General features: G+C 47.8%; 1 protein-coding gene and 1 long non-coding RNA gene across 2 annotated transcripts in view; one reads left to right on the top strand and one right to left on the bottom strand.

Annotated features, from left to right (window-relative positions):
* The window catches only part of LOC149435497 (uncharacterized), a 9,953-nt gene extending 151 nt beyond the window's left edge, over positions 1-9,802 (top strand). The window contains exons 2-4 of the long non-coding RNA XR_016308473.1: positions 586-617; positions 6,468-6,581; positions 9,629-9,802. This is a non-coding gene — a long non-coding RNA (uncharacterized LOC149435497). The remainder of the gene's footprint in view (positions 1-585; positions 618-6,467; positions 6,582-9,628) is intronic.
* Positions 9,803-64,751: 54,949 nt separating this feature from the next.
* Positions 64,752-130,115, bottom strand: LOC149435496 (B-cell differentiation antigen CD72-like). Its single transcript, XM_089662604.1, has 7 exons — positions 130,044-130,115; positions 119,730-119,852; positions 108,061-108,150; positions 95,140-95,442; positions 86,033-86,178; positions 73,232-73,323; positions 64,752-65,456 (listed from the first exon to the last, which is right to left on the bottom strand). The coding sequence occupies exons 1-7, from the start codon at positions 130,111-130,113 to the stop codon at positions 65,258-65,260; spliced, it is 1,023 nt and encodes a 340-aa protein (XP_089518730.1). The 5' UTR covers positions 130,114-130,115; the 3' UTR covers positions 64,752-65,257.
* Positions 130,116-144,179: the final 14,064 nt, after the last annotated feature.

Raw genomic sequence — 144,179 nt, 5'->3', positions numbered from 1 at the left:
GGTCATTTTCTGCCAAAGTGTCCTTTTCCTTCAGAGAGTGAGAGGTCCCCTTCTCTGCACCCTGGCTAAGGCAACGACCGTTTTGTTGCAGCTAAGAGATGATTTCTGATTGGTTAATGGTGATTGGTTGGTAGTTCATGTACCCATAAGGAAATGCCTGCTGCTGAATGCTGAAAATTTCCTTCAAATCCGTCTGTGTTTTTTTTTATTTTACAATGTGTTTGTGATCAGTTTTCCTTCTAAGTGTAGATGTCTGCAGCCATATTTGTTCATTACATAGGCATGTTGGGCTTCCTGCTCACTAGTCTAGAACTTTATTAATAAACATCCACTGATAACAGTGAACTCCCTATGCAGCCGGTTTAAGCACAAGCTGTTTGACGAGGATGCTGACTGCACTGCCTGTCATATCCAATTAGGGCAAGCAATTGGGTTGTTATAAAGATGGAACCCTCCGTGAGGAAAATAATGCCCATTAGTTTGGGTTCCAACACTGCGCGCATGACTCTGATCGGTAATTTATTGTTGTTGACTTTGTTTTACCTTCACTCGCTGTAACAGACGCATTTTCTTTTTTTTTTACAGGAAACCTTGAGATAGGGGGCGCTGGTGATTGGGTAAGCGTCGTATTGGGTTTAATGGGTGCAGGAATGATATGATTGGTTTGTCTTACCTTTTGGACCTTCAAAATGTCTCCAATGCTATGTTGGTTCATTCATACATCCTAGCTTGTAATATATCATGTAGATCTGGACTGCGGTATACAATCTGCTGAATCTGTGGCCCCCTCTTCAGAGACCTTCCTCATTCTGCAATGCCCCCGCCGCCACGAACAGCGAGTCCCCAGAACACCTATGGTTAAGTTAGCCTCATATTCATCTCTCCCACCCTTGGAGTCCAAACTCTCTACATTTTACTTCCATGGAGCTTTTCTGTCACCACCCTCCCTACAGCTCCATATACTGGGTACTGCTGTCCAGGGGTGGACTGACAACTCATGGGGCCCCCGGACAATAGGGGAACATGAGGCCCCTGTGTCCTCACCCACATTCAAACCACTCCCAAAACAAAGCCTCTGAAAGGTACCAGGGGCATCTCATGGGGCCCCCTACTGACCTTGGGCCCTCGGGCAGTGCCTGAGTGTCCGAATGGTCAGTCTGCCCCTGCTGCTGTCCCAGGGCACGAGATTAAAGGCCTCCTGTACACATGAACTCACCTAGTCTTTAAACTCTCCTGGCAGCAGAAAAACGCTAAACGCGGCACAAACGCATGTAAACGCAGGTACCACATTTAGCCACGTTTAGCACTTGGATGTTTATTCATTTGATTGGCCAGAGTAGCATTGACACAGAGAGACGCCGAAATGCTACACGTGTAATTGCAGCATTTGGTGTTTTTTGGCCGAAACGTTCCTCTCCTGAACTGCGATTATTCTGCATTGAGAAGAGGAACGCTTAACTGCCCATAAATTCTGGTAAAAGCCAATGTGTACATGGACAGATAGGCTTTTATCGAGTTCAGGGGCTTTGGCAAAAAAAATGCCCAAAGCCCCTAAACGCACATGTACATGAGGCCTGATACTGCTTGTTTTATCACCAGTGGTCACATCTTTGCCAGCTCTCTCACCCCTGACATCTGTCCATCTCCCTCACTTCCCAAGACCTGACTCCAAATGTCTTTCCTCGACTCCATTTTCTGCAGTCTTTCCCCAAGTTACTCTCCATCCATGGTTAGTCTAACCTAGTTCCTGCAGTAGCTACATCAACCTTCCACAGTCTCTCCTCAGAGATCTTTCCTGCCCTATTTCTGCAGTCTTTCTCCTCAGTTCCTGTAGTCTATCCTCCCAGCTCCTGCAGATTCTTCTCCCATTTCCTGTAGTATCTCCTCCCAGTTCCTGCAGTTTCTTCTTCCATTTCCCGTAGTCTCTCCTCCCAGTTCCTGCAGTTTCTTCTCCCATTTCCTGTAGTCTTTCCTACCATTTCCTGTAGTCTCTCCTCCCAGTTCCTGCAGATTATTCTCCCATTTCCTGTAGTCTATCCTCCCAGTTCCTGCAGATTATTCTCCCATTTCCTGTAGTCTATCCTCCCAGCTCCTGCAGATTCTTCTCCCATTTCCTGTAGTATCTCCTCCCAGTTCCTGTAGTCTCTCCTCCCAGTTCCTGCAGTTTCTTCTCCCATTTCCTACAGTCTCTCCTCCCGCTTCCTGCAGATTCTTCTCCCATTTCCTGTAGTCTCTCCTCCCGGTTCCTGCAGTTTATTCCCCCATTTCCTGTAGTCTCTCCTCCCAGTTCCTACAGATTCTTCACCCATTACCTGTAGTCTCTCCTCCCAATTCCTGCAGATTCTTCTCCCATTTCCTGCAGTCTCTCCTCCCGCTTCCTGCAGATTCTTCTCCCATTTCCTGTAGTCTCTCCTCCCAGTTCCTGCAGTTTCTTCTCCCATTTCCTGTAGTCTCTACTCCCAGTTCCTGCAGTTTCTTCTCCCATTTCCCGTAGTCTCTCCTCCCAGTTCCTGCAGATTCTTCTCCCATTTCCTGTAGTCTCTCCTTCCAGTTCCTGCAGTTTCTTCTCCCATTTCTGTAGTCTTTCCTACCATTTCCTGTAGTCTCTCCTCCCAGATCCTTCAGATTCTTCTCCCATTTCCTGTAGTCTATCCTCCCAGTTCCTGCAGATTCTTCTCCCATTTCCTGTAGTATCTCTTCCCATTACCTGTAGTCTCTCCTCCCAGTTTCTGCAGTTTCTTCTCCCATTTCCTGTAGTCTCTCCTCCGAGTTCCTGCAGTTTCTTCTCCCATTTCCTGTAGTCTCTCCCCAGGGTTCACAAAGTCTTTTCTCTAGTTGCCGCTTTCTCTTCCAGTTCCTGCATAGTCCCCTCCAAGCTTTCTCAGTCCTTCCTACCAGTTCTTGCAGGTATTCCTCAGCATTCCCATAGTTTTCCCTCTTGTTCCTGCAGTCTATTCCCTGAGCTTCCTCAGTCTTGCCTCTCCTGCAGTCACTCTTCCTGTTTCCCGCAGTGTATTATTAATTCTAGCAGTCTCCCCAGTCACCACAGTCTCTCCTCCCGGTTCTTACATTCTCTTCTCCCATTCTACCAATCACTGCAGTCTGTCCCGGTCAGGGGTCAGGCTCGGAGACCAGTGGCTATAGCAGTAGAGAGGCTCCCAGCTGGATAAGTAAACAAGCTTGGAGGCAAGTTGCTTACTGCAAGTTAGTCAGTTTTGGCTGCTCTAGCCAGGGGGAAGGGGTTAATCTTTTTATTGTCTCCCCTGGGCTAAGTTTGTGGATTTTCTGGTGTTCTGGCCTCCCATCTTGTGTGTTATAAAAGGGAGAGGGGTCCGGATCCCTGGGGGGATACAGTAACAGACAAAGAGAGAGAAGAAGCGGTCTGCTAGGACTTGTTGTCCACTTCAGGGAATGACAAATCTTCGAGACACCAGCATATGGGATATCTCTCAAGAACCATGAACCAGGCAGAGACAGAAAATGCAGTTAAAATCACACCTTTAATGAAATAGCAAATATAACATAGATCAGGAAAATAGTGAAAACAGAAGCCGGGGTTTGGATGCCAGAGCGGGTAATCAGATGAGCCAGAGTCAGGAAACCAGAAGTCAGCGTAGTCAGGAGCTAAAAATCAGGAACAGGAATCAGAAAAGAAGTCAGCCAGACTGAGTTGTACACATGAACACACTGGAGATCATAGACCATAAAAGGGCAAGGAGGAAATGAGCTAAGCTGCTAAAAAAAGAAAAAAGGTCTGGCTGTGGTCTGGCCTAATGAGGCAGGTAATGGCATCCAGGTGAATCACTGTGGAGACAATGAGTGGCTGGTAATTAACCGACAGCTGAGCAGCTTCTGAACACTGAAGGAAAAGAGCTGCTTGTTAACCTCTTCACGCCGGCCGCACACAAATGTGTGGCCTCCTGGCGTCTGGGCCTAGACATCAAGTAGCTGCACATTTGCGTTCAATTAACAAAGAGCGCGCACCCTGCACACTCCCAGCACAGATGTCTGCTGCTCCCGGAAAGGTCCCGGTCTGCTCTTTTGATTGGGACCTTTCCCAGTCATGTGACCGTCATGACGATGCATCACGGCGGTCACATGATCCCTAACCCCCCCCCCCCAGTCCACCCCGCCTTCCGGCTTCTGGAACTCTAAAAGGGCTGGGAGGCACCGGGGGGAAGGGGTTAAGTAGCAGGAGCCCAGCCCTGACAATATTGCCACTATGGACTTTGCCGATAAGGGTTCCACCTGTGCAGGTATGCGGGGGCAGCCATAGTTAGTGTTAGTTAGGAGATGAACTTTCTCCTGACATGCTGTTTTGTTGAGTTCCTTCAGTAAAGTTGTTTCACCCGCTTTATGCCTGGTCTGAAGTTATTCAAAGGGGTGCATGTTGGGTTTTGGTGTATTCCAAAGAACCCGGGTATATAAAGCACTATGCGGTATGAGTAACATCACTACAAGAGGTTAACTTGGCAAGACAAGGAAGAGGAGGTAGTTGTCATGAGTAACCCAAGGGAAGAACAAGCTACAAGCAACCAGTCATTAGACGTGGTACCTGGTAAGGTGACATGTCCTCCTGGTAGGCAGGGAGTCGATGCTCTGGCTCCCTCCCTAGCCGTCTGTCTCCCATAGTAGCCTGGAGAAGACTAGTATTTCAGAGATAAGGTCTGATCACGAGGTACAGGAAGGACGGAATTAATGAGCACGCATGTGGTCTGCACAATATGCTTGGCGGGACCCCATTCTATTATTGGGAGTGAGGTAACAGAGAATGCAGGACTGGGGGAACAGGCGTAGGCCCAGCACATCCCTTCTAATGCAAAACATACTGGCACAGTGTGCGGTAACATGGGACAAACTGCCTCTCAGAGGAACTCTAATCTCTAAGTCAGGGAACGGCCTTATTGTTTTATTCTCCACATGACTGCAGTCCCTGCCTGGTCCCAGGCATTTATAAGTGTGCTCCGCGTGAACCATACCTCCACGTGCATGGGTTCAGTAGGCCCCATCCACAACTTGGTCAACCTGGCGGATGGCGCAGGGTCTAAGCACTAACCAGTATTCACCAGAGTTCCTGGTGGGGATGGGTTTTGCTGTGTGTTAGTACCAGGTCATGGTCCTCAGGATCTCCCTACCAGGAAGTGAGCAAGCCAGGTGTAACGGAACTGACCCAGATTGCACTAGGGTATTTCCGTTAGACTCCCGCTTCCCTGTCCGAACACCATCCACGGACACCACCGCTGACCATACAGGACGAGACAGCACCAGGCTTCTTAAGACAGGAAGTTGACTGCTTTATTTTAACACAAACACAAGATATATACACAGGGCGGGGAAATACAACCAGGAACAGGAAACACATCAGCAGGCCGTCCCATCAGGGGGAAGGGCTGCCGGAAACACCCCCCACTAATCCAAGACACACAATAGAACAATGGGATACACCACATGGCAGTAGACAATACAGGAACACATACATTCCATAATATTTGGCTGGCAAGCAAGACACAATAGAACAATGGGATGAAGCACATGGCAGTGAACAATGAATAACCCCCACACCCCACCTATACATGTCTACACAATATCAGGACAGATCACCCTATACCCCTAACAGGCACAGGGTGTCTTACACATAAGAGGAACATGGGTAGATGATACAGGGGTCCCCCCACCCCCAAAAGTCACTCCCGTCACACCAGGGTCCAGTAGCAGATATAGCAGGCAGGGATCAAGCAGAACTGTAGTCAGTAAACAAGCCAAAGGTCAGTAGCTAGTGGTTGCAGGTTGGGATCAAGCGGAAGTGTAGTCGGGGAGTAAGCCAAAGATCGGTAATGAGGGGTGGTAGAGGTGCAGCCGACAACAGGAATGACAAGAGTAAGATATTGACTGGAGAGAGCACAATAATCTGGCAAACAGGAAGTGCAAAGGCGTGGTTTAAATAAGACATTCGTGGGAGGAGCAAGGAGTTCATGGTTAAGGAAGAACAGGGTTCAAGGCAGGATCTTCCAATGAATTGCCCAGGGAGCTGTCCAGCACCTCAAGTGGTTTAGCAAGAAGAGACATGGCCAGACACAGCAGAGGTCGCAGGTTCAGACCATGATCTCTTCTTCCAGTTTCTGCCTTTTCTCATCTTGAGTACCTACATCCTTTCCCTCCATTTTTCAGTCTCTGCTTCCAGTTGCTGCATTCTTTCATCCAAGTCCCTACAGTTCTCAGAGTTTTTGCGTCAAGTTTTTACATTCTCTATCCCCATTCCCTCAATATCCACAATCTCTCCCTCCAGTTCCTCCAGTCTCCATCCCTTAGTGGCACAGTCTCTCCCACATGAACTGTCTCTTACCAGTGTCTGCAGTCGCTCTTCCTAGTTCCTACCTATTGTCTAAGATCATGCCCAATCTGGGATCTCTGATCTGGTGGATCCGTTTGCATAACTGTGCTTTTTCTTGCTGTCAAACAAATCACAGCAGGTGCAGCCAGAGGAGAAGATGAAATCCATCAGTGACAACGATCTGAGGAACAAAGAACTTGTATACAACGCATCTTCCCACATCTACCAGGAGATACCGGCTACTCAAGAGGTGAGACCCAACTCCCGACCAGTCATGGTACGAAGAGAGGTCCACAACAATGACTGAGAATATACCGAAAATAAAACGACAAAGCAGTCTACTCTTCACTATTTGTAAAAACGAAGCACGTGCCGGTCTATGCAAGAATATAAGTACATCTGATATCTTACTGCTTTAGGGGGGGTGGCTGGGCAAGACTCGGTCCCTACAGGCAATACCTTCATTCAACAATTGCATGCTATCTTTAAGCAGAGCTGCCAAGTGTCCCAGTCCTGAGATTTTGTCCTGTAGTGCAATGGGGCCATTAGGGTTGGTGTCACCTGGTGTGGTAAACTATGGTGTCACCCCCCCTCAATAAGGGTGAAAGAGAGGGGGGTGAGAGGGAGCTGGAGGGGGTGAGAGAGAGGGAGTAAGAGATGGGGGGTGGAGAGAGGGAGTTGAGAAAGAGAGTGTGAGAGAGAGAGGGGGGTTAAGAGGAGAGGTGTGAGAGAGGGGGTTAGGGAGAGAGAGGGTAAAATAAAGAGGGGTTGATAAAGACAGGGTGGGGGATGAGAGAGGTGAAGGGGGGGTGAGAGAGGGGGATAAGAGGGAGAGCTAAGAGAGAGAGAGGGAAGAGAGAGGGAGTTGGATAGGGGGTGAGACAGAGGGAGTAAGAGATAAGAGGGGTGAGAGATAGGGGTTGAGAGAGAGGGGGTGAGAGGGAGATGGGGTAAGAGAGAGAGGGGGTGAGAAAGAGGTGGTGGGGAGGTGAAAGAGAGAGGGGGTTAGAGGGAGAGGTAAAAATAGAGAGGGGGTGATAAAGAGAGGGGGGGGGGGTGAGAGAGAAAGGGGGTAAGAGAGAGAGCTAAGAGAGAGAGGCGGGATGAGAGAGAGGGGGGTGAGAGGGAGTTGGCTTGGGGTGAGAGAAAGAGGGAGTAGGAGATAAGAGGGGTGAGAAATAGGGGTTGAGAGAGAGAGGGGGAGAGAGGTCGGTAAGGGGGGGGAAGAGAGAGAGAGAGAGAGAGCCTAGGGGACGCTTCCCTGGCTCTATTTGACAGTACCTGGATGCCGGGCACTAGTGATGCTACTGGCACCCCACCCCCTCCACATTATGTTGTGTCTCGGCCTTGGGAGGAGGAGTATGATGGCTGAGCATGGTGGCCAGGGTGGAGGCGAAAGGGAGGACTGATGGCTTCTGGAGGGGCATAACTGAGATCTTCAGCACCCCCCTGATCTGGCAATGAGTCTCCCATGGAACCCCCTAATAGCTGCATCACTCTAGGGGTGCAGGGGTTGTGGATCACCCCCAGTGTCACCCCTCTGGTAGGTGTCACCTGGGTGCAGTCTGCACCCTCATAGCGGCACAGCCATTAGGAGGCCCCATGGGAGACTTTGCAGAGCGGTAGAGGGGTGCTGAGTGATGGAACGCTCTGTGTTCCAGGAACCAGGATTAAAGATGAAACGGGGACTTTCGTCATGCATCTGACACCGACAACAACAGGGCTGAGTTTATTCCAGTGACACCAATGAAGGGTCTTATTTTATTCCACTGACACTAACAGTTTCAGGGTTCCGGCATTCAGCCCTGCAGTTGTGACTGTCCAACAAAATGATCTGCTGCCCATACATGGATCCTTAGCAGAGACCAGCGGAATTTTGAGCCATGTATGGGCGGGGCAGTTTGTAGAGAAATCAGTCTACTGACCAACTTCTGTACTACCGATCTGTTGGTTTGTGGCCGCTCGATCGACGCTGCCGGCAATAGCTGGGGGATCTGATCAGTGTATTCTGAGTACAGAAGCTCAGCAGGAGGAGTTCCACATCTGCACCCTCAGGGTCAACCCTCTGGTCGAACAAACAACCAGAAAAATCACTAACAGGTTGCTCAACAGTATATTTCTTGTCAACAGCAGCGGCAGAACACTCATTTTATCTCACTGACACCAACGATGGGATTTATTTTATCTCACTGATACCAATGATGGGACATATTTTATCTCACTGACACCAACGATGGGACTTATTTTGTCTCACTGACACCAACGATGGGAATTATTGTATACCACTGACACCAAAGGTGGGACTTATGTTATCTCATTGACACCAATGATGGGACTTATTTTATCTCACTGACACCAACGAAGGGGTTTATTTTATTCCACTTGATGGGGATTATTTCCTTCCTCTGACACCAACAACAGGTCCTTTTTTATTTCAATGACAGCAATGATGGGGCAGATTTTATTCCACTGACACCAACAATTGGACTTATTTGATTTAACTGGTATCAAACATGGGGCAAATTGTATACTTCTGACACCAATGATAGGGCACATTTGATCACAGTGGGGTCTATTTTATCACAATGACAGCAATGATGGGGCAGATTTTTTTCCACTGACACCAACCATGGGGCTTACTTTATCCCTGTGATGCCAATAATCAGGCTTATTTCATTTCAGTGACACCAATTATGGGACTTCTTTTATCTCATTGTCACCAACCATAGGGCTTATTTTATCCCACTGACACCAACGATGGGGTTTATTTGTCCCACTGACATCAACACTGGGGCTTATTTTATCTCTTTGACACCAACCATGGGGCTTATTATATCCCTTTGACACCAATGATGGGGGCTTATGTTATCCTACTGACACCAACCATGGGACCCATTTTACCTCACTGACACCAATAATGGGGGTTATTTTACCACACTGGCATCAACAACCAAACTTATTTTTTTCCACTGACACCAACAATGAGGCTTTTTTTATTTAACTGACCAACAACAGGACTTTTTTTTATTTCTATTGAAACCAACAATGTCAGGGATCCTGCATTCAGCAGTGCAGTTGAGGTGAAATAGTCTGCTGCCCTACAGGAACAGCATAGTTCTGGCCCACAGCAGACACAGAGCAGCAATGCTGCTTTAGGCACATAACAACTGAAAAACAATAGTTATTCTCCCCCCACTGATTCCAATGATGGGACTTGTCTTGTGCCAATGACACCAACCATGGGGCTTAGTGTATTGAAGAATATACCAGGTGACACTTGTCAATCTTTCCTTTTAGGATCCGGCTGAGGTCCTCCAGAATCCTCTGTACATCCCTTCTGGACACCCTTCTCAGAAGCAGCAGTCAGGGGCCAAGGGTGAGCCTCCAGAAGAGGGACAATACAGCCTCCTCCAACCTCCAGGCCAGCAGTGACGTCACCGCGTGGAGCGGATCAGAAGATATCATCATTATTTGGGATACATTTCAATGTTCTAGAATTATCAGAACATGCCAGAATATTATCTCCCAGTTCTGCCATCTTTGTGCTTTTCTTTACTCGCACGTTTCTTGGGGGTTTTTTGTATCGTATGTTTAATAAAGAGTTCTGTGTACACAATAGCTGGCAATGGATTCCATTGTAATGGTACATTCAGGGACTGTGGTCCTCATACCACCTGCGAGACCATCTCCAATCAATGTAGATGGGATCCCGAGACTGACCAATATCTAAAGAGCTCCAGAGATGACACCACATGGGGCATGTTCTGGTAGGGTCTGACTTTGGATGTCTCTTCCTATCAGCACAAAATATCCTCCAAGAATGACTGGATGAAATGATGGCTTTGGGCTGGGATCTCTGAGAGATGGCCAGCAACAGATTCCATTTTAGTGGTACATTCAGGGACTGTGGTCCTCATACCACCTGCTGGACCATCTCCAATCAGTGTAAATAGGATCCCGAGACTGAACCTCATCTAAAGAGTTCCAGAGACGACACTGCATGGGACACCTTCTGGTAGGTTCTTATCGGCACAAAATCTCCTCCGACAATGACTGGATGAAATTATGGTTTTGGGCTGGGATCTCTGAGAGATGGCCAGCAAAAGATTCCATTTTAGTGGTACATTCAGGGACTGTGGTCCTCAAACCACCTGCCGGACCCTGTCCAATCAGTGTAGATGGGATCCCGAGACTGACCCACATCTACAGAGCTCCAGAGATGACACCATATGGGGCACATTCTGGTAAGTTCTGACTTTGGATGTCTCTTTTTATCAGCACAAAATATCCTCCGAGAATGACTGGGTGAAATGATGGTTGTTTGGCTGGGATCTCTGAGAGATGGCCGGCAACGGATTTCATTTTAGTGGTACATTCAGGGACTGTGGTCCTCATACCACCTGCCGGACCCTGTACAATAAGTGTAGATCCCGAGACTGACCCACATCTAATGAGCTCCAGAGATGACACCACATGGGGCACGTTCTGGTAGGTTCTGACTTTGGATGTCTCTTCCTACTAGCACAAAATATCCTCCAGCAATGACTGGGTGAAATGATGGTTTTGGGCTGGGATCTCTGAGAGATGGCCGGCAACGGATTTCATTTTAGTGGTACATTCAGGGACTGTGGTCCTCATACTACCTGTTGGACCATCTTCAGTCAGTGTAGATGGGATCCCGAGACTGAACCACATCTAAAAAGCTCCAGAGATGACACCACATGGGGCATGTTCTGGTAGGGTCTGACTTTGGATGTCTCTTCTTATCAGCACAAAATATCCTCCAACAATGACTAGATGAAATGATGGTTTTGGGCTGGGATCTCTGAGAGATGGCCAGCAACAGATTCCATTTTAGTGGTACATTCAGGGACTGTGGTCCTCATACCACCTGCTGGACTATCTCCAATCAGTGTAAATGGAATCCAGAGACTGAACCTCATCTAAAGAGTTCCAGAGACGACACTACATGGGGCACCTTCTGGTAGGTTCTTATCAGCACAAAATCTCCTCCGACAATGACTGGATGAAATGATGGTTGTTGGGCTAGGATCTCCGAGAAATGGCCGGCAACAGATTCCATTTTAGTGGTACAATCAGGAACTGTGGTCCTCATACCTCCTGCCAGACCGTCTCCAATCAGTGTAGATGGGATCCCGAGACTGAACCTCATCAAAAGAGCTCCAGAGATGACATCATATGGGGCTTGTTCTGGTAGGTTCTGACTTTGGATGTCTCTTTTTATCAGCACAAAATATGTACCACTAAAATGAACTCTTGACCTTAGGTGGGCAAATACATGAACATAACTCTTCTTCAGCTTCAGCTTCCTTCCCCAAGCTGAGGACCTGGGAGACAAATACTAGATCTCTCTTGAGCTACACACTGTCCAAAAAGCAATCTAGAGAGAAGGACCACTGGACTCCTATCATCTCCAACCAAAGCCTGTGAGGCACCTTACTCATTCTTATACTCTTCAGGGAGACCCTCAAAAGGCAAGGACCTTCCAAGAAGGTCTTCCCAAATATTCACCCTCTTCCCAAGACTACATCATTACCACAAACCTCTGAGTGATTGGCCAAGGCAGAATAAATATTCATAACCCAATACATTGGGGTTGATTTACTAAAACTGGAGAGTGCAAAATTTGGTGCAGCTCCGCATTGAAGCCACGCTAGCTACAGCCTACCTGCAAATACCAAATTTGGTTGTGGATACTCCAATTCAGCATAACATTCAGGGCCTCAATGCAAGGAACCATGAAGGGTGTCCCTGAACCCCCATGGTTTTTGAGCAACAGTGGCACTTGTGGGAACTTGAGTAAGGAAGCAGTTTAACCCACTTCCTGACTCCTGTCTCGGGACCCTTTCCATCAGACCTGGGGCCCTTTCCATTGGCACTAGGGTCATTGCCACTGGTCCTAGGGCTCTTGCCACTGGTCCCTTCCCACTTGTCCTGGGGCTCTTTCTAGTAGTCCCAGTACCCTTCCCACTGGTCCCGGGGCCCTTCCCTCTAAGCCCTGGGCTCTTTCCTGTGGACCCACTGATCTTGGAACCCTTTACTCCCGTTGGGGGGTCCTTTATTGTGGTAAACATCTCTGTTTCTAATTTCATCTTTCTTCAAGGAAAGTTTTCCTTTTCCATCAGTCCTGGGGCCCTTTTCACTGGTCCTGGGGCCCTTCCCTCTAAGCCCTGGGCTCTTTCCTGTGGACCCACTGATCTTGGAACCCTTTACTCCTGTTGGGGGGTCCTTTATTGTGGTAAACATCTGTTTCTAATTTCATCTTTCTTCAAGGAAAGTTTTCCTTTTCCATCAATCCTGGGGCCCTTTCCATCTGCACTAGGGTCATTACCACTGGTCCTGGGGCCCTTGCCACTGGTCCCTTCCCACTGGTCCTTGAGCCCTTTCCAGTAGTCCCAGGAGTGTTCCCACTGGTCCCGGGGCCCTTCCCTCTAAGCCCTGGGCTCTTTCCTGTGGACCCACTGATCTTGGAACCCTTTACTCCCATTGGGGGGTCCTTTATTGTGGTAAACATCTCTGTTTCTAATTTCAGCTTTCTTCAAGGAAAGTTTTCCTTTTCCATCAGTCTTGGGGCCCTTTCCATCATCACTGGGGCCCTTGCCTCTGGTCCCTTCCCACTTGTCCCTTGATACTGGTTCTGACAAAGTCTTTGATGTTTGGCGGACGAAACGCGTCAACGTAATGACATCATCACGCTCGACTTCTTCATAGGGTGTGATATCCACGAGGGGAAAAGAAGCAAATGATGCAGCTCCATCTTGGATGAGCATGAGGTAATACAGAATATGATGAGGCAACCGTTTTAAAGAGTCTTTTTGGTGATATAAGAGACACGGCTCACTTCCACCGGTGACAAGTACAAGTCTGTTTGGCTGAGTCACTTTAAACCGCAATTAATTAATTTTTAATGGGAACTACATCCTGAATGCTGTTTGTGTGCCCTATAACCCTAGTCTGAGGGACATTTTTGGACTCTAGCTGGTATACTATATAGACTATGTTTTATACGGTTAGTGATCTGGGACTTCAGTCTCATCTACACCTTTAGGAATCGCACTAATTCTCTAATCAAGAGCAATTTTTGGAAACCCTTGCTGGGTATTTACATTATGGCACAGTAATGTCTGCATATATATACTACCCTGGATCTTCACCTCCCTATACACAATATACAGTTGTGTTGAAAATACTAGCAGTCAGACATCACTAACCGGATCAATCGCTGTTTTTGGTGGAAATGATATTTCTACATGGCAAATAATTTCCTAGCAGGTGTAGTAGAGTCATAGAAATCCAACAGACCCAACAGTCATGACATGCATGCTGCTGATTCTGTGTCATTGAATCACTCATTGAAAGGGGCGTGTTCACAATAATAGCAGCGTGGAGTTCTATTAGTGAGGTCATTCATTCTTTGAAAAACAGGTGGCAATTATTGCCCTTATTTAAGGAAGGAAGGCAGCAAATGTTGGACATGCTGGTTACAGTGCATTTCTCTCTGAAATTCTGAGGAAAATGGGTCGTTCCAGACATTGTTCAGGAGAACAGCGTACCTTGATTAAAAAGTTGATTGGAGAGGGGAAAACATATAAAGAAGTGCAGAAAATGATCGGCTGCTCAGCTAAAATGATCGCAAATGCTTTAAAATGGCAACCAAAACCTGAAAGACGTGGAAGAAAGCGAAAAACTACCATTGGAATGGATAGAAGAATAGCCAACATGGCGCGGACTCAGCCAACAATCAGCTCCAGGAAGATGAAAGAAGGTGTGACGTTCCCTGTGAGGACTCAGCCAACAATCAGCTCCAGGAAGATGAAAGAAGGTGTGACGTTCCCTGTGAGGACTGTTACAATTAGAAGACGCCGATGTGAAGCCAAGCTATCTGCAAGAAGTCCCCGCAAAGTCCCACTGTTGGAAAAAAGACGTGTGCTGAAGAGGTTACAATCTGCCAAAGAGCACATTGACCGGCCTAAAGAGAAATGGCGCAACATTTTGTGGACTGATGGAAGTAAGATTGTTCTTTTTGGGTCTAGTGGGCGGAGACAGTTTGTCAGACGACCCCCAAACACTGAATTCAAGCCACAGTACACTGTGAAGACTGTGAAGCATGGTGGTGCAAGCATCATGATATGGGGATGTTTCTCATACTACGGTGTTGGGCCTATTTATCGCATACCAGGGATCATGGATCAGTTTGAATCCATCAGAATACTTGAAGAGGTCATGCTGCCTTATGCTGAAGAGGAAATGCCCTTGAAATGGGTGTTCCAACAAGACAACGACCCCAAACACACCAGTAAAAGTGCAACATCTTGGTTCCAGACCAACAAGATGGACGTTATGGAGTGGCCAGCCCAATCCCCGGATCTTCATCCAATAGAAAACTTGTGGGGTGACATCAAAAATGCAGTTTCTGAGGCCAAACCAAGAAATAGAGAAGAACTGTGGAATGTGGTCCAATCATCCTGGGCTGGAATACCTGATCACAGGGGCCAGAAGTTGGGGGACTCCATGCAACACAGATGTACAGCAGTTCTCAGAAACAGTGCGACTACAACCAAATATTCATGAAGTCATTCAAAGGAAAGCAAAATCTTCAAACATTTCTCAGTTTATATAGTGAATGTTGGAGTTTGTAAAGAAGAATACAAACACTGAGATTTTTTTGAACCGTCTAATATTCACTTTTCTTCCATTTTTTTTAGAGGAACAACACAAATTTGATGTATTTTTCTTCATGTTGTGATTTGGAATAGAATGTGTCGTGTTCCCAATGCATTTGTGTGGATGGAAATAAAAGCTATTAGAAGGATTTTCAGCTTTATTCACTTTTTTCAACACACTGCGATTATTTTGAACACAACTGTAGGACATGTTTTACAGTCTCAGTGAGAGGGATTTTTTTTCTGATCTCCTTTATGGTAATTCACATTACTCTGTTTTATTATATATTCATTCCAGTATCACTGATATTCTATTTTCACCATTTACGTTTATTCACTTTTAGAATTTGCTATTGTGGATTCATTTCCAACTGGGGTGGTTATCCAGGAAGGTTTCACATCTATTGCATATTCATGATGGCACAGCCAATGAGAAGGTAAAGGAGAACTATACATGGCTATCTGAGCATGTGCAGCCTGTTAGGTTTCTGTACAGTGACTATCCTCTGCTTCCCCTGCATTCTTCATGTTTCCATGATTTAATCCCTAGGAGTTCATCCAGTTTCACTGTGTGTTTCATGAAGGAACAGTCCAAGAAGAATTTTTCTTCACTAGGATGTACTATATGGAACTTTATTGTTGATGAATACAGAAAGTAAACTCCATTGCCTCATATGGATCCATTCTTGCCCATACAGCCATATTTGAAGAGGCCGAACGGTTCTTTCTTTTTTACAGTCAGGTCCATAAATATTGGGACATCGACACAATTCTATCATTTTTGGCTCTATACACCACAATGGATTTGAAATGAAATGAAGATTTGCTTTAACTGCAGACTGTCAGCTTTAATTTGAGGGTATTTACATCCAAATCAGGTGAACGGTGTAGGAATTACAACAGTTTGCATATGTGCCTCCCACTCATTAAGGGACCAAAAGTAATGGGATATTTGGCTTCTCAGCTGTTCCGTGGCCAGGTGTGTGTTATTCCCTCATTATCCCAATTACAATGAGCAGATAAAAGGTCCAGAGTTCATTTCAAGTGTGCTATTTGCATTTGGAATCTGTTGCTGTCAACTCTCAAGATGAGATCCAGAGAGCTGTCACTATCTGTGAAGCCATCATTAGGCGAAAAAACAAAACAAACCCATCAGAGAGATGGCAAAAACATTAGGCGTGGCCAAAACAACTGTTTGGAACATTCTTAAAAAGAAGGAACGCACCGGTGAGCTCAGCAACACCAAAAGACCCGGAAGACCACGGAAAACAACTGTGGTGGATGAGCGAAGAATTCTTTCCCTGGTGAAGAAAACACCCTTCACAACAGTTGGCCAGATCAAGAACACTCTCCAGGAGGTAGGTGTATGTGTGTCAAAGTCACCAATCAAGAGAAGACTTCACCAGAGTGAATACAGAGGGTTCACCACAAGATGTAAACCATTGGTGAGCCTCAAACACAGGAAGGCCAGATTAGAGTTTGCCAAACGACATGTAAAAAAGCCTTCACAGTTCTGGAACAACATCCTATGGACAGATGAGACCGACATCAACTTGTACCAGAGTGATGGGAAGAGAAGAGTATGGAGAAGGAACTGCTCATGGTCCTCAGCATACCACCTCATCAGTGAAGCATGGTGGTGGTAGTGTCATGGCGTGGGCATGTATGGCTGCCAGTGGAACTGGTTCTCTTGTATTTATTGATGATGTGACTGCTGACAGAAGCAGCCGGATGAATTGTGAAGTGTTTCGGGAATATTATCGGCTCATATTCAGCCAAATGCTTCACAACTCATTGGACGCTTCACAGTGCAGATGGACAATGACCCAAAGCAGACTGCAAAAGCCACCAAAGAAGTGGAATGTTCTGCAATGGCCAATCACCTGACCTGAATCCGATTGAGCATTTCACTTGCTGAAGACAAAACTGAAGGGAAAATGCCCCAAGAACAAGCAGGAACTGAAGACAGTTGCAGTAGAGGCCTGGCAGAGCATCACCAGGGATGACACCCAGCGTCTGCTGATGTCTATGCGTTCCACACTTCAGGCTGTCATTGACTGCAAAGGATTTGCAACCAAGTATTAAAAAGTGAAAGTTTGATTTATGATTATTATTCTGTCCCATTACTTTTGGTCCCTTAACAAGTGGGAGGCACATATGCAAACTGTTGTCATTCCTACACCGTTCACCTGATTTGGATGTAAATACCCTCAAATTAAAGCTGACAGTCTGCAGTTAAAGCACATCTTGTTCATTTCATTTCAGATCCATTGTGGTGGTGTATAGAGCCAAAAATGTTAGAATTGTGTCGATGTCCCAATATTTATGGACATGACTGTAATTCTTTGATTTTACTATGATTGCAACATGTCCACCATGTTAATGTCAACCTTTTTATGATCCATGTGATCTAATAAATACAACACTGCATTGAATTTTTGTAGTGAATATTACTCCGCATGGGATTTAACTAACCAGTTTTTGGGCGGTTATGCACTAGTCAACTGCCATTTTTTTCTGTGTTCTAGTGATTACGGTTTATAATCCACGCTTTATTCAAGTGAGTTGGAGATATAGTTAAGATACATTTATCGTATCAAACAGGATGGCATTCTGTCTCCCTTGATACTGGTCCCTTCCCACTGGACCTGGGGCCCTTTCCAGTAGTCCCAGGACCCTTCCCACTGATCCTGGGGCCCTACCCTCTAAGCCCTGGGCTCTTTCCTGTGGGCCCGGGGGTCCTTCCCACAGATCCTGGAGCCCTTTACTCCCGTTGGGGGTCCTTTATTATACATCTCTGTTTCTAATTTCAGCTTTCTTTAAGGAAGGTTTTTTTTCCTTTCCATTGGCACTGGGGCCCTTGCCTCTGGTCTCTTCTCACTGGTTCTGGGTCACTTCCCCCCCCCCCCCCCCAAGCCCTGGGCCCTTTCCTGTGCAACGGGAGTCCTTCCCACTGATCCTGGGGCCCTTCACTCCCATTGTGGGGTCCTTTATCATGGCAAACATCTCTGTTTCTAACTTCAACTTTCCTGAAGGATAATGCTGGAATTAGAATGGCGGCACACGTGGGGACCATAGTAAGAAAGTAGTTTAACCTCTCACCTGCTCCTGTCTTGGGAACTTGTCCGTCAGTCCTGGAGCCCTTTCCATCGGCACTGGGGCCCTTGCCTCTGGTCCCTTTTCACTGGTCCTGGGACCCTTTCTAATGGTCTTGAGGCACTTCCCCTCCCACCCCCCGAGCCCTGGGGCCTTCCCTGCATACCCATTGTCCTTCCCACTGGTCCTGGGCCTCTTTATTCCCATCATGCAGCATTACCCTTTCACATGTTCTGCAGTGGCCCCTCCCATGGTGGCAGAACACCAGGGCCCAGTTGCATGTGTGACCTTAGCTATTCTGGTAGTTCCGCCACTGGAACAACGTAAGCCGTGTTTGCGGCCATTCCTCATGCACCATTGTGTCATTTCATGACGTGAAAGTCACTGGGTGGGCAGACCGCTACGCATTTCAGGGGTCCCCCCCCTTTGTCAAGTTTGACTTTCCCAACTATTTCTGCATATGGCGCGTTCCAATCTTTGAAATAATCACCCATTTTTGTGTCTTCGGGTTCCAGAAGCATCCTCTGCACCTTGCTCTGGTCGCTCTGCCACCGCCTCTGGTCCTGTGAGTGATGGTGATTGGCCTGGCCGTGAAATGTGAGTGATGTCAGAAATGTTTATGTGGTGGACGAATAAAATTCCTTCTAGTTCAACCCAATCAGAAGAGTTTCCTAACACGCTCTACACAACATAGACATCGAACGTTCCTTCCAGGCTGTACCGTGTGGTGAGAGGCCAGAAGAGGACCATGCTGGGTGCTGCCCTGCAGTCCTGGATTTAGTTCACCAACTTATGGCATTGACACGCGTACTTCAAACTTTTTACTAATGACCTCATGTCTATGTTGGGGGAGGGGGGGGGGGGCAGATGCACATTGGCCAACAGCACTCGGGGAACTCCATGATGAGTATAGTTATCACAGTGCCTGCTCATACCACTCCTCCCCTTTCCCACCCATGAGGAAACAGAACATCCGGTCCACGTGTAGAGTAACGATGAGTCCATACATGACCAGACTGTCATCGCTGGCCTCTATAGGACTCCCTCAGACCAGAAGGCTTCATCTCTTTGCACCATCCACTACACCAGTGATGGCCAACTTTCTGGATATAAAGGTGGGGGGGGGGCTTCAAGCGCAGCCCCCAACATCATCAAAGCTCCACACATAAAATTCAACACACAGACTCTGAGAACGTTGTCCCATTGTTAATTGAGTCACCAATTGTTTCTGTCTGTTGGCTGGTCCTCCTGAAGGTTCCTACATGATGGGATTAGTCTGGTGTCAACTTTACCTTGTTACCTAATCAGCGTGGGATGTTTATCCCAAAGTGTAGTATTTGTTTTTATTGATCCTGTGGGGGCTTCCCCTATATCTGAAGTGATAGACTCAATTGGGACAGGGTCTTTTGGATGAGGACTGCAGGCTAGCCTCTTGCCTACTGACTATGAGCCTTGCCATTTGAGGTGGCTCTATTCTTTGGAAGGTGTGTGCCTGGGTGGGACCTTTTGGAGTAGTTTTACTTTGGATTCGAGTCCATGTCTCCCCAAAACACAGACTCTGAGAACTTTGTCCCATTGTTAATTGAGTAAATTGAGTCACCAATTGTTTCTGTCTGTTGGCTGGTCCTCCTGAAGGTTCCTACATGATGGGATTAGTCTGGTGTCAACTTTACCTTGTTACCTAATCAGCGTGGGATGTTTATCCCAATGTGTAGTATTTGTTTTTATTGATCCTGTGGGGGCTTCCCCTATATCTGAAGTGATAGACTCAATTGGGACAGGGTCTTTTGGATGGGGACTGCAGGCTAGCCTCTTGCCTACTGACTATGAGCCTTGCCATCTGAGGGGGCTCTATTCTTTGGAAGGTGTGTGCCTGGGGGGGGGGCTTTTGGAGTAGTTTTCAAGTCCATGTCTCCCTGAAACACACAAACTCTGAGAACTGGAGGACCTGGATACAGTCTTGGGGGACCTTTTGGAGTAGTTTTACTTTGGATTGGAGTCCATGTCTCCCCAAAACACACAGACTCTGAGAACTTTGTCCCATTGTTAATTGAGTCACCTATTATTTCTGTCTGTTGGCTGGTCCTTCTGAAGGTTCCTACATTATGGGATAACTCTGGTGTCAACTTTACCTTGTCATTGTCTTTGGAAGGTGTGTGCCTGGGTGGGACCTTTTGGAGTAGTTTTACTTTGGATTCGAGTCCATGTCTCCCCAAAACACAGACTCTGAGAACTTTGTCCCATTGTTAATTGAGTAAATTCAGTCACCAATTGTTTCTGTCTGTTGGCTGGTCCTCCTGAAGGTTCCTACATGATGGGATTAGTCTGGTGTCAACTTTACCTTGTTACCTAATCAGCGTGGGATGTTTATCCCAATGTGTAGTATTTGTTTTTATTAATCATGTGGGGACTTCCTCTATATCTGAAGTGATAGACTCAATTGGGACAGGGTCTTTTGGAGGGGGCTACAGGATAGCCTCTTGCCTACTGACTATGGGCCCTGGCAATTGAGGTGGCTCTATTCTTTGGAAGGTGTGTGTCTGGGGGGGGGGGGGGCTTTTGGAGTAGTTTTCAAGTCCATGTCTCCCTGAAACACACAAACTCTGAAAACTGGAGGACCTGGATACAGTCTTGGGGGACCTTTTGGAGTAGTTTTACTTTGGATTGGAGTCCATGTCTCCCCAAAACACACAGACTCTGAGAACTTTGTCCCATTGTTAATTGAGTCACCAATTGTTTCTGTCTGTTGGCTGGTCCTTCTGAAGGTCCCTACATGATGGGATTAGTCTGGTGTCAACTTTACCTTGTTACCTAATCAGTGTGGGATGTTTATCTCAATGTGTAGTATTTGCTTTTATTGATCCTGTGGGGACTTCCCCTAATATCTGAAGTGACAGACTCACCTGGGACAGGGTCTTTTGGAGGGGGACTGCAGGCTAGCCTCTTGCTTACTGACTATGGGCCTTGCCATTTGAGGGGGCTTTTTTTTTGGGAGGTGTGTGCCTGGGGGGGGGGGACCTTTTGGAGTAGTTTTACTTTGGATTCAAGTCCATGTCTCCCCAAAACACAGACTCTGAGAACTTTGTCTCATTGTTAATTGAGTAAATTGAGTCACCAATTGTTTCTGTCTGTTGGCTGGTCCTCCTAAAGGTTCCTACATGATGGGATTAGTCTTGTGTCAACTTTACCTTGTTACCTAATCAGTGTGGGATGTTTATCCCAATGTGTAGTATTTGTTTTTATTGATCCTGTGGGGACTTCCCCTATATCTGAAGTGATAGACTCAATTGGGACAGGGTCTTTTGGATGGGGACTGCAGGCTAGCCTCTTGCCCACTGACTATGGCCCTTGGCATTTGAAGGGGCTCTATTCTTTGGGAGGTGCATGCCTGGGGGGGACCTTTTGAAATAGTTTTACTTTGGATTCGAGTCCATGTCTCCTCAAAACACACAGACTCTGAGAACGTTGTCCCATTGTTAATGGAGTTAATTGAGTCACCTATTGTCTCAGTCTGTTGGCTGGTCCTCCTGGAGGTTCCTACAGATGAGATTAGTCTGGTGTCAACTTCACTTTGTGATATAATCAGCGTGCAATGTTTCTCCCAATATGTAATATTTGTTTTTATTGCTCATGTGGGGACTGCCCCCTATTTCTGAAGTGTATAAAAACCTGTATTTCTTTTCAGTAAAGTGTTCCTTGTTGCCCCAAAGCTCGTGTCGTCTAATTCTTGGGTGCAACGCCCAGCTATAATATCATAGTCCTGTGTCCCAGCGGCGAGGAAGCATTTCTCTAATGGAAGTGCCCAGGGGGGTGCCAGGCGGTCCATCACAAAACCCGTTTCTCTCATTGGGGGGTTGCCGCAATTAATGACCCCACCTGCTCCTAGCTTTAGAGGGGAACTTTTTTTAAGGCTAATTTTGCCATCAGTGGAATTAGAAGCCAAGACCGCCCACTCGTACTGATGACATCACCAGCCTGAACAGTACTGTGAATCTAACAAACGGGAGCTTGCTGATTGGAGGAGAGAGCACGGAGGTGACCTGATCAGCAAGCCACCGCCTCTTCTCTACTCAAAGCCGTGACCGAAATGTATTGAATTACTGCAGTGAGAAGAGCGATTGGTCAGAGCCCGGCTATGGTGACCAGATGGGGTGTCTTATGGGATTTACAAGATGGCTACAAGGGGATTACAGAGAGTCCTCACACAGTATATAAAGTACAGTCTCTGCAGGTTACTGGTGTGACTTCCGAAGATGGCAATTACAGTAACATCACATAGACGCACTGTCTGGGGTGTCACTGCACAGCACTTTGTCAGTCACGTATAGTGGACGATCTGCAGCAGTCACATGTGAAAGCAGCTTGCAACGCTTCACCTTTAGGCCATCTTCCCTTTTACAGTCTCTCTTTCCTATTTTTGACTTTTTGCTATAAAACACGTCCAGTACAAAAAAAATGTAAAATAAAATTTTGTCATAAATTTTGGACGAAACGTATTTGGTAAAAAAAAAATCCCAATCCGTGTAAATTCATTGGTTTACGTGAAAGTTATAGCGTCTACAAATGGCGGGAAAAATACTGGGATTTTTATTTATAATTTTTTCTATACTAGTAATGGCGGCGATCAGCGACTCATAGCGGGACTGCGGCGGGCATTCTGACACTGGGGGGGGGGGGAACTGGCTTGGTGTCACTGACGTCATCAGTGACACCAATACAGCGATCAATGCTAGAAAAAAGCCCCAACACTGTACTAATGGCACTGGGCAGGAAGGGGTTAACATGAGGGGTGATCAAAGGGTTAACTGTGTGCTGTTTTACTAAGTGCTGTGTCTTTCACTGTAAGCATGCTGCTTTGTGTTGTTCTATACCCCCCAAATGTCAGGATGGTACAAATCCCCCCCAATGTCAGGATGGTACAAATCCCCCCAAATGTCAGGACAGAACAAATCCCCCCCAAATGTCAGGACGGTACAAATCCCCCAAATGTCAGGACGGTACAAATCCCCCCCAAATGTCAGGAAAGAACAAATCCCCCAAATGTCAGGACGGTACAAATCCCCCCAAATGTCAGGACGGTACAAATCCCCCCAAATGTCAGAAAGGTACAAATCCCCCCGAATGTCAGGACGGTACAAATCCCCCAAATGTCAGGACGGTACAAATCCCCCCCAAATGTCAGGACAGAACAAATTCCCCCCAAATGTCAGGACAGAACAAATCCCCCCAAATGTCAGGACAGGACAAATCCCCCCAAATGTCAGGACGGTACAAATCCCCCAAATGTCAGGACGGTACAAATCCCCCCAAATGTCAGGACGGTACAAATCCCCCCCAATGTCAGGATGGTACAAATCCCCCCCAAATGTCAGAACGGTACAAATCCCCCCCAATGTCAGGACAGTACAAATCCCTCCAAATGTGAGGACGGTACAAATCCCCCCCAATGTCAGGACGGTACAAATCCCCCCCAAATGTCAGGACAGTACAAATCCCCCCAGATGTCAGGATGGTACAAATCCCCCCAAATGTCAGGACGGTGCAAATCCCCCCCAATGTCAGGACAGTACAAATCCCTCCAAATGTCAGGACGGTACAAATCCCCCCAAATGTCAGGACGGTACAAATCCCCCCCAATGTCAGGACAGTACAAATCCCCCCAAATGTCAGGACGGTACAAATCCCCCCCAATGTCAGGACAGTACAAATCCCCCCAGATTTCAGGACGGTACAAATCCCCCCAAATGTCAGGACAGTACAGATACCCCCCAAATGTCAGGACGGTACAAATCCCCCCCAATGTCAGGACAGTACAAATCCCCCCAGATTTCAGGACGGTACAAATCCCCCCAAATGTCAGGACAGTACAAATCCTCCCCAAATGTCAGGACGGTACAGATATCCTCCAAATAATCCCATTTTGCAGACAGTCTGATGTATGGCGAGTTTTTTTAAGTTTTTTTGTCATAATTTTGGGGAAAATGAAGGCATTAAAAAAAATAATTTTCACAATTTTTTTTCCTTTTTGTACATCCTGTCACCAGCTCCGTACAGCGTCAGCATATAATTGGTGCGGCGGTGATCAGGGACACTGACTGCTGACAGGACGAAAAAAACAAACAAAAGAAAATTGGTAATTTTTTTCCAATTTATTTATTTTATTATTAATATTTTCTTTTTTATTACATTTTATTCTCTTTTTTTATGATTTTCTTTTCATATTACACAATAACCAAAGTAGTACAATGTTACAATGGGACACTGACTGTGACAGTATGAGAAAAAACATTTTGTTTATCAATTTTTTATTACTTTTTTCTTTTTATAATTTTTTTTTAATATAACACACTGTGACCAGAGTAGTATAATGTTACCATAGTAACCATAGTAACCATAGTAACATTGTACTACTCTGGGGAAGTGATCAGTATTTTTTTTTCACACAATATGATTGCAGAATTTCTTTGCTATCAGCGAGCATTTAACTGAATAAAATCGAGTCATTCAGGTTTATTTGTTGTGACTTGCTGTGATTGGCCACAGTGAATCACATGACACGGATGGGCTTTGATTGGCCCAGTCTGTGCGTGTGATCACTGTGACCAATCACAGCTAGACACACTTATATACAATGGATGGCATGATAGGAAGCCATCCATTGTTTATAATTGTTATGTGACCTCCTGTGATTGGTCAGAGCAGTCACATGGTATGGGCAACGGGGCCGGTACACAGATCTGTCATCGGCCGTGTCCGAGGTACACACCCGGTGACAGATCACGCCATAGAGGGCACATGTGAGGCGCGATCTGGGAAGGACGTCATATGACCCCCATCCGGATTAATGAGAATCCCTCCCGGCCAATAGGAAAGTGACGGGTGGGCGGGACTCTCGTGGATCCAGGTGGGTCTCACAACGCTGGTAGCGCTAGCTGTGAAAAGTCACGTTGAAAAGGCACGTTTTTCAGCATTTTTGCATTTGCGTTTAGCTTCATTTTTCCGCGTTTGCGGGTTTTAGCGGTTTTTACCATTTTTTCACAGAAAAAAAATTTTTTTTGCACAAAAAAAGTCCAAAAACCCCGGTTTGCCGCATTTTTCAGCATATATAGTTTTTAGTATTTTTTAACATTTTTTTCACACACCCACATTTTTTTTTGCTCTACAAAAAAGTCCAAAAACCCCGGTTTGCTGCGTTTTACCTCGTTTTTTTTTTAGCACGTGTGGTTTTAAGCATTTTTTACCATTGTTTTCACACACCAAACTTTTTTTTGCTCAAAAAAAGTCCAAAAACGCCGGTTTGCCACGTTTTACCGTGTTTTTCAGCATTTGTGGTTTTTAGCTTTTTTTGTAATTTTTTTCACACGCAATTTTTTTTTGCACAAAAAAAGTCCGAAAACCTTGGTTTGCCGCATTTTTCAGCATATGTAGTTTTTAGTATTTTTTATCATTTTTTTCACACACCCACATTTTATTTTGCTCTAAAAAACATCCAAAACCCCCAGTTTGCCATGTTTTTGAGCGTTTGTGGTTTTTACCATTTTTACCATTTTTTTCACACACCAAAAAAATTTTTGCTCAAAAAAGTCCAAAAACATCAGTTTGCCACATTTTACCATGTATTTCTGCGTTTTTTAGCGTTTGAGGTTTTTGACTTTTTTTTACCATTATTTTACACACAAAATTTTTTTTTCAATCAAAAAAACATCCAAAAAACTCGTATTGCCATGATTTTCAGCGTTTGCAGTTTTTAGCGTTTTTTACCATTTTTTCACACGCAAAATTTTTTTTCATAATAAAAAGGTCCAAAAAGCCTGGTTTGCTGTGTTTTCGCTTTTTAGCGTTTTTTGCCAATTTTTCATACACAAATTTGTTTTGCACAAAAAAAAAAAAACGTTCAAAAACCCAGGTTTGCCGTGTTTTTTAGCATTTGTGGTTTTTAGCATTTTTACCATTTTTTTCACACACCAAAAAGATCTTTGCTCAAAAAAGGCCAAAAACGTCAGTTTGCCACGTTTTTCTGTGTATTTCTGCGTTTTTCAGCGTTTGCGGTTTTTGACCTTTTTTTTTACCATTTTTTCACACTCAAAATTTTTTTTCAATTTAAAAAAAGTCCAAAAACCACGGTTTGCTGCGTTTTCAGCATTTGCGGTTTTTAGCATTTTTTACCATTTTTTTCACACACCAAAAATTTTTTTGCTCCAAAAAACAGCCAAAAACTTTGGTTTGCCACGTTTTACTGTGTTTTTCTGCATTTTTCAGAGTTTGCGTTTTTTATAATTTTTTTCACAATTTTTTGTTTATTTAAAAAACATCCAAAAGCTCCAGTTTCCTGCGTTTTTGAGTGTTCACAGTTTTTTTGTGATTTTTACCATTTTTTTCACATACCAAAATTTTTTTTTGCTCCAAAAAACTTCCAAAAACCCCGGTTTGCCGTATTTTACTGCGTTTTTCAGCATTAGAGGATCCCCCCCCCCCCCCCCAGGATTCCATTTCCAGGACTGTCAGGATTTCAGGACGATTTCCGGCAGCTGGAGGTCTGCGCTGTCGTTAGTTCGATGTTCTTCTCACAGATCCATCTGTCGCCGTATGTGTAATAATTGTTGAGTTTCCCAGAGACGATTCTCCAGGGATTGCTGGTTCTGTGAAGTGGATGCAGAGACACATGTGACCATCTGGCCATAATATAGATGTAACACATCCGCGCTTGTAGTTCCGGTGCGTTCCGGTTGCAGGAAAAAAAAGTAGAGCCGGCTGCATTTTTTCTGCACAGAACTGCACTGGAACGCGGTAAAACGCATCAAAAACGCACCGAAACATGTGCTGTCCCTAAAGTGAAGAGAAAGAGAAGAGGGGAAAAGTGAACTGGAAAGCATCAAAAACGCACCGGTACTCACCAAAAAAAAAGGCATGCAAAAACGCATGTGGTGCGTCTTTGATGTATTTTGCGTTTTAAATCTGCCTAGCAACAAGAAAAAAAATTTTAAAAATGAAAAAAAAAGACTTTTTTTTTATACATTCCAGTTCATTTTTCCTGTCTCTTTTTCTTCAATTTAAATAGGGACATGTGCGTTCCGGTGCATTTTCGGTGCGTTCCGGTGCGTTTTTGATGTGTTTTACCGCGTTCCAATAGGGTTCTGTGCAGGAAAAATGATTTTTGCACAAAAAAAATCCAAACCCCCCCCCCCCAGTGTGCCTCATTTTTCATCGTTTGCAGTTTTTAGCATTTTTTGCCATTTTTTCACACAGCAAAAAAATAAAAACGTCTGAAAACGCCGGTGTGACATAAATGTACAGATTTGAGTAGCTGAGATGTGATCAGTAGCAATATGTAATCGTAAATGTTGCTCATTCCCTGTTATTAAAGAAAGTCAGTCAGCCATAGGTACTCAGAGACAGATGGTCACTCATTAGCATCTGAAAAGAGGCAGAGCTTCCTCAGGCTGGAAGTGGCACCTGGGTGCTAATAAGATTTTGTCACCTATATGTAATCAGACCTGGCCATCTTCTTGAAGCTGAAAAGAGGAACTCAGGCATTTGGGCTTCATGACACCAGGGGGGCTCTGATCTGTCTGGGGACCTCTAAAGTATACACAGATCAAAGAAGTAGATTTCATCTCTCATAAAAGCTAAGATATTAGTTGCAGAGAAATGAAAATACTTCCTTCTGATTGGACACACTGTGGGCTACATCGGCATATAAAACTGTATTTGTGGTCTATGTAGAATGCCAGAAAAATGCAGGAAATGGTTATATGGCGCTGGAGTGCGACAGCTGAACAGTGATTGGTACTGTCGCGATCGGACTGATGCGCTGGTGTTGGAAATTCACTCCCTGACTTGGTGATTCAAGCCGTTCCTGGTCCAATTAACTTTGGGCATATCATCACCCAGAACAGCCTGTGGGCGGGTACAGGAACACCCCCCAGAGTCAATTGGCCGAGGACTCATGTCCCCGCCTATGTCCATATCCCATAAATGGAGGACCCGGAGATTGGGACATTTGTGATTCGTATGCAGCTGGTCGATCGACTAACGGATTGCTGACTCTCTGACTTACTCCAGTCACAGGATAAATCCTGGTAAAGTTTTATTTCTGTTTTATTCCCTTTTAATTTATAGTGAATAGTCATTTGTGTGTCTTCTTGAATTTTTAGTATTTTCTGTAACTTTTTATACTTTGTACATATTTTATGCTTCGCCCACTTTCGGGATATTAAATCTTAAAATTAATAAGAGACTTCTGTGTATATAAACTCGGGCTCATATCTCCGGAGAGATTCGATTGTATTGTATTTTAGTGTCTTTATACGCTCGGTCAAGCTCATTGCCAATCTGTATGCAATTGCACTGCGTGTGGGCAGGTTCCATGCAGATTGTAATGGTAACAGATCGGCCAGATGGAGATCTGTGTGTGTGGGGTGTCTCAGCAGACCGTTCTGCGGATAAACTGTTGGGTGGTGGCCAGCTACCGTTTGTGGTGTGTCTGGTGTGGGGGTGTGTGGACAGTGGAAGGGTGATAACACCGGGGTTCAAGCTGTAGGATATCTGGAGGGATCCTAGAAGGGTGTGATTACTAAGCTGCTCCTCAAACTCTAATTAGTGCACCAGATTGTATATAAGATTTGGATCTGCCAGTGTGTGGTCGATCAGCTGGCTTGGAGTGGAGTTTTCCTCTAGTGGTGGCCAAGAGGTAGTGCGGGCTGTGAAAGTATATCACGGCCGGTCTTATATACGTATATATATTCAGATTAAGTCCCCCCTATTCCCTCTTATCCCAAGTCATGGCCGCACGTGCGTGCCTCGGTTAGCTAGTTGCTGTGGGCGTGGCGTGTGAGGGACCCGTAACAGTTGGTGGCAGCGGTGGGATCTGCTTAGTACATTAGTGCATGGTTTATTCATGTAACCCGTGTACTGAAGGTTGGAAGCTTGGTAGAAGTGATATCTTTACACTGTAATATCTGGGTTTGTCAAGGTGTGTGGTGCCAATGGAGCGGATATATTCAAATGAGCATTTTTGTGGGAGGAGCTTGGCTCTAGGAAGTATTGTGCTGTACTTACCTGGGTTGGTAGTCCTCGGGCCAGTCCCATACTTCCCACTTCTTCCACTCCTTACCAATCCAGAAGCTTCCTTGCTTCTCCCCAATGAAGGTCTACAAAATAATCGTTACAGCATTGATGGAAACACAACCCACATTGGCAGTCGCCAGAGGCTCACATCACAAAGCTTTACACAAGGAGAACGGTCATTATCTTCAGTGAAGAGAACTGATAACTGACATTTATAATTCTGATTGAACTCAGCTGAAGATAACTGTCATTTTTTAAATATGATTGAAGATAACTAATTTTTTTTATTTGATTCGACCCATTTCTAAGTCTGATTGGACTCAGCAAAGATAACTGCCATTTCCAAGTCTGATTGGACTCAGCAAAGATAACTGCCATTTCCAAGTCTGATTGGACTCAGCAAAGATAACTGCCATTTCCAAGTCTGATTGGACTCAGCAAAGATAACTGCCATTTCCAAGTCTGATTGGACTCAGCAAAGATAACTGCCATTTCCAAGTCTGATTGGACTCAGCAAAGATAACTGCCATTTCCAAGTCTGATTGGACTCAGCAAAGATAACTGCCATTTCCAAATTTTTTTTAGTTTCCTCATCATCACTTAATGAAATAGTGTCAACTTTTGAGAGGCCAATATTTATGTAAAATCACATACTGTATATGAGACAATATATATATACACTATATTGCCCACAGTATTGGCCCTGCCCCCTCCAAATCATGTGATTCAGGTGTTCCAATCCCCTCCCAATCATGTGATTCAGGTGTTCCAATCCCCTCCCAATCATGTGATTCAGGTTTCCCCTCCCCCTCCCAATCATGTGATTCAGGTGTTCCAATCCGCTCCATATCATATGATTCAGGTGTTCCAATCCCCTCCCAATCATGTGATTCAGGTGTCCCCTCCCCCTCCCAATCATATGATTCAGGTGTTCCAATCCGCTCCATATCATGTGATTCAGGTGTTCCAATCCCCTCCATATCATGTGATTCAGGTGTTCCAATCCCCTCCATGGACACAGGTGTATACAATCCATCCCCTAGGCATGCAGACGGCTTCTACAAACATTGGTGAAAGAATGGGTCGCTCTCAGGAGCTCAGTGACTCCAAGCGTGGTCCCGTGATAGGTGGCCACCTGGGCAATAAGTCCATCCGTGACATTTCCTGGCTACTAAATATTCCACGCTCAACTGTTAGTGGGATTATAACAAAGTGGAAGCCACTGGGAACAACAGCCACTCAGCCACCAAGTGTTAGGCCACGTCACATGACAGGGCGGGGTCAGCGCATGCTGAAGCGCACAGTGCGCAGAAGTCACCAACTGTCTGCAGAGTCAATAGCTAAAGACCTCCAAACTTGGTGTGGCCTTCAGATGAGCCCAACAACAGTGCGTAGAGAGCTTCATGGAATGGGTTTCCATGGCCGAGCAGCTGCATCCAAGCCTTCCATCACCAAGTGCAATGCAAAGCATCGGATGCCATGGTGTAAAGCACGCCGCCACTGGACTCTAGAGCAGTGGAGGCGTGTTCTCTGGAGTGACCAATCACGCTTCTCTGTCTGGCAATCCGATGGATGTGTCTGGGTTTGGCGGTTGCCAGGAGAACGGTACTTACCTGACTGCATTGTGCCAAGTGTAAAGTTTGGTGCAGGGGGGATTATGGTGTGGGGTTGTTTTTCAGGGGTGGGGCTTGGCCCCCTAGTTCCAGTGAAGGGAACTCTTAAGGTGACATTTTGGACAATTTCATGCTCCCAACTTTGTGGGAAGAGTTTGGGGATGGCCCCTTCCCGTTCCAACATGACTGCCCACCAGTGCACAAAGCAAGGTCCATAAAGACATGGAGGAGCCAGTTTGGGGTGGAGGAACTTGACTGTCCTGCACAGAGTCCTGACCTCAACCCCATAGAACACCTTTGGGATGAATTAGAGCGGAGACTGCGAGCCAGGCCTCCTCCCCCGACATCAGTGCCTGACCTGACAAATGTGCTTCTGGAAGAATGGTCCAACCTTCCCATAGACACCCTCCTAAACCTTGTGGACGGCCTTCCCAGAAGAGTTGAAGCTGTTATAGCTGCAAAGAGCGGGGCCAACTCAATATTGAACCCTACGGATAGATATATATATATAGATATATATATGTGTGTGTTTTTTATTTTGTATTTTTTTTAAAGATTTAGTTTGTAATCTGTGGGCACCTCAAAAGCCCATGCTATCTCATAAGGTGTTTATTTTTGTTTGTTTTTTTGGCATGAAATCCCCCTTAAAATCCACATCAGACCCCAAGGATCTGATATGAATTTCCTGGGGGACCTCACCATTTTTTTTCACATGGGGTACCCCCTTAAAATCCATTCCAGACTCAAAGGGTCTAATATGCATTTTGAGGGCTTTACGCAATTTTTTTTTATCCATTCTTACTGTAGGATGTGTTCCAGCAAAAGTGACAATTACTAAGGAGAACTCACACCTCCAAAGACCCTTAGGGGTCTACTATGTATTTTGGGGGAACCTTTGTTCTCTCTTCCAAGAAAAAAAGGAGCCAGGTTGTGACAACCCCCTGCCAATTATCCCAGAAAGTGGACCTCCAAACTTGGTGTGGACTTCAGCTGAGCACAGCAACAGTGCGTAGAGAGCTTCATGGAATGAGTTTCCATGGCCAAGCAGAAAGTGGACCTCCAAAGACCCTTAGGGGTCTACTATGTATTTTGGGGGAACCTTTGAGCTGTTTTCTCTTCCGAAAAAAAAAAAAAAGCCAGGCTGTGACAACCCCTTGCCAATTATCCCAGAAAGTGGACCTCCAAACTTGGTGTGGCCTTCAGATGAGCACAACAACAATGCGTAGAGAGCTTCATGGAATAGGTTTCCATGGCAGAGCAGAAAGTGGACCTCCAAAGACCCTTAGGGGTCTACTACGTATTTTGGGAGAACCTTTAAGCTGTTTTCTCATACAAAAACAAAATAAGAGAAGTCAGGCTGTGACAACCCCTTGCCAATTGCTTTGAGTCCCATTGATTCGGATCCCATTGATTACAATGGCGCTTGAGTTGTTCAACCTCCAAACTTGAAGTTCTTCAAAACTTGGACCGAACCCAGGGCAGCTTGGTCCATCGCTTAGAGTCATTGATAAATTCTTTCATTTTTTTGTCCCGGAGAATGTCTGGAGACAACGGTTGCATTCGGCTACGTAGGAAAAGTATCTTTTACATTGTGTTACATTTCTAAAACCATCGACAGACGTGTAGAGTTACCCTCATGAGGGCCACTTGGATGATGTCCTGGTTTCCCCTTTCTTCTCCCCGCAGCCAGGCACAGTGTATTTCTTCAGCCAAATGCACACTTCCGCACATTGTCTTCAAGGACCGGTCATGGGGATGTTTGTTTTTGGCGTTTTATTGTAGAACTGGCGATGGGGATGGGGAATTGTAGTAGGACACTCCAAAATCAGAACTCTTCACACTGAGGACATCAAACTGATCTCTTAGTTGTGCGTTGCTGAAGTCTTAGCAGAAGCAGATAGCAGGCGTCCCTTTGCTTTGTAGCAGAAAGTAGTTTTAGGAGTCAGCCAAGTCCCTTTTTCAGTAGTAGTAGTTACAGGGCTGAGCTCCTCAGGTGCAAGCCTGTTACGGCAGAAGTCCTTTGCAGTAGCAACGCTCGGACAAGTTCCTCAGAACACCAGACGGTGTCCCCTTGTTCCAGACTCACGCTGACTATCAAACATCAGGGGAGGTAGCAAGAACACAGAGTCCCCAAATTCCCCAATGTCGGTACTCACAAGACCCAAGGACAGAATGGTTGCCTCCAAGAGAAACCCTCCAGAGATACCAGACAGAGCTTTGGTGGACAGCTCCCCTCAGTCAGCGTACTGTAGGACCAGGGTCTCTCTTTCTAACTTCAGGCCCTCAGGATGCCCACCTGGGGCCACATGGCAGCAAGCGCCAGGTGAGGCAGCCTGCCTCCAACCTGGCTGGTGCAATCCTCTCCTGGGAATGATGCTGGACCCATGTTCTCTCCGAATATAAATACCACTCCCAGAATTCATTGGGGCCACCCTCCCCTGCAATTGGCCAGAGCTCTGTGATGGTCCTTTGTCTATCCCCCACCCATGTTCTGGAAGGCTCTCCTAGCTTCCTGAAGGCAAGCAGAACCCAGACAAACTCCAACACCACCAGAGAAGACCTGACTAATCTACAGCACTCAAGCAGAATCCCACCCTGCATCTACCTGACTAGGAGGGTGCTTCAGAGGGCACGGCAGGTTCCCGACGTTTCGGATGGTCCTTACCTGAAGGCGGGTGTCAGAATACGGCACAATGATGAGGTTGGAATCTCGCCTTTCACAATCTGATCTGCTTAGTTCCCAGGTTCTTTCTGCTTCAGAAAACCAGAGACATTTCTTTCTGTAGAGGACCCAGCCTTCAGGACAGACCTCTGAAAGACAAGAAGAAAGCAGGGACTGAGGACCGGGGTGGGCTATGGGATGGACCGTGCTTCATAGCAGGGACTAATCCAGCAGATGCCATCAATCCTTTTCTCTTCAGGTTTTATTACCCTACACCAGTAAAAGCAAAAACGTCGGGATTGTGAAATGAACGCCATTCCAAATGAAAACCTCATTTCTCCATTTTGGTCACTCTTCAGAGGGCATTTGGCAGATGGTGAGGAGGCATTATTTCATGTTCTCACCACCTATTTTAACCCCGCAAGCCTTTGACTTATGGTAACAGCGAGGATAATATTTGCTGATGCAAAGCATCATGGCCATGGTACATATACACCCCCTTTTACTGCTAAAGGGGTTGCTGTTGAAGGGCAGTAGAAACATGGCTCAGCTATGCATTTTTACCCCCCTCCCCCAACCACCAATGTAAATGAGGCCTAAGAAATAAATCCAAAGGCTCCTGAGTTCCCATTACACCAGATCTCCTTTGTAGACAAATGCCACTCTAAGAGTTAGTTTATGTTGTCCTTTGAACAGCAATGTACATTTGGATCACTCTTCAGAGGACATTTGACCTGCTTTAACTCCTTAACCACTTCCAGCCCCTATGGAAGAAAAATGTATTTGAAATATATTTTAAAAATATTCTTCCCAAATATATTGACATATATTTGAAATGCTACAATTTTGGCTGTATTCTATATATTTCAATAAATAAATATATACAGGGGGGCAAAAAAGTATTTAGTCCCCACCAATTGTACAAGTTCTCCCACTTACAGAGATGAGAGAGGCCTGTAATTGGCATCATAGGGAGACCTCAACTATGAGAGACAAAATGAGAAAACAAATCCAGACAATCCCATTGGCTGATCTGGAAAGAATTTATTTGCAAATTATGGTGGAAAATAAGTATTTGGTCACCTACAAACAAGCAAGATTTCTGGCTCTCACAGACCTGGACCTTCTTCTTTAAGAGGCTCCTCTGTCCTGCACTCATTACCTGGATCAATGGCACCTGTTTGAACTTGTTATCAGTATAAAAGACACCTGTCCACAACCTCAAACAGTCACACTCCAAACTCCACTATGGTGAAGACCAAAGAGCTGTCGAAGGACACCAGAAACAAAATTGTAGACCTGCACCAGGCTGGGAAGACTGAATCTGCAATAGGCAAGCAGCTTGGTGTGAACAAATCAACTGTGGGAGCAATAATTAGAAAATGGAAGACATACAAGCCCACTGATAATCTCCCTCCATCTGGGGCTCCACGCAAGATCTCACCCCGTGGGGTCAAAATGATCACAAGAACGGTGAGCAAAAATCCCAGGACCACGCGGGGGGACCTAGTGAATGACCTGCAGAGAGCTGGGACCAACGTAACAAAGGCTACCATCAGTAACACACTACGCCGCCAGGGACTCAGATCCTGCAGTGCCAGACGTGTCCCCCTGCTTAAGCCAGTACATGTCCGGGGCCCGTCTGAAGTTTGCTAGAGAGCATTTGGATGATCCAGAAGAGGATTGGGAGAATGTCATATGGTCAGATGAAACCAAAATAGAACTGTTTGGTAGAAACACAACTCGTCGTGTTTGGAGGAGAGAGAATACTGAGTTGCATCCAAAGAACACCATACCTACTGTGAAGCATGGGGGTGACAACATCATGCTTTGGGGCTGTTTCTCCGCAAAGGGACCAGGACGACTGATCCATGTACAGGACAGAATGAATGGGGCCATGTATCATGAGATTGTGAGTGCAAACCTCCTTCCATCAGCAAGGGCATTGAAGATGAAACGTGGCTGGGTCTTCCAACATGACAATGATCCCAAACATACCGCCCGGGCAACGAAGGAGTGGCTTTGTAAGAAGCATTTCAAGGTCCTGGAGTGGCCTAGCCAGTCTCCAGATCTCAACCCCATAGAAAACCTTTGGAGGGAGTTGAAAGTCCGTGTTGCCCAGCGACAGCCCCAAAACATCACTGCTCTAGAGGAGATCTGCATGGAGGAGGAGATCTGCATGGAGGATGGGCCAACATACCGGCAACAGTGTGTGCCAACCTTGTGAAGACTTCCAGGAAACGTCTGACCTCTGTCATTGACAACAAAGGATATATAACAAAGTATTGACATGAACTTTTCATATTCACCAAATACTTATTTTCCACCATAATTTGCAAATAAATTCTTTCCAGATCAGCCAATGAGATTGTCTGGATTTGTTTTCTCATTTTGTCTCTCATAGTTGAGGTCTCCCTATGATGCCAATTACAGGCCTCTCTCATCTCTGTAAGTGGGAGAACTTGTACCATTGGTGGGGACTAAATACTTTTTTGCCCCACTGTATATATAAACTCTATGTTGAAATGAGTTATTAAAAAATATATGAAAAATATACTGTATGTCTTTAAAAATACAAATCTACATTTTTGGAATGCATTTACAAATATATGTAAAAATATATGTTAAAATTTCATTAGGTTTCGTTAGGTTCAAACGTTCGACCGTGAACCGAACGGGGGGGGAGTGTCGGGCCCATCACTAATCTTCAATAGGGGGCGTCGGGCCCATCACTAATCTTCAATAGGGGGCATCGGGCCCATCACTAATCTTCAATAGGGGGCATCGGGCCCATCACTAATCTTCAATAGGGGGCGTCGGGCCCATCACTAATCTTCAATAGGGGGCGTCGAGCCCATCACTAATCTTCAATAGGGGGCGTCGGGCCCATCACTAATCTTCAATAGGGGGCGTCGGGCCCATCACTAATCTTCAATAGGGGGCGTCGGGCCCATCACTAATCTTCAATAGGGGGCGTCGGGCCCATCACTAATCTTCAATAGGGGGCGTCGGGCCCATCACTAATCTTCAATAGGGGGCGTCGGGCCCATCACTAATCTTCAATAGGGGGCGTCGGGCCCATCACTAATCTTCAATAGGGGGCGTCGGGCCCATCACTAATCTTCAATAGGGGGCGTCGGGCCCATCACTAATCTTCAATAGGGGGCGTCGGGCCCATCACTAATCTTCAATAGGGGGCGTCGGGCCCATCACTAATCTTCAATAGGGGGCGTCGGGCCCATCACTAATCTTCAATAGGGGGCGTCGGGCCCATCACTAATCTTCAATAGGGGGCGTCGGGCCCATCACTAATCTTCAATCGTGGAAACCAAGAAGAGAGGACAAACCTGCTAAAGAAAGATGACCAGCGAGGGAGGTGGAGAAGACTCTCCTCCACCCAATCACAGAACAAACTGACTCATGATCAGGATAGGCAAGGCACAGAGCCAATGACTGAGCCTATGAAGGTCAATTCCAGCTCATATCATAAAAGTTTTTATAGACTATACAGCTGTAGGGCCCCCCCCCCAGGCTCCCCTGAAGACCTCCAAAGGGCAGGGAGCGAGCTGTCATTTACCCCAGGGCTGAGTCCATGGCTATAAAGGGGAGATTGGAACAGGAACTGGGCGCCAGTCGCTTTAGGTCTTTTCAAATGTTTAATGTTGAACTTGGAAAGGAGGTGGAAGGAGAGGGTTAGGGGTTTCCGATGCCAAGGCAGATCGCTTACAGACTCTTTGGATTCAGAACAAAGTCAGAACCATTAAGCCAACCACTGCAAATAGATTTTCAGAGTCTAGTGCATCCTCCAAGCAAGTCACCAGGCCCTTCTGAGAGACCAGCTTTTCACCCTGGCTCTCTCCAGCAAGGGGTCCCTCATGGATCTTCACACCTTGGCTCGGCTTCCTCCACCCCAGGCAGGACAGCTTCAGGACCACTTTAGAACAAGCTTCTGGGCCTAACACAGAACTCTCATCAGCAGCACCTCCTCAAGCCTCGGCCTGAAGCAAGAAAAGCTTAAGGGCCTGCCCCATGTATTTATATCCTCTCCCAGCATGCACCATCAACATAGAACCCTCCTACTGGGCTGGCTGAAAGAAATATGAATATTCATAACTCAGTCTATGTGTGCAATCTCATAGGATGTCCTGCAGAACCAGTGACACCTACTGGCAACAGTGAGAAATGCACAACCCAACTCAGCTAACTATTACCCAGCCAAAAGCTAAATTTGCATAGTAGCCCAAATTTAGGACCAGGGGGCTACACGGCATTAAATCCACCCGGTATAATGGTAGATAAATGAGCTCACAAGGATAAAGAAGATTGATTACACTCCAGGGACCATTTGTTTTTGGTGTCACCAGCTTTAGATGCTAAGTGGCTCTGCCTCACCTGACTGCCTTATGTATGGATTACATAGTTACACAGTTACATAGTTAGTCTGGCTGAAAAAAGACAAAAGTCGATCCAGTTCAACCATGGATGCAGAGCATAAAGCCAAAAAAGTCATTCTCTAATGATGTGGTACACAATGGATGTACGATTACAAGTCTAAGAAAAAACAGTGAAAGAAGGTCTTTGTGGATACCACCCCAGTCCCAAGCTTCCCGGTCACCCCTATGCAGGAGAAATACAAACCAGGGGTCTTAAGGGTGCCTGACAGCCACAATGTCTGATATCCTCTCTAAAATCTTATCCTCATCTTTTGTATCTTTTGAGGGGTGAAGATACTTTGGAAGAAACAAAATTGGATGAATACCTCTAATATTTTGATAGCACCTGTCCAGTTTTGATCTTGTGTCTCTTAGTGCTTCCTCTGCTGTTTGTTTGCCATGTGTAGACTTCTGTTTCTCCTGCTGACATTGCCTCAGAGCATTGTTTACATGTGTATTACCCCTTTCTGCCTCCTCTAGGTCCAAATAGGTCTTCTCCAGCTGAGCTTTGGTGGCCAACAGATCTTTGTTCACCAACTTCAGAAGGTCCTCCTTGCTTTTCAGATTATTGTTGAGAACCTTATTGTCCTGTGCCACGTTCAACAGCTCCAGCTGGGTCTTCCCCAGATCAGTCTTGGTGGCCTCTAACTGTCTCTTCATTGATTCCAGAAGATCCTCTCCACTCCTGAGGTTTTGGGTCATACTGCTGCTCATTGTACGGTGATCGGTCACCGACTTCTGGAAGTCACTAGACACCTGGACATCTGCAAGATGTAAAACAGACATAATAAAGCAGAGCAAAGAGTTTGGTAGTCCCGGCACCCAATAAGAATTTAGATCATTATTGTGAGAACAGTTAACAGGAAACTATAGTCTTTCCATTGAGTACAGAATCTGAGAAATTGAATGGTCTGCTGTGTGTCCTTTGCACAGAAGGTTAAATACTGGGTAAGATGCCTCTTCTGATTGGGTTAAACTTAGAAAACATTTTGCCCTCACCAAAGCAGAAGTTAGTACCCCTTTTAGGGAAACCACCCCCACTAGGTGGACATAGTGGGTGGGGATAATCTGTGCTATAAAATCTAGACCTGGAAGAGCTTGGGTGGTAGGAAAGTATACCCCTAGTATGCTGACATATGAGCTTCTAGCCTTAGGTGAACCCTTCGGGGTGGGCCCACAACTCAGGCTCAGTTGGGAAACCCTCTTATGGGGGAACCTACAGAGAGGACAACAGAAGAGTTGGGCGGCTATCTGTTGGACATATACTGTGCAGAATAATGGATGTCAGGACTGAAAGAGTGGGGGTGAAGGTGGTGATGTTAAAGAATTCTTCATATGCTTCTGCTTCAGTAAACTAATTGAAATGCTGAATGTTTACTCATTTTTTTTTATTTCTGGAGGTGGGCATGAAGCCTGGAGAACGTGAGTGACCAAAGATGGTGACCATGTTACAGGTGTGTGCATACCCTTTTCTTGTTCCTGTTACAGGAGGACTGTGTGGTGTGTAAGCAGGGCTCTGATTCATGGCTGCTGGTGACAAGGCAGGGCCTGCGTACGCACATACAAGTGTAGCACTACCCTCTTGAGGGTCTCTGGATTTGTTTTGGGTCCCCCTAAGCTCTGCATGGCCAGACAACATGCATTTCCCACACTTGCACATTCAGAGTCAATAAACAATCCTTGAGCTGTTTTTTAGTTGGTTTTATTAAGGGGTTGACAACTTGGACGGGGCCTAGGGATATTTGAGATGCCCAAGGAACTTCAGAACTTGAGGATGAACTTTTTAGCAACAAAAATAGAACACAATGGGGATCAAGAAAAACAACACTGTAAGGAGCACTAAGTCTCCTTGTTGTACCTCCTCAGACCTGGATGAATCCTTCTCTTCACCCGGCTGCACTGAGGGTATCTGTCAGCACCGGTGGTAGTGAGCTCTTATGGATCCTTGACTTGGGGTTCCCCAGGGTCCGGAGTCTAAGCCCCAGCCTGCTTTTTCACCAGAGCCCCTGATGGTGGGGATGGACTTGCAGCAAGCTGGGACCAGGTCGCGGCCCCCAGGTACACCCAGCTGAGGTGGAGGAGACCGCTCGGGGGAGCAGGGTATCATGGGAGAAGACAAATGGAATCCTATAGGCAAGCTGAGGTCAGGACAGGCTGAAAAAAAGCAAGATCAGAGAATGAAGCCAGGGTCGGTACACAGGTAGTCAATATAGGATTCAAGACAACAGAAACACACGGGAGCTCCAGCAACTAGGAAGTTGCTCAGGCAAAGTGGCCTAGTCTGAGCACGTCTTATATAGACAGGCAAACAAGGAGGCGGGACAGGAAGAGACGGAAGGGAAGGAAATAAAACCCAGAGGACAGCAGATGATGCCCATAGGTGAGCACAGACAAACACACATGTGAAAGGGATCAGGAACAGCACTGCAGCAAGGAGGTAAGAACACAAATGAAACTGCAGTCTAACATGTGACAGTATCCCTGGGCAAGGGGTCCAAAAAGCTAACAATGAAGTAGTCCCATATGAGAACTAGTTGGGTCTTGTACCTGACTGCCCTCTCCCCTTATCTGGCCCAGGGGGTGTAGGAAGTTTGAGGGTTGTCCTGGCCATCATGCCCAGCCTCCTACCAGGGGATTGGCCAAGGTCCCTCAAACATGCAGATCTGGGACTCCTCCATTCTACCTGAAAGTTCTGCCAGTTTCTAAAAGGGCGGGAGAGCTCCAAAAGCCCTGACCTGTAGAATTTCCGGCCTGTCCTCAGGTGAAATCACTACCTCACTCCCAGGCTGACTCACCCCAGGCTGCTACTCAGCCTCCATCTAAAAAAACAAAAACCTATCTAGCTAAACCGAGAGGGTGTTACACAAGATTTGCCAAATGACTCACATTTCACTGTCAGTCCAATCAAAGCCGCAGACAAAATTAGGCACAGGAGAAGGAAGACCAGAGAGCACCCTCGGAGACCTAAGACACAGAAATGAAAAAAGTATTTTGTAGACCATGACATGGACTATACCAGATAAAAAAAAGACAGGATCACAGTTGGTAATTATTATTTCTCCAAGGGAGATAGGAGTAATGAGAAGAAATCTACCAGAGAATTCCAAACTATGGAACCAGCTAAACAATGCTACTTGGAGAACAGAGTCTAGTCCTACCAACGCTCCCTCTCCTGTATTCTGCTGCCATATTTATGTTGACTTCTCATGAATGCACCCCACCTGCCATCAGCTGACGGCCCCTTCCCTTAGGAGGCGTTGGAGGCGGTCTCTGCTCTCTGGCCGGCTGCAGACCGGATACATTCTCATACATAATATCGCCGTCCTCGAGATCCTCCTGGGCGGAGCCTGAAATAAAGACAAAGTCATTGGATGAAGGAAATAAAGGTGTATGAGGGGATGTCACATGCTGTATATTGTCTCACATCACTGGAATATTTTACTGTATATATATTCTGGGTCAAATCTCGAACATTTGTGACTCCACCAATAATTGAATCTTACACAAGGCCGCTTGTAAAACCTCCACAGAGTCACAGCTGAGATAAATTATTAAAAAAACTGCACTCTGCACTCCCAAGTATTGTGCCCTCTGACTTACCAGCCCCTGGAGTCCACGCTGTCTTCTATGCTGCTGACTCTACCCAGGGTTTCTGATCCTTCATGCCGCCACCTTAGTTTTGGGGGTCATCTGTGACTTTCTAATATCCTATAGCTGGCCCCCCTACTGAATGAGTTGCAGCTTACAGTGAGACTGGTCCTGAAGTTTCCTTAGAAGCCTGACTTGATCTCAGGAGACTGAGTGTGGGAAGATGGGCCTGGATGAGTTACAAGTATGGGTGGGTACCCACTCCCCCCAAAAAATAAACAACTGCCCCCGATCGCAAAACTTAATTGCCAAGGTGTTAGCACCTGTGGTAGTGAGCTCTTGTAGATACTCAACTTGGGGTTCCCCAGGGCGCGGAGTCTAAGCCCCAGTGTCAGGGATCCTGTTGCCGTACAGCCGTGCGACGGATCCCCTCGGGCCGCGGTGGTGCGAGTGCGCAGGCGTGGGAGTGTGCGGGCTCGCATGTGCAGTAGCGCGGAAGCTTGCGCATGCGCAGTAAGCGTACACGTCACGCCAAGCGGGCTATTTAAACCTGCAGAACAGTCAAATCAATGCCTTCTGGTCTACATTGTTCCTGCACTATTACCTGATCCTGTTGCTTATATCCTGACCTGGCCCTGACTAAGAAAGAACTCCGCCTGCACCGACCTCGGCTGTCCCTGACCATCCGCTTGCCTGCTCCCTTGTACTTGATCTGCCCGCTTAATACTGACCTGGCTTGTCTGACTCTTCTACATCCACTTACCTGCACCTGCACCTGGCTTGCATCCTGATGACTGCCATACTTACCTGCCACTGCACCCACGGTCCTGCATCTGGCTTGCATCCTGACGTGTGCCATACCTTCCTGCCACCATATCCACGCTCCGGTGTCCAGTCCAGTCTGCATCCTGATTGCCGCCATACCTACCAGCTGCTGCACCTACATTCCTGCATCCACACTTGGCCTGCATCTGGATCCCCTGGGTCTTCCACTACCTGCTGTCAGCTCAAGATCCACCCGGTGGCTCTGCACCCTCTGTTCCCACTATCAGGAGTCATAAGAGGACGCCTCTTCTCCACGTCAGGCTCCCCAACCAGGTATGTGACACCCAGACTGCTTCTTCACCGGAGTCCCTGATGGTGGGGATGGACTTGCAGCAAGCTGGGACCAGGTTGCGGCCCCCAGGTACACCCAGCTGAGGTTGAGGAGACCGTTCTTGGGAGAAGAGTGCAATTGGAGGAGACAAACAGAGTACGATAGGCTAGCCGAGGTCAGGACAGGTGGAAAACATGCAAGGTCAGAGAACGAAGCCGGGGTCGGTACACAATTAGTCAATGTAGGATTCAGGAAGTAGCAACACACAGGAGCTCCGACATCTAGGAAGTTGCTCAGGCAAAGTAGCCTAGTCTGAGCATGTCTTATATAGACAGGCAAACAAGGAGGCGGGCCAGGAAGTGATGGAAGGGAAGGAAATAAAACCCAGAGGACAGCAGATGACGCCCATAGGTGAGCACAGACAAACACGTGAAAGGGATCAGGAACAGCACTGCAGCAAGGAGGTAAGAACACACAAACAAGAAACTGGAGGCCAAGTTGTGACACAAGGAAACTAACTACAAGGTCCTTCTGATGTGGTATCTGTTTCCTACCAGGATTGCAAAGTTCCTCCCCGGTTATCCCCCCGCTTGTTTTCCCAAATGTCCGGTGGCGCACACTTTCTAGGAGGAGATTTTACATATTCTTTCCATGTTTTTTGATACCCAGTTGGCTGCAGACCCTACCATAAGCCATACTGAATAAGAAGCCTTTAGACCTCACTTTCCGCCAGTTCAAGCTACTCCTGCAGGCTACAACTGCAGCCAAGCAGACCATTGCTAAGTCCTGGAAGTCCCCTCACCTCAGTCAGGAAACGAAGAATATGGTTACCCAAGCCATGATCCACACGAAAATAGAGGCAGTCTATCTTAACAGGGTTAGTACATATGAGCGGCTTTGGAGTCCTTGGCTGGCACATTACCTCCCTCCCAATTCTGATGAGTCCTTGTTCCTCCCGTGATGTTCTTCCTGTGCAAAATCACTTGGAAAGTCATCATCTCTTTCCCTCCCTATCTGTCTCCTTTCCCTTTCCTCTCTTCTTCCCTCCTTGTTTCTTTTCTCCCTTCTCGCCAGTCATATAGTTACATAGTTAGTCTGGCTGAAAAAAGACAAAAGTCCATCCAGTTCAACCGTAAGAAAAAAAAAAAGTTATAATATTACACCCACAGTTGATCCAGAGGAAGGCAAAGAAACCCAGCAAAGCACAATCCAATCTGCTCCTGCTGGGGAAAAAATTCCTTCCTGATCCCCCGAGAGGCAATCGGATATTCCCTGGATCAACTTTCCCTGTAAATGTTATATCCAGTTATATTCTGTGTATCCAAGAAAGAATCCAGGACTTTCCTACAGCAATCCACTGAGCTGGCCACAACCAACTCTGGAGGGAGTCTATTCCACATTCTCACAGCTCTCACTGTGAAGAAACCTTTCCGTGTTTGGAGATGACATTTCTTTTCCCCCAGACGTAAAGGGCGCCCCCTTGTCCTCTGTGATGACCTCAGGGTGAATAACTACACCGAGTTCACTATATGGACCATTGATGTAAAAGTCACTCTTTTGTATCTGCTCCTCCACCCATACACCACTGATGACACTGGTTGATGATGGGTAGCCCTCCTTCCCCTTAATTTGTGGTCTAGGGACCCGTTACCAAAGTACCACATTGCTCCACCTTCTCAGTCTCCTTCTTTTGCCTCCCCGCCGAGGCTTTGGTTTTCCACCATGTGCTACAATGCTCACCCTGGTCGGCGAGGCCCACTAGGGTTACATTTTTGGCCAGGCTTTCCTCTGACGTTGGTTCTTTATTGTCTCTACACGTCCTACTCTGCCAAGGTGTACATTTCATATCACTTCATCAGGTCTGCATCTTTGCTATGTCTAGGCCTCAGTAATATGTTACATGTGACCCTGCGCAGGCCATTGGTTATACTTTTTATATATTAAGATCCCTAAGGCCTTTCTTCATTTGTCTGTTTTTTATCGGTTTTTGTGTTTTTTTTGTTTTAATGAAAAAGTTGAACGAAAAAAAATAAATAAAGGAACAACTTCCATATCTGACCAGGTTGGGGAGGAGGAGGTGCAGGAAGGTAGGAATGAGTTTTGGGCCATGGTCCTAGTAAAGACAAGCTTCGTGTAGATTGGCGGCTTATTGAAGCTAGGAGTAACCTTCGCGGATCTACAGAGTCCCCGGCTTAGATAGGTGGAAGAATCATTTTGCTAAATTCTGTAGGATCAAAATTGATACATAAAAAAGTCACCCTGTTGCTCTTTATGACTCCCGAGGCTGCCATGTCTTTGGGAAGATAACCATGGACACAACGTCTGCTTATACAGAGGACCAGTATGGTGCACACAGAGGTTCCCGAGAAAAGAGGAACTTCTACATGAGGAAGTGGTTCACTGTATAGTAAATAGGGAACTAAAAACTCCCCAACTGCATAAAAAGAAGAAACACAAAGTGATGTTTGTCAAGCAGCTGCATAAATGAAGACGCCTCGGTGGGAAAAACAGTTCCTCCAAATTGAATCCATCAAAAAAGATACAAAGCTGAGTGTCCCGTTCCTTACCGTGCTCATATGCAGATACAGGCTCCTTTAACACCATTCCCTACATTTCCTTGGATTTCCACAACACCCTAGGCTCCTGGACACAACCAGGGAATATATGTTTCTTGCCCTCAGCACCTTAGAGAGGTTGCACCTACTGACACAGAGGTGGTCTGCAGCTAGGTCTGAGCTCCTCCACCTTTAGTACTGGTGTGCTGGCAGCAAAATTGCAGCCCAATAACTTGCAGCTTCTACAGAAGATCCGGCCACTGCAGACAGCATTTCTCCAATTATCAGAGAAATGCACTTCAAAGGGAGTGGCCCTGCATGTCTAGCCACTCCTCCAATCATTCACCTTTGTTACCACTGGTTGTTCACTTATGGTAACCTCCCTGAGATACCTTCACTTGTTCACTCATGGTACCAGCCCTGAGATCACTTCACCTGTTCACCTGTGGTAATAGGTCTGAGACTCCTGTAGATGTTCACCTATGTTACCAGCCCTGAGAATCCTCTAGCTGTTCACCTGTGGTACCAGCCCTGAGATCCCTTCATCTGTTTATCTGTGATCCCAGCCCTCAGACTCCTACAGACGTTCAACTGTGTTACCAGCCCTCCGACTCCTTCAGCCACATGCCTATAATACCATTCCTGAGATTTCTTCATCTTTTCAACTGTGGTACCAGCCCTGAGACTCATCCAGTCGTTCACCTGTGTTAAAAGCCCTGAGATACCTCTGGCTGTTCACTTATGGTAACCTCCCTGAGATTCCTTCATCTGTTCACTCGTGGTACCAGTCCTGAGATCCTTTCACCTGTTCACCTGTGGTAATAGGTCTGAGACTCCTGTAGATGTTCACCTATGTTACCAGCCATGAGAATCCTCTAGCTGTTCACCTGTAGTACCAGCCCTGAGATCCCTTCATCTGTTTATCTGTGGTACCAGCCCTAAGACTCCTACAGACGTTCAACTGTGTTACCAGCCCTCAGACTCCTTCATCCACTTGCCTGTGTTACCAGTCCTCAGACTCCTGCAACCACTTGCCTATAATACCATTCCTGAGATTTCTTCATCTTTTCAACTGTGGTACCAGCCCTGAGACTCATCCAGTCGTTCACCTGTGTTAAAAGCCCTGAGATACCTCTGGCTGTTCACTTATGGTAACCTCCCTGAGATTCCTTCATCTGTTCACTCGTGGTACCAGTCCTGAGATCCTTTCACCTGTTCACCTGTGGTAATAGGTCTGAGACTCCTGTAGATGTTCACCTATGTTACCAGCCATGAGAATCCTCTAGCTGTTCACCTGTGGTACCAGCCCTGAGATCCCTTCATCTGCTTATTTGTGGTACCAGCCCTGAGATCCCTTCATCTGCTTATTTGTGGTACCAGCCCTGAGATACCTTCATCTGTTTATTTGTGGTACCAGCCCTGAGATACCTTCATCGGTTTATCTATGGTACCAGCCCTAAGACTCCTACAGATGTTCAACTGTGTTACCAGCCTTCAGACTCCTCCAGCCATTTGTCTGTGTTACAAGCCCTTGGACTCCTCCAACTACTTGCCTTTGATACCAGTCCTGAGATTCCTTTATCTGTTCAACTGTGGTACCAGCCCCAAGACTCCTCCAATCATTCACCTGTGTTACCAGCCCTGAGATCCTTCTGGCTGTTCACCTAGGGCAGGGGTAGGCAGCCTGTGGCTCTCTAGCTTTGTGGAACTACATTTCCCATGAGGCATTGCAAAGATTACAAAACTGACAGTTACAGATATGACTTGTAGAGGCATGATGGAACTTGTAGTCCTGCGGCTCTCAGGTTGCCTACCCCTGACCTAGGATAACCTCCCTGAGATCCCTTCACCTGTTCCTTCATGGTACCAGCCCTGAGATCCCTTCACAAAGTTCACCTGTGGTAATAGCCTTGAGACTCCTGTAGATGTTCACCTATGATACCAGCGTTAAGAATCCTCCAGCTGTTCCCCTGTGGTACCAGCCCTGAGATCCCTTCATCTCTTATCTGTGGTACCAACCCTGAGACTCCTTCAAACATTCACCTGTGTTACCAGCCTTCAGACTCCTCCAACCACTTGCCTGTGTTACCAGCCCTCAGACTCCTCCAGTCACTTGCCTATAATATCAGTCCTGAGATTACTTCATCTGTTCAACTGTGGTACCAGCCGTGAGACTCCTCCAGACATTCACCTGTGTTACCAGCTCTGAGATCCCTCTGGCTGTTCACTTATGGTAACCTCCCTGAGATACCTTCATCTGTTCACCTGTGGTATCAGCCCTGAGATTTCTTCATCTGTTCATGTGTGTTACCAGCCCTCAGACTCATCCAGCCACTTGCCTATAATACCAGTCATGTGATTCCTTAATTTGTTCAACTGTGGTACCAGCCCTGAGACTCCTACAGACATTCACCTGTGGTACCAGCCCTGAGACTCCTACAGACATTCACCTGTGGTACCAGCCCTGAGACTCCTACAGACATTCACCTGTGGTACCAGCCCTGAGACTCCTACAGACATTCACCTGTGGTACCAGCCCTGAGACTCCTACAGACATTCACCTGTGGTACCAGCCCTGATATATCTTCACCTGTTCACCTGTGGTACCAGCCCTAAGATCCCTTCACCTGTTCACCCGTGGTACCAGCCCTGAGATCTCTCTGTCTGTTCACCTGTGGTACCAGCCCTGATATCCCTTCACCTGTTCACCTGTGGTACCAGCCCTAAGATCCCTTCACCTGTTCACCCGTGGTACCAGCCCTGAGATCTCTCTGTCTGTTCACCTGTGGTACCAGCCCTGATATCCCTTCACCTGTTCACCTGTGGTACCAGCCCTAAGATCCCTTCACCTGTTCACCCGTGGTACCAGCCCTGAGATCTCTCTGTCTGTTCACCTATGTTACCCAGCCTGGACTTCACTATGAGGGACACCATCTGTGAGGATAAGTAGCTGTTCATGTATTGTACTGCTTTCTGAAGTAGTGATTTTTTATTGTCTCTGTTACTATAGACCTGGGGTCTTCAAACTTTCTAAACAAAGGGCCAGATTACTGTCCTTCATTTTAGGGTGGCTGGACATTGGAAGAATGCTGCCTCAATGCTGCCCCACCATTGGTGTCAGTGGGAGAAATAGTGCCCCATCATTGGTATCAGTGGAAGAGTGTCCCATCATTGGTGTCAGTGGAAGAGTGTCCCATCATTGGTATCAGTGGGAGGAATAGTGCCCCATCATTGGTATCAGTGGGAGGAATAGTGCTCCATCATTGGTGTCAGTGGGAGGAATAGTGCCCCATCATTGGTGTCAGTGGGAGGAATAGTGCTCCATCATTGGTGTCAGTGGGAGGAATAGTGCCCCATCATTGGTATCAGTGGGAGGAATAGTGCCCCATCATTGGTATCAGTGGAAGAGTGTCCCATCATTGGTGTCAGTGGGAGGAATAGTGTCCCATCATTGGTATCAGTGGGAGGAATAGTGCCCCATCATTGGTGTCAGTGGGAGGAATAGTGCTCCATCATTGGTGTCAGTGGGAGGAATAGTGCCCCATCATTGGTATCAGTGGGAGGAATAGTGCCCCATCATTGGTGTCAGTGGGAGGAATAGTGCCCCATCATTGGTGTCAGTGGGAGGAATAGTGCCCCAACGTTGGTGTCAGTGTGAGGAATAGTGCCCCATCGTTGGTGTCAGTGGGAGGAATAGTGTCCCATCGTCGGTATCAGTGGGGGAATAGTGCCCCATCATTGGTGTCAGTGGGAGGAATAGTGCCCCATCATTGGTGTCAGTGGGAGGAATAGTGCCCCATCATTGGTGTCAGTGGGAAGAATAGTGCCCCATCATTGGTATCAGTGGGAGGAATAGTGCCCCATCATTGGTGTCAGTGGGAGGAATAGTGCCCCATCGTTGGTGTCAGTGTGAGGAATAGTGCCCCATCGTTGGTGTCAGTGGGAGGAATAGTGCCCCATCATTGGTATCAGTGGGAGGAATAGTGCCCCATCATTGGTATCAGTGGAAGAGTGTCCCATCATTGGTGTCAGTGGGAGGAATAGTGTCCCATCATTGGTATCAGTGGGAGGAATAGTGCCCCATCATTGGTGTCAGTGGGAGGAATAGTGCTCCATCATTGGTGTCAGTGGGAGGAATAGTGCCCCATCATTGGTATCAGTGGGAGGAATAGTGCCCCATCATTGGTGTCAGTGGGAGGAATAGTGCCCCATCGTTGGTGTCAGTGGGAGGAATAGTGCCCCAACGTTGGTGTCAGTGTGAGGAATAGTGCCCCATCGTTGGTGTCAGTGGGAGGAATAGTGTCCCATCGTCGGTATCAGTGGGGGAATAGTGCCCCATCATTGGTGTCAGTGGGAGGAATAGTGCCCCATCATTGGTGTCAGTGGGAGGAATAGTGCCCCATCATTGGTGTCAGTGGGAAGAATAGTGCCCCATCATTGGTATCAGTGGGAGGAATAGTGCCCCATCGTTGGTGTCAGTGGGAGGAATAGTGCCCCATCGTTGGTGTCAGTGTGAGGAATAGTGCCCCATCGTTGGTGTCAGTGGGAGGAATAGTGTCCCATCGTCGGTATCAGTGGGGGAATAGTGCCCCATCATTGGTGTCAGTGGGAGGAATAGTGCCCCATCATTGGTGTCAGTGGGAGGAATAGTGCCCCATCATTGGTGTCAGTGGGAAGAATAGTGCCCCATCATTGGTATCAGTGGGAGGAATAGTGTCCATCATTGGTGTCAGTGGGGGAATAGTGCCCTGTCATTGGTGTCAGTGGGAGGAATAGTGCCCCATCATTGGTGTCAGTGGCAGGAATAGTGCCCCATCATTGGTGTCAGTGGGAGGAATAGTGCTCCATCATTGGTATCAGTGGGAGGAATAGTGTCCATCATTGGTGTCAGTGGGAGGAATAGTGCCCCATCATTGGTGTCAGTGGGAAGAATAGTGCCCCATCATTGGTGTCAGTGGGAGGAATAGTGTCCATCATTGGTGTCAGTGGGAGGAATAGTGCTCCATCATTGGTATCAGTGGAGGAGGAAGAGTGCCCCATCATTGGTGTCAGTGGGAAGAATAGTGTCCCATCATTGGTGTCAGTGGGAGGAATAGTGCCCCATCATTGGTGTCAGTGGGAGGAATAGTGCCCCATCATTGGTGTCAGTGGGAGGAATAGTGCCCCATCATTGGTATCAGTGGGAGGAATAGTGCCCCATCATTGGTGTCAGTGGGAGGAATAGTGCCCCATCCTTGGTGTCAGTGGGAGGAATAGTGCCCCATCGTTGGTGTCAGTGGGAGGAATAGTGCCCCATCATTGGTGTCAGTGGGAGGAATAGTGTCCCATCATTGGTGTCAGTGGGAGGAATAGTGCCCCATCATTGGTGTCAGTGGGAGGAATAGTCCCCCATCATTGGTGTCAGTGGGAGGAATAGTGTCCCATCATTGGTGTCAGTGGGAGGAATAGTGTCCATCATTGGTGTCAGTGGGAGGAATAGTGCCCCATCGTTGGTGTCAGTGGGAGGAATAGTGCCCCATCATTGGTATCAGTGGGAGGAATAGTGCCCCATCATTGGTGTCAGTGGGAGGAATAGTGCCCCATCATTGGTGTCAGTGGGAGGAATAGTGCCCCATCATTGGTGTCAGTGGGAAGAATAGTGCCCCATCATTGGTATCAGTGGGAGGAATAGTGTCCATCATTGGTGTCAGTGGGGGAATAGTGCCCTGTCATTGGTGTCAGTGGCAGGAATAGTGCCTCATCATTGGTGTCAGTGGGAGGAATAGTGTCCCATCATTGGTATCAGTGGGAGGAATAGTGTCCATCATTGGTGTCAGTGGGGGAATAGTGCCCTGTCATTGGTGTCAGTGGGGGAATAGTGCCCTGTCATTGGTGTCAGTGGCAGGAATAGTGCCTCATCATTGGTGTCAGTGGGAGGAATAGTGTCCCATCATTGGTATCAGTGGGAGGAATAGTGCCCCATCATTGGTGTCAGTGGGAGGAATAGTGCCCCATCATTGGTGTCAGTGGGAGGAATAGTGCCCCATCATTGGTGTCAGTGGGAGGAATAGTGCCCCATCATTGGTGTCAGTGGAGGAATAGTGCCCCATCATTGGTGTCAGTGGGAGGAATAGTGCCCCATCATTGGTATCGGTGGGAGGAATAGTGCCCCATCATTGGTATCAGTGGGAGGAATAGTGTCCCATCATTGGTGTCAGTGGGAGGAATAGTGCCCCATCATTGGTGTCAGTGGGAGGAATAATGCCCCATCATTGGTGTCAGTGGGAGGAATAGTGCCCCATCATTGGTATCAGTGGGAGGAATAGTGCCCCATCATTGGTGTCAGTGGGAGGAATAGTGCCCCATCATTGGTGTCAGTGGAGGAATAGTGCCCCATCATTGGTGTCAGTGGGAGGAATAGTGCCCCATCATTGGTGTCAGTGGAGGAATAGTGCCCCATCATTGGTGTCAGTGGAGGAATAGTGCCCCATCATTGGTATCAGTGGGAGGAATAGTGCCCCATCATTGGTGTCAGTGGGAGGAATAGTGCCCCATCATTGGTGTCAGTGGGAGGAATAGTGTCCATCATTGGTATCAGTGGGAGGAATAGTGCCCCATCATTGGTGTCAGTGGAGGAATAGTGCCCCATCATTGGTGTCAGTGGGGGAATAGTGCCCCATCATTGGTGTCAGTGGGGGGAATAGTGTGTCATGTCAGTAAGAGGAATATTACCAACTTCACCCTCTAGCAGCCAGCAACTGTAGATCCATCCCAGCAACAGTAGATTCACCCTAACAACAATAAATCCAGCCTAACAATAATAACCCCTGGCAACAACAACAGATTTCCCAGCAACAAAACTTCAATAAACCCCCCAGCAGCCAGCAACAATAGATCCTTCTCTCAACGGTATATTACCCCCCCAGCAACAATAGATCTTCTCAACGGTAGATTCCTCACAGCAACAATAGATCCACCCTAACAATAACAACCCGCGGCAGCAACAACAGATTTCCCAGCAGCCAACTTCAATAAACCCTCCAGCAGCCAGCAACAATAGACCTGTCCCTCAACAGTAGATCCCTCCCAGAAACAAAAGTTTCACCCTAACAACAATAAATCCACCCCAACAATAACCCCCAGCAGCAACAACAGATTTCCCAGCAGCCAACTTCAATAAACCCTAAAGCAGCCAGCAACAATAGACCCTTCCCTCAACAGTAGATCCCTTCCAGCAACAAATAACTCCCTAGAAACACAGGATCCCTCTAGCAAAAATAAACCCCCCCAGGAACAATAAAATCCCATGCATAAATATAACTCCGCCAGCAACAATAGATCCACCCCAACAATAATAACCCACGGCAGCAACAACAGATTTCCCAGCAGCCAACATCAAAAAACTCTCCAGCAGCCAGCAACAACAGACCCTTCTCTCAACAGTAGAATCCTCCCAGCAACAATAGATCCACTCTAAGAGCAATAGATCCACCCCAACAATAATAATCCTTGCCAGCAACAACAGATTTTCCAGCAACCAATGCCAATAAACCCTCCAGCAGCCACCAACACTAGACCCTTCCCTCAACAAAAGATCCTTCCCAGCAACAAAAGACTCCCTAGAAACATAAGACCCCTCTAGCAACAATAGACCCCCCCCAGGAACAATAGAATCCCATGCATAAATAGATCCCCTTCAGCAACAATGGATCCACCCTAACAACAATAGATCCACTCTAACAATATTAACCCCCAGCAGCACCAACGGTTTTCCCAGCAGCCAACTTCATTAAACCCTCCAGCAGCCAGCAACAATAGACCCGTCCCTGAACAAAAGATCCTTCCCAGCAGCAAAAGACTCCCTAGAAACAATAGACCCCCCCCAGGAACAATAGAATCCCATGCATAAATAGATCCTCTTCAGCAACAATAGATCCACCATAACAACAATAGATCCACCCCAACAATAATTAGCCCGGCAGCAACAACAGATTTCCCAGCAGCCATCTTCAATAAACCCTCCAGCAGCCAGCAACAATAGATCTGTCCCTCAACAGTAGATTCCTCCCAGCAACAACAGATCCACTCTAACAACAATAGATCCACCCCAACAATAATAACCATTGCCAGCAACAACAGATTTTCCAGCAGCTCAACATCAATAAACCCTCCAGCAGCCAGCAACAATAGACCCATCCCTCAACAAAATATCATTCCCAGCAACAAATGACTCCCTAGAAACGTAAGACCCCTCTAGCATCAATAGAACCCCCCCAGGAACAATAGAATTCCATGCATAAAAAGACCCCCTCCAGCAACAATAGATCCACCCTAACAACAATAGACACACCCCAACAATAAAAACCCCCAGCAGCACCAACAGTTTTCCCAGCAGCCAACTTCAATAAACCCTCCAGCAGCCAGCAACACTAGACCCATCCCTCAACAAAATATCATTCCCAGCAACAAACGACTCTAGAAACATAAGACCCCTCTAGCATCAATAGAGCCCCCCCAGGAACAATAGAAACCCATGCATAAATAGATCCCCTCCACCACCAATAGATCCACCCTAACAACAATAGACACACCCCAACAATAAAAACTCCCAGCAGCACCAACAGTTTTCCCAGCAGCCAACTTCAATAAACCCTCCAGCAACATTAGACCCTTCCCCCAACAGCAGATTCCTCCCAGCAACAACAGATCCACCCTAACAGCAATAGATCCACCCCAACAATAATAACCCTTGCCAGCAACAACAGATTTCCCAGCAGCCAACGCCAATAAACCCTCCAGCAGCCAGCAACAATAGACCTGTCCCTCAACAGTAGATTCCACCCTAACAACAATAGATCCACCCCAACAATAATAACCCACAGCAGCAATTGATTTCCCAGCAGCCAACTTCAATAAACCCTCCAGCAGCCAGCAACACTAGACCCTTTCCTCAACAATAGATCCTTCCCAGCAACAAAAGACTCCCTAGAAACATAAGACCCCTCTAGCAGCAATGGAACCCCCCTAGGAACAATAGAATCCCATGCATAAATAGATCCCCTCCAGAAATAATAGATCCCTCAGCAGCCAGCATCAATAGACCCCCCCCCCCCCAGCACCCCTTGCCATTACATACATTCATCGCTGGGGGTGCCTGAACTGCGTTCCCTTACATTCCTGCTGAAGAAAAGTCCTTTCCTCACCTTTACCTATTCTAGAACAGGCATTGAACGTTCTTGTACAACCCCTGCCAGTGTGACTTGGTTTGACCCAACCTCTGTGACTTTGCCAGTTTTGTTGGACAGCTTGGCCTGATTGTGCCGAGGAATAAATATCGGAAGAGTTACCGCTGCGTTCGGGGTCCATCGGGGCCACGCCGGAGAATTTCAGGTCAGCGTAGATAACGGCATTCGTCATCTCTGGAGAGATTGTAGAGATAGCAAAGAGAAGAGAGAAGACGATCGCTGGTATAAAAGAGGAAGAAAGAACGAGCTCGCATCTATTCTAGACGATGGCGGGTGAGGAGGAATCGCACTCCAGTGAGTAATTCGTTAGAAATGTCGCCCACCGACCTGCGTGTCGGAAATTGACGTTTTCCAACAGAAGTCATTTTTTTTTTTTGTCATTGAAGTGAACCGTGACCAGAGAAATATACGATGGAGCGTGCAGGCCTCCTGGCAGGGTCCTCTCCACGGCAGACGTTCTGTAAGATCTGGCATTTCTGCCAGTACTCTGCATGGCCGCAGAAGGACACATCAGCCTCAGTTTGGTGCCAGATGGCCTTTATAAGGAAGCTCATCACTTCCTCAAGTTGCTGGATGATCTCTAGCTCCCCGTGCCCTGTTCCTGTGACTTTGACCCGTGATTTCCTGTTACCGACTTGGCTTGCTCCTGGACCTGTCTACTCTGCTTTACCCCTGATCTGACCTCGGCTTGGTTTACGGATACTCTCTCTCTCGCTCCTCTGTGTATGACCTCGGCTATCCCATCTGACTACGTCCGCTCTGATTCCCACCTGGTACCTGACCTTGGCTTGAACCGACTACGCAGTAAATATCTAAATCCCGGAAGAGCTTGCATACCACGCACAGGCGCCTCCAGTCTGCAGACCTATCTCCATGCACCAGCTGTGCTTCTGCGTGGACCACCAACCAGCACTCCTACAGGCGACTTAGGCAACTTTGGGCCTGACACCCGCTGTCCCACTCTCAGGGGAGCCCTCTCTCCACTGGCCTCCATCACCAGGTACGTGATACCTCCTGACACCCTTTCTCCTCCAGCCTCACATCTTCCTCTCTCCTTCTTCCACCCGACTCCTCTCCCACACTCCTGCCACTGAGCAGGCTCCGGCACTTTTTAAGAGTGTCCAGCCCCATGCCAACCTCTTGTTGGAGATTGGCTAGGGCCCCTCAAGAGTGCAGCCAGTCACTGCTCAGATCCACCCACTGCCTCCAAAAGCCCCAGAACAGGGGGAAATTCCAGAGGGGCCGGCCTGCAGAGTCTCTCAGCCCTGACCACAATTTGACCCCTCTGGCTATTGCACCTGAGCTCAGCTCCTGCCTAACCATTAGGATCTAGCTCCCCCTAACTAAACTAGGAGGGTGCAACATGATGGAACACTCTTTTGCTTCCGCTGTGTGATGAGACACCTAGCTAACAGGTGGGAAGCCTCATTTTCCTCATTCACTGCATGCGCTCCTAGTAATACGGAGTCATGTCAGAGCTTACTGAGCTTCAAAGAGGGTGAATTGTTGGTGCCTCTGTGGCTGAAGTCGCCAATTTATTTGCCGTGTGGCGAAGTACGGTATCCAAGGTTGTACAGTTTCTGGGGAAATGTCGGCTGATCAGAATAAGCACGGTCCGCACGGGCAACCGACCAAAAGAGACAAAAAGACGTTGCGCAGGATTGTGAGACCCCGAATAAGAAAACAACAAAAGTGACCGCAGAGCTCAGTCTCAGTCCTCCAAAGCCCGAGTCCACAGGGAACTCCACAAGCAGAACATTCACGGACGAGCTGGGATTGCCGAACCACGAGAGACCAATATTAATGCTCAGAGGAGGAGAGCGTGGTGCAACACCCATAAATGGTGGACTATCGATCAATGGAAGGATGTAATATGGTCCTATGAATCGAGCTTCACACTGTTCCCAACCACTCTACGTGTTTACACGTGATCAACATCGTCCCAATCTTACCACCAGGACTGTCTTGTACCAACAGTAAAGCATGGTGGTGGTGCAATCATGGTTTGGGCAGCCATATCTTGGCTCCATCATCACCTTGATGGATAGAACCACTGCCACCAACTATGTACAAATGTTGGCCGACCATGTGCACCCCATGGTGGTGACATTGTTTCCCAAAGATGACAACGCTCCGATTCACAAAGCTGGTGTTTTTCAAATTGTGGTTTGAGGAGCATGCAGATGAAGTCTTGCACCTTCCCTGGGCGCCACAGTCACCAGAGCTCAATATCATAGAGCCATTGTGGTCAGTTTTGGAGGACAAGGTTCCGGTTCGCTTTCTCTGCGAGATCTGGAACGATTTTTGCATGAAGAGCGTTGTCAGATTCCATTATCCACCATCCCAGAAGAACTCATGCCGTCTTGGATGCCAAAGGCGGTCCAACGCCATATTAGGTAACGTTTTCATGTTTTACCTGGTGTTTCCATAATTTGGGTCAACCCCTGAAGTTTTCCCACATGAGATACCGGGACTGTTGAGGAGGGCCAAACCAAAGTTTAGGCAATAGTAAAAAATCTTTTGAACCCAGCAGCCTCAGGTGACCCACACTGGACTGAGAAGGTATAGAAAACAAACATCTAAGCATGTATGGTTACCCAGATAGCGGCTGGCCCAGCCTGGTGTAAGGGTTAACTGTTGCGAGTTCACTCCCCGGGATTCTGGTCCTAGCCAGCCCACCCATGCTATAAAAAGGGGGAGGGCTGAGCTCCAGGGCTCTTGGACAGAGCTTGGGTCTTCTACCTGGTTTGTTCTGTTCGTGGAATTGAGGCTGATGCTGAAGACACCGGGACTTGTGGGGACATCCAAGTCATGGACAATGCCATGATGGACTCTCACTTTATGGAGGTATGCCTGGGCATCCACACCACTATAGTTAGAGGCAGAGGAAAGGACTTTGTTTATATTGAACTAATTTGCCACACTTCTTCAGTTACCTTCACCGTTCTGAGCCTGGTCTGAAGTTATTCAAGAGGCTGATGCTGAAGACAGCGGGACTTGCGGAGACATCCAAGTAATGGGCAATGCCATACTTTCACTTCACGGAGGTATGCCTGGGTAGCCACACCACTATAGTTAGAGTTGGGGAGAAGGACTTTGTTTATATTGAACTATGATGCCACACTTCTTTAGTTACCTGAGCCATTCTGAGCCTGGTCTGAAGTTATTCACGGGGCTGATGTTGAAGATAGCGGGACTTGCGGGGACATCCAAGTCATGGACAATGCCATTATGGACTCTCACCTCACAGAGGTATGCCTGGACAGCCACACCACTATAGTTAGAGTTGGGAAGAAGGACATTCATATTGAACTAATTTGCCACACTTCTTCAGTCACATTAACCGTTCTGAGCCTGGTCTGAAGTTATTCAAGGGGCTGATGCTGAAGACAGTGGGATTTGCGGGGACATCCAAGTCATGGACAATGCCACGATGGGCTCTCACCTCACAGAGGTATGCCTGGGCAGCCACACCACTATAATTAGAGTTGGGGAGAAGGACGTTCATATTGAACTAATTTGCCACACTTCTTCATTTATTTTAACTGTTCTGGGCCTGGTCTGAAGTTATTCAAGGATGCTGAAGACATCGGGACTTGCGGGGACATCAAAGTCATGGACAATGCCATGATGGGCTCTCACCTTACGCCTCACCCTTGTGGCAGTCCAGGCTCAGAACGGTTAATGTAACGGAAGAAGTGCGGCATAACAGCTCATTATGAACAAAATCCTTCTTCCTAACTCGGATTATAGTATTGTGGCTGACCAGGCATACCTCCGTGAGGCACCACTACGAAAGGGTTAACTCGGCACGACAAGAAGAGAAGTGTAGTTGCTAGGGGTAACCAAGTACAAGTTCAGGACACCAAGCAACCAATCGTTAGGCCTGGTGCCTGGAAAGTTGACAGGTCCTCTGGTAGTACAAAATGTGCAAAATGAAAAAAATTGTTTAGTTTCGATTCACTATGTGACACATTTTGTTTCTTTCGATTAGTTACATTCGTTTAATTTGATTTTCAGGAATTTTTGTTTATTTAAAATTTGACCAAATTCTAAATTTCAAACGGATTCGAAAAAAATTCTGATGGATTTGAAAACGTTACAATCCACAATCCATGTGTGTTTTTGATGGTCTATGGGCTGTATGAAGAGCAACATTTTCACAGTGCCCTTGTTGATCACTACTCACGTCACCATAGCAGCTCACAGTGTTTTGTAACTTTTTTTGGTCTTTTCTAATCTATTCTATTCTTTTCTATGACTTTACATTCTATTCTAATGCATTTGTTGAAATTCATTCTATTTGAAATTCAAATTTTGGAAGGCAGTTATTTTCTATTCTATTCAATTTTATTGTTTTTCTATACTGTTCTATTTTTTGATTCTCTTTTCTAATCTTTTCTATTCTTTTCTAATCTATGCTTTGATTTTCTATTCTAATCTATTCTAATTGATTCTATTCCTTTATTTTCTGTTCTATTGTAATTGATTCACTTTGATTACTTTATTTTCTGTTCTATTCTATTCTAATTGATTCTGTTCTAATGCTTTATTTTCTGTTCGATTCAATTGTAATTTATTATATTCTAGTACTTTATTTTCTGTTCTATTCTATTGTAATTGATTATATTCTGTTCCTTTATTTCATGTTCTATTCTATTCTATTCTATTCTAATGTATTCTATTCTACTCCTTTATTTTCTGTTCTATTGTAATTGGTTCAGTTATATTCCTTTATCTTCTGTTCTGTTCTGTTCTATTCTATTCTAATTGATTCTATGCTATCCCTTTATTTTCTGTTCTATTGTAATTTATTCTATTCTACTCCTTTATTTTCTGTTCTATTCTAATTTATTCTATTCTACTCCTTTATTTTCTGTTCTACTCTAATTGATTCTATTCTATTCTAATTGATTTGATTCTAATCTACTCCTTCATTTTCTGTTCTATTCTATTCCTTTATTTTCTGTTCTATTTTTCCTGTTTTACTCTGTTATTTTCTATTCAATTCTTTGATTTTCTATTCTAATCTTTTCTATTCTATTATAATCGATTCTATTCTTTTCTATTCTATTTTCCAATTTTCTATTCAAATCTTTTCTATTCTATATTTTCTGTTCTTTTTTTATTCTATTCTGGTTTTCAAATTCCAATTGGCTTTTTTATTTGAATTTGTTTTCGAATGTGTTTTCGAAATCGAATTGATTCGTATTTCAGCCAAATTTTGTTTCGGAATTTCGGATTCGTTACTGTTGTATTTCGGAATTCGGATACATCCGAATAACGGAAAATTCTTCTGGATTTAGATTCGGAATGAAACACACTGCACACGTCTATCCGGTGGTGAGGGGCCGATGTCTGGCTCCTTCCCTAGAGGTAGGTATCCATTTGTAGCAAGATCGGAACCCACGTTATGGAGACCTATGGCCTGGTCATGAGGTACGGGCAGTGAAGGAGTTAATAAGTACACGCATGAAGTTGGCCCTAGGAGCACGACGGGGCCCCATTCTGTTACTGGGAGGGAGGTACTGGAGGAGAGGGGGCGGGACTACTAAAGTCTCGTTGTGCAGTGACACCAGACAAGTGCTCTGAACTCTGCACTTCATTACTGCACACGGTAGGAAAGGTCATCTGCTTTAATGTTGGATTCTGCACATGACCCCAGGTTCCGGGCTCTGATGAACGGGTACCCCCAGGTTCCAGGCTCTGATAAACGGGTACCCCCCAGGTTCCGGGCTCTGATAAGCGGGTACCCCCCAGGTTCTGGGCATTGATAAGCGGGTACCCCCCAGGTTCCGGGCTCTGATAAGCGGGTACCCCCAGGTTCCGGGCTCTGATAAACGGGTACCCCCAGGTTCCGGCCATTGATAAGTGGGTACCCCCAGGTTCCAGGCATTGATAAATGGGTACCCCCAGGTTCTGGGCTCAGAATGCGGGTACCCCCAGGTTCCGGGCTCTGATAAGCGGGTAACCCCAGGTTTCGGGCATTGATAAGCGGGTACCCCCAGGTTCTAAGCATTGATAAGCAGGTACCCCAAGGTTCCGGGTATTGATAAGCGGGTACTCCCAGGTTTCGGGCATTGATAAGCAGGTACCCCCAGGTTCCGGGCATTGATAAACGGGTACCCCCAGGTTCCGGGCTCTGATAAGCGGGTACCCCAGGTTCCGGGCATTGATAAGCAGGTACCCCCAAGGTTCCGGGCTCTGATAAACAGGAACCCCCAGGTTACGGGGTTATGATAAATGGGTACCCCCCAGGTCCTTTGCTCTGATAAACGGGGTACCATCCAGGTTCCGGGCTCTGATAAGCGGGTACCCCCAGGTTCCGGGCATTGATAAGTGGGTACCCCCAGGTTTCAGGCATTGATAAGCGGGTACCCCCAAGGTTCAAGGCATTAATAAATGGGTACCCCCAGGTTCCGGGCTCTGATAAGCGGGTACCCCCAAGGTTCCGGGCATTGATAAATGGGTACCCCCAGGTTCCAGGCTCTGATAAACAGGTACCCCCAAGGTTCTGGGCAGTGATAAGCGGGTACCCCCAAGGTTCTGGGCACTGATAAATGGGTACCCCCAGGTTCCGGGCTCTGATAAGCGGGTACCCCTAGGTTCCGGGCTCTGATAAGTGGGTACCCCTAGGTTCCGGGCTCTGATAAGCGGGTACCCCAGGTTCCGGGCATTGATAAGCGGGTACCCCCAAGTTCCGGGCTCTGATAAGCGGGTACCCCTAGGTTCCGGGCTCTGATAAGCGGGTACCCCACGTTCCGGGCATTGATAAGCGGGTACCCCCAGGTTCCGGGTTCTGATAAGCGGGTACCCCAGGTTCCGGGCATTGATAAGCGGGTACCCCCAGGTTCCGGGCTCTGATAAGCGGGTACCCCAGGTTCCGGGCATTGATAAGCGGGTACCCCCAGGTTCTGGGCACTGATAAGCGGGTACCCCTAGGTTCCAGGCTCTGATAAGCGGGTACCCCACTTTCCGGGCATTGATAAGCGGGTACCCCCAAGTTCCGGGCTCTGATAAGTGGGTACCCCTAGGTTCCGGGCTCTGATAAGCGGGTACCCCAGGTTCCGGGCATTGATAAGCAGGTACCCTCAAGGTTCTGGGCATTGATAAATGGGTACCCCCAGGTTCCGGGCTCTGATAAGCGGGTACCTCTAGGTTCCGGGCTCTGATAAGTGGGTACCCCAGGTTCCGGGCATTGATAAGCAGGTACCCTCAAGGTTCTGGGCATTGATAAATGGGTACCCCCAGGTTCCGGGCTCTGATAAGTGGGTACCTCCAGGTTCTGGGCACTGATAAGTGGGTACCCCCATATGCAGGGTGAGTAGGCCCCGCCCACAAGCACCCGGCAATAGGAATAATGAGTACAACTGCTCACCTCTCACCGGGAGAGACGAAATGTCCTCTGCTGGTCACAATGGTGACGGCACCCGGGGGTTCCTGCACTGATCTGTGTGACTGAGGCTTGGGGAGGTCAGTGCGGTTGGAAGGGGAGAGCCTGAGATGGGTCCAGCCGGGATCTCTGCAGATCCTGAACAATCAGTACTACTGGAGGCAAACTCTGTAGGATCAGTGACACCACTGATGCAAGGACATTTTTTCCTTCCAGTGACACCACTGATGCAGGGACATGTTTTTTTTTCAGCAAAACCGCTGACTTAGGAATATTTTTTCCTTCCAGTGACACCACTGATACAAGGACACTTTTCCTTCCAGTGACACCACTGATTCGAGGACTTTTTTTCTTTCAGCTACACCACTGACGTAGGGATATTTTTCCGTACAGTGACACCACCAGTACTTCCCTCCAGTGACACCACTGATGCAGGAACATTTTTTCCTTCCAGTGATACCACCAATAAAGGGATATTTTTCCTTTTCACCTACACGACTGACACAGGGACTTTTTCCTTCCAATGACACCACTGATGCAGGGAAATCATTTATTTCCAGTGACACCACTGATGCAGGCATGCTTTTTACTTCCAGTGACACCACCAATACAAATGAAATGAAATGCGTTTTTTATATATTACAAAATATATGAAAAATATTTTTTAAAATATATATATTTTTAAGTATATTATTCAGATTTTTTTTTAACATATAAAAAAGTTATTTATACATATATTTGTAAATGCATTCCAAAAATGTAGATTTGTATTTACAGTGAAGGAAATGTGTATTTTCTCCCCGGCTGATGTTGAATGTTCGCCCCTCACACAGAAATGATCGGTCTAACAATGGAATGTTCGCCCCTCACACAGAAATGATCGGTCTAACAATGGAATGTTCGCCCCTCACACAGAAATGATCGGTCTAACAATGGAATGTTCGCCCCTCACACAGAAATGATCGGTCTAACAATGGAATGTTCGCCTCTCACACAGAAATGATCGGTCTAACAATGGAATGTTTGCCCCTCACACAGAAATGATCGGTCTAACAATGGAATGTTCGCCCCTCACACAGAAATGATCGGTCTAACAATGGAATGTTCGCCCCTCACACAGAAATGATCGGTCTAACAATGGAATGTTCGCCCCTCACACAGAAATGATCGGTCTAACAATGGAATGTTTGCCCCTCACACAAAAATGATCGGTCTAACAATGGAATGTTCAGTGTAACACTGAGAGACAGAATACAACAACAAATTCAGCAGAAATGCGTCTAACAAATGATGACGGATCTGCATGTTCATGAGGGAAAGAAGGATTTGATCCCCTTCACAAAACATGACTTAGTACTTGGTGGCAAATCCCTTGTTGGCAATCACAGAGGTCAGACGTTTCCTGGAGTTGGCCCCCAGGTTCGCACACATCTCAGGAGGGATTTTGGCCCACTCCTCTTGGCAGATCCTCTCCAAGTCATTAAGGTTTGGTGGCTGACGTTTGGCAACTTGAACTTTCAGCTCCTCCACAGATTTCAATCGGATGAAGGTCTGGAGACGGACCTTAATGTGCTTCTTCTTGAGCCGCTCCTTTGTTGCCTTGGCCGTGTGTTTTGGGTCATTGTCATGCTGGAACACCCATCCACCACCCATTTTCAATGCCCTGGCTGAGGGAAGAAGGTTCTCACCCAAGATTTGAGGGTACATTGCCCCGTCCATCGTCCCTTTGATGCGGTGCAGTTGTCCTGTCCCCTTAGCAGAAAAACACCCCCAAAGCAGAATGTTTCCACCACCATGTTTCACAGTTGGGATGGTGTTCTTGGGCTCATAGGCAGCATTCCTCCTCCTCCAAACACGGTGAGTTGAGTTGATGCCAAAGAGCTGGATTTTGGTCTCCTCTGACCACAACACTTCCCACCAGTCCTCCTCGGCATCATTCAGATGTTCAGTGGCAGACTTCAGACGGGCCTGGACATGGGCTTTCTTGAGCAGAGGGACCGTGCGGGCACTGCAGGATTTCAGTCCTTGTCGGCGTAGTGTGTTACCAATTGTTTTCTTGGTGACTGTGGTCCCAGCTGCCTGGAGATCATTGACAAGATCCTCACGTGTAGTTCTGGGATGATTCCTCACTGTTCTCATGGTCATTGACACTCCACGAGGTGAGATCTTGCATGGTGCACCAGACCTAGGGAGACTGACACTTGTTTTGTGTTTCTTCCATTTGTGAATGATTGCACCAACTGTTGTCACCTTCTCACCAAGCTGCTTGGCCATAGTTTGGTAGCCCAGTCCAGCCTTGTGTAGGTCTACCATCTTGTCCCTGACATCCTTGGACAGCTCTTTGGTCTTTGCCATGGTGGAGAGTTTGGAATCTGATGGTTTGATGGCTCCTGTGGACAGGTGTCTTTTATACAGGTAACACAATGAGATTAGCAGCACTCCCTTTAAGAGACTGCTTCTAATCTCAGCTTGTTACCTGTATGAGAGACACCTGGGAGCCAGAAATCCTGCTGAATGATAGGGGATCAAATCCTTCTTTCCCTCATGAACATGCAGATCAGTCATCATTTGTTAGACGCATTTCTGCTGAATTTGTTGTTGTATTCTGTCTCTCAGTGTTACACCGAACATTCCATTGTTAGACCGATCATTTCTGTGTGAGGGGCGAACATTCCATTGTTAGACCGATCATTTCTGTGTGAGGGGCGAACATTCCATTGTTAGACCGATCATTTCTGTGTGAGGGGCGAACATTCACCATCAGGGGGGGGGGGGGGGGGGCAAATACGCATTTCCTTCACTGTATATATATGAAAATATATTGAATATGGCCAAAATTGTAGCATTTCAAATATATCTTTCTTCCATATGGGCAGATATCCTAATCCACCTTGGAACAGGAAGTACTAGGATTGATCAACAGCAGGCACAGAGGGGTGGAAATGTTGGATCTATGGAAACAATCCCAATGTGCTGAGCTCTGTATTCCTATGTATCAGGCACAAGAAAAACGGAGTACTATGCAATTGTTTACATACTACAGTATATCTGTACATGATTGAAACAAGAAAAATGATTTTAGGTTCAAAAATGCCCCAAGATTGGCCTATCTGCAATGAATGATCCCCATAGTTTGTCTAATATGTGTATTTCCTATTGTCATCAGCTCCATCTAGTGGCCATCATGTGATATTTTCCTAATTGAGGACTTTCAGGGATATACTGCATTACGGCCACTAGATGGAGCTCAAGATCATAGGCAAACATCATATACAGAATCCAGGGATATCTTGCTGGTCATGCACATGCCTGTAACAATTGTCCAATGAATGTTTAATTAGCAGGCCCCTGACTGTAATATGACGGTGATGGCTGTGTATTGATTGGGGTCCTATTCCCGATAGGCTGTCATACTCCAGGTATGGTGGGTCTCCTGATGATCATCCAAGCTGCCATAATTGTAGGGATTTCAGGAGGACAATACATTGTCCCGTCTCGTCTCTCTGAGGTTTGTCCTACATGTTGGACTTTTTGGTACAATAGTATTGTTTATCTCCCAAATCAAATTCCAGTGTCAAATAATTGCTATGAGAATTCCACTTCTTCAGTTCAGTCAAGACGAGGTTCCTCTCGCAGATCCATCTACTGGAGTCCTCACACCGCACACCTTGCAGGTTCCCTCCAACGATCTTCCAACAAGCATCCTTCATCCATCTAAAGATCAACAAAAAGGAAACCACGTTACACACTTTTATGTGAGTGATTATATTTAAGGCAGGGGTCTCCGAACATTCTAAGCAAGGGGCCGATTTACTGTCCTACAGACTTTAGGAGGGGGGTGGCCAGACCAGAAAATGACCCGGTATCAATGGGAGTAAACAATGCCCCATCTATGATGTTAGTGAGAGGAATTGTGCCCCATCATTGGTGTCATTGGGCCCCATTCTTGGTATCATTGGGATGAACTGTGTCCCATCATTGGTGTCATTGGGCCCCATTCTTGGTATCATTAGGATGAACTGTGCCCCATCATTGGTGTTATTGGGCCCCATTCTTGGTATCATTGGGATGAACTGTGCCCCATCATTGGTGTTATTGGGCCCCATTCTTGGTATCATTGGGATGAACTGTGCCCCATCATTGGTGTCATTGTGCCACATTCTTGGTATCATTGGGATGAACTGTGCCCCATCATTGGTGTCATTGGGCCCCATTCTTGGTATCATTGGGATGAACTGTGCCCCATCATTGGTGTCATTGGGCCCCATTCTTGGTATCATTGGGATGAACTGTGCCCCATCATTGGTGTCATTGGGCCCCATTCTTGGTATCATTGGGATGAACTGTGCCCCATCATTGGTGTCATTGGGCCCCATTCTTAGTATCATTGGGATGAACTGTGCCCCATCATTGGTGTCATTGGGCCCCATTCTTGGTATCATTGGGATGAACTGTGCCCCATCATTGGTGTCATTGGGCCCCATTCTTGGTATCATTAGGATGAACTGTGCCCCATCATTGGTGTCATTGGGCCCCATTCTTAGTATCATTGGGATGAACTGTGCCCCATCATTGGTGTCATTGGGCTCCATTCTTAGTATCATTGGGATGAACTGTGCCCCATCATTGGTGTCATTGGGCCCCATTCTTAGTATCATTGGGATGAACTGTGCCCCATCATTGGTGTCATTGGGCCCCATTCTTAGTATCATTGGGATGAACTGTGCCCCATCATTGGTGTCATTGGGCCCCATTCTTAGTATCATTGGGGTGAACTGTGCCCCATCATTGGTGTCATTGGGCCACATTCTTGGTATCACCACCAAGTTGGGCAATCATGACATTGGGACCCAGGACAGCCAATGGGAAGTCAACTTCGGGGGCGCCTACTGTATTTCCGAAAATGCATCCACTAGTCCATGGGCCAGTCTCATGCAGACAGATGAAATAAGGAGGGACGCAGATGGGTACAATTCATATAAGGGAAGCACTCCAATGGGGACACTTGATGTAAGGGGGCACTCTGATGGGATCTCTGATTGGATACCTGATGTAAGGGGGCACTCTGATAGGGACACCTGATGTAAGCGGGCAGTCTGATGGGGACACCTGATGTAAGGGGGCACTCTTATGGGGACAAATGATGTAAGGGGGCACTCTGATAGGGACCCTGATGTAAGGGGGCACTCTAATGTGGACCCCTGATGCAAGGGGGCACTCTAATGGGGACCCATGATGCAAGGGGGCACTCTAATGGGGACCCCTGATGCAAGGGGGCACTCTAATAGGGATCCCTGATGTAAGGGGGCACTCTGATGGGGGCACTCTGATGGGGACCCCTGATGCAAGCGGGCACTCTGATAGACACCCTGAGGAAGGGGGCAATCTGATAGGGACCCTGATGTAAGGGGGCACTCTGATAGGGACCCTGATGTAAGGGGGCACTCTGTTGGAGACAGTTGATATATGGGGAACTCTGAAGGAGGCACTCATGAGAACACTTGATGTAAGGGGTACTCTGATAGGGACCCCTGATGTAAGGGGGCATTCTGATGGGGGCACTCTGATGGGGACCCCTGATGCAAGCGGGCACTCTGATAGGGACCCTGAGGATGGGGGCACTCTGATAGGGACCCTGATATAAGGGGGCACTCTAATAGGGACCCTGATGTAAGGGGGCACTCTTTTGGAGACAGTTGATATATGGGGAACTCTGAAGGAGGCACTCGTAGGAACACCTGATGTAAGGGGTACTCTGATAGGGACCCCTGATGTAAGGGGGCATTCTGATGGGGGCACTCTGATGGGAACACCTGATGTAAGGGGTACTCTGATAAGGACCCTGGTGTAAGGGGGCACTCTGTTGCAGACAGTTGATATATGGGGAACTCTGAAGGAGGCACTCGTAGGAACACCTGATGTAAGGGGTACTCTGATAGGGACTCCTGATGTAAGGGGGCATTCTGATGGGGGCACTCTGATGGGAACACCTGATGTAAGGGGTACTCTGATAGGGACCCTGATGTAAGGGGGCACTCTGTTGCAGACAGTTGATATATGGGGAACTCTGAAGGAGGCACTCGTAGGAACACCTGATGTAAGGGGTACTCTGATAGGGACCCCTGATGTAAGGGGGCATTCTGATGGGGGCACTCTGATGGGAACACCTGATGTAAGGGGTACTCTGATAGGGACCCTGGTGTAAGGGGGCACTCTGTTGGAGACAGTTGATGCAAGGGTGAACTCTGATGGAGGCACTCTCATGGGAAAACCTGATGTAAGGGGGCAAGCTGATGGGAACTCAATGTAAAGGAGGCCTCTGATGAGGACTCCTGATTTAAAGAGGGACTCTGATAGGGACATCTGATATAAGGACGACAGGTTCTGTGTCAGTCTGATACATACTTGTGTTTCCCAGGTCGTGACACCGTGTGACAGGCTCTCAGTGACTCACAGTGTTGTCATTACACCCCCTGACTTTTTTTTTTACTCCCCCCCCCCCAGCAGGACGAACCGCCATCTATATATAGGGTCCGGAGGGACACTCCCACTGATCAGGATGCGTTCCATGGGGGAGGAAGGCGTACCAAAAACAGGACGGGAGGTCGGAACGGACCGCGTGTCTAAATTGCTGGGAAATGACAGTTTCTGGCCTCATTGCCCTTTTTGTAAACGGAGGGATAGGGACTCTCAGGATCCATACCAGACTCTTATCCCGGATGAGTGTCTGATATACATACAGTGGGGATGGAAAGTTTGGGCACCCCAGCTAAAAATGTGTATTAATGTGCATAAAGAAGCCAAGGAAAGATGGAAAAATCTCCAAAAGGCATCAAATTACAGATTAGACATTCTTATGTCAACAAAAGTTAGATTTTATTTCCATCATTTACACTTTCAAAATAACAGAAAACAAAAAAATGGCGACTGCAAAAGTTTGGGCACCACTGTATGAAGTCTCCGCCCCCCCGGATCAGAAGTCTCCGCCCCCCCCGGATCAGAAGTCTCTGCCCCCGGATCAGAAGTCTCCACCCATTGGAAGGTTCAACCTTGGTACAGACACACAAGGCGACACACATGGGGTACAATGGCAATTAAAAGGTTAATCTCCCACATCTTTGGCTTTTTAAATTGCAATTAGTGTCTGTGTATAAATAGTCAGTGAGTGTGTTACTGAGCAGGCTAGATACTGAGCCATGGGAGGATCAGAAAAGAACTGTCAAAAGACCTGCGTAACAAGGGAATGGAACCTTATAAAGATGAAAAAGGATATAAAAAGATATCCAAAGCCTTGAGTATGCCATGGTGGTGGCTCACTGATGTTTTTGGGGTGCGTGAGCTCTAAAAGCACAGGGAATCTTATGAAAATTGATGGCAAGATGAATGCAGCAAGTTATCAGAAAATACTGGCAGACAATTTGCATTTTTCTGTACAAAATCTGCATATGGGGCGCTCTTGGATTTTCCAAGAGTTAGGACAATAATCCTAAGCACATGGCCAATTGACCCTCCAGTGGTTACAGCAGAGTCTCCTGACCTTCATATCATCGAGCCACTCTGGGGAGATCTGAGACATGCGGTTCATGCAAGACCTCCTATCATGTACCTGGTGATGGAGGCCAATGGAGAGAGGGCTTCCCTTGCGGCTAAGTTCCAGACTCCCCTGGATATGGGACAGAAGGAGTCAGGCCCAAAGTAGCACAGGTCGCCTGTAGGAGTGCTGGTCAGGAGTACACCCAGGAGCACAGCTGATGCACCGGGATGGTGTCTGCAGACAGGTGGCGCCTGTGAGCGGTATATGCACCGGGATGGTGTCTGCAGACAGGTGGCGCCTGTGGGCGGTATATGCACCGGGATGGTGTTTGCAGACAGGTGGCGCCTGTGAGCGGTATATGCACCGGGATGGTGTCTGCAGACAGGTGGCGCCTGTGAGCGGTATATGCACCGGGATGGTGTCTGCAGACAGGTGGCGCCTGTGGGCGGTATATGCACCGGGATGGTGTCTGCAGACAGGTGGCGCCTGTGAGCGGTATATGCACCGGGATGGTGTCTGCAGACAGGTGGCGCCTGTGGGCGGTATATGCACCGGGATGGTGTCTGCAGACAGGTGGCGCCTGTGAGCGGTATATGCACCGGGATGGTGTCTGCAGACAGGTGGCGCCTGTGAGCGGTATATGCACCGGGATGGTGTCTGCAGACAGGTGGCGCCTGTGAGAGGTATATGCACCGGGATGGTGTCTGCAGACAGGTGGCGCCTGTGAGAGGTATATGCACCGGGATGGTGTCTGCAGACAGGTGGCGCCTGTGGGCGGTATATGCACCGGGAAGGTGTCTGCAGACAGGTGGCGCCTGTGAGCGGTATATGCACCGGGAAGGTGTCTGCAGACAGGTGGCGCCTGTGGGCGGTATATGCACCGGGATGGTGTCTGCAGACAGGTGGCGCCTGTGAGCGGTATATGCACCGGGATGGTGTCTGCAGACAGGTGGCGCCTGTGAGCGGTATATGCACCGGGATGGTGTCTGCAGACAGGTGGCGCCTGTGAGCGGTATATGCACCGGGATGGTGTTTGCAGACAGGTGGCGCCTGTGAGCGGTATATGCACCGGGATGGTGTCTGCAGACAGGTGGCACCTGTGGGCGGTATATGCACCGGGATGGTGTTTGCAGACAGGTGGCGCCTGTGGGCGGTATGCAGGCCTTCAGGGAAACAGAGGACCACAGAGTAGCCGGTTCAAAGCCAAGGTCAAGTGCCAGGTGGAGATTGGAGCCGATGTAGTCAGTAGACTAGCCGGGGTCATGCACAGTGGAGCGGGAGAGAATATCTGTTAGCCAAGCCAAGGTCAGGTCAGGAGTCAGGCAGAGAAGACAGGTCCAACAGCAAGCCGGGTCGATAACGGGCACTAAAGCAAGGGACACAGACAATGGTACTGAGGAGCCAGAGATCACCCAGCAACTTGAGGGAGTGGTGAGCCTCCTTATAAAGGCCGTCTGGCACCAAACTGAGCCAATGCATGTGCAACTATGCACCACTGCGCATGCGTGTTCTGACTCACGTCCGTGCGCCAATGCGCATTGGGTCTTCGCCAACCTGCACTTCTGCGGCCACGCAGGTTACTGGCAGGATTGCCAGGTCTCCCAGAACTTGTACTGTGGACAGAACCCTGACACCACTAAAGACTTTGCATGACCTGGACCCCCCATACAAATGGGCAGCTCTACCACCTGCAACAATTTGGGGGCCTCATAGACTACTATTACAGAAGACGGCGCTAAAGGGGGCGCTACACAATATTAAGAACTAAGGGGGTGCAGACTATTGAACGGGGGGGGGGGGGGAAGGGCATTTCATTGGTTTACTTTTTGTCATGTTTTGTTTTCTGATTGGGCCAATCTGTTATCACCTCCAGTTACAGAATGTGAGTCCCAGAAGAAATAAAAGAAATGGGCTTTGCCGGCTCACTCGTGTTTTCTTTAAAAATGCCCCATCTTGTATATTACAGATTCTCCGGGGGGGGGGGGGGGGCAACTTTTCAGCACAACTGTATTGGACTTTTATTTGGCGATAAATAGTAATGGATATTGCCTGGATGTTCTTATCATCAAAAGTAAGCTGGTTCAAAAAGTAAAAAAAAACTATTAAAATGTGGTGGTATATTTATTGCCATTACTGTGACCCACCATGAAAAAAACATACATTTTCCTACTTGTGTTGTTTGCGGTGATACCAGATAGACTATATTGCCAAAAGTATTGTCCCCGCCCTCCAAATCATGTGATTCAGGTGTTCCAATCCCCTCCCAATCATGTGATTCAGGTGTTCCAATCCCCTCCATATCATGTGATTCAGGTGTTCCAATCCCCTCCATATCATTGGATTCAGGTGTTCCAATCCCCTCCCAATCATGTGACTCAGGTGTTCCAATCCCCTCCCAATCATGTGATTCAGGTGTTCCAATCCCCTCCCAATCATGTGACTCAGGTGTTCCAATCCCCTCCCAATCATGTGATTCAGGTGTTCCAATCCCCTCCCAATCATGTGATTCAGGTGTTCCAATCCCCTCCATATCATGTGATTCAGGTGTTCCAATCCCCTCCAAATCATTGGATTCAGGTGTTCCAATCCCCTCCCAATCATGTGATTCAGGTGTTCCAATCCCCTCCCAATCATGTGATTCAGGTGTTCCAATCCCCTCCATATCATGTGATTCAGGTGTTCCAATCCCCTCCAAATCATTGGATTCAGGTGTTCCAATCCCCTCCCAATCATGTGATTCAGGTGTTCCAATCCCCTCCAAATCATGTGATTCAGGTGTTCCAATCCCCTCCATATCATGTGATTCAGGTGTTCCAATCCCCTCCCAATCATGTGATTCAGGTGTTCCAATCCCCTCCATATCATGTGATTCAGGTGTTCCAATCCCCTCCCAATCATGTGATTCAGGTGTTCCAATCCCCTCCATATCATGTGATTCAGGTGTTCCAATCCCCTCCATGGACACAGGTGTATACAATCAAGCCCCTAGGCATGCAGACGGCTTCTACAAACATTGGTGAAAGAATGGGTCGCTCTCAGGAGCTCAGTGACTCCAAGCGTGGTCCCGTGATAGGTGGCCACCTGGGCAATAAGTCCATCCGTGACATTTCCTGGCTACTAAATATTCCACGCTCAACTGTTAGTGGGATTATAACAAAGTGGAAGCCACTGGGAACAACAGCCACTCAGCCACCAAGTGGTAGGCCACGTCACATGACAGGGCGGGGTCAGCGCATGCTGAAGCGCACAGTGCGCAGAAGTCGCCAACTGTCTGCAGAGTCAATAGCTAAAGACCTCCAAACTTGGTGTGGCCTTCAGATGAGCCCAACAACAGTGCGTAGAGAGCTTCATGGAATGGGTTTCCATGGCCGAGCAGCTGCATCCAAGCCTTCCATCACCAAGTGCAATGCAAAGCGTCGGATGCCATGGTGTAAAGCACGCTGCCACTGGACTCTAGAGCAGGGGAGACATGTTCTCTGGAGTGACCAATCACGCTTCTCTGTCTGGCAATCTGATGGACATGTCTGCGTTTGGCAGTTGCCAGGAGAACGGTACTTGCCTGACTGCATTGTGCCAAGTGTAAAGTTTGGTGGAGGGGGATTATGGTGTGGGGTTGTTTCTCAGGGGTTGGGCTTGGCCCCCTAGTTCCAGTCAAAGGAACTCTCAAGACGACATTTTGGACAATTTCATGCCCCCAACTTTGTGGAAAGAATTTTGTGGGAAGACTCAGGCCACAGGCATATTGGATTCATGTCATGGCCGCAAAAATGGCCGTGTGACTATATTTTGTCAGTGATGTCATACTATCGCCCTTTGTCTACACGGGGGATTCCTGGCCAGTAAATGACTGAGACCTGATGGCATCGCTGGTTGCCAAGGATGCAGCTATATGAAGAACGATCTTTATGCTGGAAAATGCTGGACATCTGCCATGTTGCCGCGATGTCATACTTACGATTCATATCGGCTGGGCCACTTCCACTCTTGTGGATAATTCCATATTAGTGCCTTTCCAACCCAGAATTCTCCTTTCCCCGACAAGAAATCCTAGAAATAATAAACAATCTCTGAATGAAGTCGGGTGGAGTAAGTGCAGCCAACAAACACCTCGTCCTGAACCGTCACAGGAGCCACAACAAATACCCCATCAGTATAATCCAGCCCTGCATAGAGGCAACATGTCACGTGTGATAGAACAGAAAATATCATTTATAACATACAATCGGGGCTTCTTCTAGAGTCACATCTTGTCTCCACCCCCCCCCACCAATCACCCCCCACCAGACCCCCCCCCCACCAGCAACAACAGATTCCTCCAGCAACAATGCACCCCAAAACTAAATACCATCCCAGTGATACCCCCAGCAGCTACAATAGATCTCCCAACAGCCAGCAACAATAGAACCTCCCCAACAGTACATCTCTTTTAGCAACAATAGACAACCACACAAATTCTCTCCCCCAGCAGCCAGCAACAATAGATCCTACAGCATCCCTTCCCATTACATATGTACATTCAGTGCTGGAGGTGCGTTCCCCCACACCCCCGCTGAAGAAAAGCCCTGTATACAGTATATGTATATATATATACACACGCACAGTGCTTTGAAAAAGTCCCCCTCCCCCCTGAAATGTCCCCCATGTTGTCATGTTACAATGTATTCCCCTCCCCCCTGAAATGTCCCCCATGTTGTCATGTTACAATGTATCCCCCCCCCCTGAAATGTCCCCCATGTTGTCATGTTACAATGTATCCCCCCCCGAAATGTCCCCCATGTTGTCATGTTACAATGTATTCCCCTCCCCCCTGAAATGTCCCCCATGTTGTCATGTTACAATGTATCCCCCCCCCCGAAATGTCCCCCATGTTGTCATGTTACAATATATTCCCCTCCCCCCTGAAATGTCCCCCATGTTGTCATGTTACAATGTATTCCTCCTCCCCTGAAATGTCCCCCATGTTGTCATGTTACAATGTATTCCCCTCCCCCTGAAATATCCCCCATGTTGCCATGTTACAATGTATCCCCCTCCCCCATGTTGTTATGTTACAATGTATTCCCCCCTCCCCCGTGAAATGTCCCCCATGTTGTCATGTTACAATGTATTCCCCTCCCCCCCATGTCCCCCATGTTGTCATGTTACAATGTATTCCCCCCCCCATGTTGTCATGTTACAATGTATCCCCCCCCATGTTGTCATGTTACAATGTATCCCCCCCCCCATGTTGTCATGTTACAATGTATTCCCCTCCCCCCCATGTCCCCCATGTTGTCATGTTATAATGTATTCCCCCCCCCCCCCATGTTGTCATGTTACAATGTATCCCCCCCCATGTTGTCATGTTACAATGTATTTCCCCTCCCCCATGTTGTCATGTTACAATGTATCCCCCCCCCATGTTGTCATGTTACAATGTATTCCCCCTCCCTCCCATGTTGTCATGTTACAATGTATCCCCCCCCCATGTTGTCATGTTACAATGTATTCCCCCTCCCCCCATGTTGTCATGTTACAATGTATCCCCCCCCCATGTTGTAATGTTACAATGTATCCCCCCCATGTTGTCATGTTACAATGTATTTATCGGGATTGGATGTGATGGACCGACACAAAGTGGCACATAATTGTGAAGTGGAAGGAAAATGAGAAATGGTTTCCAACATTTGTGACCCATAAATCTGTGAGAAGTGTGGCGGCATTTGTATTCGGCCCCCCGGAGTCAATACTTTGTAGGACCCCCTTTGGCTGCCATTCCAGCTGCAAGTCTTTTTGGGGATGTCTCTTTGCACATCTAGAGAGGGACATTTCTGCCCGTTCTTCTTTGCAGAATCCCTCAAGCTCTGTCAGATTGGATGGAGAGCGTCTGGGAACAGCAATTTTCAGGTCTGGCCACAGATTCTCCATTGGATTTGGGTCTGGACTGTGACTGGGCCATTCTAACACATGAAGATGCTTTGATCGGAACCATTCCATTGTAGGTCTGGCTGGATGTTTCGGGTCGTTGTCCTGCTGGAAGGGAAACCTCCGCCCCGGTCTCAAGTCTTCTGCAGACTCTAACAGGTTTTCTTCTAAGATTGCCCTGTATTTGGCTCCATCCATCTTCCCATCAACTCTGACCAGCTTCCCTGTCCCTGCTGAAGAAAAGCATCCCCACCACATGAAGCTGCCACCACCATGTTTCACAGTGGGGATGGTGTGTTCAGGGTGATGGGCAGTGTTAGTTTTCCACCACACATAGCGTTTTGCTTTTAGGCCAAAAAGTCCCATGTTGGTCTCCTCTGACCAGAGCCCCTTCTTCCACATGTTTGCTGTGTCCCCCACATGGCTTCTCACAAACTGCAAACGGGACTTCTTATGGCTTTCCTCCAACAATGGCTTTCTTCTTGTCACTCTTCCATAAAGGCCAGATTTGTGGAGTGACGACTAATAGTTGTCCTGTGGACAGATTCCCCCACCTGAGCTGTGGATCTCTGTAGCTCCTCCAGAGTTCCCATGGGTCTCTTGGTTGCTTCTCTGATGAATGCTCTCCTTGCCCGGCCTGTCAGTTTAGGTGGACGGCCATGTCTTGGTAGGTTGGCAGTTGTGCCGTACTCTTTCCATTTTCAGATGATGGATTGAACAGTGCTCCGTGAGACGGTCAAAGCTTGGGAAATTGTTGTATAACCTAACCCTGCTTTATTTGTCTCCACAACTTTTTCCCTGACCTGTCTTGTGTGTTCCTTGGCCTTCATGATGCTGTTTGTTCACTAATGTTCTCTAACAAACCTCTGAGGTCTTCACAGAACAGCTGGATTTATACTGAGATCACATGACACACAGGGGGACTCTATTTACTAATTCGGTGACTTCTGAAGGCAATTGGTTCCACTAGATTTTAGTTAGGGGGATCAGAGTAAAGGGGGCTGAATACAAATGTCACCACACTTTTCACAGATTTATTGGTCACAAATGTTGGAAACCATTTCTCATTTTCCTTCCACTTCACAATTATGTGCCACTTTGTGTCGGTCTATCACATCCAATCCCAATAAATACATTGTAACATGACAACATGGGGGACATTTCCAGAGGAAGGAAGACTTTCTCCAGGCACTATATACAGTTGTGACCAAAATTATTCAACCCCCACTGAAATTGAGTGTTTTGGCCAGTTTGACATTGCTTTTGATCATTCAGTCATCTTGCTTACATTTACATTAAAGAGGCACTTGTAGGTCAGACAAATATAACATAACAGTTATAATGAAATAACCACAAATGTCTTTTCTGTGCTCACAGCATTATCAGTTTTATTCAACCCCCAAGTGACATTCAATCTTAGTACTTAGTACAGCATCCTTTTACAGTTATAACAGCTTTTAAACGTGAAGCATAGCTTGACACAAGTGTCTTGCAGCGATCTACGGGTATCTTCGCCCATTCTTCATGGGCAAAGGCCTCCAGTTCAGTCACATTCTTAGGCTTGCGCACTGCAACTGCTTTCTTTAAGTCCCACCAGAGGTTCTCAATCGGATTTAAGTCTGGTGACTGCGATGGCCACTCCAAAATGTTCCAGCCTTTCCTCTGCAACCATGCTCTAGTGGACTTGGAGGTATGCTTGGGATCATTGTCCTGTTGAAAGGTCCAACGTCTCCCAAGCCTCAGGTGTGTGACGGACTGCATCACGTTTCCATCCAATATCTCCTGGTACTGAAGAGAATTCATGGTACCTTGCACACGCTGAAGCTTCCCTGTACCTGCAGAAGCAAAACAGCCCCAAAGCATGATTGACCCTCCACCATGCTTCACAGTAGGCAAGGTGTTCTTTTCATCATAGGCCTTGTTCTTCCTCCTCCAAACATAGCGTTGATCCATGGGCCCAAACAGTTCTAATTTTGTTTCATCAGTCCACAGAACACTATCCCACAACTTTTGTGGTTTGTCCACATGGCTTTTGGCATACTGCAGTCGACTCTTCTTATTCTTTGGAGACAGCAAGGGGGTACGCCTGGGAGTTCTGGCACGGAGGCCTTCATTACGCAGTGTGCGTCTTATTGTCTGGGCTGAAACTTCTGTACCCACATCTGACAAATCTTTTCTCAGTTCCTCAGCAGTCACACGGGGACTTCTCTCCACTCTACGCTTCAGGTAGCGCACAGCAGTCGAAGTCAGCATCTTCTTTCTGCCACGACCAGGTAGCGTTTCAACAGTGCCCTTTGCCTTGAATTTGCGAATGATGCTTCCTAAGGTGTCTCTTGGTATGTTTAACATCTTTGCAATCTTCTTATAGCCATTGCCCTTCCTGTGAAGAGAAATCACCTCTTCTCTTGTCTTCCTGGACCATTCTCTTGCCTTCACCATGTTTGTAACCACACCAGTAAATGTCTAGAAGGAGCTGAGTATCACAGTCATTTTAAAGCTGCCTAATTGGTGCTTATTATGCTTGATTGCTGCTCGGTGACATCCACAGGTGTTTTCAATACCTGATGGAAAGCACCTGTATGAACCTCTGTTCTTCAGAGTGGTAGTCTTTAAGGGGTTGAATAATTGTGGCAATGAAGAAACCACATAAGAACCATTTACTACTGTATTACATAAACAATTGATGTCATTTTAGTTGCATTTGGGTAGTTACAACGTCCTTGTAGGATTTGATTCTGAATACAATTCCAAATGTACACTATAGTCCCTAAACCCCTTTACAGCATTGGGGGTTGAATAATTTTGGTCACAACTGTATATACACAGTTGTGTTCAAAATAATAGCAGTGTGTTGAAAAAAAGTGAATAAAGCTGCAAATCCTTCTAATCCTTTTATTTCCATCCACACAAATGCATTGGGAACACGACACATTCTTTTTTTTTTATATTTAAATATTTATTAATTTTTCATAAAGATAACATTACACTTTCATCTTTTTCATAATAAATACACAATTCCTTCTTATCCTTTATTTTTCCCTTCTTAAAAACATTACCCCCTTCCTCCTCCCCCCCAAACAACCCCCCCACTCTGCGTTCTTCCCTACTTTCTGTCTAAAGCAAGCGTATCCTACCCCTCTTCTCTTCTCATTTCTACTGCTTCATATATATTCGTTTGAAGTACAAAATCTTCCCATTTCTCCCATCTCCTTTTATATATCTCCATCTTACCCTCTTGGATATAGTATAGTTTCTCCATCTTACTAATCTGCTTTACTCTCTCAAACCAGTCCCTTTCTCTCGGAACCTCTAAACTATGCCAGAATCTAGGTATCAACCCCTTTGCTGCATTTACATAGTACCATATACCGGAATCCTTGTATTTATTCACTGGTATATCTGTCTTATGTAACAGACACACTTCTGGATCTAATTCTATCTTTATCCCTGAGATTTTCTCTATTAAGTTGACCATTTTCTCCCAAAAACTTTGAATCCTTGGGCATTCCCACCAAATATGAAACCACGTACCAATCCCTCCACACCCACGCCAGCACTCTTGTGTTCTCTCTATACCCATTTTATGTTCTACCTTTGGTGTGATGTGCCATCTTACCAAACTTTTATAGTTTACCTCCACTTCTCTCATGCTGATATTTTCATGTGTGAGTCTATATATTTTCCTCTGTTTATCCTCATCTATCTCTGTCCCCAAGTCCTTTTCCCATTTTTCTATATACATTGGTTTTACCTCTGTGACTAATTCAGTGAGAATTTTATATATTTTTGCCGTGCCCCGTTTCCCCTCTCCCCGTGATTCCAACAACTTCTCAAATAAATTCCAATCCTTTCTCCCTCTCATAGGTTTCGGAAGGCTCTCAACAAAGTGTTTTAATTGGTGGTATTTCCACTCATCGATCTTAATAAAAAGTTCCCCTCCACCTTTCTTTAAATCTTTTATTGTTTTTAATTTTTGTCCATCCATAATATCCCTTAATTGAATGTCTTCCTTTTTAATCCATTTTCCCATAATCCCCTCTATACCTGGTGGAAAATATTCCATATTTCTTAGTGACATTAATTGTGAATTAAAATCCCACTTCATACGTTTATGTAAATTATCCCAAACCTTTAGAACATTCAGTGTATATACACTCGTGGTATTTTTTAAACCTCTATATTGTATTGGTGCCCATATGCTTCTACTCAGGTCAACTCCACTCAGTTCGTTCTCTATCTTAACCCACCTTTTTCCCTTTTTATTGTGTGTCCAGTCATAAATTCTTGTTAAAACTACAGCGTTATAGTATCTCTTAAAATCTGGCACTCCCAAACCCCCTCTCTCTTTACCTCTACTCATCAGGTCATAAGATATTCTAGGTTTTTTATTTTTCCATATAAATTTTGTTATCATCTTTTTAATTTCTTTAAAAAAGGCCTCTGGGAGACTTATTGGGATCATCTGAAATTTATACAAGACTTTGGGTACAATTATCATTTTTATCAGATTTATTCGTCCTAACCAAGAGGGAGTTCCTCTTCCCATTATCCTCAGTTCCTCTTTGATCTCATTTAGAAGAGCAATATAATTTAATTTATACAATTTTGTATATGAAGCAGTAAGTTTAACCCCTAAATATTTTATCTCTGTATCTCTCCATATAAAAGGAAATTCTCTTTGTATCTTTTCTTTCTCACCATTTGGAAGATTTACGTTTAAGATCTCAGTTTTTGTCGGGTTGATTTTTAAGTTTGATATTTCCCCATACTCTTTTAAACTTCTTATTAAGTTCGGGAGTGTTATCCTAGGATTTCCCACATAAAACAGCAGGTCATCTGCAAAAGCTGCCACTTTATGTTCAGTTTCCCCTATTTGTATTCCCTTTATATCTACATTCTTCCTAATTGTTTCCAACAAGGGTTCCAATGATAATACATACAACAATGGGGACAGTGGGCATCCCTGTCTTGTCCCGTTTGACATCCCAATGGGCTCAGACTTTTCACCATTTACCAAAATAACCGCGGATGGCATTTTATACAACTTTCCTATCCACTCCCTCATTCTACCACCTACTCCCATGATCTCTAGGGTATCCATCATAAAGCTCCAGTTTACTCTATCAAAAGCTTTTTCGGCATCAATCGAGAGCACCACTGCTGGGGTTTTCCCTTTTTTAGCTTTCTGGATCAGCAACAGAGTTCTGATTCCGTTGTCCCTACCCTCTCTCCCTGATACAAAACCAACCTGATCTCCCTGAATCCATTCCGGCATCAAGTCTTTCATCCTATTTGCTAAGACCTTTGCATATAGTTTTGTATCTATATTTATGAGTGCAATTGGCCTATAACTAGAGCATTGAGTAGCATCCTTCCCTTCCTTATGTATAAGTGTTATATGGGCTTGTAGGGATTCCTGTCTAATCTCCATTTCCCCACCCAGGGCATTCATATACTCCTTCAATTTAGGTATTAACAGTTCACTATATTTTTTATAATACCTTACGGTATATCCATCTGGGCCAGGGCTTTTCCCCACCTTAGTATCTTTCAACGCTATCTTTATTTCCTCCTGTGTAATTTCCGACTCCAGGGATTTCAATAGATCTTCATCTATCTTTGGTAGTCCTGTATTTTTTAAATATGTCCTTCTTTTTTCTCTGTTTTTATTTTCACTATTATTTGCTAAATTCTGGGAATTAATATTATACAGCTTGCTATAATATTCCTTGAATACCTTCCCAATCTCTTTAGTAGAGTGAGCCATTTCTCCCTTGGGGCTTCTTATTTTTTCTATATAATTTCTATTTTTCTTTTTTCTCAGGGTTCTCATTAAGTGTTTTCCTGGTCGATCTCCCCATCTATACCTCTCTACTGCTACTTTATTAAGTACTCTCCTCCTTTCTTCTTCCATTAATATCTCCAACTCCTTCTTCTTTCCTAATACCTTCTGCCTTATCTCACTTGTTATTCTATTTTTATGGATCTGTTCCAGGTCGTATATTTCTTTTAAGAGCCTGTCAGTTTCTTACTCCTTTCCTTTTTTTTTTTGTCCCTAGCGCGATCAATATACCCCTAATATATACCTTATGGGATTCCCAGACAGTGGCCACTGATACATCCCCTGTTTCATTCTCTTGAAAGTATCTTTCCATCTCTTTTCTGATCTGCTGATCGATCTCTTGATCTAATAAAAGGGCCTCATTTAACCTCCATCCTACCCCCCTTGTCAACTGCCTCCCCCATCTTACCTTCATTATAACTGGGGCATGGTCTGAGATAGTCATTGTCTCTATTTCTACTTTATCCACCCTCTCAATAAGTTGATGATCTACCATTATATAATCCAATCTCGAGTAAGTCTCGTGTGCATTAGAGAAGAAGGTATAGTCTCTTTCCTTTCCATGCATTATTCTCCATATGTCCACTAGTTGGCCCTCATGTATCTCCTTCTTTAAGATTTTCATAGACTTTTCATAGATTTTCATAGACCTACCTCCCTCTCGTTGCACCCTTTTTAAAATCCATCAGCTTTCTTAGTATCCCTTTCAGGTATATTTCAGGTCTCTTATTTGGGCAGTATATATTCGCTATTGTACACTCTATTTCCTGCAACCTACCTTTCAAAAACAAAAATCTCCCCTCAGGATCCGTCACTCTGTCCTCTACCTCCCACCTTACATTTTTAGCAAACCCAATTGCCACCCCCTTAGCTCTCTTAATTGGGGAATCTGCATAAAACCATGTTGGATAGTTTCTAGTGATTAATTTAATATTTGACTTAATCTCAAAATGCGTCTCCTGTAAAAAAACTACCGAAGCTTCTCTATGTTGCAACTCCTTAAATAGCTTAAATCTCTTCCCAGGACTGTTCAACCCCTTTACATTGTAGGTTATAAACTTTATATCTTCCATATGTCTTGTATACATCTCCTCACTATGCAGAGTATTTTTAAAAATTTCCCCCTATACCATCCTTCTCCCCCTCCCTCGCCATATCCCTCCCCTTTCCCCTCCCCCTTCCCCTCCCCCCTCCCCAACCTCCTCCCCCTCCTTTGCCTATGGATCATGTTCCACCTTTGATCCCACTACAGGGGTTCGACTCCGACTATAACCGCTCACCTTCCCCCCTCCTCCCCAATGTCTCCTTATCTATTGTCTCTCTATTTCCTCTTTTAACCAACTGCCATCTACCCGTGTCCAACTCTCCCTCTTCCACTTCCCAGCCCGGTATCACTTGTCTCTGCAGTCCCAGTTTATCACAGAAGTCTTCCAAATCTTCCGGAACTTTTAAGATAGCTAAAATTCCATCCCTCCACCCGATTAAACTTGTATCGCGGCCCCATCTGTATTTCACATTATGATTTTTCATCACTTCTAATAGGGGTTTCAATGATCTCTTCCTTCTCAGAGTCTCTGGTGTTAAGTCTGCAAAAATTTGAATAATTTTCTCTCCGTATATAATATTTGTTTTTCCTTTAATCTTTTTCCATATCTCTTCTCTATCTCCGTAGTTATGGAATTTAACAATTATATCTCTTGGTTTTTCTATCCCTTTGTCTTGTTGATACTTTCCAATCCTGTATACTCCGTCCAATTTAAACATCTCCTCATCCACTTTGTCCATTATGGAGTTCAAAATCTTGCCAACTAACTCTTTTAAGTCTTTTATATCTTCCCTCTGTGATAGTTCTGGGACTCCTCTTACTCTGAGATTATTTCTCCTTTCTCTATTTTCTTGTTCTTCCATCTTATAGAGCAATCTCCTTTGTTCTTTTCTATCTTCTAATAGCCTTTTTTCTAATTTTGGGATGGTTTGGGTATAATTTTGCACTTTTTCCTCCATTTCTTCCACTCTAGTTAACAATTGTCCCATTTCTTCCCGAATCATCCCCATTTCATGCTTCAGTGATTTTTCCAAGCCTTTAAACATCTCCGCCATTTCTTTTTTATTAGGTATTTGCATATCTCTTTCACAATCTCTCAGATCCTGGCTTTCCATTAATTGTTGGCTACTATATACCGGGCCCAGGGAGAGTCTCGGGCTATTATCCAGACTTATTTCCAATTCACTTTTTTCATTTATTGCCTGAGATCTTTCTGGGGTAACATTTCCTTGTGACACATACTTCTTGATCGTACCAGTTTGTGAGTTCTTAGGCCCACTCCCTTTGATGTTTTTACCTTTCATTTTATTTTTAAAGCCTTTACTCTTGTTGCTTGCTCTCCTGGACACCTACTCCTCCCGATCTTCAGACCCACCCTAGGAATCCCCTCTTTTATTTTCAGATTTTATAATCAATGCAAAGTCTTACCATAGTCATCTGAAAGTCTAATACGAGGAATCAATGTATATAAGGCTCCACTGTGTAGGTCCAATATATAATATAGAATAAGACCTGCAGGAAGGCCCACGGTCCTCACTCACCCTTCACGTTGGGATATCACTCCAGAAGCAGTCCTCTTTTCTCATTATAAGTTCTTAGGGGGATTCCTGTGGGTCCAATATGGCTCAAGTCACTTATCTTTCTCATCCGATACGTCCTTATTTTGGAGGCGATGTACTGATATATATTAGATTATAGATTGGGAAAGATATGGAAGTTTAGGAGGTTAGCCTTATTATAACAGTGGTGTCAGGCAATAGGAATAGTATGATGCAGGAGTGATATGGCAGCAGGGAGATTTTGAGGTCTTAGGAAGACAGGGTGGAGATGATGTAATGTGACAGGAGTGTGTTGATTTACCTCCTCCACTTCTCCTACTCGTTTGTATGTCAGACAAGCTCTCCCACACCCGGATCTCCCAAGGCTTCTCTGCGGCTGCCCACGTGTCGGTGCCGCTCCACTGCCTCATCCGTCTCAGTATTATCTCCCTGACAATCTCACTCCCCCTCCGAAGCCGGCTTTCTCCTGGCTCCTAGCTCCTAGGCTTATCTGACTGACAGCCCGACCGTCTCTCCGGAGACTCCACTCCTCCTCCACCGAACGTCAGAGGAGAGCCCCGAGGCGTTCCTCTCCCAACTCTCTGCCAGATCTCTCTCTCTCAGGTCCAGGAAGCCAACCGTCTCCAGGGACACGGGCACCACGCACCGTCTCCAGTCGGGTGAGTCACCGCTCACCCTTGATGCAGCTGGTCTCTCTATCGGAGACTCCTGGGGAGGATAAACCAGGGAAGGCTAACGGAGAGTGCTTACTGCGCGCTCTCCCGTGCCGTCATAGTCAGGCTCCACCCCCTCAACACGACACATTCTATTCCAAATCACAACATGAAGAAAAATACATCAAATTTGTGTTGTTCCTCTAAAAAATGGAAGAAAAGTGAATATTAGATGGTTCAAAAAAATGGCCGTGTTTGTATTCTTCTTTACAAACTCCAACATTCACTATATAAACTGAGAAATGTTTGAAGATTTTGCTTTCCTTTGAATGACTTCATGAATATTTGGTTGTAGTCGCACTGTTTCTGAGAACTGCTGTACATCTGTGTTGCATGGAGTCCCCCAACTTCTGGCCCCTGTGATCAGGTATTCCAGCCCAGGATGATTGGACCACATTCCACAGTTCTTCTCTATTTCTTGGTTTTGCCTCAGAAACAGCATTTTTGATGTCACCCCACAAGTTTTCTATTGGTTTAAGATCCGGGGATTGGGCTGGCCACTCCATAACGTCCATCTTGTTGGTCTGGAACCAAGATGTTGCACGTTTACTGGTGTGTTTGGGGTCGTTGTCTTGTTGGAACACCCATTTCAAGGGCATTTCCTCTTCAGCATAAGGCAGCATGACCTCTTCAAGTATTCTGATGGATTCAAACTGATCCATGATCCCTGGTATGCGATAAATAGGCCCAACACCGTAGTATGAGAAACATCCCCATATCATGATGCTTGCACCACCATGCTTCACGGTCTTCACAGTGTACTGTGGCTTGAATTCAGTGTTTGGGGGTCGTCTGACAAACTGTCTCTGGCCACTAGACCCAAAAAGAACAATCTTCCTTTCATCAGTCCACAAAATGTTGCCCCATTTCTCTTTAGGCCGGTCAATGTGCTCTTTGGCAGATTGTAACCTCTTCAGCACGTCTTTTTCCCAACAGTGGGGGCTTCTTGCAGATAGCTTGGCTTCACATCGGCGTCTTCTAATTGTAACAGTCCTCACAGGGAACGTCACACCTTCTTTCATCTTCCTGGAGCTGATTGTTGGCTGAGTCCTCACAGGGAACGTCACACCTTCTTTCATCTTCCTGGAGCTGATTGTTGGCTGAGTCCATGCCATTTTGGCTATTCTTCTATCCATTCCAATGGTAGTTTTTCGCTTTCTTCCACGTCTTTCAGGTTTTGGTTGCCATTTTAAAGCATTTGCAATCATTTTAGCTGAGCAGCCGATCATTTTCTGCACTTCTTTATATGTTTTCCCCTCCAATCAACTTTTTAACCAAGGTACGCTGTTCTTCTGAACAATGTCTGGAACGACCCATTTTCCTCAGAATTTCAGAGAGAAATGCACTGTAACCAGCATGTCCAACATTTGCTGCCTTCCTTCCTTAAATAAGGGCAATAATTGCCACCTGTTTTTCAAAGAATGAATGACCTCACTAATAGAACTCCACACGGCTATTATTATGAACACGCCCCTTTCAATGAGTGATTCAATGACACAGAATCAGCAGCATGCATGTCAGGACTGTTGGGTCTGTTGGATTTCTATGACTCTACTACACCTGGTAGGAAATTATTTGCCATGTAGAAATATCATTTCCACCAAAAACAGTGATTGATCCGGTTAGTGATGTCTGACTGCTAGTATTTTCAACACAGCTGTATATATATATATATATTTTTAGTTGGAATTACCTTTAGCTCTTGGTCATTCTGCTGCACAACAATCAGTTGGGAATTTTGGCTTCGACAATCTTCTTCACCAACTTCCCATGTTTTCTTTTCATTGGAAAACCAGAAACATTTCATTCCAAAATGGATCCATCCTTCAGGACACAAGTCTGGAACAGAAACCCCGGAAGAGGCAGTTAGTGAGGTTGCTGGGTGGGGATGGGGGGGGGGGGATATCAATAGTAAATCATTCTCTGAGGGGGTTTCAATGTATTGTAACTGTTCTAGGTATTTGTAGTCCCCACAAAGTGTACATAAAAGTGGAACTTTACTCATAACAACTGATAAAAAAAAAAATATTCTTTAGCAAGAAACATACATTCCATGTGAAGAATTCTGCTTCCAACATGAGCGTGTGCCGTAAATTGTCTCCAGCGTTGCTCCGGATTCATCTTGCTGGAGGTGGCCATTGCGGTGAAGCCCAGAACCCTGAGCAGCAGTTAAAGCGGAATTAACCCCTCGCCCTCCAGAGGATTCCCCCCCCCCTTCCTGACCAGGCCATTTTTTGCATTCTGGCGCTGTGTTATTTTAACTGACAATTGCGCGGTCATGCGACGCTGCACCCAAATTAAATTTATGTCCTTTTTTTTCCCACGAATTGAGCTTTTTTTCAGTGGTATTTGATCACCTGTGCATTATTTTTTTTGCAATATAAATAAAAAAAGTCCGACAATTTTGAAGAAAAAACTTTTTGCTATTAAACATGTCCAGTAAAAATATTTAAAAAGAGAGCTCAGGATGAGCGGGGGAGGGGGGAGGGAGAGAGCTCAGAGTGGGAGGGGAGGGGTGGCAGAGAGCTCAGGATGGAAGAGGGTTGACAGAGAGCTCAAGATGGGAGGGGGGGGGACAGAGAGCTCAGGATGGATGTGAGGGGGGGATGAAGAGCTCAGGATGGGAGGGGGGGGGGAGGATGGAGAGCTCAGGAAGGGAGGGGGGAAGATGGAGAGCTCAGGATGGGGGGGGGGATGGAGAGCTCAGGATGGGGGGAGGATGGAGAGCTCAGGATGGAGAGCTCAGGATGGGGGGATCAGAGAGCTCACAATGGGAGGGGGGACAGAGATCTCAGGATGTGAGGGGGGGGACAGGGAGCTCACAATGGGGGACGGACGGACAGGAAGCACAGGAAGGGAAGGGGGGGACAGGGAGCTCAAAATGGGAGGGGGGATGGAAAGATCAGGGTAGGAAGGGGGGGGCAGAGAGCTCAGGATGAGAGGGGATGGGGCAGAAAGCTCAGGATGAGATGGGGGGACAGAGAGCTCAGGATGGAAGGGAAGGGGGGGGGGGATGGACAGCTCAGGATGGGAGGGGGGATAGAGAGCTCAGGATGGGAGGGGTGGATAGAGAGCTTAGAATGAAAAGGAAGGGAGGGATGGAGAGCTCAGGATGGGAGGGGGGATAGAGAACTCAGGATGGGAGGGGGGGTAGAGAACTCAGAACGGAAGGGGGGACAGAGAGCCCAGGATGGAAGGGGGGGAGAGACAGAGAGCTAAGGATGGGAGGGGGGAGAGAGCTCAGGATGGGAAGGAAGGGGGGGGGCAGAGAACTCAGGATGGGAGGGAGGGGGAGACAGAGAGCTCAGGATGGAAGGAGGGGATAGAGAGCTCAGGATGGGGGGGAGGGGTCAGAGAGCTCAGGATGGGAGGGAGGAGAGAGAGCTCAGGATGGGAGGGAGGAGAGAGAGCTCAGGATGGGAGGGAGGGGGAGGGACAAAAAGCTCAGGATGGGAGGGGGGGGACAGAGAGCTCAGGATGGGAGGGATGGAGGAGGGACAAAAAGCTCAGGATGGGAGGGGGGGGACAGAGAGCTCAGGATGGGAGGGATGGGGGGCCAGAGAGCTCAGGATGGGAGGGAGAGGGGGGGACAGAGAGCTCAGGATGGGAGGGAGAGGGGGGGACAGAGAGCTCAGGATGGGAGGGAGAGGGGGGGGCAGAAAGCTTAGGATGGGAGGGAGAGGGGGGGACAGAAAGCTTAGGATGGAAGGAGTGGACATATAGCTCAGGATGGAGGGGCAGGGGGGGTTGGAGAGCTCAGGATTGGAGGGAGGGAAGGGGGGGGGGCAGGGAACCTTAGCACAGTATGGTGGCCACCTCATCCCTTTGATGCTGAACCCACATTAATGACACGGGTTCTGTGACTAAGGCGGTCATTAGTCTCCCCTAGTGCCTGTCTGCAGTAAGTGAGGCCACACAACCCGTGTCATTAATATGTGTTCGGTTTATAGGGATGAGGTGGCCACGCTTGCACAGACCCGGCCTTCACCTGAAAACATTCTGCCATCTCCCAGGACACTGCAACATCTTTGGATACTCCAGAAACATTTGCATCAGACTCACTCGCCGGCTCTACTCCACTAGAAAGTACCTCCTGGGCGTCAGCCTAGACCAGGATCTGACCCCGCCCCCACAGGACAAAGAGTTATAGGAGGATTGCTTTGAGCTTCAGCCAATCACCATGATGTAAAACAACCAGCCGGTCCAATTAGAGAAGGATTTCCCACCAGGCTGCGGGATTCTGCCTGTATCTGAGGGACTGAGGGACAGCGTTCAGTTTCCGGGAGGGTCCCGGTGGTTCAGGGACAGTTGGGAGGTATGCTTGGGGGTGCTTGGCTACCCCTCTGGTGCTCAATAGTCAGCGTGGGTCTCAGAAAGGGAACATTGGGCCAGTTTCCTGAAGAGCTTGTCCAATGGACATACTGCAAAGGACTTTGCTCGGTTCTATTGTGTTTGGACTGCCACAGTCTGCCGTAACGGGCTTGTACCTGAGCAGCTCAGCCCTGTAACTACTACTACTGAAGAAGGGACTTGGCCGACTCCTAAACTACTTGTTGTTACAAAGTAGAGGGACGCCTGCGATCTGCTTTCAGCCAGGACTTCAGCAAAGCACAACTAAGAGCTGATCCCTTAGTTGTGCGTTGCTGAAGTCCTGGCTGAAAGCAGAGAGATCAGCTAGAGGTCCACAGTGTGAAGAGTTCTAGTCTTGGAGTATCCTATTACATCCCCCATCCCTATCCCCAGATCTAAAACCCCAAAAACCAACATCCCCTAGACTGGTCATTGGAGACAACCAGCAAAAAAATACTTTGTGCCTGGCTGCGGGGTGAAGCAAGGGGAAACCTGAGCAAAAATACAAACGGCTCCTCCGGGGTGAAGGGGGGGGGGGGTTAGCATTACACACAATTTCATTTTAAATTTTTTTAATTGTACTTTGTATTTGCATATAAAAAAAAAATGTTTTTTTAACGTAAAAAAACCCCTATTTTCTTCAGTTAAAAGAAAAAAGAATGGATAAAAAACAGATGTAAATGGAGAAAAAGAGATGTAAATGGATGAAAAACAGATGTAAATGGACAAAAATGGATGTAAACAGACACAAACGGATGTAAACAGATATAAATGGACAAAAAACAGATGTAAATGCATGAAAACGGATGTAAACAGATGTAAACGGATGAAAATGGATGTAAATGGACAAAACAGATGTAAACGGACACAAACGGATAAAAATGGACAAAAAATGGATGAAAACGGATGTAAATGGACAAAAACGTCTGTAAACATATAAAAATTGGACAAAAAAATATGTAAACGGACACAAATGGATGTAAGTGGATGAAAAACGGATGTAAATGGACAAAAATGGATGTGAACGGAAACAAACGGATGAAAAATGGATGTAAACAGAAAAAGGATGAAAAACTGATGTACATGGACAAAAATGGATGTAAATGGACACAAACGGATGAAAAATGGATGAAAATGGATGTAAATGGATAAAATGGACAAAAACTGATGTAAACAGATGAAAAGGGATGTAAATAGACAAAACGGATGAAAAACAAACAAAAAAAAACAGATGTAGATGGATGAAAAATGGATGTAAACTGATGAAAAACTGATGTGAACCGATCCGTTTTTTCGTGGAAAAAATGTAACTGGACTGCTCAAAAAAAATGGAATGCCCGTGTGAAGGGGCATTAGGGCTCTTTCACACAAATGTTCCGATTCGGTCTGCCTGCCCATTTTTCAAGCGAACCCGATCGGAAACCTCCATTCTCCTCTATGGAGCAGCAGGTGTAAACGGACATGTATCTATTTACACTCGCTGACATCCAATCTACCAAAAACAGATGGATGGGGTCCAATTCCCCTCCTGTCTGTCGGATCAGATTAGATGAAAACAGACAGGCGGTCCATTTTCATCCGACCGCCCATTGAGGAGAGTGAGCAGGTCTGTGTCTGCTCTGCACAGCAGACCGGACACAGCTGTCATCCGCTTGCTCAGCGGGGATCAACGGAGAGATCTCAGCCGGGATCAATGGAGAGATATCAGCGGGGATCAGCGGAGAGATCTCAGTGGGGATCAGCGGAGAGATCTCAGTGGGCATCAGCAGAGAGATATCAGCGGGGATCAGTGGAGAGATCATAGCGGGGATCAGCGGAGAGATCTCAGTGGGGATCAGCAGAGATATATCAGCGGGGATCAGTGGAGAGATCATAGCGGGGATCAGCGGAGAGATCTCAGCGGGGATCAGCAGAGAGATCTCAGTGGGGATCAGCGGAGAGATCTCAGTGGGGATCAACGGAGAGATATCAGTGGAGAGATCATAGCAGGGATCAGCGGAGAGATCTCAGCGGGGATCAGCAGAGAGGTTTCAGTGGGGATCAGTGGAGAGATCTCAGCGGGGATCAGTGGAGAGATCATAGCGGGGATCAGCGGAGAGATCATAGCGGAGATCAGCGGAGAGATCACAGCGGGGATCAGCGGAGAGATCATAGCAGGGATCAGCGGAGAGATCATAGCGGGGATCAGTGGAGAGATCATAGCGGGGATCAGCGGAGAGATCTCAGCCGGGGTCAGCGGAGAGATATCAGCGGAGAGATCACAGCGGGGATCAGCGGAGAGATCATAGCAGGGATCAGCGGAGAGATCATAGTGGGGATCAACGGAGAGATCATAGCAGGGATCAGCGGAGAGATCTCAGCCGGGGTCAGCGGAGAGATCATAGCGGGGATCAGAGGAGAGATCATAGCGGGGATCAGTGGAGAGATCATAGCGGGGATCAGCGGAGAGATCATAGCGGGGATCAGTGGAGAGATCATAGCGGGGATCAGCAGAGAGATCTCAGCTGGGGTCAGCGGAGAGATCTCAGCGGGGATCAGCGGAGAGATCACAGCGGGGATCAGTGGAGAGATCATAGCAGGGATCAGCGGAGAGATCTCAGCCGGGGTCAGCGGAGAGATCATAGCGGGGATCAGCGGAGAGATCATAGCGGGGATCAGCGGAGAGATCATAGCAGGGATCAGTGGAGAGATCATAGCGGGGATCAGCGGAGAGATCATAGCGGGGATCAGTGGAGAGATCATAGCGGGGATCAGTGGAGAGATCATAGCGGGGATCAGTGGAGAGATCATAGCGGGGATCAGTGGAGAGATCTCAGCCAGGGTCAGCGGAGAGATCTCAGCAGGGATCAGCAGAGAGATCATAGCGGGGATCAGTGGAGAGATCCCACCGCTGAGCAAGTGGCTCCGCTAAACAGGTCCTCCCCGTGTGAAAGAGCCCTAACAAAAAAAAAAACGATGGTCTTTCACCTCTGGGCTGGTTGTAGTAGCATTTCTAAAATATTTTATAATAAATTAAATTAATTATAAAATGAATGAAAAAATAAAATAAATTTTATTCAGTGGAGCATTTTTGTTTCCGTTGTGGCCCACCTCACTATAACCCTTTAGTTGGTTTCTGATTCCCAGGCCACAGAAGTCTTGGTTTCCAGGCACTGCACCAATGATGTCCAACAAGCCTGGAATACCTGTCTGCATTTTAGAACTCCTTCCTGCTCCATCATAAACTCTCCAACCCACATCTTCAACCTCTCCCTCCCCACCTTCCCCTCTCCCTCCCCACCTTCGCCTTTCCCTTCCCACCTTCGCCTTTCCCTTCCCACCTTCCCCTCTCCCTCCCCACCTTCGCCTTTCCCTTCCCACCTTCGCCTTTCCCTTCCCACCTTCCCCTCTCCCTCCCCACCGTCGCCTTTCCCTTCCCACCTTCCCCTCTCCCTCCTCACCTTCCCCTCTCCCTCCCCACCATCGCCTTTCCCTTCCCTGCTCACACATGCACTGGTTACCCCATACCTAAAAATCCCTCGCTGGACCCCACCTGTTGAATAACTTAAGGTCCATCTACTTACTCCTGTTTGCCTTCAAGCTTCTTGAGAGCCTTGTCCATAAACGTGTGAGTTGCCACCTCAGTGACAACAACCTTCTTGATCCTCTACAGCACGGGTGTCAAACTGGCTCTTCAGCTGTTGCCAAACTACAAGTTCCATGAGGCATTGCAAGACTGACAGTTACAAGTATGACTCCCAAAGGCAGGGGCATGATGGGACTTATAGTTTTGCAACAGCTGGAGGGCCACCAGTTTGACACCCCTGCTCTACAGTCTGGCTTCCACCCACAACATTCATCCCAACCAATGGCCACTACTCCGTACTCATCCCAACCAATGGCCACTACTCCGTACTCACCCCAACCAATGGCCACTACTCCGTACTCATCCCAACCAATGGCCACTACTCCGTACTCCTCCCAACCAATGGCCACTACTCCATACTCATCCCAACCAATGGCCAGTAAACTGTACTCATCCCAACCAATGGCCACTACTCCTTACTCATCCCAGCCAATGGCCACTACTCCGTACTCATCCCAACCAATGGCCAGTAAACTGTACTCATCCCAACCAATGGCCACTACTCCTTACTCATCCCAGCCAATGGCCACTACTCCGTACTCATCCCAACCAATGGCCACTACTCCGTACTCATCCCAACCAATGGCCACTACTCCGTACTCATCCCAGCCAATGGCCACTACTCCGTACTCATCCCAACCAATGGCCACTACTCCGTACTCATCCCAACCAATGGCCACTACTCCATACTCATCCCAACCAATGGCCACTGCTCCGTACTCATCCCAACCAATGGCCACTGCTCCGTACTCATCCCAACCAATGGCCACTACTCCGTACTCATCCCAACCAATGGCCACTACTCCGTACTCATCCCAGTCAATGGCCACTACTCCGTACTCATCCCAACCAATGGCCACTGCTCCGTAGTCATCCCAACCAATGGTCACTACTCCGCACTCATACTTTTAGACCTTTCCCCTCACTTTGACACAGTTGACCACCCTCTCCTCCTCAGTAAACTCCACTCCCTTGGCCTCCATGACTCTGCTCTTTCCTGGTTCCCCTCTTACCTTTCTCAGTGCATTGTCAGCATCACATACAACACCAACTCCTACACTCCTCTTTCAGGTGGGATTTCCGTTGGTCATTCCCCTCATGCCAGGGTGCTAGTTGTAATCCTAGACTTTGACCTTTCCTTCGTGCCCCACATCCAATCAATGTCCAAAGTGTGCCATTTCAACCTCCACAACATCTCCAAAATACGCCCCTTCCTAACCAATGACACCACAAAGATCCCAATTCACTCCCTGGTCATCTCTAGTCTTGACTACTGCAACTCGATCCTCGTTGGATGACGTTTACATAGATTATCCCCCCTCCAGTCCATCATGAATGCTGCCGCCAGACTCATCCCCCTTACCAACCGTTCAGTGTCCTCCACCCCTTTCTGCCAATCCCTCCACTGGTCTTCATTCAGTGTTCTCCACCCCTTTCTGCCAATCCCTCCACTGGTTTTCATTCAGTGTCCTTCACCCCTCTCTGACAATCTCTCCACAGGCTTCCATTCAGTGTCCTCCACCCCTCTCTGCCAATCCCTCCAATGGCCTCCACTCAGTGTCCTCCACCCCTCTCTACCATTCCTTCCACTGGACTCCATTCAGTGTCCTCCACCTTTCTCTGCCAATTCTTCTACTGGCCTTCATTCAGTGTCCTCAACCCCCCTCTGCCAATCCCTCCACTGGCCTCCACTCAGTGTCCTCCACCCCTCTCTACCAATCCTTCCACTGGACTCCATTCAGTGTCCTCCACCCCTCTGCCAATCCCTCCACTGGCCTTCATTCAGTGTCCTCCACCCCCCTCTGCCAATCCCTCCACTGGCCTCCATTCAGTGTCCTCCACCCCTCTCTGCCAATCCCTTCACTGGCTTCCATTCAGTGTCCTCCACCCCTCTCTGCCAATCCCTCCACTGGTCTTCATTCAGTGTCCTCCACCCCTCTCTGCCAATCCCTCCACTGGCCTCCATTCAGTGTCCTCCACCCCTCTGTGCCAATCCCTCCACCGGCCTCCATTCAGTGTCTTACACCCCTCTCTGCCAATCCCTCCACTAGCCTCCATTCAGTGTCCTCTACCCTTCTCTGCCAATCCCTCCACTGGCCTCCATTCAGAGTCCTCCACCCGTCTCTGGCAATCCCTCCACTGGCCTTCATTCAGTGTCCTCCACCCCTCTCTGCCAATCCCTCCACTGGCCTCCATTCAGTGTCCTCCACCCCTCTCTGCCAATCCCTCCACCGGCCTCCATTCAGTGTCTTCCACCCCTCTGTGCCAATCCCTCCACTGGCCTCTATTCAGTGTCCTCCACCCCTCTCTGCTAATCCCTCCACTGGCTTCCTTTCAGTGTCCTCCACCCCTCTCTGCCAATCCCTCCACTGGCCTCCATTCAGTGTCCTTCACCCCTCTCTGCCAATCCCTCCACTTTTTTTACCTTTAAGAGTCCCGATTTGATTCAAATGCCCCTTGTATTTTGGATTTGTGATGGAATGATTTCTTGATAAGAAAGAAAATTCCTGCCACTTCCCCAACCTAAAGTACCTCCCTACATAATCCCCAACATGCATACTTACCTTGATGCTGTGGCCTCGGTCTACGTTCTTCACTCCATTGTTCCTGTGCAGTAGTCCTCTTGGACTTCTATAGGGCAACCTCTCGAGGCCAGAGGAGCTTGAGAGATGGTCCCATACAAGTCTTTGTGGATACACTGCACAGCTGAGGCCAGTGCAATGATGATGTTGGGTGAAGGATGTAAAGAACGTAGCACTGAGGTAAGTGTGTATGTTGAAGGGGAGGATTTCCAAAAAGAAACCAGATTTGAATACCTGTAGTACCTTTTTCGTACTTGTCCAGTTTGGACTTTGCGTCTTTTAGCGTTTCCTCCACTGCTTGTTTTTCAGCTTTAGAATTCTGTTCCTCCCACTGGCACTGCAGCAGAGAGCTGTTCAGATCCATAATACCCTGGACTGCCTTCTCCAGCTCCAGACGGGTCTTCTCCAGGTCACCCTCGGTGGTCACCAGCTTTTTCTTCACCAATTCCAGGAGGTCCTCTCCACTTCTGAGGCTCTGAGTCATGCTGCTCCTCATTGTCTCTTGATCGCTCACCAACTGCTGGAAATCATTGGACTGCTGGACATCTGCAGCATGTGACACAGAGAGAATGACGTAATAAGGACAAGACTCTGGAGAAGTTCAAATACTCGATCTGCCTTTTGGCTCTGTGGAAGTTGGAGGGAGTCTGTAGCATACACGTAGACATCATGATGAAAAAAATCAGCCATAACATTGCAACGGACCTTGTAGATCAGGGGTGTCCAAACTGTGGCCAGAGGGCTGGATGTGGCCCCTTGCTAGCCTTTATCCGGCCCTTGGGGCACTATTGCTCCTAGTGATATGAGGCACTATTCCTCCCGCTGACACCAACAATGGGGCACGATTCCTTCCACTGACACCAATGATGGGACACTATTCATCCCACTGATACCAATGATGGGACACTATTCCTCCCACTGACACCAATGATAGGGACACTATTCCTCCCACTGACACCAACGATGGGGCACTATTCCTCCCACTGACAACAATGATGGGACACTATTCCTCCCACTGACAACAATGATGGGACACTATTCCTCCCACTGACACCAATGATGGGACACTATTCCTCCCACTGACAACAATGATGGGACACTATTCCTCCCACTGACACCAATGATGGGGCACTATTCCTCCCACTGACACCAATGATGGGGCACTATTCCTCCCACTGATACCAATGATGGGGCACTATTCCTCCCACTGATACCAATGATGGGACACTATTCCTCCCACTGACACCAATGATGGGGCACTATTCCTCCCACTGACACCAATGACGAGACACTATTCCTCCCACGGATACCAATGATGGGGCACTATTCCTCCCACGGATACCAATGATGGGGCACTATTCCTCCCACTGACACCAATGACGAGACACTATTCCTCCCACGGATACCAATGATGGGGCACTATTCCTCCCACGGATACCAATGATGGGGCACTATTCCTCCCACTGACACCAATGATGGGACACTATTCCTCCTACTGATACCAATGATGGGGCACTATTCCTCCCACTGACACCAATGACGGGGCACTATTCCTCCCACTGACACCAATGACGAGACACTATTCCTCCCACGGATACCAATGATGGGGCACTATTCCTCCCACGGATACCAATGATGGGGCACTATTCCTCCCACTGACACCAATGATGGGGCACTATTCCCCCACTGACACCAATGATGGGGCACTATTCCTCCCACTGACACCAATGATGGGACACTATTCCTCCCACTGACACCAATGATGGGGCACTATTCCTCCCACTGATACCAATGATGGGGCACTATTCCTCCCACTGATACCAATGATGGGGCACTATTCCTCCCACTGACACCAATGATGGGGTACTATTCCTCCTACTGACATCAATGATGGGGGACTATTCCTCTTCCTGATACCAATGATGGGGCAATATTCCTCCCACTGACACCAATCATGGGACACTATTCCTCCCACTGACAGCAATGATGGGGCACTATTCCTCCCACTGACACCAACGATGGGGCACTATTCCTCCCACTGACACCAATGATGGGACACTATTCCTCCCACTGATACCAATGATGGGACACTATTCCTCCCACTGACACCAATGATGGGACACTATTCCTCCCACTGACACCAATGATGGGGCACTATTCCTCCCACTGACACCAATGATGGGGCACTATTCCTCTTCCTGATACCAATGATGGGACACTATTCCTCCCACTGACACCAATGATGGGGCACTATTCCTCCCACTGACACCAATCATGGGACACTATTCCTCCCACTGACAGCAATGATGGGGCACTATTCCTCCCACTGACACCAATGATGGGGCACTATTCCTCCCACTGACACCAATGATGGGACACTATTCCTCCCACTGACAGCAATGATGGGGCACTATTCCTCCCACTGACACCAACGATGGGGCACTATTCCTCCCACTGACACCAATGATGGGACACTATTCCTCCCACTGATACCAATGATGGGACACTATTCCTCCCACTGACACCAATGATGGGACACTATTCCTCCCACTGACACCAATGATGGGGCACTATTCCTCCCACTGACACCAATGATGGGGCACTATTCCTCTTCCTGATACCAATGATGGGGCAATATTCCTCCCACTGACACCAATCATGGGACACTATTCCTCCCACTGACAGCAATGATGGGGCACTATTCCTCCCACTGACACCAATGATGGGGCACTATTCCTCCCACTGACACCAATGATGGGACACTATTCCTCCCACTGATACCAATGATGGGACACTATTCCTCCCACTGACACCAATGATGGGGCACTATTCCTCCCACTGACACCAATGATGGGGCACTATTCCTCCCACTGATACCATTGATGGGCACTATTCCTCCCACTGACACCAATGATGGGGCACTATTCCTCCCACTGACACCAATGATGGGGCACTATTCCTCCCACTGACACCAATGATGGGGCACTATTCCTCCCACTGACACCAATGATGGGGCACTATTCCTCCCACTGACAGCAATGATGGGGCACTATTCCTCCCACTGACACCAATGATGGGGCACTATTCCTCCCACTGACACCAATGATGGGGCACTATTCCTCCCACTGACACCAATGATGGGGCACTATTCCTCCCACTGACAGCAATGATGGGGCACTATTCCTCCCACTGACAGCAATGATGGGGCACTATTCCTCCCACTGACACCAATGATGGGGCACTATTCCTCCCACTGACACCAATGATGGGGCACTATTCCTCCCACTGACACCAATGATGGGGCACTATTCCTCCCACTGACACCAATGATGGGGCACTATTCCTCCCACTGACAGCAATGATGGGGCACTATTCCTCCCACTGACAGCAATGATGGGGCACTATTCCTCCCACTGACACCTATGATGTGGCACTATTCCTCCCACTGACACCAATGATGGGGCACTATTCCTCCCACTGACACCATTGATGGGCACTATTCTTCCCACTGACACCAATGATGGGGCACTATTCCTCCCACTGACCCCAACAATGAGGTACTATTACTCCCACTGACACCAATGATGGGACATTACTCTTTCTCCTACTGATCACCAACCCTGAGGCCATCTGTATCCTCACTGATGCTGGACCCGGGACATTTTGACTGAATATTTTAGTATATACTGTATATTAATTTATTAAAATAAGATATATAAGATGTTTTAGAAAGGCACCAAGTGGGTTTAAAATAATATACAGATATACGTAACTCTTCACAGAATAGTTTTATTTATACATGGTGTTTATTTTATTTTATTTTATTTTATTGAGAAGTTTTAATTATTCAAATAAAGATGATAGTTTTAAATATAAGAATAAAAAGTGCAATATAAAGTTCACCATTAGAGGGCGTAAATGATGATAGAGGGGATGTAGTATAATAATTATTATTATTATTATACAGTATTTATATAATAAATAAGGATTTGAATACTGTTAATACTAAATAGGTGGTTAAGGGTTCATAAACATGTATTATAGATATAGTTATGTGATAGTATTTATAATTATGCTCCCCATAGTTTTATTTTATTATAGATTTTATACACACAGTGGGGCAAAAAAGTATTTAGTCCCCACCAATGGTGCAAGTTCTCCCACTTACAAAGATGAGAGAGGCCTGTAATTGGCATCATAGGGAGACCTCAACTATGAGAGACAAAATGAGAAAACAAATCCAGACAATCTCATTGGCTGATCTGGAAAGAATTGATTTGCAAATTATGGTGGAAAATAAGTATTTGGTGAATATGAAAAGTTCATGTCAATACTTTGTTATATATCCTTTGTTGGCAATGACAGAGGTCAGACGTTTCCTGGAAGTCTTCACAAGGTTGGCACACACTGTTGCTGGTATGTTGGCCCATCCTCCATGCAGATCTCCTCCTCCATGCAGATCTCCTCTAGAGCAGTGATGTTTTGGGGCTGTCGCTGGACAATACGGACTTTCAACTCCCTCCAAAGGTTTTCTATGGGGTTGAGATCTGGAGACTGGCTAGGCCAGTCCAGGACCTTGAAATGCTTCTTATGAAGCCACTCCTTCGTTGCCCGGGCGGTATGTTTGGGATCATTGTCATGTTGGAAGACCCAGCCACGTTTCATCTTCAATGCCCTTGCTGATGGAAGGAGGTCAAAACCTCACGATACATGGCCCCATTCATTCTGTCCTGTACATGGATCAGTCGTCCTGGTCCCTTTGCAGAGAAACAGCCCCAAAGCATGATGTTGCCACCCCCATGCTTCACAGTAGGTATGGTGTTCTTTGGATGCAACGCAGCATTCTCTCTCCTCCAAACATGACGAGTTGTGTTTCTACCAAACAGTTCTATTTTGGTTTCATCTGACCATATGACATTCTCCCAATCCTCTTCTGGATCATCCAAATGCTCTCTAGCAAACTTCAGACGGGCCCCGGACATATACTGGCTTAAGCAGGGGGACACGTCTGGCACTGCAGGATCTGAGTCCCTGGCGGCGTAGTGTGTTACTGATGGTAGCCTTTGTTACGTTGGTCCCAGCTCTCTGCAGGTCATTCACTAGGTCCCCCCGTGTGGTCCTGGGATTTTTGCTCACCGTTCTTGTGATCATTTTGACCCCACGGGGTGAGATCTTGCGTGGAGCCCCAGATGGAGGGAGATTATCAGTGGTCTTGTATGTCTTCCATTTTCTAATTATTGCTCCCACAGTTGATTTGTTCACACCAAGCTGCTTGCCTATTGCAGATTCAGTCTTCCCAGCCTGGTGCAGGTCTACAATTTTGTTTCTGGTGTCCTTCGACAGCTCTTTGGTCTTCACCATAGTGGAGTTTGGAGTGTGACTGTTTGAGGTTGTGGACAGGTGTCTTTTATACTGATAACAAGTTCAAACAGGTGCCATTGATACAGGTAATGAGTGCAGGACAGAGGAGCCTCTTAAAGAAGAAGGTCCAGGTCTGTGAGAGCCAGAAATCTTGCTTGTTTGTAGGTGACCAAATATTTATTTTCCACCATAATTTGCAAATAAATTCTTTCCAGATCAGCCAATGAGATTGTCTGGATTTGTTTTCTCATTTTGTCTCTCATAGTTGAGGTCTCCCTATGATGCCAATTACAGGCCTCTCTCATCTTTGTAAGTGGGAGAACTTGTACAATTGGTGGGGACTAAATACTTTTTTGCCCCACTGTATATATATATTTAATACAAGGTTATTATTTATTTATGTCCCCAGAGTATGAATATATATTGTTTCATTAGAGTTTTAATCTCATAGTATTTGCTTAGATTGGATGTTAGTTCTATTGGTAATGTGATGCATCGGTACGAGTTGAGTAGATTAGAGGATATGATTACGCTGTGCCCATACAACAACAAGCTCTGCCAAGTACTAATATGGCGGTTTCGGACTCCCTGCCAATTAGGGAGTTTGCTATAAGAGGAACCGCCGTTCAGATGTCAGTATCCCTTCAGAAGAAGTCCGGAAGTGACGAAACGCGTCAGGGACGTGACGTCTGACATAAACACATAAACCAAAAGTGGCGGTGCGGCCATCTTTACTATTGGAAAAAGCAGTATAATGTTCCAGGAAGCTGTTCAGGCGATGTCAAGGGAATTTGCAGCTGACAGATGAGATCCATATATGTATGCACTACTAAATAAATGTTTTATACTCTTTATACTACACTACATTGGCTTCCTTTCTATTTATGAGGATGATGGAGGTATGAGATGTGTACCTAAGGATTGGAACCCCATCTGTAACATTCTGGAGTGAGAGCCCAGGGAGCGACTGCAACACTGGAGTGAGAGCCCAGGGAGCGGCTACATCGCTGGAGTGAGAGCCCAGGGAACAACTACAACGCTGGAGTGAGAGCCCAGGGAGCGACTACAACGCTGGAGTGAGAGCCCAGGGAGCGACTGCAACGCTGGAGTGAGAGCCCATGGAGCGACTACAACGCTGGAGTGAGAGCCCGGGGAGCGGCTACAACGCTGGAGTGAGAGCCCAGGGAGCGACTGCAACGCTGGAGTGAGAGCCCAGGGAGCGACTGCAACGCTGGAGTGAGAGCCCAGGGAGCGACTACAACGCTGGAGTGAGAGCCCAGGGAGCGACTACAACGCTGGAGTGAGAGCCCAGGGAGTGTCTACAACGCTGGAGTTAGAGCCCAGGGAGCGGCTACATCGCTGGAGTGAGAGCCCAGGGAGCGTCTACAACGCTGGAGTGAGAGCCCAGGGAACAACTACAACGCTGGAGTGAGAGCCCAGGGAGCGACTACAACGCTGGAGTGAGAGCCCAGGGAGCGACTGCAACGCTGGAGTGAGAGCCCGTGGAGCGACTACAACGCTGGAGTGAGAGCCCAGGGAGCGGCTACAACGCTGGAGTGAGAGCCCGGGGAGCGGCTACAACGCTGGAGTGAGAGCCCGGGGAGCGACTGCAACGCTGGAGTGAGAGCCCAGGGAGCGACTGCAACGCTGGAGTGAGAGCCCAGGGAGCGACTACAACGCTGGAGTGAGAGCCCAGGGAGCGACTACAACGCTGGAGTGAGAGCCCAGGGAGCGACTACAACGCTGGAGTGAGAGCCCAGGGAGCGACTGCAACACTGGAGTGAGAGCCCAGGGCGCGACTGCAACACTGGAGTGAGAGCCCAGGGAGCGGCTACAACGCTGGAGTGAGAGCCCAGGGAGCGACTACATCGCTGGAGTGAGAGCCCAGGGAGCGGCTACAACGCTGGAGTGAGAGCCCAGGGAGCGACTACATCGCTGGAGTGAGAGCCCAGGGAATGGCTACATCGCTGGAGTGAGAGCCCAGGGAGCGGCTACATCGCTGGAGTGAGAGCCCAGGGAGCGACTACAACGCTGGAGTGAGAGCCCGGGGAGCGACTACAACGCTGGAGTGAGAGCCTGGGGAGCGGCTACAACGCTGGAATGAGAGCCCAGGGAGCGGCTACAATGCTGGAGTGAGAGCCCGTGGAGCGGCTACAACGCTGGAGTGAGAGCCCGGGGAGCGGCTACAACGCTGGAGTGAGAGCCCGGGGAGCGACTGCAACGCTGGAGTGAGAGCCCAGGGAGCGACTGCAACGCTGGAGTGAGAGCCCAGGGAGCGACTACAACGCTGGAGTGAGAGCCCAGGGAGCGACTACAACGCTGGAGTGAGAGCCCAGGGAGCGACTACAACGCTGGAGTGAGAGCCCAGGGAGCGACTGCAACACTGGAGTGAGAGCCCAGGGCGCGACTGCAACACTGGAGTGAGAGCCCAGGGAGCGGCTACAACGCTGGAGTGAGAGCCCAGGGAGCGACTACATCGCTGGAGTGAGAGCCCAGGGAGCGGCTACAACGCTGGAGTGAGAGCCCAGGGAGCGACTACATCGCTGGAGTGAGAGCCCAGGGAATGGCTACATCGCTGGAGTGAGAGCCCAGGGAGCGGCTACATCGCTGGAGTGAGAGCCCAGGGAGCGACTACAACGCTGGAGTGAGAGCCCGGGGAGCGACTACAACGCTGGAGTGAGAGCCTGGGGAGCGGCTACAACGCTGGAATGAGAGCCCAGGGAGCGGCTACAATGCTGGAGTGAGAGGCCAGGGAGCGGCTACAACGCTGGAGTGAAAGCCCAGGGAGAGGCTACAACGCTGGAGTGAGAGCCCAGGGAGCGGCTACAACGCTGGAGTGAGAGTCCAGGGAGCGGCTGCAACGCTGGAGTGAGAGCCCAGGGAGCGGCTGCAACGCTGGAGTGAAAGCCCAGGGAGAGGCTACAACGCTGGAGTGAGAGCCCGGGGAGCGGCTACAACGCTGGAGTGAGAGCCCAGGGAGTGACTACAACGCTGGAGTGAGAGCCCAGGGAGCGACTACAACGCTGGAGTGAAAGCCCAGGGAGAGGCTACAACGCTGGAGTGAGAGCCCAGGGAGCGGCTACAACGCTGGAGTGAAAGCCCAGGGAGAGGCTACAACGCTGGAGTGAGAGCCCAGGGAGCGGCTACAACGCTGGAGTGAGAGTCCAGGGAGCGGCTGCAACGCTGGAGTGAGAGCCCAGGGAGCGGCTACAACGCTGGAGTGAGAGCCCAGGGAGCGGCTACAACGCTGGAGTGAGAGCCCAGGGAGCAGCTGCAACGCTGGAGTGAGAGCCCAGGGAGCGGCTACAACGCTGGAGTAAGAGCCCAGGGAGCGACTGCAACGCTGGAGTGAGAGCCCAGGGAGCGACTACAACGCTGGAGTGAGAGCCCAGGGAGCGGCTACAACGCTGGAGTGAGAGTCCAGGGAGCGGTTGCAACGCTGGAGTGAGAGCCCGGAGAGCAGCTACGACGCTGGAGTGAGAGTCCAGGGAGCGAATACAACGCATTTTAAAGTTCTAAAAATGTTTTGTTTAGTATATACTTGCGGTTTGATATAATATATACCAGTTGATATTGAGGGTAATGCAATATGTAGTTTTTCCATTTTTTGAGGCATACACCTTTTTTGGATTTATTAGGATTGATGAGGATGATCAATTTGGACACGGAGGACTAATTTATTTGGACTTTATTTTATTTTACTTTTGTTTTCAAAATATTGACTGGCACAAAAAAAAAGGTTTTTATAATTTTCTACCCCCGCTGGCCACAATCCGGCCCCCCTAAGGTTTGAAGGACAATAAACTGGCCCAGTGTTTGAATGGTTTGGAGACCCCCGATGTAGATCCCAATAATGAGTATCTTTAATTTGCTCACTTTGATCTGTTCCACAAACCATCCAAAACTCTCTGTTATATCTGTTCAATAAGAATAAAGACGTACTCTTTGATCCTGCCAGAAATCCAGTGAGCTCCTGACTGCCCGCAGGCTCTCCCTCTGCCCTCTGTGAACTATAGACATACCCTGCCCTCCATGATGGAGAATAGGATGGGGGAGGGGGTATGCTTCCTGTCTGGTGGTGACAATGCTTCTTCCACTCAGTAGAGTGAGTGAATGTTGTCACCCTGGGACAGGAAGTGTGTGATTTGCAGGTCAACAGAACTAGTGAGCTGCCATATTGTACATTTTTCTTCTTGGGTTTAGATCAGGGGTGTCAGACTCCATTTCACTGTAGGCTGGTTTTATCTGTAAGACTAGATGTCCAGAGCACCCCCCTTACATCAGAAGTCAAGAGCCCCCCCACCTTCCGAAATCAACAGTTCCTCCATCACTGGGCACACCCCACTTACCATGTGCTGCTGCTGGGGGTGGAGCTGGGAAGCAAAAATTGCAGGTTCTGGAGGAGGACCAGAGGAGGACTTGAGTCAGCTGCCAGAGTGTGCTGAATGCTGAGACCAGGGGATGAGGGGGTGCGGAGGCTGCACAGAGAAGTGCACGATCTGACAGAGTTCTGTCCTCCTCTCTGCTGCCGATTGCTGAGACTAGGGGAGGCAGAGACAGGGGGGTGCTGAGGCTGTACAGAGAAGTGCTGGATCTGGTGGAAGAGTTCTGTCCTCCTCTCTGCTGCCGACTGCTGAGACCAGGGGAGGAAGAGACATAGGGGGGTGCTGAGGCTGCACAGAGAAGTACAGGATCTGGCAGAGGAGTTCTGTTCTCTTCTCTGCTGCTGACTGCTGAGACTAGGGGTGGCAGAAATGAGGGGGTGCTGAGGCTGCAGAGAGAAGTGCAGGATGTGAAGGAGGAGTTCTGTCCTCCTCTGTGCTTCCGACTGCTGAAACCAGGGGAAGTTCAGATGAAAGCGTGCTAAGCAGGGGCGGACTGACCATTTAGGAACTCGGGAACTGCCCGAGGGCCCAGGGTCAGTAGGGGGCCCCATGAGATGCCCCTGGTACCTTTCATAGGCTTTTCTGGGTGTGGTTTGAGTGTAGGCGAGGACACAGGGGCCCCATGATCTCCTATTGCCTGGGGGCCCCATGAGTTGTCAGTCCGCCCCTGGTGCTGAGGCTGCACAGAGAAGTGCAGGATCTGTAGGAGGAGTTATGTTCTCCTCTCTGCTGCCAACTGTTGAGATCAGGGGAGGCAGAGACAGTAGGGTGCTGAGGCTGCACAGAGAAGTGTAGGATCAGGCAGAGGAGTTCTGTCCTCTTCTGTGCTGCCGACTGCTGAGACCAGGGGAAGCAGAGACATGGGGGTGCTGAGGCTGCAGAGAAGTGCAGGATCTGGCTGAGGAGTTTTGTCCTCCTCTCTGCTGCCAACTGCTGAGAGCAGGGGAGGCAGAGATGAGGGGGTGCTGAGGCTGCACAGAGAAGTGCAGGATATGGCGGGGAAATTCTGTCCTCCTCTCTGCTGCCCACTGTTGAGACCAGGGGAGGCAGAGACAGGGGGATGCTGAGGTTTCACAGAGAGGTGCAGGATCTGGTGGAAGAGTTCTGTCCTCCTCTCTGCTGCCGACTGCTGTGACCAGGAGAGGCAGAGATGAGGGGGTGCTGAGGCTGCATAGAGAAGTGCAGGATCTGGCAGATAAGTTCTGTCCTCCTCTCTGCTGCTGACTGTTCAGACAAGGTGGAGATGAGGGGGAGTGCTGCAGCTGCAGGAGTGGTGCAAGGGCCACATGAAATGGTTTAGAAGGCCAAATTTGTCCCTCTGACCTTGTGTTTGACACATGTAGTTTAGATATCAATTACATCCTCTAGTCATGCCTCTCCTGTATTCTTTCCCTTGCTGGACACAATCCACAGATCTTCAGTTTCACATTAAACTCTATCCTGGTACATGGTCCACCATCAGCACAGAGAACATACATAGTAGATGGTGTCAGAGTCCCATTCCTGCACCTGTCTGCTGGATTTTGCAGCACCATTTCCCTCCATATGAACAGGTCAAACTGAGTTCAGAGCCTCTCCTAACTGGACTGAACTACAAAGAACGTCATTATATAACACTGTATATGGCCCCGTAATATTTGCACTATACAGTCAGGTCCATAAATGTTGGGACATCGACACAATTCTAACATTTTTGGCTCTATACACCACAATGGATTTGAAATGAAACGAACAAGATGTGCTTTAAATGCAGACTGTCAGCTTTAATTTGAGAGTATTTACATCCAAATCAAGTGAACGGTGTAGGAATTACAACAGTTTGCATATGTGCCTCCCACTTGTTAAGGGACCAAAAGTAATGGGACAGAATAATAATCATAAATCAAACTTTCACTTTTTAATACTTGGTTGCAAATCCTTTGCAGTCAACTACAGCCTGAAGTCTGGAACGCATAGACATCACCAGACGCTGGGTTTCATCCCTGGTGATGCTCTGCCAGGCCTCTACTGCAACTGTCTTCAGTTCCCGCTTGTTCTTGGGGCATTTTCCCTTCAGTTTTGTCTTCAGCAAGTGAAATGCTCAATCGGATTCAGGTCAGGTGATGGACTTGGCCATTGCAGAACATTCCACTTCTTTGGTGTCTTTTGCAGTCTGCTTTGGGTCATTGTCCATCTGCACTGTGAAGCGTCCAATGAGTTGTGAAGCATTTGGCTGAATATGAGCCGATAATATTCCCGAAACACTTCACAATTCATCCGGCTGCTTCTGTCAGCCGTCACATCATCAATAAATACAAGAGAAGCAGTTCCATTGGCAGCCATACATGCCCACGCCATGACACTACCACCACCATGATCACTGATGAGGTGGTATGCTTAGGATCATGAGCAGTTCCTTCTCCATACTCTTCTCTTCCCATCACTCTGGTACAAGTTGATGTCGGTCTCATCTGTCCATAGGATGTTGTTCCAGAACTGTGAAGGCTTTTTTACATGTCGTTTGGCAAACTCTAATCTGGCCTTCCTGTGTTTGAGGCTCACCAATGGTTTCCATCTTGTGGTGAACCCTCTGTATTCACTCTGGTGAAGTCTTCTCTTGATTGGTGACTTTGACACACATACACCTACCTCCTGGAGAGTGTTCTTGATCTGGCCAACTGTTGTGAAGGGTGTTTTCTTCACCAGGGAAAGAATTCTTCGCTCATCCACCACAGTTGTTTTCCGTGGTCTTCCGGGTCGTTTGGTGTTGCTGAGCTCACCGGTGCGTTCCTTCTTTTTAAGAATGTTCCAAACAGTTGTTTTGGCCACGCCTAATGTTTTTGCTATCTCTCTGATGGGTTTGTTTTGTTTTTTCAGCCTAATGATGGCTTCACTGATAGTGACAGCTCTTTGGATCTCATCTTGAGAGTTGACAGCAACAGATTCCAAATGCAAATAGCACACTTGGAATGAACTCTGGACCTTTTATCTGCTCATTGTAATTGGGATAATGAGGGAATAACACACACCTGGCCATGGAACAGCTGAGAAGCCAATTGTCCCATTACTTTTGGTCCCTTAACAAGTGGGAGGCACATATGCAAACTGTTGTAATTCCTACACCGTTCACCTGATTTGGATGTAAATACCCTCAAATTAAAGCTGACCGTCTGCAGTTAAAGCACATCTTGTTTGTTTCATTTCACATCCATTGTGGTGGTGTATAGAGCCAAAAATGTTAGAATTGTGTCGATGTCCCAATATTTATGGACCTGACTGTATATACACCAGGGGTTCGGGATGTGCCTCTAGCTGATAGGGTGTAAAGATGATTTGCATGGCTCCACCCGTTTGGAAGGTTTTTGATCCCATTAGTCCCTATTCACCATGACCTGTACAGTTATACCTTCACTACCTAAAATTGCAGGAAATTACTTACATTTCACAGTCAAGCCGATGACAGCCACCGATGAAACCAGACAGAGCATCAGGAGGACCAGAGAAAGGTGCAGAGACCACGTCTGGAGGCCTATGATACAAGAGTGGAGACATTACTATGCAGACCATGACAAGACCTTCATCAGATATAGGAGATCATTCTTTATAAGTAACATGTAGGTTATATGTATTTTCCTGACTATAATCCCTCTCAAATATCCATCTGCACACCAGTCACGGGGAAGAATGACCAAACGAAAGTGGCCACCAATAAAGATATGTAGGCCGATCTTTGCTGGTGTTTCAGACCCAATGTGCAATTTCTGCTTCGCATTGCCACCAGTTTCCTCTCATTCCAAGTCTGACGTGACGATACCTGGCCTTGGGATACATTGTAGGCTCAATCATCAACAATATCAGCAGGAATAAAAAATCCAAAACTCAATGGTCCTATGTCAGGCCAATACCTGTATGGTGGTTTGATATACAGTTGGTGTCACTGTGTGTTTGTTGGAACCTTTCTAAGGACAGCACTGAGTCTAGTAAAGATATACATGGGAACCAGCTTTTTTTTTTTTTTTATAAATTCTGTTTCTTGATTTTAAACAGTTATACAACATGACATTGCAGAAGCACTAAAAAAACAACAAAAAAGAAAAACAAAAAGCAAAAAAAGGTGCAGAAAACCAATGTGCTTCAGTAGTCCCAACAAACCATCAGGCAGAGTTGGAGACAGTAGAATATGCCAGCAATGAGGAGCCAATACACAAGCAGAAACCAAGGGTAATCACCCAATCAAATTACACAAAGCCAAGAACCATCAGAAACCAACAGCAGACGGTAGTCCCAAAATGAACAACAGGACTAACAAAGATCCTACGCAGAAGAAACATGTGCAAAGATCATGTGGCCATGCCAGGACTTTCCACCCACACTGAGTTTATCAGGTTTAGTTGGGCACCCCTTGTTGTTGTAGGTGGCCTTATACAATGGGAGAACCAGATTCACCAAAGATTTCCAAGTGTTGAGAGTGGGTGGCACAGGAGACTTCCATTTATGTACAATCAGTTTTCTAGCATACAACAATAAAACTCCAAGCAACGATCTGGACGATTTTATTGGGGTAAGGGTTCAACAAGTCCCAAGAGACAGTGCAACATGTCTAAGCAGAGGTGTATTTACTACAAGGCATTTGCCTAGGGTGGCATTTTTGAAGGGGGGCAGCACTTGGAAGAAGGGACACACCCCTTGGAAGAAGGGACACACACGGCATGAGGATCTGGTGGGTTCCGAGAGATGCTGCGGGTTTCATGACGGTGTATGCACAGCCCGACTCTCGTTCCTGGGGATGTCCGGAGCTGTGAAGGTGAGTTGCTTTCTCTCTATCACCATGGGGGATGGTGGCTGGTGTATAGGGGGGCAGTGGTAGTGGAAGGCTTGGGTGGAGGGCAGGGATGCTCTTGGTCAATATCAGGGTCTTTCTGCAGGGGGGGGCGCCAATTTTTGTGTTGCCTAGGGCAGCACAAAACCTAAATACACCACTGTGTCTAAGGGCTATGAATAGTTGTTCCCGCAAAGATAAATTGAAGGACGTGGTATCAATAAGGTCTCATTTTAGGGCCCGTCCCAAAACCGTGCAGAAAGTCTGCATTCGGGCACACCATTTTGAGCGCAGTATTTACTAACCTTGGCAGGAGTGAGGTAATTTCTGTGCCCGCTTTTGAACTGTACCAGTCTATCCCTGGCAGAAATTAAATGACTAAATGGGTACTCCCATATATCATCCCAGTCATCATTATCCAATATAGGCAGGTCATGAATCTCTGTGTTTCTCCATGTTTCTCTACATTTAATGATACCATGGAAGGGTGGAGATTGTAGAGCCTTATATACACTGAGTGTGCCTCACATCAGCATGGTGTGTAGACTGGTGGACACTAAACGAAATGAGGAAAAGTTAAACTGAGAGAGATAAGCATGCCAGAGATACATTATATTGCCAAAAGTATTGGGACATCTCCAAATCATTGGATTCAGATGTTCCAATCATGGCCCCAGGTCAATACAATCAAGGACCTAGACATGCAGAGTGCTTCTACAAACATTTGTGAAAGAATGGGCTGCTCTAAGGAGCTCAGTGAATTCACAACTTTGCAGGAACATGACTGCACACCAGTGCACAAAGCAAGGTCCATAAAGACATGGAGGATCCAGTTTGGGGTGGAGGAACTTGACTGGCCTGCACAGAGTCCTGACCTCAACCCCATTGAACACCTTTAGGATGAATTAGAGCGGAGACTGCGAGCCAGGCCTCCTCCCCCGACATCAGTGCCTGACCTGACAAATGTGCTTCTGGAAGAATGGTCCAACCTTCCCATAGACACCCTCCTAAACCTTGTGGACGGCCTTCCCAGAAGAGTTGAAGCTGTTATAGCTGCAAAGGGCGGGGCCAACTCAATATTGAACCCTACAGACTAAGGCTGGGATGCCATTAAAGTTCATGTGCGTGGAAAGGGCGGGGCCAACTCAATATTGAACCCTATGGACTGAGACTGGGATGCCATTAAAGTTCATGTGCGTGGAAAGGCCGGCGGCCCAATACTTGGGGCAATATAGTTTATCTAAAAAAATACCAATTAGGTAAAGTGTACTGCACTTTTAATTCATCAAAGGAGGGAAATTTGCATGCAAAAAAATAATCTTTAAGAAACTCAATACCTTTAGATGCCCAGAGAGCAGGGTCTGGGAGCTGGAGGAGGAAGCAGAGATTCAGATTATTTTATAATGAGCTGTGCTGAGATCTGTGGTTGGTAGAGGCTGAAGGAAATACTTGGGTCTTGTCCCACACCTGAACAGTTGCCTTCATGGTACAAGTAAGAGGATATGGGGTGGTGCAACCTCTGTATAAAAGGATTTGTAGTGTTTCGTACCCTGAGACCAAGGTATTTAATTTGTGCTACCAACTGAAGGGGTAAAGAGTCATCTCTATCAGTAGGTGGAATGGGATCAAGGGGAAGGATCTGTGGTTTGGTCCAATTAACTTTGAGGTCCGAGAAGACTGAGTATTGATCTAAAATGGACAGAGCGGCCTTCAATGAAAGGTTCGGGTCTTGCAAAAACACTAACATGTCATTGGTGTAGAGCACCACCTTTTCCTGCAGTCTATGAAGCACCAAACCTCAAACACCAGGGTCAGTATGAAGGATGACGTCTATTGGCTCCATCAAGAAAGCACAAATGGAAGGTGACAGAGGACACCCCTGACGAGTACCTCTTTTTGCCAAAAACTGGGAAGACACCATATGTCCTATATTAATGGCTGCCTGGGGATGTTTGTACAGAAAGGAGATCCATTTAAGAAAGGAGGTTCCAAATCCCATACATCCCAGTACCACGCACATGTAGGTCCAGTCCACAGAATCAAATGCTTTTTTGAAATCCAGTGCTAACACCACACTACTGCCTGAGTTCTCATGATTGGCCTGTAGATGGGTAAAGAGGCACCTAAGGTTAATGTCTGTGGACTTCTGGGGAGTAAAACCCATTTGGGTCAACTAGATCCCCAATGACCTGAGACAAGTGTGTGGCTAGAACCTTGGTAAGTATCTTCAGGTCCATATTGAGGAGGGAAATAGGCTGATAGGAGCCACAACAAAGTGGGTCTTTATCTGGTTTACGGATCAGGACCACATGCGCATGATACAAGGAGTCTTGGGAAGCCCATGCTCATGAAACATATCATAGAGGTCACACAAAATTGGGGCAAGCTCATCAACATAAAGCTTATACCAATCAACTGGCATGCAATCAGATCCATTAGGGAAGGATAGTGGGAACCAATGTCAATAGAAAGCAGGCTACCCTTCTAGGGATGTTCAGCATTCCTCCTTTCCTGTTAAAAAATATCTCAAAATGCTTAATTCAGACTCCTGGCTTTGCTCTGCTCTGCACACATCTAGCTGCTCTCTTGCAGTCACATGGACTCCTCAGGAGGGTTAAACCCTGAACACTAGTCAGCACCCATACCATAAGGACTGTGCACCAAAATGTGGACCCGAGGTTAGAAGCTGCGTCCCACCCAATACTCTGCAAAGCTCCTGAGCACCAGGACCCTGACCAGGCTTTACCAAACCTTGAGAAATCTGCTAAAAACAAACACCCCAGAGCCCCTCAACCTGCAGGTGGGGGACGACAGAGGAGGGTACAAGATCAATGAAATAAACAAGTTGTATTGGTCCAAAACTGCCATTAGATGTCAGCATACTAAAAAAATAACAATAACCTGATGCAGTACAATAAAACACAGAAACATTACATAAAAGTGTAACAGAACACTGACATTGCTGAGCTTGCCTTTTAAGAATGCTTGTTCTCATGCTGATTCTGACCAAGACACATACAGATAAGGAATTCTGGCCCTTTTCTGATACTCATTTACTATGCATTTGTTCTGGGTTTATGACTCAAAAATACTTATGTCAGGCGCAGCAAGTCAACTCTGAAGCAATGGCAGCCCCTGTACTGCCCACATGAGGACGTTAGTTTAAAGCCCATACCTCAAGAGATCCCTAAAAACTTACCATCCTGTAGAGCCCTTGGACATGTTCTCTACTGACTATGGCCTAAGGAACCCCCTACACCGCCATCCTCAGGGCTTTGGGGTCCTACACTACCATCCTTAAGGCTCTGGGGTCCTTTACTGCCATCCTCAGGGCTTTGAGGTCCTACACTGCCATCCTCAAGGCTCTGGGGTCCTATACTGCCATCATCTCCTCGGGACTCTGTGCTCCTACACTACCATCATCAGAGTTCTGTGGTCCTAAACTACCATCATTAGAGCTCTGGGGTCCTACGCCACCATCACCAGAGCTTTGGGGTTCTACGCTGTCATTATCAGAGCTCCGGGGTCCTACAATGCTATCCTTGTGGCTCTGGGGTCCTAAACTGTCATTCTCAGGGCTCTGGGGTCCTACTCTGACATCCTTGGGGCTCTGGGGTCCTTCACTGCTATCCTCAGAGCTCTGGGGTCCTACAATGTCATCATCAGAGCTCTGGGGTTCTACACTGTCATCATCAGAGCTCTGGGGCCCTATGCTGCCACACTCAGGGCTCTGGGGTCCTTCACTGCTATCCTCAGAGTTCTGGGGTCCTACAATATCATCATTAGAGCTCTGGGGTCCTACACCACCATCATCAGCTTTCTGTTGTTCTACACTGTCACCATCAGAGCTCTGGGGTCCACAATGCCATCCTTGGGGCTCTGGGGTCCTAAACTGCCATCTTCAGGGCTCTGGGGTCTTAAACTGCCATCCTCAGGGCTATGGGGTCCTACACTGCTATCCTTTGGGGCTCTGGGGTCCTTCACTGCTATCCTCAGAGCTCTGGGGTCCTACAATGTCATCATCAGAGCTCTGGGGTCCTATTCCACCATCATCAGAGCTCTGGGGCTCTACGCTGCCATCCTCAGGGCTCTGGGGTCCTTCACTGCTATCCTCAGAGTTCTGGGGTCCTACAATGTCATCATAACTCTGGGATCCTACACCACCATCATCAGAGCTCTGCGGTTCTACACTGTTATCATCAGAGCTCTGGGGTCTTACAATGTCATCATCAGAGCTCTGGGGTCCCACAATGTCATCCTTGGGGCTCTGGGGTCCTAAACTGCCATCATCAGAGCTCTGGGGTCCTAAAGCACCATCATCAGAACTCTGGGGCCCTACACTGCCATCCTCAGAGCTCTGGGGTCCTTCACTGCTATCCTCAGAGTTCTGGGGTCCTACAATGTCATCATCGGATTTGGGGCTACAATGTTATCATCCTTGGGGCTCTGGGGTCCTAAAATGCCATCATCAGAATTCAGGGGTCCTACACCACCATCATCAGAGCTCTGGGGTTCTACACTGTTATCATCAGAGCTCTGGGGTCCTACACTACCACCCTCAGGGCTCTGGGGTCCTACACTGCCACCCTCAGGGCTCTGGGGTCCTACACTGCCACCCACAGGGCTCTGGGGTCCTACACTGCCATCCTAAGGGCTCCTGGGTCCTTCACTGCCATCCTCAGAGTTTTGGGGTCTTACAATGTCATCATCAGAGCTTTGGGGTCCTACACTGCCACCCTCAGGGCTCTGGGGTCCTACACTGCCACCCACAGGGCTCTGGGGTCCTACACTGCCATCCTAAGGGCTCTTGGGTCCTTCACTGCCATCCTCAGAGTTTTGGGGTCTTACAATGTCATCATCAGAGCTCTGGGGTCCTACACTGCCACCCTCAGGGCTCTGGGGTCCTTCACTGCCATTCTCAGGGCTCTGAGGTTCTACAATGTCATCATCAGGTATCTGGGGTCCGACACTGCCATACTCAGGGCTCTGGGGTCCTTCACTGCCGTCCTCAGGGCTCTGGGGTCCTACACTGCCATCCCCGGGGCTCTGGGGTCCTACACTGCCACCCTCAGGGCTCTGGGGTCCTATACTGCCATCATCAGAGCTCTTCTAAAGGGACGAGGGAATTTTTATTTCTGTTTTTACTTCATTCCCATTTCGAAGATTTTTCTTATTTCTTTCTAAAAATAACCCTTTGTTTAGACAGACCACAACTTCCTCTGTGACTTCCTGCACATGAATCGCACAGCTTGGTGCATCAGACCTTTTTCAAAGACCAACATAAAAGAAATCTGTATACTCAGATAGGGAAGTGCTAATACCAATCAACACCCCCCATAGTTACTACCTTTTCTACCGCTAGCCCCTCCCTCCTAGATTGTAAGCTCCCAGGATCAGGTCCTCCTATCCTTCTTGTATTGAACTGTATTGTCTCCCGTTATATTGTAAAGCGCTGAGCAAACTGTTGGCGCCATAAATCCTGAATAATATTAATATTAATAATAATAATAATAATAATAACATCCTTCAATGATGTAACCAAAAACATTAAATGAAACCATTCCTACTACTGAACCATAATCGATCCTCTATATACAGTGCTGTGAAAAAGTATTTGCCCTCATCCTGATTTTTTTTTCTGCATATTTGTCAGACTTAAATGTTTCAGATCATCAAATAAATGTTAATATGACACAAAGATAACCTGACGAAATACAAATTGTAGTTTTTTAATGAATATTTCATTTATTAAGGGAAAAAAGCTGCCCAACCCTGCCTGGCCCTCTGTGAGGAAGTAATTGCCCCCTAAACCTAATAACTGGTTGCGCCACCCTTGGAGGCCACACCTGCAATCGAGCGTTTGTGATAATTGGCGTTGAGTCTTTCCCATTGCTGTGGAGGAATTTCAGCCCGCTCTTCTTTGCAGAATTGTTTTCATTCAGCCACATCGGAGGGTTTTCCAGCATGAATGGCCTGTTTAAGGTCGCACCACAGCATCTCAACTGGATTAAAGTCCAGACTTTGACTAAGCCTCTCCAAAACCTTCATTTTGTTCTTTTTGAGCTATTCAGAGGTGGACCTGCCGGTGTGTTTTGGATCGTTGTCCTGCTGCATAACCCAAGTGTGCTTCAGCTTGAGGTCAGGAACTGATGGGCGGACATTCTCCTTCAGGATTCTCTGGTAGAGTACAGAATTCATGGTTCCATCAATGATGACAAGTCATCAAGATCCTGAACCCAGACCATCACACTACCACCGCTGTGACTGTTTGTATGATATCAGTCCACAGAATATTTGCCCAAAAGTTTTGAGGATAAGCAAGATATTTTGTGTTCTTTTTGGTCAGCAGTGGCTTTGGCCTTGGAGTTCTCCAATTGAAGCCATTTTTGTCCAGTCTATTTCTTATTGTTGAATCTTGAACACTGACCTTACCTGCAGCAAGTGAGGCCTGCAGCTCTCTAGATGTTGTTCTGGGTTCTTTTATGACCTCCTGCATGAGTCGTTGATGTGCTCTTGGAATCATATTGGTAGGCCTGCCACCCTTGGAAAGTTTCCAAGTTTTCCCTATTTGTGGATAATGGCTCTCACCATGGTTCGCTGGAGTTCCAAAGCCTTAGAAATGGCCTTGGAACTCCAGACTGATACATGTCAATTAATTTGTTTCTAATCTGTTATTGAATTTCTTTAGATTGCAGCATGGTGTGTTGTTGTTTTTTAGATCTATTAGTGTGCTTCACTTTGCCAGATAGCTTCTATTTAGGTGATTTCTTGATTCAACAGGTCTGGCAGCAATCAGGCCTGGGTGTGGGAAGTGAAATTTTACTAAGCTTTACAAAAAGGTTAATCACAATTCATTCATGAATTAGCAAAGAGGGAGTGGGCAATTACATTTTCACACAGGGCCAAGGAGGTTTGAACAGCTTCTACAAAACATGGCCAACTGGCATAAGGGCAAACAGGCCATACTATCCCTCAAGATCCACCTGATGTGTACATGTTTCATCACATTGACTTCCTCAGTAGCTTTTGAGGAAGTCAATGAGACAAAACATATACATATTGGGCGGGTCTTTGTGACATCACTGGAACAGTCTACAGGTTCATGGCTGAGGACCATGAAGTAGTTTTAGCACAGGTAGAGGTAGACTGGAACAGTCTACAGGTTCATGGCTGAGGACCATGAAGTAGCTTTAGCCCAGGTAGAGCTAGACTGGAACAGTCAACAGGTTCATGGCTGAGGACCATGAAGTTGCTTTAGCACAGGTAGAGGTAGACTGGAACAGTCTACAGGTTCATGGCTGAGGACCATAAAGTAGCTTTAGCACAGGTAGAGATAGACTCGAACAATCTACAGGTTCATGGCTGATGACCATGAATTGAGGTGCAACACAGAAAGGAGGCTCTGCTCACAGAATCCAGGAACAAGATCAGTCCATAGGTGCAGCCTATTGTAGAGTAGACCAGCATCCAGTCCAAAGGGTTCCAGGGGCAAGCAGCCCCCCCTCTCCTCTCACCTCACAGATCACTTCCCCCAGGGAAAATGACAATCTCCTCAGGGCTCCAGGCTATTTATTAGCATCCCAACCACCATCTGGGCACACCTCCCCAGGGATTGGCTGGGTCCTGCTCATTATCCAGGTTGGTCATTTGAATTTTCCCTCCCTAAGGCTCCAGAAAATTCTAGAGGCAGGGGGAAGCAACCAAACTCCCAGCTCACAAAGTCCTGAACAGGCCAGACAAAACAACCACTGCTTCTCGGATTGCAGAAGAAGCCAAAAACTAAATGTACCTCTATCAACACAGGGGCTGAGAGAGGAATGACTGGAACCGATTCCCTGCATGGCTATCTCTGCACCAGCTGAGAGGAAGAGGAGAAGAAACCGGATTTCAGCTGCTGTAGGAAGAGCCATACAGGGAATCGGTTCCAGTATTTCCCACCCCCCCACATGCTGTGCTGATCATCCTCCCTGCCCACATCTGATTCACCCAGCTACCTGGGCCCCCCTGCTGGCCTGTGCCCCGCATAGGAGGACTGGTGGTGCCACCTTATCCACGGCCCTGGGTTGATGGCACATACATGTACAGCACAATGTTACATCTCACCTGCCTTCAGCCAATGGCCTCTACCCATAGCGGGTGCAGGAGGTGGTCTCTCCTCTCTAGTGCCCCCTTATACACAGCCCTGACTGTACACGTTAGGTTGATGGCACATACATGTACAGCACAATGTTACACCTCACCTGCCTTCAGCCAATGTCCTCTACCCATAGCGGGTGCCGGATTCGGTCTCTCCTCTCTAGTGCCCCCTTATCCACAGCCCTAGGTTGATGGCACATACATGTACAGCACAATGTTACACCTCACCTGCCTTCAGCCGATGGCCTCTACCCATAGCGGGTGCCGGAGGCGGTCTCTCCTCTCTAGTGCCCCCTTATCCACAGCCCTAGGTTGATGGCACATACATGTACAGCACAATGTTACACCTCACCTGCCTTCAGCCAATGGCCTCTACCCATAGCGGGTGCCGGATTCGGTCTCTCCTCTCTAGTGCCCCCTTATCCACAGCCCTAGGTTGATGGCACATACATGTACAGCACAATGTTACACCTCACCTGCCTTCAGCCAATGGCCTCTACCCATAGCGGGTGCCGGAGGCGGTCTCTCCTCTCTAGTGCCCCCTTATCCACAGCCCTAGGTTGATGGCACATACATGTACAGCACAATGTTACACCTCACCTGCCTTCAGCCGATGGCCTCTACCCATAGCGGGTGCCAGAAGCGGTCTCTCCTCTCTAGTGCCCCTTTATCCACAGCCATGACTGTACACGTTAGGTTGATGACACATACATGTACAGCACAATGTTGCCCCTCACCTGCCTTCAGCCGATGGCCTCTACCCATAGCGGGTGCCGGATTCGGTCTCTCCTCTCTAGTGCCCCCTTATCCACAGCCCTAGGTTGATGGCACATACATGTACAGCACAAACCCTTTATCCACAGCCATGACTGTACACGTTAGGTTGATGACACATACATGTACAGCACAATGTTGCCCCTCACCTGCCTTCAGCCGATGGCCTCTACCCATAGCGGGTGCCGGATTCGGTCTCTCCTCTCTAGTGCCCCCTTATCCACAGCCCTAGGTTGATGGCACATACATGTACAGCACAATGTTACACCTCACATGCCTTCAGCCAATGGCCTCTACCCATAGCGGGTGCCGGAAGCGGTCTCTCCTCTCTAGTGCCCCCTTATCCACAGCCCAGACTGTACACGTTAGGTTGATGACACATACATGTACAGCACACTGTTACACCTCACCTGCCTTCAGCCAATGGCCTCTACCCATAGCGGGTGCCGGAAGCGGTCTCTCCTCTCTAGTGCCCCCTTATCCACAGCCCTAGGTTGATGGCACATACATGTACAGCACAATGTTACACCTCACCTGCCTTCAGCCGATGGCCTCTACCCATAGCGGGTGCCAGAAGCGGTCTCTCCTCTCTAGTGCCCCTTTATCCACAGCCATGACTGTACACGTTAGGTTGATGACACATACATGTACAGCACAATGTTGCCCCTCACCTGCCTTCAGCCGATGGCCTCTACCCATAGCGGGTGCCGGATTCGGTCTCTCCTCTCTAGTGCCCCCTTATCCACAGCCCTAGGTTGATGGCACATACATGTACAGCACAAACCCTTTATCCACAGCCATGACTGTACACGTTAGGTTGATGACACATACATGTACAGCACAATGTTGCCCCTCACCTGCCTTCAGCCGATGGCCTCTACCCATAGCGGGTGCCGGATTCGGTCTCTCCTCTCTAGTGCCCCCTTATCCACAGCCCTAGGTTGATGGCACATACATGTACAGCACAATGTTACACCTCACATGCCTTCAGCCAATGGCCTCTACCCATAGCGGGTGCCGGAAGCGGTCTCTCCTCTCTAGTGCCCCCTTATCCACAGCCCAGACTGTACACGTTAGGTTGATGACACATACATGTACAGCACACTGTTACACCTCACCTGCCTTCAGCCAATGGCCTCTACCCATAGCGGGTGCCGGAAGCGGTCTCTCCTCTCTAGTGCCCCCTTATCCACAGCCCTAGGTTGATGGCACATACATGTACAGCACAATGTTACACCTCACCTGCCTTCAGCCGATGGCCTCTACCCATAGCGGGTGCCGGAAGCGGTCTCTCCTCTCTAGTGCCCCCTTATCCACAGCCATGACTGTACACGTTAGGTTGATGACACATACATGTACAGCACAATGTTGCCCCTCACCTGCCTTCAGCCGATGGCCTCTACCCATAGCGGGTGCAGGAGGCGGTCTCTCCTCTCTGGGTGGCCGTAGACCGGTGACATTCTCATATGTAACATCCTCAGCGAGATCCTCCTGGGCGGAGCCTGGAATGAAACATAGTCATTAAATGCAGAAAACAAAGATGTGTGATGGTCTGGCAGAGATGCTGGTGGCCCCATAAGGTGACCTAATACATTAAAAGCTGAATATACTGAATAAATATCCCAAACAAAACCAATCATTCATTCAGCCGATCGAGCGAAAGACGGCACAGCCGGGGCGGTGGGTGCGGATGTCATGTGATGTACGTGATCCAGCACTGCCGCAGTATAGGTTACATAGTTACATAGTTACATAGTTAGTCTGGCTGAAAAAAGTGTGGTGGGCGGTCCTGAAGACGTTAAAATGAAGTTATATTGGAACGCTTCACCAGCCGTATTGAGTTTGCATCTGGCTGTGGAAGCAAAGGGGGAGTGGTTTGCATGGCTCCACCCAATATCTTGACATGAGGACTAATCCTCTTTTTCATTTTGGGATATGTGGTGGAACAAGACATGTGATCAAGGATCAGGATGACATTCGGGTTCAGGTTGAACGTGGGTTCGTCTTGGACCAAGCCTGTTCGCGGTTTGCCAAACCCACCATTTAAACTGGTCAAAGTTGGCCAGTTCAGCCTCCCAAATCCCCGGCTGCTAAAAACGAAGCCAATAGCTAGGGATGCCGGGGTATACGACACCGACCAAACGCAGTCATGACCATATTTGGTCAATGATGTCACCGAGGATCCCCACCGCTGGTTTTACTTTACCGCAGCTCCGGCGGTACACTGTCAGGACCCAGATCTGAACCTGCAACCTCTGCTGTGTGTGCCGGTATCTCTTCTTGCTGAGCCCCCCTGAGACACTGGACTGCTGCCTGGGCAACTCTTTGAACAATCTTGCCTTGAACCTTGTTTCTGGAGGCCCTCGAACTCCTTGCTCCTCCCATAAACTTCCAGATTTCCAAATATTAATGAGAGTTTTTCTTTTTCTTGTCTCTCTGCCTGGCAATCAGCTGTTACTGAATCCGTGGCGCGTTACGCTGTAGAACGGTTGTCGTAGAACGGTTGTCGCAGAACGATGAAGGAATCACTTCTACATTTTACACTCACGCTGCTACAGCTGAGCGATCAGCAGTGGAAAACGAGCCGCTTTGTAGAACTCTCTCACTATGTAGTGGAAAGGTTTCTGTGGTCAGGAGCTCCGCCCACTGAGAACGAATCAAAAATAAAATGCAAAAATCAGCAACAACACGTTGTTTTGTTTAACCCCTCGCCCTCCGGAGGATTTACCCCCCTTCCTGACCACGCCTCTTTTTGCTACTTTGCACTAATTCAACTGATAATTGCGCGGTCATGCAATGCTGCACCCAAACAAAATTTACGTCCTTTTTTGCACACAAATAGAGCTTTCTTTTGGTGGTATTTGATCACCTGTGCGCTTTTTATTTTTCACGCTATAAACAAAAAAAGACCCAAAATTTTGAAGAAAAACAATATTTTTTACTTTCAGCTATAAAAAATATATATTAAATTCAAAGTTGGTTATAAATTTAGGCCAAAATGTATTCTGCTCCATGTTTTTGGTGAAAAAATCCCAATAAGTGTATATTGATTGCTTTGTGTGAAGTTATAGCGTCTACAAACTATGGTATAGATACTGCAATTTACACCATTTTTCTGCTATACAGCGCTGCGCTAGTTTAACGGACAATTGCGCGGTCATGCAATACGGTACATAAATGAAATTTACATTCTTTTTTTCCCACCAATTGAGTTTTCTTTCCGTGGTATTTGATCGCCTGTGCGGTTTTTATTTTTTGCGCTATAAAAAAAAAAAGGCTGACAATTTTGAGGAAAAAAAACAATATTTTGGACTTTTTGCTCTAAAACATGTCCAGTAAAAAAAAAATTTAAAAATCAAATTTAGTCATAAATTTCTGCCAAAATGCATTCTGTGACATGTCTTTGCTAAAAAAAACCCAATACGTGTAAATTAATTGGTTTACGTGAAAGTTATAGCGTTTACAAATGGCGGGAAAGATACTGGGATTTTTAGGTTTTTTTTATACTAATAATGGCGGCGATCAGTGACTTATGGCAGCGATCAGCGACTTATGGTGGTGATCAGCGACTTATGGCGGTGATCAGTGACTTATGGTGGTGATCAGCGACTTATGGCGGTGATCAGCGACTTATGGTGGTGATCAGCGACTTATGGCGGTGATCAGAGACTTATGGCAGCGATCAGTGACTTATGGTGGTGATCAGCGACTTATGGCGGTGATCAGTGACTTATGGCAGCGATCAGTGACTTATGGTGGTGATCAGCGACTTATGGCGGTGATCAGCGACTTATGGTGGTGATCAGCGACTTATGGTGGTGATCAGTGACTTATGGTGGTGATCAGAGACTTATGGCAGCGATCAGTGACTTATGGTGGTGATCAGCGACTTATGGCGGTGATCAGTGACTTATGGCGGTGATCAGGGACTTATGGTGGTGATCAGTGACTTATGGTGGTGATCAGTGACTTATGGTGGCGATCAGTGACTTATGGTGGTGATCAGTGACTTTTGGCGGCGTTCAGTGACTTATGGTGATCAGTGACTTATGGTGGCGATCAGTGACTTATGGTGGTGATCAGTGACTTATGGCGGCGATCAGTGACTTATGGCGGTGATCAGTGACTTATGGCGGTGATCAGGGACTTATGGTGGTGATCAGTGACTTATGGTGGTGATCAGTGACTTATGGCGGCGACCAGGGACTTATGGTGGCGATCAGTGACTTATGGTGGTGATCAGTGACTTATGGCGGCGATCAGTGACTTATGGCGGTGATCAGGGACTTATGGCGGCGATCAGTGACTTATGGTGGTGATCAGTGACTTATGGTGGCGATCAGTGACTTATGGTGGTGATCAGGGACTTATGGCGGTGATCAGTGACTTATGGTGGCGATCAGTGACTTATGGTGGTGATCAGTGACTTTTGGCGGCGTTCAGTGACTTATGGTGGCGATCAGTGACTTATGGTGGTGATCAGTGACTTATGGTGGCGATCAGTGACTTATGGTGGTGATCAGTGACTTATGGTGGCGATCAGTGACTTATAGGGACGATCAGTGACTTATGGTGGTGATCAGTGACTTATGGCGGCGTTCAGTGACTTATGGTGGTGATCAGTGACTTATGGCGGTGATCAGGGACTTATGGCGGCGTTCAGTGACTTATGGAGGCGATCAGTGATTTGTGGCAGTGATCAGTGACTTATGGTGATGATCAGTGACTTTTGGCGGCGTTCAGTGACTTATGGAGGCGATCAGTGACTTGTGGTGATCAGTGACTTATGGAGGTGATCAGTGACTTATGGTGGTGATCAAAGACTTATGGCAGTGATCAGTGACTTATGGTGGTGATCAGCGACTTATGGCGGTGATCAGTGACTTATGGTGGTGATCAGTGACTTATGGCGGCGACCAGGGACTTATGGTGGCGATCAGTGACTTATGGTGGTGATCAGTGACTTATGGTGGTGATCAGTGACTTATGGTGGCAATCAGTGACTTATGGTGGTGATCAGTGACTTTTGGCGGCGTTCAGTGACTTATGGTGGTGATCAGTGACTTTTGGCGGCGTTCAGTGACTTATGGTGGTGATCAGTGACTTATGGTGGCGATCAGTGACTTATGGTGGTGATCAGTGACTTATGGCAGCGATCAGTGACTTATGGCGGTGATCGGTGACTTATGGCGGTGATCAGTGACTTATGGTGGTGATCAGTGACTTATGGCGGCGATCAGTGACTTATGGCGGTGATCAGGGACTTATGGCGGTGATCAGTGACTTATGGTGGTGATCAGTGATTTATGGTGGCGATCAGTGACTTATGGTGGCGATCAGTGACTTATGGTGGCGATCAGTGACTTATGGTGGTGATCAGTGACTTATGGCGGCGTTCAGTGACTTATGGCGGCGATCAGTGACTTATGGTGGTGATCAGCGACTTATGGTGGTGATCAGCGACTTATGGCGGCGTTCAGTGACTTATGGAGGCAATCAGTGATTTGGGGCAGTGATCAGTGACTTATGGTGGTGATCAGTGACTTTTGGCGGCGTTCAGTGACTTATGGAGGCGATCAGTGACTTGTGGTGATCAGTGACTTATGGAGGTGATCAGTGACTTATGGTGGTGATCAGAGACTTATGGCAGCGATCAATGACTTATGGTGGTGATCAGCGACTTATGGCGGTGATCAGTGACTTATGGCGGCGATCAGCAACTTATGGCGGCGATCAGCGACTTATGGCAGCGTTCAGTGACTTATGGTGGCGATCAGTGACTTATGGTGGTGATCAGTGACTTATGGTGGCGATCAGTGACTTATGGTGGTGATCAGTGACTTATGGCGGCAACCAGTGACTTATGGTGGCGATCAGCGACTTATGGCGGTGATCAGCAACTTATGGCGGTGATCAGTGACTTATGGCGGCGATCAGTGACTTATGGCGGCGACCAGTGACTTATGGCGGCGATCAGTGACTTATGGTGGTGATCAGTGACTTATGGTGGTGATCAGGGATTTATGGCGGTGATCAGTGACTTATGGTGGTGATCAGTGACTTATGGTGGTGATCAGTGACTTATGGCGGCAAACAGTGACTTATGGAGGCGATCAGTGACTTATGGTGGTGATCAGTGACTTATGGCGGCGATCAGCGACTTATGACGGCGATCAGCGACTTATGGCGGCGATCAGCGACTTATGGTGGCAATCAGTGACTTATGGCGGCGATCAGTGACTTATGGCGGCAATCAGTGACTTATGGCGGCGATCAGTGACTTATGGTGGTGATCAGTGACTTATGGTGGTGATCAGGGACTTATGGTGGTGATCAGGGACTTATGGTGGTGATCAGTGACTTATGGTGGCGATCAGTGACTTATGGTGGTGATCAGCGACTTATAGCAGCGATCAGTGACTTATGGCGGGACTGCGGCGGACATTCTGACATTGGGGGGTACTAACTTGGGGTCACTGACATCCTCAGTGACACCAATACAGTGATCAGTGCAAAAAAAACCCACTGATGCTGTACTAATGGCACTGGGGAGGAAGGGGTTAACTTTATTTTTCAGGGAAGGGTGTGAGGGGAGTGTTTTACTGGGGGGCGGGGCAAGGCGTGTACTGCAGGGAACACCGCTGATCCGGAGAGAGAAACTCTTCTGTCCCGATCAGCGTGTCCTGGAGCTGTCAGGGAAGTGACAGACAGCACAGCTACTGCAGCTGTGCTCTCTGTCAGCTATTGCCGCCGATCACCGGGACATAGCCGGTAACGTTCGGCTGTGACCCGGCGACTGACATCCGCGGCTGTGATCGGCGGGACAGGTAGGGCGGCTGCACGCCTTGCGCGCACCCCCTACCTGTTTACAAAACACACGTGTTAAAACGTGCTTTTGCCTGCCCCTGCCGCCCTGCGCCGTATTTCTACAGTGGCTGGGCGGCATGTGGTAATTCTTCATGTCTGAGTGATCTTTTTACGGGGAAATGGTCGCTTTGTTCACCTCTCTTCTATTCAAGGACTTCCCCTTTTTAATAAACGATCGTTCTTCAAAATGATTTGCCGATGCTTAATACACATGACATGGAGCTACACTTGAAGAATAAGATATACATATACAGAGGTGGACTGACAACTCATGGGGCCCCCGGGCAATAGGGGATCATGGGGCCCCTGTGTCCTTTCCCAAACAAAAAAAAGCCTATGAAAAAGGTACCAGGGGCAGCTCATGTGGTCCCCTACTGACCCCGGGCCCTCGGGCGGAGCCCGAGTTTCCAAATGGTCAGTCCGCCCCTGTACATATGGCCATCAGTCTCTGCACCCCTGACCCTCCCACCTACCTATGCTAGCGGTACTTCTGCGGTTCATTTCCTTCCGAATCAAACTTTGGACAAATTTTACCTCATCCGGATGTATCCAAATCTCCAAATTACAATATTAACTCATTTAAACAAATCCGAAACAAAATTACGTCCAAAATTCGAATTGAAATTGAATTAGAAAACAAACTCAAATTTGAAAACAAGGACAGAATAAAACAGAACAGAAAATAAAGGAATAAAATAGAATATCACAGCTAAAACAATAGACTAGAATATAACCGTCTTCCGAAATTAAAATTTAGAATAGTATAAATTAAAATTCAAATAGAATAGGTTAGAATAGAATAGAAAAGAAATGAAAATAAAAGAATAGAAAAGAACAGAATACCAAGAACAGTAGAATAGAATAGACATAACTGTTTTCCAAAACTGAATTTTGAATAGAATACATTTGAATAAAATAGAATAGAGAAAAAATCAAATAAATTAAATTTTGAATAGAATAAATTTTAATAGAAAATATTAAAATAGAATAGTAAAACATAAAATAAATTAGAATAGAATAAAAAAAACAATAGAATAAAGTAGAAAGAATATAACCATCTTCCGAAATTCAAATTTTGCATAGAATAAATCCAAATAGAATAGATTAGAATAAAATAAAAAACAGAATAGAAAATAAAAGAATAGAATATAACAGAATACCAAGAACAGGAGAATAGAATAGATATAACCATCTTCCAAAACCTGAATTTTGAATAGAATAAATTCAAATAGAATAGATTAGAATAAAATAAAAAAAGAACAGAATAGAAAATAAAAGAATAGAATAGAACAGAATACCAAGAACAGTAGAATAGAATAGACATAACTGTCTTCCAAAACTTAGAATTTTGAATAGAATACATTTGAATAAAATAGAAGAGAAAAAAATTAATAGATTAGAATAGAATAGAAAAAAACAATAGAATAAAATAGAAAGAATACAACCCTCTTCCGAAATTCAAATTTCCAATAGAATACATTCAATTAATATGGAGTTGTCCCCCCATGGTCATTTATATGAAGTGACCCCCCATGGTCATTTATATGAAGTGACCCCCCATGGCCATTAATATGGAGTTGTCCCCCCATGGTCATTAATATGGAGTTACCTCCCATGGTCATTAATATGGAGTTGTCCCCCCATGGTCATTTATATGAAGTGACCCCCCATGGCCATTAATATGGAGTTGTCCCCCCATGGTCATTAATATGGAGTTACCTCCCATGGTCATTAATATGGAGTTGCCCCCCCATGGTCATTAATATGGAGTTACCCCCCATGGTCATTAATATGGAGTTGCCCCCCATGGTCATTACTATGGAGTTACCTCCCATGGTAATTAATATGGAGTTGCCCCCCATGGTCATTAATATGGAGTTGCCCCCCCATGGCCATTAATATGGAGTTGCCCCCCATGGCCATTAATATGGAGTTATCTCCCATGGTCATTAATATGGAGTTACCCCCCATGGTCATTAATATGGAGTTACCTCCCATGGTCATTAATATGGAGTTGCCCCCCATGGTCATTAATATGGAGTTACCCCCCATGGCCATTAATATGGAGTTGCCCCCCCATGGTCATTAATATGGAGTTGCCCCCCATGGCCATTAATATGGAGTTGCCCCCCCATGGCCATTAATATGGAGTTGCCCCCCCATGGTCATTATAATGGAGTTGCCTAACTATGGCCATTAATATGGAGTCCCCCCCCCCCATGGCCATTAATATGGAGTTCCCCCACCCGGCCATTAATATGGAGTTGCCTCCCATGGCCATTAATATGGAGTCCCCCCCCCCCCCATGGCCATTAATATGAAGTTGCCTCCCATGGCCATTAATATGGAGTTGCCCCCCAGGGCCATTATTGACCTGGATGGACTGTTTTTTTCTAACTATGCAACTTTCTGACATCATTATGGAGTCCCCCTTCCCCATGTCTATTAGTATGGAGTTGCCCCCTCCATGGCCATTTATATGGAGTTGCCTTCACCCATCACATTTAATAAGGGTTTGCTTCTCCCCACCCATGACCGTTATTATGAAGGTGCCCCCATTATGACTATACGATCCTCCACTCTTCTAGGAACACATTCCACAAGTTCTTGTAGGGTGTCTGTGGGAATTTGTCCCCATTTGTGAAGTCAGGTACTGATGTTGGAGGAGAAGACCTGACTTATCATTGATGTTCTAATTCATCCCAAAGGTGACCAGTAGGCTTGAGATCAGAGCTCTGTATGGGACACTCTAGTTCCTCAACACCAAACTGGTCATCCATGTCTTTATGGAGTTACTTCCCATCTTCCCATGGCCATTAATATGAAGTTGCCCCCTTTTTGGCTATACCATCCTCCACTCTTCTGGGAAAACTTCCCCCAGTTTCTGGAGGGTGTCTTTGGGAATTGTGCCCATTTGTGAGGTCAGGTACTGATGTTGAATGATAAGATCTGACTTATCAATGACGTTCTAATGCATCCCAAAGGTGACCAGTAGGGTTGAGGACAGAACTTTGTATGGGACACTCTAGATCCTCAACACCAAACTGGTCATCCATGTCTTTATGGAGTTATCTCCCATCTTCCCATGGCCATTAATATGAAGTTGCTCCATTTGTGGCTATAGCATCCTCCACTCTTCTGGGAAGACTTTCCCCCAGATTCTAGAGGGTGTCTGTGGGAATTGGTGCCAATTTGTGAGGTCAGGTACTGATGTTGGATGAGAAGATTTGACTTTCCCCCAGATTCTGGAGGGTGTCTGTGGGAATTGGTGCCAATTTGTGAGGTCAGGTACTGATGTTGGATGAGAAGATCTGACTTTCCCCCAGATTCTTGAGGGTGTCTGTGGGAATTGGTGCCAATTTGTGAGGTCAGGTACTGATGTTGGATGAGAATATGTGACTTTCCCCCAGATTCTGGAGGGTGTCTGTGGGAATTGGTGCCAATTTGTGAGGTCAGGTACTGATGTTGGATGAGAAGATCTGACTTTCCCCCAGATTCTGGAGGGTGTCTGTGGGAATTGGTGCCAATTTGTGAGGTCAGGTACTCATGTTGGATGAGAAGATCTGACTTTCCCCCAGATTCTGGAGGGTGTCTGTGGGAATTGGTGCCAATTTGTGAGGTCAGGTACTCATGTTGGATGAGAAGATCTGAATTTCCCCCAGATTCTGGAGGGTGTCTGTGGGAATTGGTGCCAATTTGTGAGGTCAGGTACTCATGTTGGATGAGAAGATCTGAATTTCCCCCAGATTCTGGAGGGTGTCTGTGGGAATTGGTGCCAATTTGTGAGGTCAGGTACTGATGTTGGATGAGAAGATCTGACTTACCCCCAGATTCTGGAGGGTGTCTGTGGGAATTGGTGCCAATTTGTGAGGTCAGGTACTCATGTTGGATGAGAAGATCTGAATTTCCCCCAGATTCTGGAGGGTGTCTGTGGGAATTGGTGCCAATTTGTGAGGTCAGGTACTGATGTTGGATGAGAAGATCTGACTTACCCCCAGATTCTGGAGGGTGTCTGTGGGAATTGGTGCCAATTTGTGAGGTCAGGTACTCATGTTGGATGAGAAGATCTGACTTCCCCCCAGATTCTGGAGGGTGTCTGTGGGAATTGGTGCCAATTTGTGAGGTCAGGTACTCATGTTGGATGAGAAGATCTGAATTCCCCCCAGATTCTGGAGGGTGTCTGTGGGAATTGGTGCCAATTTGTGAGGTCAGGTACTCATGTTGGATGAGAAGATCTGAATTTCCCCCAGATTCTGGAGGGTGTCTGTGGGAATTGGTGCCAATTTGTGAGGTCAGGTACTCATGTTGGATGAGAAGATCTGAATTTCCCCCAGATTCTGGAGGGTGTCTGTGGGAATTGGTGCCAATTTGTGAGGTCAGGTACTGATGTTGGATGAGAAGATCTGACTTACCCCCAGATTCTGGAGGGTGTCTGTGGGAATTGGTGCCAATTTGTGAGGTCAGGTACTGATGTTGGATGAGAAGATCTGACTTACCCCCAGATTCTGGAGGGTGTCTGTGGGAATTGGTGCCAATTTGTGAGGTCAGGTACTGATGTTGGATGAGAAGATCTGGCTCACCATTGGCATTCCAATTCATCCCCAAGGAGTTCAGTAGGTTGTGGTCAGGGCTCTGTGCAGAACACTTGAGTTCCTCCACACTGTACTGGTCATCCATGTCTTTATGGAGCTAGCCTATACACATGGGCACAGTCATGGGAAAACAGAAAAGGGTCTTCACCAAACTGTCACCACAAGGGCAGGAATACAGGATCAGCTCAGCCGGTATAATAACAAATACTGGATAAATATGAGATATAATATTACCGCCATATTTGGTCTCCTTCGACCTGATGTCACCGAATCTGAGGTCAGCGTAGGTGACGGAGTCGGTCATGTTGGTCAAATTTATGAGAACGATGAGAACTGCGGATGATTTACTGTAGAGGAAGAGGAAGGAACTCAGATCTGTTATAATCAGAAGAAGGGAATCACGCTCTGCTGATAGAAGACCAGCGGTCACCACCCACAACCCACCGCGTGTGCGAGAGAAGGAACAACAACCGTTTTTTTTAGCTAAAATCTTTTTTTTAAGATCATTAAGCTGAACCATGTGGACTTCTTCCTGAACTAATAACATGAGTGTGTCCTTTACTAAAGAAAATCTACTTTGTAGAAATGTAACAAAACGTTCTAACAATCTAAAAAAAATTCATGGAAACATAAATAGTGTGAATGAGCCCTGAAGGAAGCTGACTATGAGGCACTCGTTTTGTTGCAGTGATCGGAGGCCGGTAGGGAGGAGCTTCAGGTCCTGGTGGAGCTGAGCTCAGCTCATTCACGGACACTGCGAAGGAATGCGCAAACTCAAACAAACACCGCAATGGCAACCAACCATCAACAACGCACTTCCTGGTCAGCTGCCTTAGAAGGACCAATAGGGGAGCTTTTGACCCAGTTGGACTTCTAACCACTTCAGTACCGGCACTTTCACCCCTTCCTGTCCCCAGGCCAATTTTCAGCTTTTAGCACTCTCATACTTTGAGTGACAATTGCGCGGTCATGCAACACTGTACCCAAACTACATTTTTATCATTTTGTTCACATAATGTTACTGATTTTCAGTGCATCTCCTATTACCAGGCTTTTTTTTCCTTAAAAAATAGGTGCAGGAACTCCGCCCACAAGAGTCCCTTGACTTTGCCTCCTTACCCACCTCCGAGTACCTTCACTTGGTTCCACCCTCTACCCACCTCCGAGTACCTTCACTTGGTTCCACCCTCTACCCATCTCCGAGCACCTTCACTTGGTTCCACCCTCTAATCAACTCTGAGCACCTTCACTTGGTTCTACCCCCTACCCACCTCCGAGCACCTTCACTTGGTTCCACCCTCTAACCACCTCCGAGCACCTTCACTTGGTTCTACCCCCTACCCACCTCCAAGCACCTTCACTTGATTCCACCCCCTGCCAACCTCCAAGCACCTTCACTTGGTTCCACCCTCTACCCACCTCCGAGCACCTTCACTTGGTTCTACCCCCTACCCACCTCCAAGCACCTTCACTTGATTCCACCCCCTGCCAACCTCCAAGCACCTTCACTTGGTTCCACCCTCTACCCACCTCCGAGCACCTTCACTTGGTTCCACCCTCTAACCACCTCCGAGCACCTTCACTTGGTTCTACCCTCTACCCACCTCCAAGCACCTTCACTTGATTCCACCCCCTACCCACCTCTGAGCAGCTTCACTTGGTTCCACCCTCTACTCACCTCCGAGCACCTTCACTTGGTTCCACCCCTTACTCACCTCTGAACAGCTTCACTTGGTCCCACCCCTTACCCACCTCCGACCACCTTCACTTGGTTCCACCCCCTAGCCATCTCGCAGTACCTTCACTTGGTTCCGCCCTCTACACACCTCCAAGCACCTTCACTTGGTTCCAGCCTGTACCCACCTCTGAGCACCTTCACTTGGTTCCACCCTCTACCCACCTCCGAGCACCGTCCCTCAGTTCCACCCCCTACCCACCTCCAAGCACCTTCACTTGGTTCCACCCTCTACCCACCTCCGAGCTCCATCCCTCAGTTCCACCCCCTACCCACCTCCGAGCACCTTTACTTGGTTCCACCCCTTACCCACCTCAGAGCACCTTCACTTGGTTCCACCCCCTACCCACCTCCGAGCACCATCACTTGGTTCCACCCCCTACCCACCTCCGACCACCTTCACTTGCTTCCACCCCCTACCCACCTCTGAGCACCTTCACTTGGTTCCACCCTCTACCCATCTCCAAGCACCGTCCCTCAGTTCCACCCTCTACCAACCTCCGAGCACCTTCACTTGGTTCCACCCCCTACCCACCTCTGAGCACCATCACTTGGTTCCACCCCTACCCACCTCTGACCACCTTCACTTGGTTCCACCCCCTACCCACCTCCGAGCACCTTCACTTGGTTCCAGTCTGTACCCACCTCTGAGCACCTTCACTTGGTTCCAGCCTGTACCCACCTCCGAGCACCGTCCCTCAGTTCCACCCCCTACCCACCTCTAAGCACCTTCACTTGGTTCCACCCTCTACCCACCTCCCAGCACCTTCACTTGGTTCCACCCTCTACCAACTTCCAAGCACCTTCACTTGGTTCCAGCCTGTACCCACCTCAGAGCACCTTCACTTGGTTCCACCCTCTACCCACCTCCGAGCACCATCACTTGGTTCCATTCCCTACCCACCTCCGACCACCTTCACTTGCTTCCACCCCCTACCCACCTCTGAGCACCTTCACTTGGTTCCACCCTCTACCCATCTCCGAGCACCGTCCCTCAGTTCCACCCCCTACCCACCTCCAAGCACCTTCACTTGGTTCCACCCTCTATCCACCTCCGAGCTCCATCCCTCAGTTCCACCCCCTACCCACCTCTGAGCACCTTCACTTGGTTCCACCCTCTACCCATCTCCAAGCACCGTCCCTCAGTTCCACCCTCTACCCAACTCCAAGCACCTTCACTTGGTTCCACCCCCTACCAGCTCTGAGCACCATCACTTGGTTCCACCCCCTACCCACCTCCGACCACCTTCACTTGGTTCCAGCCTGTACCCACCTCTGAGCAGCTTCACTTGGTTCCAGCCTGTACCCACCTCCGAGCACCATCCCTCAGTTCCACCCCCTACCCACCTCTAAGCACCTTCACTTGGTTCCACCCTCTACCCACCTCCGAGCACCTTCACTTGGTTCCACCCTCTAACCACCTCCGAGCACCTTCACTTGGTTCTACCCTCTACCCACCTCCAAGCACCTTCACTTGATTCCACCCCCTACCCACCTCTGAGCAGCTTCACTTGGTTCCACCCTCTACTCACCTCCGAGCACCTTCACTTGGTTCCACCCCTTACTCACCTCTGAACAGCTTCACTTGGTCCCACCCCTTACCCACCTCCGACCACCTTCACTTGGTTCCACCCCCTAGCCATCTCGCAGTACCTTCACTTGGTTCCGCCCTCTACACACCTCCAAGCACCTTCACTTGGTTCCAGCCTGTACCCACCTCTGAGCACCTTCACTTGGTTCCACCCTCTACCCACCTCCGAGCACCGTCCCTCAGTTCCACCCCCTACCCACCTCCAAGCACCTTCACTTGGTTCCACCCTCTACCCACCTCCGAGCTCCATCCCTCAGTTCCACCCCCTACCCACCTCCGAGCACCTTTACTTGGTTCCACCCCTTACCCACCTCAGAGCACCTTCACTTGGTTCCACCCCCTACCCACCTCCGAGCACCATCACTTGGTTCCACCCCCTACCCACCTCCGACCACCTTCACTTGCTTCCACCCCCTACCCACCTCTGAGCACCTTCACTTGGTTCCACCCTCTACCCATCTCCAAGCACCGTCCCTCAGTTCCACCCTCTACCAACCTCCGAGCACCTTCACTTGGTTCCACCCCCTACCCACCTCTGAGCACCATCACTTGGTTCCACCCCTACCCACCTCTGACCACCTTCACTTGGTTCCACCCCCTACCCACCTCCGAGCACCTTCACTTGGTTCCAGTCTGTACCCACCTCTGAGCACCTTCACTTGGTTCCAGCCTGTACCCACCTCCGAGCACCGTCCCTCAGTTCCACCCCCTACCCACCTCTAAGCACCTTCACTTGGTTCCACCCTCTACCCACCTCCCAGCACCTTCACTTGGTTCCACCCTCTACCAACTTCCAAGCACCTTCACTTGGTTCCAGCCTGTACCCACCTCAGAGCACCTTCACTTGGTTCCACCCTCTACCCACCTCCGAGCACCATCACTTGGTTCCATTCCCTACCCACCTCCGACCACCTTCACTTGCTTCCACCCCCTACCCACCTCTGAGCACCTTCACTTGGTTCCACCCTCTACCCATCTCCGAGCACCGTCCCTCAGTTCCACCCCCTACCCACCTCCAAGCACCTTCACTTGGTTCCACCCTCTATCCACCTCCGAGCTCCATCCCTCAGTTCCACCCCCTACCCACCTCTGAGCACCTTCACTTGGTTCCACCCTCTACCCATCTCCAAGCACCGTCCCTCAGTTCCACCCTCTACCCAACTCCAAGCACCTTCACTTGGTTCCACCCCCTACCAGCTCTGAGCACCATCACTTGGTTCCACCCCCTACCCACCTCCGACCACCTTCACTTGGTTCCAGCCTGTACCCACCTCTGAGCAGCTTCACTTGGTTCCAGCCTGTACCCACCTCCGAGCACCATCCCTCAGTTCCACCCCCTACCCACCTCTAAGCACCTTCACTTGGTTCCACCCTCTACCCACCTCCCAGCACCTTCACTTGGTTCCACCCTCTACCCACTTCCAAGCACCTTCACTTGGTTCCAGCCTGTACCCACCTCCGAGCACCGTACCTCAGTTCCACCCTCTACCCAACTCCAAGCACCATCACTTGGTTCCACCCTCTACCCACCTCCGAGCACCATCCCTCAGTTCCACCCCCTACCCACCTTCGAGCACCTTCACTTGGTTCCACCCCCTACCCACCTCCGACCACCTTCACTTGGTTCCACCCCCTACCCACCTCTGAGCACCTTCACTTGGTTCCACCCTCTTCCCATCTCCGAGCACCGTCCCTCAGTTCCACCCCCTACCCACCTCTGAGCACCTTCACTTGGTTCCACCCTCTACCCATCTCCGAGCACCGTCCCTCAGTTCCACCCTTTACCCACCTCCAAGCACCTTCACTTGGTTCCAGCCTGTACCCACCTCTGAGCACATTCACTTGGTTCCAGCCTGTACCCACCTCCGAGCACCGTCCCTCAGTTCCACCCCCTACCCACCTCTAAGCACCTTCACTTGGTTCCACCCTCTACCCACCTTTGAGCACCGTCCCTCAGTTGTACCCCCTACCCACCTCTAAGCACCTTCATTTGGTTCCACCCTCTACCCACTTCCAAGCACCATCCCTCAGTTCCACCCCCTACCCACCTCCGAGCACCTTCACTTGGTTCCACCCCCTACTCACCTCTGAGCACCATCACTTGGTTCCACCCCCTACCCACCTCCGACCACCTTCACTTGGTTCCACCCCCTACCCACCTCCGAGCACCTTCACTTGGTTCCACCCCCTACCCATCTCCAAGCACCGTCCCTCAGTTTCACCCCTTACCCACCTCCGAGCACCTTCACTTGGTTCCATCCCCTACCCACCTCCGAGCACCTTCACTTGGTTCCACCCCCTACCCACCTCCGACCACCTTCACTTGCTTCCACCCCCTACCCACCTCTGAGCACCTTCACTTGGTTCCACCCTCTACCCATCTCCAAGCACCGTCCCTCAGTTCCACCCTCTACCAACCTCCGAGCACCTTCACTTGGTTCCACCCCCTACCCACCTCTGAGCACCATCACTTGGTTCCACCCCTACCCACCTCTGACCACCTTCACTTGGTTCCACCCCCTACCCACCTCCGAGCACCTTCACTTGGTTCCAGTCTGTACCCACCTCTGAGCACCTTCACTTGGTTCCAGCCTGTACCCACCTCCGAGCACCGTCCCTCAGTTCCACCCCCTACCCACCTCTAAGCACCTTCACTTGGTTCCACCCTCTACCCACCTCCCAGCACCTTCACTTGGTTCCACCCTCTACCAACTTCCAAGCACCTTCACTTGGTTCCAGCCTGTACCCACCTCAGAGCACCTTCACTTGGTTCCACCCTCTACCCACCTCCGAGCACCATCACTTGGTTCCATTCCCTACCCACCTCCGACCACCTTCACTTGCTTCCACCCCCTACCCACCTCTGAGCACCTTCACTTGGTTCCACCCTCTACCCATCTCCGAGCACCGTCCCTCAGGTCCACCCCCTACCCACCTCCAAGCACCTTCACTTGGTTCCACCCTCTATCCACCTCCGAGCTCCATCCCTCAGTTCCACCCCCTACCCACCTTCGAGCACCTTCACTTGGTTCCACCCTCTACCCATCTCCGAGCACCGTCCCTCAGTTCCACCCCCTACCCACCTCTGATCACCTTCACTTGGTTCCACCCTCTACCCATCTCCAAGCACCGTCCCTCAGTTCCACCCTCTACCCACCTCCAAGCACCTTCACTTGGTTCCACCCCCTACCAGCTCTGAGCACCATCACTTGGTTCCACCCCCTACCCACCTCCGACCACCTTCACTTGGTTCCACCCCCTACCCACCTCCGAGCACCTTCACTTGGTTCCAGCCTGTACCCACCTCTGAGCAGCTTCACTTGGTTCCAGCCTGTACCCACCTCCGAGCACCATCCCTCAGTTCCACCCCCTACCCACCTCTAAGCACCTTCACTTGGTTCCACCCTCTACCCACCTCCCAGCACCTTCACTTGGTTCCACCCTCTACCCACTTCCAAGCACCTTCACTTGGTTCCAGCCTGTACCCACCTCCGAGCACCGTACCTCAGTTCCACCCTCTACCCAACTCCAAGCACCATCACTTGGTTCCACCCTCTACCCACCTCCGAGCACCATCCCTCAGTTCCACCCCCTACCCACCTTCGAGCACCTTCACTTGGTTCCACCCCCTACCCACCTCCGACCACCTTCACTTGGTTCCACCCCCTACCCACCTCTGAGCACCTTCACTTGGTTCCACCCTCTTCCCATCTCCGAGCACCGTCCCTCAGTTCCACCCCCTACCCACCTCTGAGCACCTTCACTTGGTTCCACCCTCTACCCATCTCCGAGCACCGTCCCTCAGTTCCACCCTTTACCCACCTCCAAGCACCTTCACTTGGTTCCAGCCTGTACCCACCTCTGAGCACATTCACTTGGTTCCAGCCTGTACCCACCTCCGAGCACCGTCCCTCAGTTCCACCCCCTACCCACCTCTAAGCACCTTCACTTGGTTCCACCCTCTACCCACCTTTGAGCACCGTCCCTCAGTTGTACCCCCTACCCACCTCTAAGCACCTTCATTTGGTTCCACCCTCTACCCACTTCCAAGCACCATCCCTCAGTTCCACCCCCTACCCACCTCCGAGCACCTTCACTTGGTTCCACCCCCTACTCACCTCTGAGCACCATCACTTGGTTCCACCCCCTACCCACCTCCGACCACCTTCACTTGGTTCCACCCCCTACCCACCTCCGAGCACCTTCACTTGGTTCCACCCCCTACCCATCTCCAAGCACCGTCCCTCAGTTTCACCCCTTACCCACCTCCGAGCACCTTCACTTGGTTCCATCCCCTACCCACCTCCGAGCACCTTCACTTGGTTCCACCCCCTACCCACCTCTGAGCACCTTCACTTGGTTTCACCCTCTACCCACCTCCCAGCACCTTCACTTGGTTCCACCCTCTACCCACATCCAAGCACCTTCATTTGGTTCCAGCCTGTACCCACCTCTGAGCACCTTCACTTGGTTTCAGCCCGTACCCACCTCTGAGCACCATCCTTCAGTTCCACCCCCTACCCACCTCTAAGCACCTTCACTTGGTTCCACCCTCTACCCACCTCTGAGCACCATCCCTCAGTTCCACCCCCTACCCACCTCCGAGCACCTTCACTTGGTTCCACCCCCTACCCACCTCCGAGCACCTTCACTTGGTTCCACCCCTTACCCACCTCCCAGCACCTTCACTTGGTTCCACCCCCTACCCAGCTCCGAGCACCTTCACTTGGTTCCACCCCCTACCCAGCTCCGAGCACCTTCACTTGGTTCCACCCCCTACCCACCTCCGAGCACCTTCACTTGGTTCCACCCTCTACCCATCTCCGAGCACCGTCCCTCAGTTCCGCCACCTACCCACCTCCGAGCACCTTCACTTGGTTCCACCCCCTACCCACCTCCGAGCACCTTCACTTGGTTCCACCCCTTACCCACCTCCTAGCGCCTTCACTTGGTTCCACCCCCTACCCAGCTCCGAGCACCTTCACTCAGTTCCACCCCCTACCCACCTCCAAGCACCTTCACTTGGTTCCACCCTCTACCCACCTCCGAGCACTATCCCTCAGTTCCACCCCCTACCCACCTCCGAGCACCTTCACTTGGTTCCACCCCCTACCCACCTCCGAGCACCTTCACTTGGTCCACCCCCTACCCACCTCAGAGCACCTTCACTTGGTTCCACCCCTACCCACTTCCGAGCACCTTCACTTGGTTCCACCCCCTACCCACCTCCGAGCACCTTCACTTGGTTCCACCCTCTACCCATCTCCGAGCACCGTCCCTCAGTTCCGCCACCTACCCACCTCCGAGCACCTTCACTCGGTTCCACCCCCTGCCCACCTCCGAGCACCTTCACTTGGTCCACCCCCTACCCACCTCAGAGCACCTTCACTTGGTTCCACCCCTACCCACTTCCGAGCACCTTCACTTGGTTCCACCCCCTACCCACCTTCGGGCACCTTCACTTGGTTCCACCCTCTACTCACCTCCCGGTACCGCGCCTTTTAGAGGTTACAGAGCCAAATACCATTTTGTGGTGATAAATAATTTGTATGAAATGTGGTACTGATAACAAGAAAAGCAAAAAAATTGATCCCTGCAGCCAGCAGCATTAGACCCCCCCCCACAGTAAGAATAGATTCCTCTAGCAACAAAATACCACCCCAGCAACAATAGACCCCCAGCAGGTACAACAGATCTCCAAGCAGCCAGCATCAGTAGACTCTACAGTAGCCAGCAACAATAGACAATAGATCCCTTCCTCAACAGCAGATACCTTTCAGCAACAATTGACCCCCTTCAACAACATACTTTCAGTGCCGGGACCCCCCGTGTTCCCACTGAGGAACAAATATATTATATAATATATACAATAAAAATTAGGCATACACCAGTTAGGCCTATTATCCCCGAATAAAGTGTCCTGCTGCTGATTCTGTACTGCTGAGTCCTCTGAATGCTCTCAACTCTTGCAGTACAACCCCTTGGTGCCTGAATTCTTTGCCTTTAGTAAATTTGGGCCTGGTGACGTTCACTAAAAAATTGTCCTGCTCCTGGCCAGTTTTAGTCCTCATCCACACGGGTCATTCTTACAGCGGCTGTTTTTGGCTTTTGATGATTTTTTTCTCCAGCCAGTAAACCCCCCAGCATGTTCTCCTAGGTGTCCATACACACAGAGACTGGAATCAGCGTTTTCTGGCTGGAAATAAAACCCGGAACTAGCGGGCTTCTAGAGGTGTTTTTTAGCTGTAAACACGGATTAATGCTGAAAAATGCAGCAAAATGCGCTAAAACATCGCAAACCAGTGTTTTTGGACGTTTTTTTGACCAAAAAAATTTTTTTTTTTAACAACACTAAAAGAAACATGAAAAAACTCACATTTTAACGTGACTTTACACAGCTAACGTTACCAGTGTTAGTCCTCATGCACACGGGACGTCATTACAGTGGCTGTTTTTGGCTTTTGATGTTTTTTTCTCCATCCAGAAAACCCCCCAGCATGTTCTCCTATGTTGGAATCAACATTTTTTTGGCTGGGAAAAAAACCCAGAACTAGCGGGCTTCTAGAGGATTTTTTAAGCTGCAAAAATGCTCTAATGTAGAAAAACACAGCAAACCAGAGTTTTTGGATGTTTTTTGACCAAAAAAAAGTTTTGTTTTTTTTTTAAAAATGCAGACGCAGAAAAACGCAGGAAAACACTGCTAAACACTAATACAAAGTTGCTAAAAAAAGCTGAAAAATTCACATTTTTAATGTGACTTTAGACAGCTAACGTTACCAGCGTTAGTCCTCATGCTCACGGGACATTTTTGAAGTGGCTGGTTTTGGCTTTTGATGTTTTTTCCTCCAGCCAGTAAACCCCCCAGCATGTTCTCCTCGGTGTCCATACACACAGAGACTGGAATCAGCGTTTTTTGGCTGGAAATAAAACCCAGAACTAGCGGACTTTTATTGGACTTTTTTAGCTGTAACACCGAAAAACGCGGCAAAACGTGGTAAAACGCCACAAACCGCTGTTTTTGGATTTTTTTAATCAAAAACTGCTAAAAAACGCAAACGCGACAAAATTCGGGCAAACGCTGCTAAACTCTAATGCAAAATTGCTAAAAATTGCTAAAATGTTACCGGCGTTATCAAAACGTCCCGTGTGTGTTGAGTCTTACCCTTTGCAGCATAAAGGTCTGGCCTGTTCTACTAGCACAATTCCCACCTGAAAAAAAATACTCCTCCTACCACAAATCCCCTCCCTCACCATGTTACCTTTCCCAGCACAAGCCCCCCGAAATTCCCCCTCCTAGCACACATATTCTCCCCCCATCCCATCTCCCAACACAGATCCCCTTAAATCACCACTCCTAGCACACTTCCCTAAATTTCCCCTCCTAGAACAATTCTTATTCTCTGCCACCCCTCCAAATTTCCCCACCTAACACTACTCCCCTCCACCCAACTTCCTTGTGGTGCTCCCCCACTTCACATGATATGACAGTGCCCAAGGCAGCTGCCTCTCCTGCCAACCCCTTGTTCCATCTCTGCCCTAACCTACCCACTATGAAAAATCCACACCAACTGGAGGGGGAAAATGCTATTTATTAGCCCTGACCATCCTAAAGATGGCAGCACTTTAACACTTCTCATCTTCCCCACCACCACCCCAACATTTCCCCTCCTCAGCATCAGCACCTTAACACTTCTCATCTTCCCCACCACCACCCCAACATTTCCCCTCCTCAGCATCAGCACCTTAACACTTCTCATCTTCCCCACCACCACCTCAACATTTCCCTTCCTCAGCATCAGCACCTTAACACTTCTCCTCCTCATCACCATCCCAACACTTCCCCTCCTCAGTGTCAGCACCTTAACACATCTCCTCCTCACCACCATCCCAACACTTCCCCTCCTTAGGGCCAGCACCTTAACACTTCTCATCTTTCCCACCACCACCCAAACATTTGCCCTCGTCAGAGTCAGCACCTTACCACATCTCCTCCTCTCCACCACCCCAACATTTCTCCTCATCACCGTGCAAACACTTCCCCTCCTCAGCTTCAGCACCTTAATACTTCACCTCCTCACCACCATCCCAACACTTCCCCTCCTCAGCTTCAGCACCTAAACACTTCTCCTCCTTGTCACCATCCCAACACTTCCCCTCCTCAGGGCCAGCACCTAAACACTTCTCCTCCTCCTCACCCTCCCAACACTTCCCCTCCTCAGGGCCAGCACCTAAACACTTCTCCTCCCCAGGGCCAGCGTCTTAATACATCTCATCTTTCCCACCACCGCCCCAACACTTCCCCTCCTCAGGGCCAGCGCCTTAACACTTCTCCTCCTCAGTGTCAGACCTTAACACTTCTCCTCCTCAGTGTCAGACCTTAACACTTATCCTCCTTCCCTGTCACCCCCCTTCCCCATGCTTCCCCTCCTCAGGCTAGCACCTTAACACTTATTCTCCTCCCCACCACCCCAACACTTCCCCTCCACAGGGCTAGCTCCTTAACACTTCTACTCCTGTCCACCACCACCCCAACACTACCCCTCCTCGGGGCAAGCACCTTAACACTTCTCCTCCCTATCACCCCAACACTTCCCCTCCTCGGGGCCAGCACCTTAACACTTATCCTCCTCCCCACCACCCCAACACTTCCCCTCCTCGGGGCCAGCACCTTAACACTTCTCCTCCTCCCCACCACCCCAACACTTCCCCTCCTCGGGGCCAGCACCTTAACACTTCTCCTCCTCCCCACCACCCCAACACTTCCCCTCCTAAGGGCCAGCACCTTAACACTTCTCCCCAGCACCCCAACACTTACCCTCCTCAGAGCCAGCACATTTACACTTCTCCTCCCCACCACCACCTCAACTCTTCCCCTCCTCAGTGTCAGCACCTTTCAGAGGAGGAGGAGGAGGAAACAAGTGCATTAGCAGAAAAAAAATGGCTGGTATACAACTTTGAGGAGGAAGAGTTTGTGCCTTTTGCTGTGAACAGTCTCTTTGTATGACATCTGCTGTTAGGATTTTCCAAAACAGCAGGAGGAAGGATTTCCCTAATGTCAGAGCCGTATTCCAGAGCTAGAAGAACACAAATTACCTGTTTTTTAATGTCAGGTGAATTCAGTTTGTCTAGAGACTGAACCTATGTTGTGTTGTAGAGGTCTGGAGTGGACCTGAGCAAATGTGACTGCCTCAAAGGAAGCTATCACCAAGCACAGAATTCTCATACCCAATTGCAGAGTTGTATGGTCCAGGGTTGTGGATTCTAAGTCTGAGATTGGAAATTTTCCTTGGTATAGCTTGAACTGTGATTAGAATAAGACCCAGATACTACAAGAGATGTGTAGGATCCAGTGCTAATTTCTGAAGGCTCAGGATCCTTCTGAACCCTTTTTTAAGGTCCTGATTGTATCAATCACATTATTGGTCAGAAGTCTACAGAGACTAGAAATTCTGCCTAATGGAGAGAAGCTATGACAGGCCTAGTGGCTTCCACGAGAAACCTTTGAATTTGAATGAAGACATTTAAAGCCTTTAAACCCAAGATAGGGCTGCTGATACTTATGGTTTTGGAGCAGTTAAAACGTTTGAGTAAAAACCCTGAAAACTCTGTTGGAACAATGGTGCTAAGTCTTTGGTTCAAAAGACTCAAGGGAGCAGAACGTAGGCCTCCTAGTGTGTGGGAAGTTGGACAACATGATCCAGGCATCCAAGTTGATTTATGACCAGTCTGCAAAAGCCAACAGACATCCTTCTACTTTGGAAAGTGGCGGCTTCCATCAATGCTGACTTGTCTGACGTTTTTGAGGATATCGAGGCCCAAAGTGTGTGATTGAATAGATACTCTGGCTTGTGCCTATCCTTGAAGGTTGAAGTCTGGGAGTAACAAAAGGAACTATTTTTGGCCTCATATTCTGGCCTAGGCCTCCTCTGCTAGACAGTTGGCACTTTTACCTCTCGGTGAAATCCCATATGATGGTGTCCAATGAGGCGCCATCAAAGCGTATGTTCAGTAAGCAAATTGCTGTTTTGCAGAACAACATTTCAGCTAAAAAGTTCTCTTCAAATTCACTGAAAGGAGATTCATTCGGGAAATAAGAACAGTTTTGACTAACCTGTCTAAGCAATTTTATAGGGCTGAAGGCATAAGCTATAAATGCTCTACAAATAACAGATTGGTGAGGACCAATCCTCATATTGCAGTCCAGCATAGCTTTGGAGAACTCCTCTCTGGAAAAGACAGAGAAGGGGGGCACACCTGATGAAGCTAATGGGGACTCTAAGGAGTGTGTGGACTTAAGCAGAAGTCAATGTTTCAGGGTGCCAGTGATAGGTCCTTGAGAGAGGACACTAAAGGCCACCCTGCGTGTCATGGTCAGGCTTGGAGACCTCTAGCTATAGCAGTAGAGAGGCTCCCACCAACCATCAGGATAAGTACAGCAGCAGGTCACCCTGGCGGGGTCTAAGCCCTAACCTGTGTTCATCATAGCTCCTCATGGTGGAGATGGGTGTGGTTGAGTTTTAGTACCAGGTCGCGGTCCTCAGGATGGCCCCAACAAGAGGTGAGGAAGCTGGGGTCCAGTGTCAGATATAGCAAGTAGGGATCAAGCAGAAGCATAGTCAGTAAACAAACCAACTGTTGGTAACAAGTGGCTGCAGGTTGGGATCAAGCAGGAATGTAGTCGAGGAACATGCCAAGGTCAGTGATGAGTGGTAGTGGAGATAAGGACAGCAGCAGATATGCAAAGGAGCAAGATATCGGCTGGAGAGAGCACAATAATCTGGCAAACAGGAAGTTCAAAGGTGTGGCTTCAAAAGGAAGTTCATGGGAGGAGCAAGGCGTTCAAGGTTCAGAAGAAACAAGGGACAAGGCAGGATTGTCCAATGAATCAGTCATGGTGCTGTCCAACAGCTCAGGTGGCTCAACAAGAAGAGACAATGCCAGACACAGCAGAGGTTGCAGGTTCAGACCTGGGCCCTGACACTATCATTGTATTGTGAGATGCCCATTGCCCAAAGGTCATGTCCCAGGCCAGGAGCATATTTAC

This window comes from Staurois parvus, unplaced genomic scaffold (assembly GCF_062004578.1).
Source record: "Staurois parvus isolate SC_StPar_1 unplaced genomic scaffold, SC_StPar_1.0 ptg001497l, whole genome shotgun sequence".
In the NCBI taxonomy this organism is placed as follows: Eukaryota; Metazoa; Chordata; class Amphibia; order Anura; family Ranidae; genus Staurois; species Staurois parvus.
The sequence above is the reverse complement of the archived record's forward strand: the minus strand, read 5'-3'. Positions and strand labels throughout refer to the sequence as shown.

Bases quoted from the DNA above. Each gene is read 5' to 3' on its own strand.
- LOC149435496 (XM_089662604.1), bottom strand. From the start codon at position 130,113: ATGACCGACTCCGTCACCTACGCTGACCTCAGATTCGGTGACATCAGG. The intron at 108,151-119,729 runs GTGAGGGGCAAC...CTTGTATCATAG, and splicing joins AGGCCATCGGCTGAAGGCAG to GCCTCCAGACGTGGTCTCTG. The intron at 73,324-86,032 runs GTAATTCCAACT...TATTATTTCTAG, and splicing joins AGAATGACCAAGAGCTAAAG to GATTTCTTGTCGGGGAAAGG.